General features: G+C 44.0%; 3 protein-coding genes across 7 annotated transcripts; 1 reads left to right on the top strand and 2 right to left on the bottom strand.

Moving 5' to 3' along the window:
- Positions 1–14,091: 14,091 nt before the first annotated feature.
- LOC130858568 (3 beta-hydroxysteroid dehydrogenase/Delta 5-->4-isomerase) lies at positions 14,092–33,567 on the bottom strand. Of its 2 annotated transcripts, XM_057745266.1 has the most exons (4): positions 33,522–33,567; positions 21,727–21,947; positions 17,900–18,064; positions 14,092–15,301 (listed from the first exon to the last, which is right to left on the bottom strand). In XM_057745266.1, exons 2-4 carry the CDS (start codon positions 21,869–21,871, stop codon positions 14,490–14,492), a joined length of 1,122 nt encoding a protein of 373 aa, XP_057601249.1. In that variant the 5' UTR covers positions 21,872–21,947; positions 33,522–33,567; the 3' UTR covers positions 14,092–14,489. The 2 variants fall into 2 exon arrangements, with proteins under 2 accessions (XP_057601249.1, XP_057601241.1); XM_057745258.1 differs by lacking the exons at positions 21,727–21,947; positions 33,522–33,567 and having other exon boundaries at positions 17,900–18,490.
- Positions 33,091–50,960, top strand: LOC130833790 (electrogenic aspartate/glutamate antiporter SLC25A13, mitochondrial-like). Its single transcript, XM_057703864.1, has 2 exons — positions 33,091–33,114; positions 49,107–50,960. The coding sequence occupies exons 1-2, from the start codon at positions 33,091–33,093 to the stop codon at positions 50,958–50,960; spliced, it is 1,878 nt and encodes a 625-aa protein (XP_057559847.1).
- Positions 50,961–58,722: 7,762 nt separating this feature from the next.
- HAO2 (hydroxyacid oxidase 2) lies at positions 58,723–83,102 on the bottom strand. Of its 4 annotated transcripts, none has more exons than XM_057720744.1 (8): positions 83,035–83,102; positions 71,636–71,774; positions 69,780–69,931; positions 67,773–68,056; positions 66,319–66,528; positions 62,495–62,653; positions 62,054–62,123; positions 58,723–59,530 (listed from the first exon to the last, which is right to left on the bottom strand). In XM_057720744.1, exons 2-8 carry the CDS (start codon positions 71,764–71,766, stop codon positions 59,475–59,477), a joined length of 1,062 nt encoding a protein of 353 aa, XP_057576727.1. In that variant the 5' UTR covers positions 71,767–71,774; positions 83,035–83,102; the 3' UTR covers positions 58,723–59,474. The 4 variants fall into 4 exon arrangements, with proteins under 4 accessions (XP_057576727.1, XP_057576738.1, XP_057576734.1 ...); XM_057720755.1 differs by having other exon boundaries at positions 83,012–83,097; XM_057720751.1 differs by having other exon boundaries at positions 67,908–68,056; positions 83,012–83,083.
- Positions 83,103–114,621: the final 31,519 nt, after the last annotated feature.

Genomic DNA, 114,621 nt, shown 5'->3' with positions numbered 1-114,621 from the left:
TCCAGGCCCAGAATTTCTTTCAGGTCTCCTCCGTGATCTTTTAAGTGCTGGGAAATGGAACAATCCCAGCTAGGTGTGACTTTTCCTTTCCCAGGTCAGCTTGACGTTTATTTCAGGTGAAAGTCAGGCCATCAGCAGTTGCCCCAGTGACCTGCTGCAAAAGTCAATTTGCTCAGAGTTTTGCTGGCCTTAAGTGAGAAATCCAGGAAAGCAAATGTTCCCATGTTGGGGCGCAAGGCTCCTTCGTCTCATTTGCCTTCACTTTGTATCTGTGTACCCCTCCCCCTCTGCGGTAATGGGGGAGATGTTCGAAACCCCACCTCCACCCATATTGATATGGGCTCTGGTCTGAGTAGAAATTTCTCTTTCCTGCACAGGGAGACACAGTAGAAAGCTCAAGACTTTACACAAGGAGGGCACAAGCAGGGAGAGGTGTAAATGCAAAATTGCCAAATAGCACAAGCAATGAATGTTTTCTGGTTATATACATGCCAAAATAGCACTTTTGTACTTGTGAAGTGCTTTATGCTTTTTAATAATAGTTGTTGCTCACTTCTTTGTGAGGTTGAACAGTATTATGACCCCTGTCTTAGGGAAGGCCTGGGGACAGGAGTGCGACAGGTGGTTCTGAAGAGGGGCGATGACAGTGTGGATAGGTGTGGTCTGACCTTTTGTGCTCTCCAGCTCAGCTGCTAGGAAGACTTACCTGTCGTGATTTATATAATAAGGACACTGAAAATTCTTATGCTTGGTGGAAAACTTAAGGCTAGTCTAGAAGGGCCAAAGATGTCCTTGTTGACAAAGCTGGTCTTTGTCGTGTAATTAGTGTCCTAGATACGTTCCACTTCTAGTAGGGGCTGTAGTTAGATGACTCGTATAGACGTCAGTTACCTAGGCTGAAAATCCCTTCCTTAGGTTAGCCTTTAGAAGGTAGAGTTGTGGAAAGCAGTTTTGTTTCCTTTATTAGTGCTTGTTACCCTATAATTTTCATGGAAGCTTCTTCACAAACTGTTGGACACACTTGAAGGAAAAAAAAAAAAACCCACAAGGTTGTTTTAACAGTTTCAGTGAACTTTCCGTGGATACTGGCCATGTATACTTGATCAGTTGTATTCTAGCAAAGAACCTCTTTGGGGACTGTAGGAAAGCATGTTTTTGCCATCATAACACTTAAAAAAACAAACAAACAAACCTGAGAATTCTGGGTTCTTATAATGCCTGTTGATCTTGCCCTCTTAATCAGTTTATTGTTATTCACAAATACGAATAGATTTTCAAACTATAGATAGTTTTGGAAGATACTCATTCCTTTTTATTTTAGCCGAGAGTAACCTGAGCAAAGCAAGTTCCATTATTTATTCTGACTCTTGTAGTCTGAATACCAAGTGTATAACTCACATTAAAATAATATAGCCAATTTGTAGGTAATCTTATTCCTTTGTATTTTGTTTTTTTCATGCACATCTACCTCTTCCAGCTGTTTTAAGTTCTCTCGAGTCTGTGCCTATGAAATCTCATCCAACTATTGATTATTCATGGGTTTATGATCCACATTCTGGGTCACTTGCTCTTTTGCTGACATTTTCATGCTATTGCACAGTCTCATCTGCATCCATTGTGTTCCATAGGCAGCAGCTTTCCAGCATGGGTTCGATGGGGAGAGGAAGTTGAAGCTAATGTGAAATAATATACTGGCAGTGGAAATCTTTGGATTTCATTGACCACCTCTGTTCTTTTTGTTACCATAGATAAGAAAGCCAGCTTCTGCTTCAATATCCCTTCTGTGAGCATATCCCTTAGCAGAAGAAAACACCCCACTCTCATGGTGCATCTAAAATGTGATTCCATTTTTCTTATAATTCTTCAGGGAACATCTCTGTGTTAAGTGAGGTTCAATGCATTCAGGAGGTTGTTTCTTGTATCTAGTTTTAGAAAAATGGTATTTCTAAAGCAAACCCCGATAACTGTGGTTCACCCTTAAAAATGTTAATCTGAAGACTCTTTCCACCAACTCATTAATGATGGTGGAAGCAAATGTATCATTTGTTTCCTGGGGAGTTTGCTCAAGTGCAGGGTGCCCTTTACTGAGGAAACACCTAGAGCAGTTTGAGATAGGTTAAATGGCTTGATTAAATATTGAGCTCTGACTTGGAAGGAGAAGATGAGAAATTAACCCCTTGAGCCATGTGGCCTCTTCAAGACCTGGAGGCTGTACATATGTGAAAAAGTACAAATGAAGAACCTGTGTTCATAGACAATCTGAACTGTGTTTCTGAAGTTTGTGCACCTTTTCCTTCACTGTAATGTTATTTTACAGCAGTTTGTTAAAATAGTGAATAATTTAATGATCCTAAAAGTAACAGGTTTTGTGTGAGTGTGTGCTTGTGTATGTGAGAATTGCCTTATTTTCAGGTTGTTTTATTTAATGATGGTTCCTTGGGCAGCATTCTGGTGTTCAGCAACCAATATGGAGTATTTGTCATTAAATCCAAATCAGTCTTTTACCATGTCCGTCTTTCCTCTTTATTTGTCACCCATTAAATATCACTCAGTTTAATCTATAGAAGCTATGCTTTGGTAGAAGAGGAGTCAGCAAACTACCAAATCCAGCCTGCCCCTTTGTGTGAAGAAAATTTTGTTGGAATACAGTTCTACCCAGACAGGCTTCCTTACATAGTGTCTATGGCTGCTTTTGCACCAAAATGGCAAGGTTGTGTAGTTGTGACAGAGGCTGTGTGACCCACAATCCTAAGATATTTACTATCTGTATCTTTACAGAAAAAGTTTGCTGACTCCTAACTCAGAATGTTCCTGTGGATCCTAGATCATCCTGAAACTGGATGATGTCTAAATAGTCTGCCGATTGTAACCAATAATTCAGTGCAACACTTCTGCACTAATGTGGCTTTGGGATGTTGGGGATGTGTTAATGTTATACTGTTGTACCAGTTCCCAAAGATCTGTGTCTTCATTCCTTGTAAGAAGCAATCGGTGGAGAATCCTGGCAGTAGGCAGGGGGAAGAGAGTCATGGAGAAGGGAGGCAGCCTCAGGTCCCATCTCTGATCTATGAAAAATGTATTCTTGAATCACACAACAAAGTATTTTCTTTCCCCCAGTTCTCAGAAATGTAGCTTAATGACTAACAGATAATACTGAACAGAACTTATCAGCTAGACTGAACTGCTCAAAATATTTTCTGGCTAGTCTTTGCCCGTGGAAACAGTGAGACAGCAGTTTGTAAGGAAGGGGTTCACGAGAAACAAAAAAAGAAGCAGCATGATAATAAAAGTACCTTAATTTCTTTCAACGCTCACAACTACCTCCTTGAGTGGTGGTCCACAGCCCTTTCCCTACCTAGCAGGGCCAGTGGATGCTGGGTTCTGGTCCTGGAAGGAGGCAGTCAGTTCTGTGACGGCAATATTCTTCCCCAAGCCTGGCTATTGTGGCTTGAAGCAACCACCAGTCTAACTCCTTGTCCCTGGGAAACTACATTAAACCAAGCATTTGAAGTACTTGTTCAGTATCCTATGGGGACACAGCAGTAAACCTGGCTTTCGGTGCTACACCATGAGGGGATGCTCAACCTGAACTTCCAATTAGAGCAGCCTCTATCCACATTCCAGTTGGTCAACTTGGAATTCTCTAGGCTTGGTTAGTTTCAGGCAGCTTTTCTTAATTTAACATTAACTTGCACAGTAGAATAACCTGGAGAGGTTTAAAAACAAACTACCCCCTCCCCGCCCCCCCTCCCACCAAAAAAAAGCTGTTCAAGACATTGATTAATTGGTCTGAGGTGATGTCCAAGTACCCGTGATTTTATAAAGGCTTCCCAGGTGATTTTAAGGGGTATTTGATGGGACTCTACCAGGGTTGAGAGCTCTGTAAGATGAACTAAGCACCTGCTTTCTTTCTTGGGGATTATGGTAGGTAAAACTCAAAAGCAGCAAATTCTTTCCTCTGCCAAGAGGTACAGAGGGCATCTGTCAGATGTAAAGGGTATTGAGGGTATTGTCAGATGCAGCAGGCTCTGCTGCCTGTCTGCTCTTGGTAGGCCTCTGTTTCACACATGCCTTCCCCAAATAGTTAAAGATAATGAGTAAGGGCCAGGAAAAGTGTCTGGCTTTGCTGTTCATCAGATAATGCCCCAGGGGCATCGCAGGCTGCCACTGGCCCTTCTCTGTATTTGCCAGCCACAGACTGCCTGCCTTCCCTTCTTTCTGACCTTCATTCCCTGTCTCGGCTCACTTAACAAAGCAAAATTCCATGCATTTCTCTTTTTCTCAGCTGCACTTGGCAGTCGAGTTGTTTCCTAAATTTTGCTGCAGGAGAGAAAGGGGAGGAGGTCCCAGCTTGAACAGACGAGTGTCATGCTTTTGTCTTTCCCGGCCAGAGCTCAAGTGTCTGCAGTTCCCTGCTACATGCCCCTGTTTCAAGGTCACCTCTGCTAATCCAAAACACATTCCAATGGTTTTCAATTTCCAACTGCCCCAGTGGAATCCAGGTCACACTGTTCACAGGTCTCTATATCCATCTCTGATGAGGGGACCTGCCTCATCACAGCAGCCAGGATGCTCAGCTTTGGAAACCAAAGAGGTGGGTGGCAAGGTGTCCCATGTACCAAATTGTCCTGTGCTTAAGAAGGCTGAGAAAAGCTACTGGGGTATGTGCAGTATGGCATTCCCACATATATACTTGGAGGGATTTCATGAAACCCAGCTTCCTTGTGGCAAAGTATTTTTCAAACGGTAGGTATAACTTTGGGGATTTGTCCTCTGGTGGGGGGTGGGGAGGTGGGGAAGAGGAACTTCTTAACATCAAGACTTCAAATGTTATGCCTGGGCAAGATGGTACCCCCAGCAGAGGCTCAGGATGAAGCAGATTCTCTGCTGGGGGATTGTGTGACTGTAAGTCGGGTACACCACTGCCACGAATCAGGTAGTGTCCACTTGATCTGTCTTTGCGGGTGGGGAAATGAGGCAGAGTGTGACCTTGGAAAGGCTGACGAAGCAAGGGGCTGCTAATGGATCTGGCTAGATGTTTCTTTTGTCAGGTCTACTGTCAGGAGGTGTCTGAATAAAGTGGGACTTTGATGGACAAGGACCACCTCAAGGATTGGGCTGAGGTAGCTCTACTGCTCCCTAAGCTAACATTAGTGCACCTAGTAGAGCTCATGGACCTGACCTCACCGCCACAAAGCCTCTGGACCGAGGGAGCCACTGTCCAACCTTGCCTAGGCTGGGCACTACACGTGGGCTTGATCGTGGCCTTGTCTGTCCAGTGGAAAGATGCAGGTGTGAGGTGTGGAGAGAAGACCACACAAAATAACACATGCAAAGCTTCTTAGAAGGTTTAGGGGCTTGTATCATAGCCCCTGGGAGCTGAGAAGGAGGAGAGAGGCAGTTGCTCGCATGCTTGTGTTCTCTTGCATGTCCACCTCCTGAGGCAGGGGGATGGGAGGATGGGAGGCCATGGCCTTCACTTATCCCGGGACAGAGAGAGAAAGGAGGACCCAGTCCTGCCATCCTTTTGAGGGCAGACCGTGCTGGGGAGTGGGCAGGGCGTTCTGGTGTTCACAGTCTTGAGCAAGGCTTGGATGTTTCTGGGCCTCTGTTTCCCCTTCAGGAGGCACTACCTCTTGGTTCTCCCCACTCTACTGTCTCATGATTAGCCAAGAGCTCACACCTACTTAGGGCACATGCATAGCTCCATGCGAGAATACCACGAGCACCTAAGTCAGCAGCAGGTTCTGAAACTCAGCCTGTGGGATGTCAGAGGAGGGTGGGAAGCTGCTCAGCCCCCCTCCCCACCGCCTTGAACCTCCGCAACTAGAAGGGTATTATGTCCCTTTACAGATGAGGTGCCGGGTGCCAAGAGAGCTGGGGAAGGGCTAGGAAACCATGTTCGCAGCCTTGGCTTTGCATAAAGAAATACTCAAGGAGAGAACTGTGTTATGGCGAAGGTTAGCTGCAAAAGTACAGGTACTGGGGGATATGCAGCTGACTAACAGCTGCCCGGAGTCCTTGGAATGGACCTCAGAAGTGGGCCACAACCTTCACTTTGCAGGTAAGGAAACGGACCCAGGAAAATAGAAGGATGTGCCTAACTTTGATGGCGAAATGGAAAGAGAACCCAGAGTTTTCACTCTTGCTTGCAGAAACGGTCTGCTTCTAAAATAAAAGAATCCTCTCTTCCCTCTGCCTCCCTCTTCCCCCTTCCCTAGGCCCCCCTCACCCCATGACTTTTGTTCCTGTGCCACGAAGCCCCTGCCTATCTCTGTTCACACAGGACCCCCACTCCACAGGCTCAGGAAGGAGGGTCGGGGCTCCACGGGCCCCACGGAGAGTGCAGGCCGCTGGTGTGCCTCTTTCCAGACGTGCTCTTCTCCCCACCCCACTTCTTTTCCCCACAGCAAATGTGTTGGTAGGGCAGCCCCCTGCCTCTGTGCCTTCTCTGCCTCCACGCGGCTGTGCGTCTCCCTGCCTGCTGTCAGCACTGCGCCCTCAGGCCAAGCTCAGGGCAGCAAATATTAAGTCATTATTACAGGTGGGTATGGAGTCCAAGTCTGTCTTGCTTAGGGGACACTCATACTTGGACAACCTTCACGCCACTCCCTAAAATCCTGTTATTCTGGTCTGAGTCCCTTTCTTTCAGAACACTGTCTCCCTTCCCTTCCCTGCCCTGCCCTGCCCTGCCCTCCCCTCCCCTCCCTTCCTTCCTTACCACCACCCCCCCCCCCGGCCCTGCCCTCCCTTCCCCCACCCCCCTTCCTTCTATAACTATTGGTTGAGTGTTTGCTTGGGGCCAGGTGTAGGGGATACAGCTGCACACGCAGGTGTCAGTGCAGGGTCCCCGTGGTGGCCTCCCACAGTGCACCGTCCAGGCAGAAGACAAGTTAATAAGCAGTGACCCTGGGCAGTGACAGGTGCCTATAGGAGGGTCACTCCCCACCTCCCCAGGAGGCGGGAGACTTCCTGCGGAGGTGCAGCCTGAAGTGTGAAGAAGAGGTCACGGAGGGAAACTGCCAGGAGGCCAGGAATGTGCTGCAGGCAGGGGTGGCTGTGGTGGAATGTGGTCCTGTGATGGGTAGAGATGTGCTGGAAGCTGTAATGCAATCCACCACCACCCCTCCCAGATGTGCTGTCATTCTCAAAATTTGTGAGTCTCCTGGCCCCCGGGGCCCCTGCTACAAACTTTCCTCCTCTCTTTACCCTGGGGATTCCAGCGCATTCTTGAGCAACAATGGTGAGATCTGGGTTCTAGCCCAGCTCTGCTACTGATTGGTTAGGTGACCTTGTGAAAGTCACTTCACTTCTTGGGCCTCAGTTCTCTTATCTGTGAAATGGGGAAAGGGAAGGAGCCCACAGTTAAAAGATGGAGGCTGTAGGGTCTTTTTTAACTCTAAAAATTGGAACTCCACACTTTGATTTCCCCTGCAGGAGACAGATCTCCTCCCTTGTATACCTACCATTAAGCAAGAGCTGTTTTGCTCACTGATGAAAGATGTGCTCCTGATCAGGGCTCGCTGCATAATTTGCAGGGCTTAGTGCGAAATCAAAGGTGGGCCCCCCGGCAGAGCATGAAACCAAGCACGGGTCACCACGCAGGCTGCATGCCTGTGAAGACAGCCTGCTCGTAATTACACCAGTGACTTCACACTCCAGCTGGTGGGAGGAGGATTCTAGATCCCGGCCCACACGAAGGTGGCCAGGGTCCATGCTAGTTTTGGAAGAAGAGCTGACTTTGCTGGTGCAGGTTCTGCCGTTTCTTAGGGAAAGACTGCGTGTGAGGAGCTTCAGGTTTCTAGAACAGACTGGTGACTCTTCCAGAGTTTGCAACTGACCTCAGGGGACAGAGTGGCCAATCCACTTTTTGTTGGTCCTCCCTTCCCCCTCCATTCTGTCATAATGAGCTTCTTTCATGCCTCGAAACACCAAGTCCATTCTCTGCTCAAGACCCCTGGGATCTTGGGCTGTGACAAGGGAAAGGACTCCCTGCAAACTGCCCTCAGAGACCCTTGTGGCTTTAAGAAGCAATTGCTTGTAGCCAGAGGGATTGAGCCGTTCCTCGCCTTGAGTCACATAAGGGAGTGGGAGATTTTCTTCTGAATTCAGTTTTTAAAAATAGGATTTCCTTATTTTTGGAGTACAAAAACTCTCTGGGCACAACATGGTTTCGGATTGTATATCTGGTTTCCAGAACTCTTAAAATCTTAGCAGCTAGGTTTTGTTTTCATCAAAGCCTTTTCCCTCTCATATTCTCTTCACTCACTCATCAGTCATTCACTCTTCAAATAGTGCAAATGAAGTCATCTTTCTACCCCTTACCCCCAGTGTCATGGCTTCTCCTCTTTTTCCTGATTCTCATAATGAAGATCCATCTTCTTCAGGTTCATCGATACCTTGATGTTATCTCTGAATTTTCTCTCTTTGTCATTCCTTCTGCCTCCCCACCTCAGCAATTCAGTTGTGTTTTGTCTGTCTATTCATCCCCCCATCCATCTGTCCATTGTGTGACCACTCTGTGTCAGGCACAGGACCAGGCACTGGGGGACACAGAGATGAAATGGTGAGTTCTTGCCCTCAAGAACATAACCGTGTAGTGAGGGAGGCAGAATATATGAATAGCGATTAGACACATACACGGTGCAGAGGTGATGAAATGGGAAGCTCTGGATGATGAATAAGGAGTTGAGAAGGATGTGGTGGCAGGAGAGGTGGCGAGCTTGAAGCAGAAGGAGCGCCATGCGTTGGCACGGGAGTATGTAAAAGCGGGATATATGCCGGCAACTCCCAGTATTGGAGCATAAAGTTGGAGAATCTGGAGATAGGGCAGGGATTGGTGGGAATTTAGCCAGAGAGGTAGGCAGGGCCTAGATCTTGGGAAGCTTTTTTTTTTTTTTTAAGTTGAAGTATAGTTGATTTACAATGTTGTGTTAATTATTGCTGTAGAGCAAAGTGATTCAATTATATATATATTTATACATACATATATATACATTCATTTAAAAATATTCTTTTCCATTATGGCTTATGATAGGATATTGAATGTAGTTCTCTGTGCTATACAGCAGGACCTCGTTGTTTATCCATGCTCTATATAAAAGCTTACATCTGCTAACCCCAACCTCCCACTCTGTCCCTCCCCCTCCTGCTCCCCCCTTGGCAACCACCAGTCTGTTGAGACGCTTTCCATGCTGTCCTAAGACATCCAGGGTTATCCTTAGGGTCCTGGGGCTCCACTGAATGGTTTTATGGAAGAGAGTGGCACGGGCAGACCTTTATGTTGGATGGACAACTCTGGCGACACTAATGAGAACGAATTTCGTGGGCGACTCTCTGAGGCAGGGAGGAAGGCAAGAGGGGATGTGGGCCTGGACCAGGCTGGGAGGGAGAGGACACATTCGGGAGGTGTTTTGGAGGTGAAATTGATAGGACCAAATGATAGGCTGGAGGGAGAGTGGAAGAAGGACATCCAGGCTTCTGGCTTCAGAAAGTGGTACCTGGGGGGTGTGGGTGCTGTGGTCGCCCTCAGGCATCACCTGGAGTAGTGTCCATTCTGCCTCAGGCTGGCCCCCATGTCTGCTTTGTTACCGCTACATAAATCAAGCCTTTCTTTCCTAGATTCTTGCAGGATCCTCTTAATCTCTTCCAATCCATCCTACACATTGCTGCCAAAGTAACCTTCCAGGGACAGCCAAACGAGAATCTTCAGTGGTTTCCCACGGCATACTGAATAATCTCCACATTCTGTAGCCCGACTGTATTTGTCCTGGGAGCTGGGGCCATGGAGACACGCTCTTTGTTCTTAAAAGAGTCTAATTTTCCAGAGGAGGTGAGGCATGTTACATGTGAAGTAGTTAAATGCCAAATGGTCTTTGGAAAGGGAAAGAAGGAAGAAGGCAGTGTCTCCTAGAGGTGATTCAAGGTGACCCTGATCTTTTCCCATCATGTTTTTCCAGGTGTATCTTCCATTCTCTCCTGCAGATCTGTCCACACTGGTCTCATAGTTGCCTGAGGATGACTCCCCTTTCCCACCTCTGTGTTCTTCCTGACTCAACTGCCTCTGCCTGGAATACACTCTCCCACATGTCTGCCTGTTGAGATCCTACCCATCTGTCAATATCCAGCCCCAGTGCAAGGGCTCTATTGAGTCTCCTACCCAGATGGGACCCTCCAGAAGCACTTTACCTTTCTAAGGGCACTGAGTATGTTTTACTGTGTATAGAACTCACCATGCCTCATGTTTTATTGCCCCCACTAGACTGGGAGCGGAGATAGAAAACTGGAGGCCTTAGGTGTCACTCGAGCCCACAGATGCGTTTTGAACTCTGTTTTTAAAAATCAAAATCAATGCATTAAAAAAGTATTACCTATATCAAACATATATTAAAGTACAGAATATAAGATCATGTGTACTCAGAACCTATCACCAAGAATGAACAGATTGCCTCCAACATCTTGCCTCCCATTTTTTAAGAAATAAAATATTACACATACAATTTGAGCGCTAGCCCACACCATCCCATTCCCGGAGCTGGTTTTCACACTGTTTTTAAAATTTAGAATTAGTTGACAGTATTTGGAAATCAAAAGATTTCACATAAAAATTAGGAAGCTCAAAAAAAAAATTAGGAAGTTCTACTTTCCTTGAAGAGTCAGAAGAGCTAGTAACTTGGGGTACATTCCCACATGAGTCAGCAGGAGCTCTCTGTTGCGTCCCTGAGGCTGCCTACCTGCTCTCCAGCACACCACACTCCACACCACTCCCTAGAGCCTCTTAGCTCTTGCCTTCCTCACTTGTATATGGTGCCTGGCTCCTGCAGGCACGTGACTGTGCCATCTTCATGTAAAATCTTTAAAGTCAAAAAGCCCTTTGATTACTGGAACTGAACCACTAACGCACTGGATGACCTTGAGCAAGTTATTGACCTCTCCGTGCCTCCATTTCCTCACATGTCAGACTAGGATAATAAGCTACCTACTTTTGAGTGTTGATCGGGCATTATTACATAAAGTGTTTAGCAATACCTGGCTGATAATTCTGCTGCTAGAGGTCCACAGTCTTTTATCCAAAACCCTTGGGGCTAGATGTGTTTGGGAATTCAGATTTCTGTTGGATTTTAATAAGGTAATAAGTGTATATATCATATATTACAGCACATCCCAGCAGGAACCAGGGTAGCACCTTGTAATTAAATACATTGAAATTTCCACAGAAACAAAGAAAGAGCACACAGGACGTGTGATACAGACTTAAACTGCTTCATGGATTTTGGGGTGGGCCAGGCTGCCTGGAAGCACCCAGGCCCTCCAGGAGAAGTCAGGTCCCGATTCCAGACGTTGGCTCTTTTTTGGAAATGTGGGTTTTCTTATGAGAGGAGAAATTATGAGGTTGGGTTTTGTCATTGTCCTCGATCTGTCTGTTAATAAAGGAATTGAGAATTTTTCAGTTGCCCCGGGGTTTCCACCAGAGCTGGTCTGGCCTGCCCTCCTCCCGCCCCTTCAGGCCCTCTGTTGCTTTTCTGCCGGTGCTTCCCCAGGCCAGTCACCCGCCTGCCAGCTCGACCTCGGCCCTCTGAGGCCTGCCGCATCAGGTCCATTGCCCACTCTGGCAGCCTAAGCTGCCTGATCTCCCCTGGGCGGACCCTTCTCAACTGGCAGGCCTGCCTCCTCTCTCCCCTCCCCGCTCCTCCCCTGTCCCGGCTCCACATTCCCCCCACCCCTCCCCGCACGACTGCTCAGCCTCCTCTCCCTGCCTCGACCACCTCACTCTCCTGCCCAAGTCCCATCTCTCCTCCAAGCCCTAGCTGGGGTCCCACCTGCTCCTTGAGGCTTTCCCCAGTAACTTCAGTTCAGCTCCATTCTCCAGACTCGGTGTACACAGCACTTAACCTGGTGGCTGAGCACTTACCTGCGCTTTCATTCACTCATTCACCTGTACTCCACGCAGTCACGCAGGTTGGTGGGGGCGGGGATGGGGGCGGGGAGGAAGGGCAGAGCCGGTTCAGAGCCAGGCTGGGGGCGGCGGGGCGGGACACGCTTCCTTCTTCCCTCCGAGCCTCTGCTGCCGCCGTGCGGTGCTTCCCTGAATTGCACCTCGGGCTCCGGTGCAGGAGCTCCCACCGCCCCGGGCGGTTAATTCTGCGCCTAGTGCCAGATGGGGCTCCTTGGCCGAAACGTTCCCAGGTCTTTGTGTTTAATAAGTTGAGACCAACAGCTGGCCAGATCCCCTCTCCTCTTTCTCCGCTCACACCAACCCCCGCTTGCCCTTTGGTGACAATGCCACGTCCCTTCCCTGGGAGAACAGCCCTGGCGGGTTTATAGCTGTGCGATTTCCCTGGGCTAAAAATGGACCGAAGGGACTTTGTCCCAGACTCCACCACCCTCCTTTCCTTCCTTCCCCATGGGTATAAACAAATGAGGGTGCGCACACCTTACCAGGCTGGCCAGATGCTGGCTCTTGCGTTTTGTGCCCTGGAGGAAGGCAGGAAGGGAGTGTCTCATCTCACCTCGTATCACCCCCTGGGGCCACTCCATCCTGACTCCCGGATGCTGATCCTCTGTCCCTTGGGGTGTTGAAGGTGATGGAAACCTGTTCGTCTGGGCCAGAGTGTTTTTTCCCTTTCTGTACTTAAGAGTGAATGCTTAAACTATCTCCTTTGTGGAAATCAGATTCAACTGAATTCATAATCTGTAAATTCCTTGAGTAAGAAAGAGGCCATCTTGGTGTTGGGTGTGACTCTTGTTGTGGCTGTGGTTCATAAAGACAGGCAACAGCCTCGTCTAGAAGGAGACAGCCCCCCCACCCCCACCCCAATGACCCTCACGGCCGCCTCCTCACCTGCTTCAGGTCACACCGTCCTTGTTGGCCTGACAGTGTTTCTTTTTCTTTTTTTTTTTTTTTAAGCTCTTTATTGGAGCATAATTGCTTTACACTGTTGTGCCAGTTTCTGCTGTACCACAAAGTGAATCAGCTGTATTTATACATGTATCCCCATATCCCCTCCCTCCCAGCCACCCTATCCCAGCCCTCTAAGCCCTTACCCATCATCAGTGTTTCTTTTGACTGTTGGTCCACCATTTAGTCAATGAATGTGTCATCATTTAAGTCCCCAATTGTGTCTCGATTGGCCTCCCTTCCTGAGTGGGACTGAGAAGAATGAAAGGGCCAGTGATTAGGGGAAGATGGAGGGAAGGGAAGGAGGTAAGGGGTAAGGGAAGAGAGCATGCCCTGTGAGGGCGAGATGGGGAGGGGGAGGAGGAAGGTGAAGGAGGACGAGTTAAATCTCTACTTTTCGCGCTGAGCAGGAGATCCATTTTCAGGGGAGTTCACGTCTGTCCCCTTTACTTTCCTAGGAGCCTGTGCTGTGGCTTCACTGTGTGATTTGAAAAGTTGGAACAGGGGCTTATGAGTTGCCGGAGTCGCTGACACACATACATCCAAGTGTGTTCCAGGGACCTGCAAGAACACTGGCATTGGCCGTGGAGGCTGGCTGCACCTCTGCTTCTCCATCTCCTCCCAGCTGACAAGGGTTTGAAAACCTCCCAGATTCCCCCAAGGGGCTCTCCTTGGTCCTAGGGTGTCCCCTGCACAGGACCAGGCAAGAAGTAGATGAGCCAAGGGAGCTGGGCTCGCCTGAGGATCAGTACCCCATGTCCAGGGCTCTGCTGCACCCCCGACAACCCGTCCACCACCCCCTCCCCATTTTGCTATAAATTTTGGTCAGTTCAGGCTACACAATTCAGCAGACAGTTAAGGGCTTTCAAGTCAGTCTATCTGGGTTAAATGTCCTAGTCTCTTAGCAGTTAGTGGGACTGTGACTGAGTTTCCTTATTCATAAAAGGGAATAGTCATCCCTACCTCGTAGGTTTCTGGTGAGGGTTAAATAAGTGATATATGCCAGTCATCTAGTACATGCCTGAAATGTAGTAAGTGCTTAGGCAATCCTAGTTGGCCTCACTCCCAACACTTCTGCTCACCCCAATCCCATGCTACTTTTCTAAATAGAAAATGCTGATATCTGGACGGTGGTGATGGGGAGAGGGGGGATAAAAAGTATGTATTCACGTAAACCGCAACTTCTTCCAGATTAGTCATTAAAACATTTATTATTTGCATTGAGCTGTGTGAAAGGATATAAACTTTTAAAAGAAAAGAAATGCTTTTGCATTTAACAAGGGAAATGGAACTCATAGACAAAAGCATAAGTTAAAAGAAGCCCAAATAGCTCAGAATTTGGCACCAGCAGCTGCAGTAAATCACCTTGTCCATCCCCTGGAGGGTGGGTAGGGCAGAAAACTTCCCGTTAGGCCATTGACAGGGAAAGGTTTCTGGTGGTGGGAGGAAGACAATAAGATGACCATCTTATAATAGGGAGGCAGGAGGACCCAGGCTTATGCCTATGTTACTTGTCCTGTGAAGCCGGAAGGGGAGAGCTTGACAGACATCTCCTAACCATACCGGCATCTACAGCGCTGTCACCCCCAGATTAGTGAGTCTTTGTTTTCAGGGTCTCCTTGTGCTGTTTCACCAGGGAGCCGACCCACTCCTTGGTTTTCTGCTTGGCTTCCTCCCAGGTGAAGAGGGGCTCATAACCCAGATCTCGCTGAGCTTTCTTATAGGAGAAAGTGAACACACTATTTGACAGGGTCAGCAGGTGGCGGTTGAAGTGGGGTTGATATTTGTAAACTGGACTAAGCAAGAAGCTCACAATTTCCAGCAGGAAGGCAAGCCAATACTTCAGAGAAAGAGGAAGGCTCATCCTGGAATCCAGGCAGAAGCCCCATTCCTTGCCCAGAGTATAATTGAGGTCATCATAGCTTTGGTGAGGTGTGCCGTCTGAGATGTAGTAGAACTGTCCTTGGATGCTTGGGGCCTTTTTGGGGTCTCGCAGGGCCCTCAAGGCCAGAATGTGGGCCCAGGCCACGTTGCCAACATAGACTGGGTTGACTCTGGAGAACTTGCAGTTATGTGTCAGGATGCCATTGTTCTTCAGGGCATTGTCCATGTGGGAAAAAAGTAATGGGCTCCCCTCCCCGTAGATATACATGGGCCTTAAGGCACAGGTGTACAAGGTGCCACCATTTTTAAGAGCCCACCCGTTAGCTCCCAGCACAGCCTCCTCGGCAAGCTTTTTGCTGTATGGGTACGGAGAGGACCATGCTGTTTCCAGATGCTCTTCTTCGTGGCCGTCCTGGATGACTTCCCTGTAGGAGTTGGGTCCAGCCACCTCTATGGTGCTGGTATAGATGAAGGCGGGCACGCTAGCCTGGACGCAGGCCTCCAACAGGAGCTGGGTACCTGCCCACAGGGAGCACACCATCAGTGTTAGGAAATAGGCCAGGGCCAGCCAGGCTATGGACCACATCTGCCCCTCACCCCCAAGAGAGGTGGCTATTGCACATAAGGAGTGCATTCTTGTGTGTCTCTGGCTGAGATCAGATCCTGCCAAAACCATAGGACAAAAGCAAATATGAAAAGAGACCAAGATTTGCATTCCGGACAGCAAGCATTTCTAGGCTTCTGGATTTCATGGACCAATGTACGTACTTTTAATTTTGGGAAAGGACAATGAGTTGTCATTTTATATTTTGCAGAGTAAAGAGATTTTAAAATGATCATTTATCATCTCTACCACTTCATTAAAGATAGGCTATTTTAACTTAAAAAATTAGGAGACCATACTCTTAGAATAAAGGCAGCTCTGGTCCTTAGGCAAAAAAAGAGGACATTTGCAGGACTCACATCACACACACACAGAGTTGTATATAGGTAATGTATACTCTTAAATACACACACTGAATTGTTGGTATTTCTCTCGCTTGCTTTTTTTGAAGACCAATAAAAACTTGTCACAAGGATTTTATTTTGAGTCACTGAGCAAATGATTGGTGGGTTCTGGGGAGAAGCTGGAGTTTCAGACTCTGTTCCTGATTGTGTGTTTCCTACAAAGGCCACTGCTAATTCTGGCTGTGACTCGTTTACCCGGGTATGAAAAAGTCGGGGTGGTAAACCTTCCTTTTACTTAGCTTTCTGGAGCCAGCACAAGCCTTGTATGTTGAGCCCGAGGAAGAAGCAGAAAGGAGTGCGCCCTCTGCTGGTAATATCTCTCATGGGAGGATCTTGCAGAATCCCTTAATCTGGTAGAATTTTAGCTCATGGAAGTAACCCAGAGCGCCTTCCTTACAAGAAGGAAGCAATTGCCTGTGCAAAGCATCGATTTTGGGTGGTATTTTTAAAAATCCCTCTTAAGGTCTTTGTGCAATTTGATTTTCAGGAGAGACAGCCTCATTTAAAAAAAATTAAATCTAGAAGCAGGGAAAATTTGGAGCTCATTTGCCTGCAGAGGGAGAAATGACCATGGTTGTGAAGTATTTTCTAAACCTGGCAGTAATACTAGTTTTAGTCAATGGACGCCTCTAACACTTCTTAGGGATTTCAAATCCCCCTATTGTTGGGAGCTGTGGAGAGTAGAACTTATGAGAGGGGGGCTGAAAACTCAGGACGGGTTCATCTTAGCACCCTCCTGGCAGTATGGGCGTGACCAGGGGTGTGGCCAAGACGAAACTAGAAAGGTCTGCTTTGAGACTGTGCAATTTTAGGCTGGAGACACAAAACCAATGGACTGCTTTAGAAAAGGAGTCTCTGAGTAGACTAAGTCTGGTGGGCAGGGCGTGGGAGGCAGATGGGCGGGAGGTTGGGGGCTCTGTGGTCCTAGAGAGACTGGCCTCCAGGGGTCAGAGGGAGGGTGACACACTGCAAGCTAATAAGGGATTTAAGCTAATCCCTTGAGCCACTGGGTCTAGATTTAAAGTAAATTGGAAAGTCACAATTCAGAAAGAGCCACCAAGCATTTAAGGGATAAGGATCTAACGAGGGTGGCACCTGGCTAGGAGCTACTTTTCAATGATAGACCTAGTAGTGAGCTGAAGAGATGGTATTAGGGATCACGGGAAGCTATTCTTGTTAAGAAAAAATTACAGGAAGGCAAGTGCTGGCTAATTCTGTACTGCCAGACCACCGTGAACCAGCTTTGCTAGTTCTCTTGTGAGGAATCCTTCTGGGGGTGAGCAGGAGGACTCTGACCCTCTCGTTATCCTCAGTATCCTCTCTTTGCAGGAAGTCCTGCCTGAGGGAAACCAGCCCAGAGCTATGGCCCCTTCACTCCTAACTGACTGGGGGCACTTCACATCACAAAGCTCTTAGTTCATTTTTTTTTTTTTTTTTTTACTTTATGTGAAATTTGTTTTATTTTTGCCATGTAGGCATACTCCCTTTTTCTAAGTGTGTCTTCTTGGCTCTTCTTTTTTTTTTCTTTAAGAACTTTTATTGAGATACAATTGACATACAATACACTGCATATACTTAAAGTGTACAATTTGATATTTTTTTTCTTATGAGTAATGTATATATGGCAATCCTAATCTCCCAATTCATCCCCCGCCCCAAAGCTCTTAGTTCCTGGCTGTTTGGTGACCTTCACCTTGGAGCCACACAGGAAAGCTAACATGATGACCAAGGAGGCACTTGAAAGGTCTGGTTCCAGCTCAGTGGAGGAGGAGGTGGTTGGATAACAAGAGTTTGAGGGTGGAGTTGAGTCAACACTCAATTGGACCAGCAGAAGGGTGTTCATGGCCTTTGGATTCACACAGGTGTGGGTTTCAGTTCTAGCCCTTTCACTCCTCCCCATAGGGCCTTGGACAAGCTACTTAGCCTGTCTCAGCCCTGCTTTCCTCATCTGAAAAACTGAGGGTGATGGCCTTGAATCTCCATCGGTGGTAAGGAGAAAAAAATGCTCGGTACCCACCCAGCAGGTGTTCCCCAGGCTCCTCCTCACTTATCCTGGCTTCTGACCCTGACTTGCGCATCTCCCATCAGCTCCTCCCCGGGAAACTGTACCTTTCACGTTGACATTCATGGTGATCTCTCTTTCAACAGCGTTCGTGATGTCGATGATAGAGGCAGTGTGGATGACCGCCGAGGTGCCCTGGCAGGCTTCCTTCAGGCACTGCTCATCCAGGATGTCTCCTTCCAACAAGGTCAGGCTGATCTTGCTCTGGAGCTCTGCGTGAGCAGGAGTCCAGTCACTGGGAGGCTTTCTGGATCTAGAAGTTTCCTGATAACCCAAGTCTTTAAGGATAGGCAGACGGCAGGGGAGGATGAGTGCGGAAGGGGGCGCACCCCATGGAAGGAACAAGTCAACAAGGGCATAGAAATCAGAATGTGTAGCATTTTGGGGGAAAGGGCAAACATCCCATCTCATTCTAAAAAAGAGAGCTTGAGCAGTGAGGAGTTGAAAGTGCCTGGAACACAAAACTGTTAAAGAGGCTCATGTGGAGTTTATAAAATTCATTAAGGAGAGAATCTGCATTTAATTCTGTAGGGAATGAGGAATCGGGTATGGGTTTGAAATTAAAGGAGAAATGTAAACAGAGTTGTGGTGTAGGAAGCGAACCCTGGCTGCAGTCTTATAAGGTGGATTGGTCTAGAGGATACAAGAGAAAGCAAGGTGATTGAGGGATTAATCAGACCGGCTGCACTGCAGTTCACATGGGGAGGAGTGGAACCCGGGGTCCAGCAGTGGGAGCCAAGAAGGGGAGACGTACACAAGGTTCGACTTTCAGACCTTACCTCGCCAGGTCCTGGTTCTTACAGGAGATGGGTTGGGAGGAAGAGTCAAAGGCAGCCCAAGTTTTTCCTCACTTGAGTGATCAGGAGGATAGTGGTGCTTATCAACAGGAATGTAAGATGGGCCCAAATGATGGATTTAACTGAAACAGCTCTTATTAGATATCATCAAAAGCAGATATCAGTGCTGAAAATGAGCCAGCCCCCGAGGGACTAACATTCTGGCCATCCAGCCAAGGGTTGCAGAGTCAAATCAGGGTCTCTGGCTCCTCTGAAGCCCACAGGAAATGGTGCTACTGGTAACATCATCACCTCAAATTAGCCCAAGAAAGAAATGCCACACTACATACAGTTTGGATGAATACCCTGCACTTATTTTGTGCTTTTTATTTTGCACACGACTTTCAGCTTCCTGATTTCCTTTCACAGCTATCTCGTAAGATAGGGATCCTGATTTCCACTTTACAGGTGAGGAAACCAACGCTCAGAGAGGGTAAGCGACAGTCTAAAAGTCACACTTCTAGTGAAGACGCCAGCCTGCCCCCCTGCCCTCAAGCCTTGCTCACTCTCCCATCACCCACGCACGGGACCAGCGCTCTTCTGGGGGCAGAGTAAGGATAAGTCAATTTAAGTGAAATTGGCAATGGAAGCCAGAGGACAGTAAGAGAGAAATTCAGAGTGAAAAACTCAGGGCTGGAGAATTTCCTTCCTGGGTTACAACGTGGAAGAACCATCTGCTCTCCTAAAGCCTCTGCCAAATTAGTTCTGCCCCAGCCCCTTCCATTCCAAAAAGGCCACGAAGTGGGAGAAAGGCAGAGGAACTAGCTGGAGAGAAGAATTTTCTGATTGTGTCCCCACCTCTGGCCTGCACCCCCCGTCCTCTGCCTCTCTTTCAAGGCTAACTTCAGCCGACTGGCTCAGAGGAACTGATATCCTCTGAAGCCCAAGGACAAACGAGGAAAGACCTCTTACCCGCTGGTCTGCAGGGCTGCAGAGAGACCGCAGAGGGAGCTGCGGGTGCCTTGGCAGTGGAGCCCTAGCTCGCTCCTCCAAGGCTCTGTGGGCTTGGCCTGAGTTTTGTGTAGATTGAGTCTGCAGTTGCTTACGTGATGTGAGATGGATTGCAGGGAGGCCCAGAGAGAAGCTGTTAGACAAACGAGTGGTGAGGAGCAGACGCTGCAACCAGACCACCTGGGTTCAGATCCAGCTGTGCCATGTTCCAGATGTGGGACCTTGAGCAAGTTAATAAACCTCTGCTATGTCTGCATGTTTGTGTCCCCACAGATCCATTTGTTGAAATGCTAGTGCCAGTGCGATGGTGTCAGGAGTTGGGGTCTTTGGGCGGTGATTAGGTCATGAGGGTAGAGCCCTCATGAATGGGATTCATGTTCTTATAGAAGAGACCCCAGAGAGACCCCTCACCCCTTCCACCATGTGAGAACACAGTGAGGAGGTACAGGCTGTGCACCTGGAAGAGAGGTCTCACCAGGACCTGACCCTGCCTTGATCTTGGACTTCCAGACTCCAGAACTGTGAGCGATACATTTCGGATTATAAACTACCCAGCCTGCGGTATTTTTGTTGTGGTGGCCTGAATGGACTGGATTCTCCTGTGCCTGTATTCTCATCTTTTAAAAAAGGAGGACACTGTTACCCATCCCAGAGGGTTGTGATGAGGAACAAATGAGTGGACACACAATTAGCTCAGTGCCTGGCACAGAAGGAACACCGTGAGCAGTCTCCTTTATTATCTTGACAGAGGCCCCTACCCACCCACAACAGCACCTGACTGATTCACGTTGGGGAGCTGTTCCTCTTAGGTTGAGCATCGCCCTCTCTGAGCACAAGTCGTCAGACTGCAAATATTGCTGAGATGTAGGGATTTCAAACAGTTGGTGTTGATCACTGGTGAATTTTTTTAAAAATCAGAGAAGCGAAGGGTAGAGGAAATAGGATGTCTGTAGAGGTCAGGGGAGAGGAAAGGAGAACAGAGTGATGGGTAGGGTCCAGGAGAGCAGGCTGGGGAGGAGGAGGTCCTCTGGGCAGCCAGGGCCTGCATGTAGACAGCCAGTCCACCAGGGCTGGGGAGGAGGACAGGAAACTGGTTTGGAGGCACACAGAGGGGGAGATGGGAGATTCACTTTGCCGGGTCAGCCCTAGGGCCGTGTGATTGGGGCTCTAGTCTAAGCTCTGCTACCCATTAATCCAAGGGCCTCGACAAGTCACTTTACCTTTGTGGACCTCAATTTCCTCTCTGTCCTGATGGGTGTTACCCCTCTCCTACCTTCCTCACAGGGTTATTTTGAGGATCTGGGGGCAAAACAGGTTGGAACATACACTATAAATCAAGCTTTTGCATTGGCACCATGGGCAGCAATCTGGAAAGAGAGCCGTGAGGTGCTTCAGCAGATTCTGCACTCACTTCCTTGTGGTGGTGAGGAGAGAGGCGAATGGTAAAAAGAGATGTACAGGGAATCCACGCAAGGCATGTCTGCACCTATGCTGCCTCTCGTTCTGGTTCTGGCTCCTTTGCTGCATGCCTGTGCCTCCTCTGCCCTCCCGTCTCTCCTGCTTCCTCTCTAATTCTCTCTCTCTCTCACACACACACACACACACACACACACACACGCTTCACCGTCTCTTCCTTCTGTCTCACCTTCACTGGAGATGCTCAGTGAAGCCACAAAGAGACCAGGGCAATCAAGAGGGGCTGGGACCCGCTGGTGGGGTCTCCAGGTTAATGGCACTTGCTCGCCCTTTGCAGATGGTACACAGCAAGCGACAAGTCAACAAGCTTCAGAACACTGAAGACTTGTTGACAACGGAGAAAACTGAAACATGACTTTCTAGATGAGAAGAGCAGAGGCTGGAGTGGCTGGTCTACAGCCACCCTCTCTAGTCCCAGGTCAGGACCCGAATTGTCTCCTGGCACCATCTGTGATTACACCATGGTATTACTCCGGCTGTGATCCCCGATAACACAGGACTAGCCTTGATTTGACTACAACTTTCCTTAAGTTGCTGGGCGAGAAACCCCTCCCCACACCCATGCAGGGTTTAAAATAGAGCTACACACCCATGACTCTGAGTTCACTTACTAGAAAATTCCTCCCGAACTTCTGGTCTGAAGACTTTGTCTAGCACCCGGATCTCCTGCAGATCCTTCTCCTCCACCAACATGTGGACGATCCTTCGACCCAGAAACCCTCCTCCTCCTGTCACAAGGCAGCTCCACCTGGCCATGGTCAAACCTGGGCACCGAGAAACACTCGCCAGGAACCAGGAAACACTGGGGAGCAAATTGGATGAGAGGGCGACACTGTTGAGAGAGAGCCAGAAAGAGAGGTCAAGTGATTACATGATCATAAAAACCCACTATGTTCCTTCTGCTCCATTTTTGCAAAAATCCCATGTGCCCCCTCCCAGGAGTAGCTGAAAGAAAATGGAAAAGCTATAACCGTTAGATTGTTGCAAGCCAGATGACAGAGCCTGGGTTCTGGTCTCCTGATCTCCCAAAGACAGGACTGGAGGGAGTCTTATGTGCCGTTGCCTCTGGCTCAGCCCACTTTGCCTTGAACTCTTACTCCATACTCATTGCTCACCCCTCCTCACTTCCTCTCCCAAAAGTGGTGACATTTAACTTGTATCTCTTATTCCTCCAAGGCACAGGAAGAGACAGGCAAGCTTCAAGGCCACAGCGTGATAAAGATTCTTGGTTCTACCCTCAGCAGGACACCTGGCAGTCAGTGTCCGCTGCCTCGGATCCACAACCTGTGAACTTGAACTAGACTAGGAGAAATCTCCCACCAGAGTGTGAATTGTTGCCTTGTGCAGTAAATACATCTGTGTGGGGTGGGGTGGGGGTGGGGGTGGGGGAATCTACTGCAGCCCATTGTGTCCTTTCTCAGAGTATCCTTTGAAATGCTGTTGCTGCCTTGCAAAGCTTTTCATTTAGTTCAAAATTTTAAAAAATGTTTTTGATGTTTCTTCTTTGACTTATGTGCTGTTTAGAAGTATGTTGTTAGACTCACGGACATAGAAAAAAAGAAACAACTTATGGTTACTGGGGGAAAGGGGGTGGGGAGGGTTAAATTAGGAGTTTGGGATTAGTAGATATAAACTACTATATGTAAAATAGATAAACAACAATGCTCTATTGTATACTACAGGGAACTATGCTCAATATCCTGTAACAAACTATAATGGAAAAAAGACTATGAAAGAGAAAAATATATATATATATATTTTCATGTCAGTGATTCTGATTACAGAATCACTTTGCTGTAAATCAACTAAAACAACACTGTAAATCAACTATACTTCAATAAAAAAAACTTTTTAACAATTAAAAAAATAGAAGTATGTTGTTTAATCTCCAAGTATTTGGAGATTTTCCAGCTATCTTTCTGTTATTGGTTTCTATTTTATTTTATTTATTTATTTTTTAAGAACTTTTATTGAGATACAGTTAACAGACAATAAACAGCATATATTTAGAGTGTACAATTTGGTATCCCAATCTCCCAATTCATCATCCCCCAACCCTCCCTGCTTTCCCCACTTGGTGTCCATGTGTTCGTTCTCTACATCTGTGTCTCTTTTTCTGCCTTGCATTTCCTCTTTCATAGTTGTTAGCATTTGCCTTATGCATTGAGGTGCTCCTATATTGGGTGCATATAAATTTATAATTGTTATCTCCTCTTCTTGGATGGATCCCTTGATCTTTATATAATGTCCTTTCTTGTCTCTTGTAACATTTTTTATTTTAAAGTTTATTTGATCTGATATGAGTATTGCTACTCCAGCTTTCTTTTGATATTCATTTGCATGGAATATCTTTTTCCATCCCCTCACTTTCCGTCTGTGTGTGTCCCTAGGTCTGAAGTGGGTCTCTTGTAGACAGCATATATATGGGTCTTGTTTTTGTATCCATTCAGCCAGTCTGTGTCTTCTGGTTGGTGCATTTAGTCCATTTACATTCAAGGTAATCACCGATATGTATGTTCCTGTTACCATTTTCTTAACTGTTTTGTTGTTGTTTTTGTAGGTCTTTCTCTTCTCTTATGTTTCCCGCTTAGAGAAGTTCCTTTAGCATTTGTTGTAGGGCTGGTTTGGTGGTGCTGAATTCTCTTAGCTGTTGCTTGTCTGTAAAGCTTTTGATTTCTCCATCGAATCTGAAGGAGATCCTTGCTGGGTAGAGTATTCTTGGTTGTAGGTTCTTCCCTTTCATCACTTGAAATATATCATGCCACTCCCTTCTGGCTTGCAGAGTTTCTGCTGAGAAATCAGCTGTTAACCTTATGGGAGTTCCCTTGTATGTTACTTGTTGTTTTTCCCTTGTTGCTTTTAATAACATTTCTCTGTCTTTAATTTTTGTCAGCTTGACTACTATATGTCTTGGCGTGTTTCTCCTTAGGTTTATCCTGCCTGGGACTCTCTGCGCTTCCTGGACTTGGGTAGCTATTTCCTTTCCCATGTTAGGGAAGTTTTCAACTATAATCTCTTCCAATATTTTCTCAGGTCCTTTCTCTCTCTCGTCTCCTTCTGGGACACCTATAATGTGAATGTTGGTGCATTTAACATTGTTCCAGAGGTATCTTAGGCTGTCTTCAGTTCTTTTCATTCTTTTTTCCTTATTCTTTTCCGCATCAGTGATTATCACCATTCTGTCTTCCAGGTCACTTATTCGCCCTTCTGCCTCAGTTAATCTGCTGTTGGTTCCTTCTAGTGTATTTTTTCATTTCAGTTATTGTGTTGCATATCTCTGTTTGTTTGCTCTTTAATTCTCCTAGGTTTTTGGTAAACTTTTCGATCTTTGCATCCAGTCTTTTTTCAAAGTCCTGGATCATCTTCACTATCATTATTCTGAATTCTTTTTCCATAAGGATGCCTATCTCCTCTTCATTTAGTTGTTTTTCTGGGGCTTTATCCTGTCCCTTCATCTGGTACAAAGTCCTCTGCTTTTTCATTTTCTCTATCTTTCTGTGGCTGTGGTTTTCAGTTGCACAAGACAAAATACTGCTGATACTGCTTGATACTGCTGTTTGCCGTCTTGTGGAGGAAGCTATCTAGGAGGCTGGTGCTTGCTTCCTGATGGGAGGGACTGATGGTGGGTAAGGCTGGGTGGGTAGAGCTCAGTAAAGCTTTAATCTGCTTGTCTGCTAATGGGTGGGGCTGTGTTCACACCTTGTTGGTTGTTTGGCCTGAGGCCACCTAGCGCTGGAGCCTACAGGCTCTTTGGTGGGGCTAATGGCAGACTCTGGGAGGGCTCAAGCCAATGAGCACTTCCCAAAACCCCTGCTGCCAGTGCCCCTGCCTCCTCGGTGAGCCACAGCTGCCCCCCACCTCTGCAGGCAACCCTCCAACATCAGCAGGTAGGTCTGGTTCAGTCTCCTATGGGGTCACTGCTCCTTCCCCCTGGGTCCTGGTGAGCACACTTTTTTGTGTGCCCTCCAAGAGTGGAGTCTCTGCTTCCACCAGTCCTGTGGAGGTCCTGCAATCAAATCCCGCTGGCATTCAAAGTCTGATTCTCTGGGGATTCCTCCTCCCATTGCTGGACCCCCAGGTTGGGAAGACTGATGTGGGGCTCAGAATCCTCACTTCAGTGGGTGAACTTCTGCAGTATAACTGTCCTCCAGTTTGTGAGTCACCCACCCAGCATTTATGGGATTTGATTGTAACGCGAATGCGCCCCTCCTACTGTCTCATTGCAGCTTCTCCTTTGTCTCTGGATGTGGGGTGTCTTTTTTGGTGAGCTCCAGTGTCTTTCTGTCGATGATTGTTCAGCAGTTAGTTGTAATTCTGGTGCTCTTACAAGAGGGAATGAGCGCACGTCCTCCTACTCCGCCATCTTAATCCTATCTCCATTCATTTTTTTCAACTATATATCTCATGAGTGCCTGCCATGTGTCAGGCACTGCTCTCTGGACCTGGAGATGCAATGGAGAATTAGATCTAAAAGGTGCCTTGTCTGACTTCTGAGGTGGGGAGGTGGGGCCTGGGGGAAGGTGGTTTCTATTTTAATTCCAGTGTGGTCTGAGAGCAGAGATTGTATTTTTTCTAGTACTTTAAATTTGTTAAAGTGTGTTTTATGGCCCAGAATGTGATTTTTGTTGGTGTGTGTTCCATATGAGCTTCAGAAGAATGTGTAATCTGCTGTTTTGGATGGCTTACTGGATCTTTCCATTTCTGAAAAAGAGGTATTGAAGTCTCCAACTATGATAATGGATTCACCTATTTCTCCTTGCAGTTCTATCAGTTTTTGCCTCACATATTTTGATGCTCCATTGCTAGGTGCATACATGTCAAGGATTGTTATGTCTCCTTGGAAAATTGTCCCCTTTATCATTATGCAATGCCTTTTTTTTTTATTGCTGATAACTTTGCTTGCTCTGAGGTCAGCTAGGACTGAAATTATTATTGAGACTCTTACTTTATTTTGATTAGTGTTAATATGGCATATCTTTCTCCATCCTTTTTCTCTTAATCTATATGTGTCTTTATATTTAAAATGGGTTTCTTACAGATAACATGTAGTTGGGTCTTGTTTTTGGATCCACTTTTATAGTCTCTGTTTTTTAATTGGTGTATTTAGACTACTGATGTTTAAAGGAAGTATTGATATAGTTGGGTTAATATCTGTCATATTATAAGAAATAACACGTGTTGGGGAGACAGATCAAGATGGCAGAGTAGAAGGACATGCACTCACTCCCTCTTGCAAGAGCACTGGAATTACAATTAACTGCTGAACAATCATTGACAGAGATTGACAGAGAATCAGACTTTGAATGCCAGAGGGATTTGATTGCAGGAACTCAACAGGACTGGGGGAAACAAACACTCCACTCTTGGAGGGCACACAAACAATAGTGTGTGCACCAGGATCCAGGGGGAAGGAGCAGTGACCCCATATGATTCTGAACCAGACCTACCTGCTGGTGTTGGAGGGTTGCCTGCAGAGGTGGGGGGCAGCTGTGGCTCACTGTGTGGACAGAGACACTGGTGGCAGGGGTTCTGGGAAGTGCTCATTGGCTTGAGCCTTCCCAGAGTCTGCCATTAGCTCCACCAAAGAGCCTGTAAGCTCCAGTGCTGGGTCATAGGCCAAACAACCAACAGAGTGGGAACACAGCCCTACCCACTGGCAGACAAGCAGGTTAAAGTTTTACTGAGCTCCGCCCACCCAGCCCTACCCACCATCAGTACCTCCTATCAGGAAAAACGGCACAAACCTCTTAGATAGCTTCCTCCACAAGAGGACAGGCAGCAGTATCAGCTGTATATGTTCTGTGGAACTGAAAAACATAGCCACAGAAAGATCAAGAAAGTGAAAAAGCAGAGGACTTGTACCAGATGAAGGTACAAGATAAAACCCCAGAAAAACAACTAAATGAAGTGGATATAGGCACCCTTCCAGAAAAAAAATTCAGAATAATGATGGTGAAGATGATCTAGGACTTTGAAAAAAGACTGGATGCAAAGATTGAAAAGATGCAAGAAAAGTTTAACAAAGACCTGGAAGAACTAAAGAACAAACAAACAGAGATAAGCAACACAATAACTGAAGTGAAAAATACACTAGAAGGAACCAACAGCAGATTAACTGAAGCAGAAGGGAGAATAAGTGACTTGGAAGACAGAATGGTGAAAATCACTGGTGCAGAAAAGAATAAAGAAAAAAGAATGAAAAGAAATGAAGACAGCCTAAGATACCTCTGGGGCAATGTTAAACGCACCAACATTCGCATTATAAGGGTTCCCAGAAGGAGAAGAGAGAGAAAGGACCTGAGAAAATACTGGAAGAGATTATAGTTGAAAACTTCCCTAACATGGGAAAGGAAATAGCCACTCAAGTCCAGGAAGTGCAGAGAGCCCCAGGCAGGATAAACCCAAGGAGAAATACACCAAGGCACATAGTAGTCAAATTGACAAAAATTAAAGACAAAGAAAAATTGTTAAAAGCAGCAAGGGAAAAATGACAAATAAAAAACAAGGGAACTCCCATAAGGTTAACAGCTGATTTCTCAGCAGAAACTCTGCAAGCCAGAAGGGAGTGGCACAATATATTCGAAGAGATCAAAGGGAAGAATCTACAACCAAGAATACTCTACCCAGCAAGGATCTCCTTCAGATTCGATGGAGAAATCAAAAGCGTTACAGACAAGCAACAGCTAAGAGAATTCAGCACCACCAAACCAGCCCTACAACAAATGCTAAAGGAACTTCTCTAAGCAGAAAAGAGAAGAAAAGGACCTACAAAAACAAACCAAAAACAATTAATAAAAAGGCAATAGGAACATACATTTCGATTATTACCTTGAATGTAAGTGGACTAAATACTCCAACCAAAAGACACAGACTGGCTGAATGGATACAAAAACAAGACCAATATATATGCTATCACCAAGAGACCCACTTCAGACCTAGGGACACATACAGACTGAAAGTGAGGGGATGGAAAAAGATATTCCATGCAAATGAAAATCAAAAGAAAGCTGGAGTAGCAATACTCATATCAGATGAAATAGACTTTAAAATAAAAAATGTTACATGAGACAAGAAAGGACACTACATAATGATCAAGGGATCAATCCAAGAAGAGGAGATGATAACAATTATAAATTTATATGCACCCAATATAGGAGTACCTCAATACATAAGGCAAATGCTAACAATGATGAAAGAGGAAATTGACAGTAACACAATAATAGTGGGGGACTTTAACACCCCACTTACACCAATGGACAGTTCATCCAGACAGAAAATTAATAGGGAAACACAAGCTTTAAATGACACAATAAACCAGCTAGATTTAATAGACTTCCATAGAACATTAAATCCAAAAAAGGCAGATTACACTTTCTTCTCACGTGCACACAGAACATTCTCCAGGATAGATCACATTTTGGGTCACAAATCAAGACTTGGTAAATTTAAGAAAATTGAAATTGTATCAAATGTCTTTTCCAACCATGATGACATGAGATTAGAAATCAATTACAGGAAAAAAAACTGTAAAAAATACAGACACATGGAGGCTAAACCATACACTACTAAATAACCAAAAGATCACTGAAGAAATCAAAGAGGAAATCAAAAAATACCTAGAGACAAATGACAATGAAAACACAATGATCCAAAACCTACGGGATGCAGCAAAAGCAGTTCTAAGAGGGAATTTTATAGCAATACAATCCTACCTTAAGAAACAAGAAAAATTCCAAATAAACAATCTAACTTTACACCTAAAGGAACTAGAGAAAGAAGAGCAAACAAAACCCAAAGTTAGTAGACAGAGAGAAATCGTAAAGATCAGAACAGAAATAAATGAAATAGAAACAAAGAAAACAATAGCAAAAGTCAATAAAATTAAAAGCTGGTTCTTTGAGAAGGTAAATAAAATTGATAAACCTCTAGCAAGACTCATCAAGAAAAAGAGGGAGAGGACTCAAATCAATAAAATCAGAAATAAAACAGGAGAAGTTACAGTGGACACCACAGGAATAAAAAGCACCATAAGAGACTACTACAAGCAACTATATGCCAATAAAATGGACCACCTGGATGATATGGACAGATTCTTAGAAAGGTATAACCTTCCAAAACTGAATTAGGAAGACATAGAAAATATGAACAGATCAATCACAAGTAATGAAATTGAAAGTGTGATTAAAAATCTTCCAACAAACAAAAGTCCAGGACCAGATGGGTTCACAGGTGAATTTTATCAAACATTTAGAGAACAGCTAACACCCATCCTTCTCAAACTCTTCCAAAAAATTTCAGGGAGAGGAACACTCCCAAACTCATTCTATGAGGCCACCATCACCCTGATACCGAAACCAGATAAAGATACTACAAAAAAATAAAACTACAGACCAGTATCACTGATGAATTTAGATGCAAAAATCCTCAACAAAATACTAGCCAACAGAATCCAGCAACACATTAAAGGGATCATATACCAGATCAAATGTGGTTTATCCTTGGAATGCAAGGATTCTTCAGTATACACAAATCAATCAATGTGATACACCATATTAACAAATTGAAGAATAAAAACCACATGATGATCTCAATAGATGCAGATAAAGCTTTTGAAAAAATTCAACACCCGTTTATCATAAAAATTCTCTCAAAGATGGGCATAGAGGGAACCTACCTCAACATAATAAAGTCCATATATGACAAACCCACAGTAACCATCATTCTCAATAGTGAAAAACTGAAAGCATTCCCTCTAAGATCAGGAACAAGACAAGGATGTCCACTCTCACCACTACTATTCAACATAGTAGTCCTTGCCACGGCCATCAGAGAAAAAAAGAAATAAAAGGAATCCAAATTGGAAAAGAAGAAGTAAAACTGTCACTGTTTGCAGATGACATGATACTATACATAGAAAATCCTAAAGATGCCACCAGAAAGCTACTCAAGCTAATCAATGAATTTGGTAAAGTTGCAGGATACAAAATTAACACACAGAAATCTCTTGCCTTTCTATACACTAACAATGAAAGATCAGAAAGAGAAATTAAGGAAACAATCCCATTTACCACTGCAACAAAAAGAATAAAATACCTAGGAATAAACCTGCCTAAGGAGGAAAAAGACCTGTACTCAGAAAATTATAAGACACTAATGAAAGAAATCAAAGATGACACAAACAGATGGAGAGATATACCATGTTCTTGGATTGGAAGGATCAATATTGTGAAAATGACTATACTACCCAAAGCAATCTACAGATTCAATGCAATCCCTATCAAATTGCCTGTGGCATTTTTTACGGAGATAGAACAAAAAATCCTAAAATTTGTATAGAGACAAAAAAGACCCCTGAGAGCCAAAGCAATCTTGAGGGAAAAAAATGGAGCTGGAGGAATCAGGCTCCCTGACTTCAGACTATACTACAAAGATACAGTAATCAAGACAATATGGTATTGGCACAAAAACAGAAATATAGATCAATGAAACAGGATAGAAAGCCCAGAGATAAACTATGGTCAACTAATTTATGACAAAGGAGGCAAGGATATACAGTGGAGAAAAGGCAGCCTCTTCAATAAGTGGTGCTGGGAAAACTGGACAGCTACATGTAAAAGAATGAAATTAGAACACTTCCTAACACCATACACAAAAATAACCTCAAAATGGATTAAAGGCCTAAAGGTAGGGACAGACACTATAAAACTCCTAGAGGAAAACATAGGAAGAACACTCTTTGACATAAATCACAGCAAGATCCTTTTTGACCTACCTCCAAGATTAATGGAAATAAAAACAAAAATAAATAAGTGGGACCTAATGAAACTTAAAAGCTTCTGCACAGCATAGGAAACTATAAGCAATATGAAAAACAACCCTCAGAATGGGAGACAATATTTGTAAATGAATCAACAGACAAAGGGTTAATCTCCAAAATATATAAACAGTTCATGCAGCTCAATATCAAAAAAACAAACAACCCAATCAAAAAATGGGCAGAAGACCTAAATAGGCATTTCTCCAAAGAAGACATATGAATGGCCAAGAGAAACGTGAAAAGCTGCTCAACATCACTAATTATTAGAGAAATGCAGGTATCACCTCACACTGGTGAGAATGGGCATCATCAGAAAATCTACAAACAGTAAATGCTAGAGAGGGTGTGAAGAAAGGGGAATGCTCTTACACTGTTGGTGGGAATGTAAATTGATACAGTCACTATGGAAAACAGTATGGAGTTTCCCTGAAAAACTAAAAATAGACTTACCACATGACCCAGCAATCCCACTACTGCGCATATACCCAGAGAACACCATAATTCAAAAAGACACATGCACCCCAGTGTTCATTGCAGCACTATTTACAATAGCCAGGACATGGAAGCAACCTATATGTCCATCAATGGATGAATGGATGAATGCATAAAGAATATGTGGTACATATATACAATGGAATATTACTCAGCTGTAAAGAAGAATGAAATTGGGACATTTGTAGAGTTATGGATGGACTTAGAAACTGTCATACAGAGTGAAGTGAGTCAGAAAGAGAAAAACAAATATCGTATATTAAAACATATATGTGGAATACAGAAAAAAGGTACAAATCAACCAGTTTGCAAGGCAGAGATAGAGACACAGATGTAGAGAACAAACATATGAACACCAAGTGGGGAAAGTTGGGGGTGGGGGTTGGGGTGGGATGAATTGGGAGATTGGGATTGCCATGTATACATTGTTAATAAGAAAAAAATATCAAATTGTACACTTTAAATATATGCAGTTTATTGTATGTCAATTGTATCGCAATATAAGTTCTCAAAGAAAAAAAAGAAAGAAAGAACAAGTGTTGGCAAGGATGTGGAGAACAGGGAACTCTCCCTAGTGCATTATTGGTGGAAATGTAAATTGGTGCTGCCAGTGTGGAAAACAGTATAAAGGTTCCTCAAAAAATTAAAAATAGAACTACCATATGATCCATTAATTCCACTTTTGGGTGTTTATCCAAAGAAAATGAAAACACTAACTTGTAAAGATATATGCATCCCTATGTTCACTGTAGCATTATTTACAATAAGCAGGGTACGGAAACAACCTAAATGTCCATCATTGGGTGAAAGGATAAAGAAATTGTGGTATATATGGAGAGTTAGCTCAAGGAACTAAGCAACACATGAGTGACTGAAACACAAGGGCCTGGGAGAGGGTGGGATTAAATGAGGTTGCCAAGGCAAGCTGGGCCAGAGCATGCATAGTCTTGAGAGAATGTCATGGTAATGATTTTGGCTTTCTCCTAAGAGCAGTGTGAAATCAAAAGAGAAACTTAAGTCATGTAGTGGCATGATGAGAATTGCATTTTTAAAAGGTTACTGTGGCTGCTGTGTGGAGAACAGACTAGTGTGAGCTAACAAGACTCAGAGAAACCCTGAGGTTCCAGGGAAGAACTGTGGAAGACTAGGACAAAAGATGGTAACTTGCTCTAAAATAGTAGTATGGAGATGGAGACAAGGTGACAGGCTCATGAGAAATAAAAGGGAACGCTGCACTCCTTCCAAACCACATGCCAGGCATACACATCATGGTCCATCTGAGTATAGCCACTGGCTGGCGTATGACACCCCAGGGAATCCATGAGTTTTAGCTTTAAGTAGAACTTGTTAGTTCAGGTTCATACCCCATGTTCCCTACTGTGGTTAGGAAATTTTGGAAGATGGAGAGGGACAGTTTGTGATATGTCACAAGGTGTGCACTTTGCCTCCTGGAGCTGGCAGATTGTAGGTTGTGTAAGGAGTGTTGACTGCCAGCAGGTCAAAAGTGCAATGGTAAAGGCTGATGCACTGCCCCATGGGCCCACTGGTTTAAAAGGTTAGACAGATGAGGAGTCAAGATGGTAGACTCGGAGGATGCAGAGTTCATGTCTCTGCACAACTAGGGCACCTAACAGGCTTTGGTGGGAGACCATAGACACCTAAGGGGATGGGAGGAACCTCCAGCAGCCAGGTAGGATGTGTGTGGGGGGGGCAGTGAGGGGGAGAAGAGGTAGAGGCAGGATGGGACTGGCATCCCTGAGGGGTGGCTGGGGAGGGAAGGAGTCCCCATACCCTGTGGGGCCCAATCCCAGTTAGGGGTTCAGTGGAGAGAGGGGAGACTCTCAGGAGAGCAGAGGAATGGAAGGGAGCATGGCCAGCACTTCCCCTGCCTGCTTTGGCACCAGGGAGCCAACTGGGCTCCCTGGCTTAAACCTCTGCCCTTGGAGGCTCCCTCCTGCCATGCAGAGACCAAGCCCTGCCCCTACACTCCCACCCAGGGCCCTACCTCTACATGGGGCACTCCGAGACCCTCTCTGAGAACCCCACGAACTGCATTGGGCCTAAACCCCACCCTCACACCCTCACCCAAGGCCTTACCTCCAAACTCTGGAACTCCACACTCAGGCTGTCCTGCTTTTTCCTGGTTCACAGGATCTAAGCCTAGGTTCTGCCCCACACTTAAACATCAACCCACCTAAGCCCCACCCCCTAAGGCCCCGCCTCATGCTTAAACATCACCCCTGCCTAACTTCCACCCCACCTCCCCCACCAAGTGTCACCCTCCCCCACAGGCAAGGCGTTTGCTGGCCTTTTTTTTTTCTTTCTTCCTTTACATTGTGGTTCTGTTTTACCTTGTGGTTGTTGATTAATTTACATTTTTATTTTTTCTAATAAACCTTTTATTTTTCTAATTTTATTTTATTCTTTTTACTTTGTTATTGTTCTGCTCCTTCTGGCTTGTTCCCCCTTTATTTTACTTTCTTTTTTCTGTTGTGGTTCTGTTTTACCTTGTTGTAGTTGTTTCAACTATATTTTTATTTTTCCTAATATATTTTTTATCTTTCTAATTTTAGGTTTTTCTTAGTCTGTTATTGGACTGTTCCTTTTCTTTTTTTTCTTTTGCCACATGTGGCTTGGTGGGTCTTGGTTCCCAGGCTGGGAGTTGGGCCTGAGCTCCTGTGATGAGAGTGCCAAGTCCAAACTGCTGGACTAACAGAGAATCTCAGACCCCACAGAACATTAATTAGAGTGAGGCCTCCCAGAGGTCCTCATCTTGGCATCAAGACCCAGTTCTGGACTTCCTAGGTGGTGTAGTGGGTAAGAATCTGCCTGCCAATGCAGGGGACATGGGTTTGAGCCCTGCCCCAGGAATATACCACATGCTGTGGAGCAACTAAGCCCATGTGCCACAACTATTGAGACCGCGCTCTAGAGCCCGTGAGCCACAGCTATTGAGCCCATGTGTTGCAACTACTGAAGCCCATGTGCCTAGAGCCTGTGCTCAGCAACAAGAGAAGCCACAGCAATGAGGAGCCTGCGCACCACAAGGAAGAGTAGCTCCCGCTCGCAGCAACTAGAGAAAGTGTGTGTGCAGCAATGAAGACCCAACACAGCCAATAAAACAAACAAACAAACAAACAAACAAACAAAACAAAACACCCAGTTCTACCCAAATGCCTGCAAACTCCAGTGCTGGATGCCTCAGGCCAAACAACTAGTAAGACAGGAATACAGCCCCACCATCAAAAAAAAAAAAAAAAAAAAAAAAAAAATAAGAAGACAGAGAAATATCTTGCAGGCAAATGAGCAAGATAAAAGCTCACAAGACCAAATCAATGAAGAAGAAATAGGCAAATTGCCTAAAAAAGAATTCATAGTAATGATACTAAGGATGATGTAAAATCTTGGAAACAGAATAGAGAAAATACAAGAAACATTTGTCAATGACCTAGAAGAACTAAAGGGCAAACAAACAGCAATGAACAACACAATAACTGAAATAAAAAATACTCTAGTGAGGCACGTTAATAATGAAAGCAGGAAAGGACAAGGCAAACATAAGAGAATGCAAGCCTCAGGGAATAAGTAATTTATGGCCTCTTTCACAAGATCCTGCCATGGGCCCTGCAGACATCTGAGTCAAGGAGATAAGAGAAAACCTAATGTATGCACTCTGGCTTCTATTCCTTGCTCCTGAATACATAAGCAGAGCTATAGGCTCCCAAAAAGCACAGAAACTGGTCTATAAAAGGAGAAACTTTCCTTTGGTTCGGGGCTCAGTCTTTGGATGTGAATCCACTGGGCTTGTACCGGTACAATAAACATTGCTTCCTGTATTGCAAGCCTCAGTGTCCTGCCTACCTCTACTGATCCCTCCAACACTAGAAGGAATCAGTAGCAGAATAACTGAGCCAGAAGGACAGATAGGTGAACTGGAGGATAAAATGGTGGAAATAACTGCCATGGAACAGGATAAAGAAAAAAGAGTGAAAAGAATTGAGGTCAGTCTCAGAGACCTCTGGGACAACATTAAAATCACCAAGACCCAGTTTTACCCAACTGCCTGCAAACTCCAGTGCTGGATGCCTCAGGCCAAACAACTAGTAAGACAGAAATACAGCCCCACCCATCAAAAGAAAAATGAGAAGGCAGAGAAATATCTTGCATTTGAATTATAGTGGTCCTAGAAGGAGAAGAGAAAGAAAAAAGTTCTGAGAAAATATTTGAAGACATTATAGTCAAAAACTTCCCTAACATGGGAAAGGAAATATCCACCCAAGTCTAGGAAGCACAGAGAGTCTCATACAGGAAAAACTCTAGGAGAAACACACCAAAACTCATATTCATCAAACTAACAAAAATTAAATTCAAAGGAAAAATATTAAAAGCAGCAAGGGAAAAGCAACAAATAACATACAAGGGAATCCCCATAAGGTTATCAGCTGATTTCTCAGCAGAAACTCCGCAGGCCAAAAGGGAGTGGCAGGATGTATTGAAAGTGATGAAAGGGAAAAACCTACAACCAAGATTACTTTACCCAGCAAGGATCTCATTCAGATTTGACAGAGAAATCAAAAGCTTCACAGACAAGCAACAGCTAAGAGAATTCAGCACCACCAAACCAGCCCTACAACAAATGCTAAAGGAACTTCTCTAAGTGGGAAACATAAGAGAAGAAAAAGACCCACAAAAACAAACCCAAAACAATTAAGAAAATGGTAATAGGAACATACATATCAATAATCACCTTGAATGTAAATGGATTAAACACCCCAAACAAAAGACACAGGCTGGCAGAATGGATACAAAAACAAGACCCATATATATGCTGTCTGCAAGAAACCTGCTTCAGACCTAGGGACACATACAGCCTGAAAGTGAGGGGATGGAAAAAGATATTCCATACAAATGGAAATCACAAGAAAGCTAGAGTAGCAATACTCATATCAGATAAAATATACTCTAAAATAAAGACTTATAAAAGATAAGGAAGGACACTACATGATGACCAAGGGCTCAATCCAAGAAGAAAACATAACAATTATAAATATATATGCACCCAATATAGGAGCACCTCAATACATAACGCAAATGCTAACAGCCATAAAAGGGGAAATTGACAGTAACACAATCATAGTGGGGGACTTTAACACCCCACTTACACCAACAGACAGATCATCCAGAGAGAAAATAAATAAGGAAACACAAGCTTTAAATGACATGATAGACCAGATAGACCTAGGACATTCCACCAGAAAGCAGAAGAATATACTTTCTTCTCAAGTGTATTCTGGAGAATGCACATGGAACATTCTCCAGAATAGATCACATCTTGGGCCTCAAATCAAGCCTTGAAAAATTTAAGAAAATTGAAATCATATCAAGCATCTTTTCTGACAATGGTGTTATGAGATTAGAAATCAATTATAGGGGGAAAAAAAACCTTAAAAAACACAAACACATGGAGGCTAACAGTGCACTGCTAAATAACCAAGAGATCACTGAAGAAATCAAAGAAGAAATTAAAAAAAAAAAACCCTAGAAACAAATGACAATGAAAAACGGTGATCCAAAACCTGTGGGATGCAGCAAAAACAGTTCTGAGAGGGAAGTTTATGACAATTCAAGCTCACCTTAAGAAACAGGAAAAATCTCAAGTACACAATCTAACCTTATACCTAAAGCAACTAGAAAATGAAGAACAAAGAAACCCCAAATTTAGCAGAAGGAAAGAAATCATAAAGATCAGAGCAGAAATAAATGAAGTAGAAACTAAGAAAACAATAGCAAAGATCAATAAAATTAAAAGTTGGTTCTTTGAGAAGATAAACAAAATTGATAAACCTTTAGGTGACTCATCAAGAAAAAAAGGGAGAGGACTCAAATCAATAAAATTAGAAATGAAAAAGGAGAGATTACAATTGACACTGAAGAAATACAAAGAATCATAAGACACTACTACAAGCAACTATATACAAATAAAATAGACAACCTGGAAGAAATGAACAAATTCTTGGAAAGGTACAACTTTCCAAGACTGAATCAGGAAGAATTAGAAAATATAAGCAGACCAATCACAAGTAATGAAATTGAAAGTGTGATTAAAAATCTTCCAACAAACAAAAGTCCAGGACCAGATGGCTTCACAGGTGAATTCTATTAAACATTTAGAGAAGAGGTAACACCTATTTTTCTCAAACTCTTTCAAAAAATTGCAGGGGGAGGAACACTCTCAAACTCATTCTATGAGGCCACCATCATGCTGATACCAAAACCAGACAAAGATATCATAAAAAAAAAAAGAAAAAGAAAGTTATAGACCAATATCACTGATGAACATTGGCACAAAAATCCTCAACAAAATACTAGCAGACAGAATCCAATAGCACATTAAAAAGATCATACACCATGATCAAGTGGAATTTATCCCAGGGATGCAAAAATTCTTCAATATATGCAAAACAATCAATGTGATACACCATATTAACAAATTGAAGAATAAAAATCATATGACCATCTCAATAGATGCATAAAAAGCTTCTGACAAAATTCAACACCAATTTATGATACAAACTCTCCAGAAAGTGGGCATAGAGGGAACCTACCTCAACATAATAAAGGCCATATATGACAAACCCACAGCAAACATCATTCTCAATGGTGAAAAATTGAAAGCATGCCCTCTAATATTAGGAACAAGACAAGTATGTCCACTCTCACCACTATTATTCAACATAGTATTGGAAGTCCTAGCCATGGCAATCAGAGAAGAAAAAGAAATAAAAGGAACCCAAGTTGGAAAAGAAAAATTAAAACTGTTTGCAGATAACATGATACTATACATAGAAAATCCTAAAGATACCACCAGAAAACTACTAGAACTAATTAGTGAACTTAGTAAGGTTGCAGGATACAAAATTAATGCACAGAAATCTCTTGCATTCCTATACACTAACAATGAAAGATCAGAAACAGAAATTAAGGAAACAATTCCATTTACAATCTCAACAAAAATAAAATACCTAGGAATAAACCTACCTAAGGAGGCAAAAAACCTGTACTCAGAAAACCATAAAACACTGATGAAAGAACTCAAAGATGACATAAACAGATGGAGAGATACACCATGCTCCTGGATTGGAAAAATCAATATTGTGAAAATGACTATACTACCCAAAGCAATCTACTGGTTCAATGCAATCCCTATTAAATTACCAATGGTGTTTTTCACAGAACTAGGGTCAAAAAGTTATAAAATTTGTATGGAAACACAAAAGGTCCCAAATAGCCAAAGCAACCTTGAGGAAGAAAAACAGAGCTGGAGGAATCAGGCTCCCTGACTTCAGACTATACTACAAAGCCACAGTAATCAAGATAATATGGTACTGGCACAAAAACAGACATATAGATCAATGGTACAGGATAGAAAGCCCAGAGATAAACCCACACACCTGCAGTCACCTAATCTATGACTAAGGAGGCAAGAATATACAATGGAAATAAAACAGCCTCTTCAATAAATGGTGCTGGGGAAACTGGACAACTATATGTAAAAGAATGAAATTAGAACACCATACTACCTAAAATTATACACAAAAATAAATTCAAAATGGATTAAAGACCTAAATGTAAGACCAGACACTATAAAATTCTTAGAGGAAAACATAGGAAGAACACTCTTTGACATAAATCACAGCAAGATATTTTATGACCCACCTCCTAGAGTAATGAAAATAAAAACAAAAATAAGCAAACAGGACCTAATTAAACTTGAAAACTTTTGCACAGCAAAGGAAACCATAAAGAAGATGAAAGACAATGCTCAGAATGGTAGAAAATATTTGCAAATGAAGCAACAGACAAAGGATTCATCTCCAAAATATGCAACAGCTATTGCAGCTCAGTATCAAAAAAACAAACAACCCAATCAAAAAAAAAAAATGGGTGGAAGACCTAAATAGCCATTTCAGAAAAGAAGACATACAGATACCCAAGAGGCACATGAAAAGATGCTCAATAGCACTAATTATTAGAGAAATGCAAATCAAAACTACAATGAGGTATCACCTCACACCAGTCAGAATGGCCATCATCAGAAAATCTACAAACAATAAATTCTGGAGAGGATGAGGAGAAAAGAGAACCCTCTTGCACTGTTGTTGGGAATGTAAATTGATAACAGCCACTGTGGAGAAAGTATGGAGGTTCCTTAAAAGACTGAAAATAGAATTACCATATGACCCAGCAATCCCCCTACTGGGCATATACCCTGAGAAAACCGTAATTCAAAAAGACACATGCACCCCAATGTTCATTGCAGCACTATTTACAATAGCCAGGTCATGGAAGCAACCTAAATGTCCATTGACAGACAAATGGATAAAGAAGACATGGTACAGATATACAATGGAATATTACTCAGCCATAAAGAGAAATGAAATTGGGTCATTTGTAGAGATGTGGATGGACCTAGAGACTGTCATATACAGTGAAGTAAATCAGAAAGAGAAAAACAAATATTATATATTAATGCACATACGTGGAATCTAGAAAAATGGTATAGGTGAACCTATTTGTAGGACAGGAATAGAAAAGCAGATGTAGAGAACTGTTGTGTGGACACAGTGGGGGACGGGGAGGGTGGAATGAATTGGGAGGTTGGGTTTGGCATAAATACACTACCATGTGTAAAGTGGATAGCTAGTGGGAACCTGCTGTGTAGCACTGGGAGCTCAGCATGGTGCTCTGTGATGGCCTAGTTGGGTGGGATGAGGGGGAGGGAGGTCCAAGAGGGAGGGGATGTGTGTATGCATATGGCTGATTCACTTTGCTGTGCGGCAGAAACTAACACAACATTGTAAAGCAATTATGCTCCAATAAAAGAAAAGTATTTCCAGTCACAGTCTTGACAGCAAAAAGCTTTGAACCTTGTTATAAATAAAATGACATAAAACTGAAAAAAACTTAAAAAATAAAAGGTTAAATATCTGCCAAACCTGTTGCCTTGTCTAGCCTAGCTGAGCAACCCTTTCTTCCACCTGACAGAATGACTGTTAACAATCAATAGAGTCAATCAGTCAAAACCTTCCTCTAAACAGTCCCATGAAATGTACCACGGTTTTGAAAGAATGCATTAAGCTTTCTAAATTCAGTACCAATAGCTCAACAACAAGCCCAGTGTAAATATATTCTGAGTAAATGATAAAAGGGAGGGATGGCGGGGGTCAACTTATATTAGAGGAATACCAGATAGGCAAGAGGAGAAAGAGTATGAGAACAAACGTTCTGTCCATTACACTTAATACTTGGTATCATTTACTTATTGATCTGAATTGGGTTGGCAGACCACCACCTGTTTTTATGAGTAAACTTTTACTGGAACACAGCCACATCCATCTGCTTTTGTGTTGTCTATGGCTGCTTTCATGCTACAATAGCAGAACTAAGTAGATGTGACAGACTATACATATGGTCCACAAAGCCTAAAATTTTACTGTCTGGCCCTTTAGAGACAAGTGTGGTCTATCTCTAAACAGAACCAGTTTAAGAGAGTAGTAGGCTTCTTTTAGGCAAATTTTATTCCAAGTTCTTTATGTCCATGAATATAGTTACTACTCTTTACACAAACCTTTGAAAAGAAATTCTATTTGGCACTAGTGACAGATGGAAATGAAATTGTTCAATGTTCTTAAAGGCCAAAAATTAGACCAAATGTTGCTTTCAGAATAGGTTTTGTGTATGTGTGTTTGAATTGCATAGGCTTTCATTTAAAAGAATAGATTATTGAATTATGCCCTCTTTGAAATAATAATGATATGAGCAGAAAAAAATTTTAACTCAGAAATGGCTTCTTTAAACCAATACTTGTTAAAGCAAAGCTCTCAAATTTTCAAGCTCCATCCAGCTACCCTTAGTTCTCCCAAATTCCCAGTCCTCTAATAGAAAATATGTTAACAAATTGTACTATTTCAAGTGACTTTGTAACATCTGTTTAACACAAAAAATCTCAGTTGCAGTAATCCTATTGCCCAAGGCAAACTGTAAATCTATTGCTATTCAACTGTTCTAGGTAAAAACAACCATACCAAGATACATACAAGGGCGAGTCAAAAATTATCTGGTTTTATTAAAACTTCTGTTGGCTGCACTGTCTTAGTGCTTTCTGCTCAAGGCTACTGTCCCCCCAGTCACTGCCATGCAGGTGTGAACGTTTTACATCAGTTCATTCGTAATTGTGGTGTAAACAAAAATGGATGCCCCAATTGTGATTTGCACAAAAGAAGAACAGTGTGCAGTGATTCATTTTTTGTGGTCTGAGGGTGTACCTGGTGCCATTATTTATCAAAAGATTTTGCACACAGTATGGAGAAAGTGTTTTGTCGCAAAGAAGGTCACCTATCGTCCTGATTTTGCTCCATCAGACTTTCACCTGTTTGGTCCCCTGAAAGCAGCCCTATGAGGACAGAGATTCACTTCTGATGAAGTGAAGACAGCAGTGCACTCATGGCTCACAGCTCAGCCTAAAACATTTTTTAAAATTTTTTTTGGGGGTACACCAAGTTCAATCATCTGTTTTTATACACATATCCCCATATTCCTTCCCTCCCTCAACTCCCCCCTCCCTCCCTCAACTCCCCCCCACCCTCCCTCGAGTCCCCCCCACCGTCCCCAAAGACCTAGTCCTCTAAGGCATCTTCCATCCTCAAGTTGGACTCCCTTTGTTATACAACAACTTCCCACTGGCTATCTATTTTACAGTTGGTAGTATATATATATGACTGTGCTACTCTCTCGCTTTGTCTCAGTTTCCCCTTCACCCCCCGCCCCCCCCCCAAAGCTCGAGTTCTCCAGTCCATTCTCTGTATCTGCGTCCTTGTTCTTGTCACTGAGTTCATCAGTACCATTTTTAGATTCCGTATATGTGAGTTAGCATACAATATTTGTCTTTCTCTTTCTGACTTACTTCACTCTGTATAACAGACTCTAGGTCTATCCACCTCATGACATATAACTCCATCTCATCCCTTTTTATAGCTGAGTAATATTCCGTTGTATATATATGCCACATCTTCTGTATCCATTCATTTGTTGATGGGCATTTAGGTTGCTTCCATGTCCTGGCCATTGTAAATAGTGCTGCAATAAACATTAAGGTACATGTTTCTTTGGGGATTATGGTTTTCTTTGGGTATATGCCCAGTAGTGGGATGACTGGATCATATGGTAGTTCTAGTTGTAGTTTTTGAAGGAACCTCCAAACTGTTTTCCATAGTGGCTGTACCAACTTACAGTCCCACCAACAGTGCAGGAGAGTTCCCTTTTCTCCACACCCTCTCCAGCATTTGTTGTTTCCAGATTTTGTGATGATGGCCATTCTGATTGGTGTGAGGTGATACCTCATTGTGGCTTTGACTTGCATTTCTCTGATGATGAGTGATGTTGAGCATCTTTTCATGTGTTTGTTGGCCATCTGTATGTCTTCTTTTCTGAGATGTCTATTTAGGTCTTCTGCCCATTTGTGGATTGGGTTATTTGCTTTTTTGGTATGAAGCTGAAGGAGCTGCTTGTATATTTTGGAGGCCAAGCCTTTGTCTGTTGTTTCATAGGCAACTATTCTTTCCCATTCTGAGGGTTGCCTTTTAGTCTTGTTTATGGTTTCTTTCGCTGTGCAAAAGCTTTTAAGTATCATGAGGTCTCATTTGTTTATTCTTGATTTTATTTCCATGATTCTAGGAGGTGGGTCCAAAAGGATCTTGCTTTGATGGATGTCATAGAGTGTTCTGCCTATGTTTTCCTCTAGGAGTTTTATAGTGTCTGGCCTTACATGTAGGTCTTTAATCCATTTGGAGTTGATTTTTGTGTATGGTGTTAGGAAGTGTTCTAATTTCATTGTTTTACATGTTGCTGTCCAATTTTCCCAGCACCACTTATTGAAGAGGCTTTTTTCCATTGTATACTCGTGCTTCCTTTGTCAAGGTAAGGTGCCCATATGTGTTTGGGCTTACTTCTGAGTTCTCTATTCTATTCCATTGATCGTCCTTTCTGTTTTTGTGCCAGTACCATACTGTCTTGATCACTATGGCCTTGTAGTGTACTTTGAAGTCAGGAAGCCTGATTCCACCAACTCCATTTTTCCTTCTCAAGATTGCTTTGGCTATTCGGAGTCTTTTGCGTTTCCATACAAATCATAAGATTTCTTGCTCTAGTTCTGTGAAAAATGCCATTGGTAATTTGATCGGGATTGCATTGAATCTGTAAATTGCTTTGGGTAGTACAGTCATTTTCACGATGTTGATTCTTCCAATCCAGGAACATGGTATGTCCCTCCATCTGTTTGTGTCGTCTTTGATTTCTTTCAGCAATGTCTTAAAGTTTTCTGCATACAGATCTTTTGCCTCCTTAGGCAGGTTTATTCCTAGGTATTTTCTTCTTTTTGTTGCAGTGGTGAATGGGAAAGTTTCCTTAATTTCTCTTTCTGCTCTTCCATTGTTAGTGTATAGGAATGCAAGAGATTTCTGTGCATTAATTTTGTATCCTGCTACTTTACTAAACTCATCAATGAGTGCTAGCAGTTTTCTGGTAGAGTCTTTAGGGTTTTCTATATATAATATCATGTCATCTGCAAAGAGTGACAATTTTACTTCTTCTTTTCCAATTTGGATTCCTTTGATTTCTTTTTCTTCTCTGATTGCTGTGGCTAAAACTTCCAAAACTATGTTGACTAATAGTGGTGAGAGTGGACACCCTTGTCTTGTTCCTGTTCTTAGAGGGAATTCTTTCAGTTTTTCCCCATATAGAATGATGTTGGCCTTTGGTTTGTCATATATGGCTTTTATTATGTTGAGGTAATTTCCTCCTATGCCCATTTTCTGGAGAGCTTTTATCATAAATGGATGTTGAACTTTGTCAAAAGCTTTTTCTGCATCTATTGAAATGATCATATGGTTTTTATCCTTCAAGTTGTTGATATAATGTATCACGTTGATTGATTTGCGTATATTGAAGAATCCTTGCATCCCAGGGATAAACCCCACTTGATCATGGTGTATGATTTTTTTAATGTGCTGTTGGATTCTGTTAGCTAGTATTTTATTGAGGATTTTTGCATCTATATTTATCAGTGATATTGGTCTGTAATTTTCTTTTTTTGTAACATCTTTGCCTGGTTTTGGTATCAGGGTGATGGTGGCCTCGTAGAATGAGTTTGGGAGTGCTCCGCCTTCTGCAATATTTTGGAAGAGTTTGAGAAGGGTAGGTGTTAGCTCTTCTCTAAATGTTTGATAGAATTTGCCCGTGAATCCATCTGGTCCTGGGCTTTTGTGTGTTGGGAGATTTTTAATCACTGCCTCAATTTCCGTACTTGTGATTGGTCTGTTCACAGTTTCTATTTCTTCCTGGTTCAGTCTTGGAAGATTGTATTTTTCTAAGAATGTATCCATTTCTTCCAGGTTATCCAATTGATTGGCATATAGTTGCTTGTAGTAGTCTCTCATGATCTTTTGTATTTCTGAGGTGTCTGTTGTTACTTCTTTTTCATCTCTAATTCTCTTGATTTGCATCTTCTCCCTTTTTTTCTTGATGAGTCTGGCTAATGGTTTATCAATTTTGTTAATCTTCTCAAAGAACAAGCTTTTAGTTTTATTAATTTTTGCTATGGCTTCCTTCCTTTCTTTTTCATTTATTTCTGCTCTGATCTTTATGATTTCTTTCCTTCTGCTCACTTTGGGGTTTCTTTGTTCTTCTTTTTCTAATTGTTTTAGGTGTAAGGTTAGGTTGCTTATTCGATAATTTTCTTGTTTCTTCAGGTAGGACTGTATTGCTATAAACTTCCCTCTTAGAACTGCTTTTGCTGCATCCCATAGGTTTTGGGTTGTTGTGTTTTCATTTGTTTGTTTGTTTCTAGATATTTTTGATTTCCTCTTTGATTTCTTTAGTGATTTCTTGATTGTTTAATAGTGAATTGTTTAGCCTCCAGGTGTTTGTATTGTTTACAGTTTTTTTCCTGTAATTGATATCTAGTCTCATGGTGTTGTGGTCTGAGAAGATGCTTGATATGATTTCAATTTTCTTGAATTTGCTGAGGTTTGATTTGTGACCCAAGATGTGATCTATCCTGGAAAATGTTCTGTGTGCACTTGAGAAAAAGGTGTATTCTGTCGTTTTTGGATGGAATGTCCTATAAGTATCAATTAAGTCGAGATGGTCTAATGTGTCATTTAAAGCTTGTGTGTCTTTATTGATTTTCTGTTTGGATGATCTGTCCATTGATGTAAGTGGGGTGTTCAAGTCTCCCACTATTATTGTGTTACTGTCGATGTCCCCTTTTATAGCTGTGAGCATTTGCCTTATGTATTGAGGTGCTCCTATGTTGGGGGCATAGATATTTACCATTGTGATATGCTCTTCTTGAATGGATCCCTTGATCATTATGTAGTGTCCTTCCTTGTCTCTTGTAATAGTCTTTACTTTCAAGTCTAATTTGTCTGATATGAGTATTGCTACTCCAGCTTCCTTTAGGCTTCCATTTGCATGGAATATCTTTTTCCATCCCTTTCCTTTCAGTCTATATGTATCCCTTGGTCTGAAGTGGGTTTCTTGTAGGCAGCATATAGAAGGGTCTTGTTTTTGTATCCATTCAGCCAGTCTGTGTCTTTTGGTTGGAGCATTTAATCCATCTACATTTAAGGTGATTATTGACATATGTGTTCCAATTACCATTTTCTAAATTGTTTTGGGTTTGTACTTGTAGGTGTTTTCCTTTTCTTGTGTTTCCTACTTAGAGAAGTTCCTTTAGCACTTGTTGTAAGGCTGGTTTGGTGGTGTTGAATTCTCTTCACTTTTGCTTGTCTGGAAAGCTTTTGATTTCTCCCTCAAATCTGAATGAGATTCTTGCTGGGTAGAGTATTCTTGGCTGTAGGTTTCTCTCTTTTAGGACTTGCAGTATATCCTGCCATTCCCTTCTGGCCTGCAGAGTTTCTGTAGAAAGGTCAGCTGTTATCCTTATGAGTTTTCCCTTATATGTTGTTTGTTGCTTTTCTCTTGCTGCTTTTAATATTTTTTCTTTGTGTTGAATTGTCGTTAGTTTGATTAATATGTGTCTTGGTGTATTTCTCCTTGGGTTTATTCTGTATGGGACTCTCTGTGCTTCTTGGACTTGGTTAATTATTTCCTTTCCCACGTTGCGGAAGTTTTCCACTATAACCTCTTCAAATATTTTCTCAGACCCTTTCTTTGTTTCTTCTTCTTTTGGGATGCCTATAATTCGAATGTTGGTATGCTTAATGTTATCACTGAGGTCTCTGAGACTGTCTTCTATTCTTTTTATTCTTTTTTCTTTTTCTTGCTCTGTGGCGTTTATTTCCCCCATTCTATCTTCCAACTCACTTATTCGTTCTTCTGCCTCAGTCATTCTGCTGGTTATAGCCTCTAGAGTATTTTTAATTTCCGTTATTTTGTTATCCATTGCTGTTTGTTTTTCTGAGTTTTTATGAACTGTTTCTTGTACTTTCTCTATTTTGTTATCGAGATTTTGTATCATTTGTACTATCATTCCTCTGAATTCTTTTTCAGGCATTTTTCCTATTTCCTCCTCATTTATTTGGTCTTGTGGGTTTTTTTCCTGCTCCTTTGCCTGCATGGTGTTTCTTTGTTTCCTCATGGTTGTCCAAACTTTTGGGGTTGCTTATCCTGGCGATAGAGGTGTTTATAGAAGACTGTCCAAGCCTCAGACTAATGTCCAAGCATTGGATTAAAGAAATACTAAGTCTAGGAAACACATACATATATAAGACACACAATTACTGAATCCATTAGGACATAAGGCTCTGGAAAGACTTGACAGAACCCCAATGTGCTATCAGATATTCAAAGAGAAACCCAACAGAAATTGATAACTGAAACAGAAGACATCAGAGACAAAAGCAAAAGCAAACAAGCAAACAAATAACACCTTACACATACAAACACTAATCCAGGGAGATTTTGTAAGCTAGGATCAAATACAGAAAAGAGCTAGAGTACCACCAGACAGAATGGAGATTCTCAGAATGAAATTAGACAATTGTACTAAGAACTAAGATAAAGACAAAAACCTAATATTAAATACCAAGGTGGTGCATCATCTGGAGAATAGAGCAAGGAGTCTGAGCAGATCGATAGTGTTGCTTATAAGTATGTTAAGATAAAATAAACTAAAAATGGCTGGAAGAAAGGGGAACAGAAGAGCATAGTGTGATTGGAAATATGCAAATAAAAAGAAAGGAATAGAAATGTATAAAAGATTGGGATGAAAGGAAAGTATGAGAGTGATATTGTCCATACTACCAAAAACTTAGCTAGATGTAGAAGTATATAAAAAGGAAAAAAAAAATAGAATAAAAAATATCATTAAAAAATTATGTTATAAAACGTGTAGATCTGTTAGGACTAAGATCTTAATTAATAAAGAAAAAAAAAAGGGAGAAAAAAAAAAAACCAGAACTGATCCCAGAATGGACCAGTTCAATAGAATTGATACTAATATTTCTGTTTCCTTAGAGTCTCAGCTGTAAGTGTCCTTCTACTCACCTTGGGGTTTTTTTGCATTATTCTGTGACCAGCAGAGCTTCCTTTATTTTTCGTCTGTAAGCGTCAGTGTGTGGGGAGGGAGAGGGTACAATAGTGGCTTCTTCCCCTGGGAGTGAGTGAGCAGTGGCGCACTGTTGTTTCAGTCAGTCTTGGAGGTACCTGTTGCAGAGGGAAGCCGGTGGCTCAGGTGTAAACAGAAAGTCTCAGAGTTGGGCCTCTCTCGGGTTTGTTTGTTTGTTTGTTTTTTCTCAGCAGCCTCCCTGCTGCCGGTGTTCCAAGGGGTTTTAATCCAGCCCCACTGAGTGCCTGAGGGTACCTGTTATCCCTGAGCGCCTTAGGTGGCCCACAGGGCTTCTCTCCACTGCCTGTTGCAGGCGCCGAAGGAGAGAGAGAGGCTACTCGCGCGGCTCCTCCCCCCCGCCCGTGAGCCTGCAGCTTCCAGCTGCCGTCATGGCCGGGCAGCTCTCAGGGGCTGGCACTCCTCGGCGCGGAGCTATTCCCTCCTGTCCTCTCAGTCCGTCACCTTACTGGCAACAATTTTTCTCACCCTGAACCAGCTCTCCGGTTCCCACGCTCCCGCTCCCGGACCCTCTGTTCAGCTGTGAATCGACGTCTTGGTCCGGCAACGCTGAGCTGCGGTGCAGACCCTCCGTGTGTTTCTCACTCCCTCCTGTCTGCCACAGCTCCGCCGCTTCACCCTCTTTGAGCCGTCGTAGATGCCTCCCTACTGGTTATGTAGGGATCCTCGCGGTCCTTTCTGGTGTCCGAGGTCGTCTGCTGGTGTTCAGCTGGTTCTCTGTGGGAATTATTGCGTCCTTCGGTGCATTCCCAATGCATCCGTGGAGAGGGATGCATTCCACGTCCCTCTACTTCGCCGCCATCTTTTTCTCCCTAAAACATTTTTTGATGAGGGAATATGAAAGCTTGTTTACAGATGGACAAAGTGCATTGAAAAGCAAGGAGATTATATCAAAAAATGATGTATTTGTCTTTTCTAAAGGTTAATTAAAATAAATTCTGCAGGTATCGCCGCCCCACCACCGTCGGCGAGGGAAGTGAGCGGCCAGGGTCCGCAGCGCTAGCTAGCCGGTGAGAGCATCCCGCAGCCGTCCGCAGCCGTCCACACCCGGGGGTGAAGCATGGCGGCCGCCAAGGTTAATATCCTTTCAAGAATTTGTGGCATTTGAATCTGTCCTGTGTGCCCCAGATGCTTTGTTCATGGTGGCCTTCCAGCTGTTTGACAAAGCTGACAAAGGGGAAGTCACTTTTGAGGACGTTAAGCAAGTTTTTGGACAGACCACAATTCATCAATGTATTCCATTTAACTGGGATTCAGAATCTGTGCAACTGTACTTTGGGAAAGAAAGAAAAAGACATCTGACATATGTGGAATTCACTCAGTTTTTACTGGAAATACAACTGGAGCATGCAAAGAAAGCCTTTGTTCAAAGGGACAATGCCAGGACCGGAAAAGTCACAGCCATTGACTTCCGAGACATCATGGTCAACATCCGCCCTCATGTCTTGACACCTTTTGTAGAAGAATGTCTAGTAGCTGCTGCTGGAGGTACCACGTCCCATCAAGTTAGTTTCTCCTATTTTAATGGATTTAATTCGCTCCTTAACAACATGGAACTCATTAGAAAGATCTACAGCACTCTGGCTGGCAACAGGAAAGATGTAGAGGTGACTAAGGAGGAGTTTGTTCTGGCAGCTCAGAAATTTGGTCAGGTTACACCCATGGAAGTTGACATCTTGTTTCAGTTAGCAGATTTATATGAGCCACGGGGACGTATGACCTTAGCCGACATTGAACGGATTGCTCCTCTGGAAGAGGGAACTCTGCCCTTCAACTTGGCTGAGGCCCAGAGGCAGAAGGCCTCAGTTGATTCATCTGGACCAATTCTCCTACAAATTGCAGAGTCAGCCTGCAGGTTTGGTCTGGGTTCTATTGCTGGAGCTGTCAGAGCCACAGCCGTGTATCCTATCAATCTGGTAAAAACTCGAATGCAGAACCAGCAATCGACTGGCTCTTTCGTGGGAGAACTTATGTATAAAAACAGCTTTGACTGCTTTAAGAAAGTGCTACGCTATGAAGGCTTCTTTGGACTGTATAGAGGTCTGTTGCCACAGTTATTGGGAGTCGCCCCAGAGAAGGCCATAAAACTTACAGTGAATGATTTTGTGAGGGATAAATTCATGCGCAAAGATGGCTCAGTCCCGCTTGCAGCAGAAATTCTTGCTGGAGGCTGTGCAGGAGGCTCCCAGGTGATTTTCACAAATCCTTTGGAAATTGTCAAGATTCGTTTGCAAGTGGCTGGAGAAATCACCACTGGTCCCCGAGTCAGTGCTCTGTATGTCGTAAGGGACCTAGGCTTCTTTGGGATCTATAAGGGTGCCAAAGCATGCTTTCTGCGGGACATTCCTTTCTCGGCCATCTACTTCCCTCGCTATGCTCATATGAAGGCCTCCCTTGCAAATGAAGACAGGCAAATCAGCCCCGGAAGCCTGCTCTTAGCTGGCGCTGTAGCCGGTATGCCTGTAGCATCTCTAGTGACCCCCGCTGATGTTATCAAGACGCGATTACAGGTGGCCGCCCGGGCCGGCCAGACCACTTACAGCGGAGTGATAGACTGCTTTAGGAAGATCCTGTGGGAAGAAGGCCCAAAGGCTTTGTGGAAAGGAGCTGGCGCTCAGGTGTTTCGGTCCTCCCCTCAGTTTGGTGTAACTTTGCTGACCTATGAATTGCTACAGCGGTGGTTCTACATTGATTTTGGAAGAGTGAAACCCATGGGATCAGAGCCAGTTCCAAAATCCAGGATCACACTGCCTGCTCCCAATCCTGATCACGCTGGGGGCTACAAACTGGCAGTTGCAACGTTCGCAGGGATTGAAAACAAATTTGGACTTTACCTACCTCTCTTCAAGCCATCAGCATCTACCTCACAAGTCATTGGTGGAGGCCGGTAGGAGGACCGGCCCTGGGCTACTGCCATGGCTTTGTTGTTACTGCAGTAAAGAATGCCCCATCTCGGACTGAAGCAATCCTTCATTCCTTTCACTTCTATCTCCTGTTTAAATTCAAGTCGAGGCTCTTTATAAGGTGAAATCGTTTATTTTCTGTGTGTTTTCTTAACTAGATCATTGTGAAATTTTTCATAATTCTTCTTTGGGCCTCTGTTCACGAACCTTTGTTTGTACCTGACATTTGCTGGGATTTGCTCACCACTAACCTGGTTTGGAGGAGGGAGCGAGTCTGAGTAGACACGAGAACCATTCTCCTTGGATGAGGATTACAGCCCCGACAAGGCTGCTGAGAGGCAGTCATGGTGCTCAGAGCAAAAGTGTTCCGTGTCTGCTTAACCTGGTAGGAAACTGGCTGCATATTTATAAAAGTGAAAAACACTGGAAGAAATGAGAACTTTATCAGAAATAGCCAGCCTGGCTTCAGATTTTAAATATGCACTAATTCTGTCTCTGGATCATATTATGAAGCCTTTATGTGAAACATGTTTTTTGTAATGAAAACCACATTGAAGATGTTTAATAATCATATTCTGTTACTGGTCCTAAGACTACCAGGGAGACGTCTTTGTACTTTAGGGAAAGTACTCTTGGCACCGCACTCTACATGGAGAAACCAGGAGACGCAGCACCTCTCCTGATTTGGGGTGACTGCTCATATGAAGCACATGTGCTGATTGCCCCCAGTTTCAATAAACACTAGAAAAACACATGCTCCCCCATTACTGGTACCTACCCTGGCCCCCTCCCAGTCCCCCGTAATTGGCATCCATTGGCTTTTAAAATCCCATTTTATCTTGAATCATGGAAGACAAATGCATTGTAATATATGTTTTTATTTAATTTGTGGTGCCTTGCACAATGGTCAGAAGGCTCATATGTTTGTGAAGAAGGCAATAAACTATTTTTAAAGCTACAAAATAAATAAATAAATAAATAAATAAATAAATAAATAAATAAATAAATAAATAAATTCTGCAGCCAGAGTGTGGATAATTTTTGACTCGTGTTTGTATGTGTGTGTGTGTGTTTACCACATTTGTTGCTCCTTTCTATTCATTGCCTTTGTTCCTTGTTCCTATTTTTGTACTCTACTAGTTTTCTGCCTTTTGTGGTTTTAATTGAGCATTTATATGATTCCGTTTTCTCTGCTTTCTTAGCATACCAATTATCTATCTTTTTTTTAGTGATTACCCTAGAGTTTGCAAAATACATTTACAACGAATCCAAGTTCACTTTCAAATAACACTATACCACTTCATGGGTAGTGTATCTTAGAATAACAAAATATTCCTAATTCCTCCCTCCTGTCTCTTTTATCATGATTGCTATTCATGTCACTTACACATGGAGTGTGTATATATATATATATAGATAGATAGATAGATAGATAGATAGATAGTTGTCACTTTATTATTTTGAACAAACTCTTATCTGTTAGATCAGCTGAGAATAAGAAAAAAGTTTTAACTTCATTTATTCCTTCTCTAATGCTCTTTCTTTGTGTAGATTTAAGTTTCTGACCTATACAATTTTCCCTCTCTCTGAAGAACTTCTTTCAGCATTTCTTGCAGGGTTGGGTTACTGGTAATAAATTCTCTCAATTTTTTTTGTCTGCGAAAGTCTTTATTTCTCTTCACTACTTATTTATTTATTTATTCTCTTCATTGGAATATAATTGCTTCACACTGTTGTGCCAGTTTTTGCTGTACAACGAAGTGAATCAGCTGTACTTATACATATATTCCCATATCCCCTCCCTCCCGCGACTCCTTCCCACCTTTCCTATCTCAGCCATCTGTCATCACCCATCGTCGAGGTGATCTCCCTGTGTTATGCAGCAGCTTCCCACTAGCTATCTATTTTACATTTGATAGTGTATATATGTCAAAGCTACTCTCACTTCGTCCCAGCTTCCCCTTCACTCCCCACCCCCCTGCCCCACCCTTGTGTCCTCAAGTCCGTTCTCTACATGTGCATCTTTATTCTTGCTCTGTTCTCTTCACTTTAAAAAGGCAATTTCACAGGATATAGAATTCTATGTTGGTGTTCTTTTTTTTCTCTCAACACCTTGAATACTTCACTCCACTCTCTTCTTGCTTGTGTGGTTTCTGAGAAGTTGGATGTAATTCTTATCTTTGCTCCTCTATAGGTAATGTGTTGTTATTGTTGTTTTTTCTCTCTCTCTGGCTTCATTCAAGACTTTTCTTTTAATCTTTGATTTTCTGTAATTTGAAGATAATATGCCTGCTTGGTGTTCTCTGAACTTCCTGGATCTGTGGTTTGGTGTCTGACATTAATTTCAGGGAAATTCTTAATCATCATTGCTTCAAATATTTCTTCTCTTCCTTTCTGTCTTCCTTCTCTCTCTCATATTCCCATTACTCATATAAAACACATTTTATAGTTGTACCACAGTTTTGGGATATTCTGTCCTGTTTTTCTTTCCCCAATATTTTTTCTCTTTGTTTTTTAGTTTTGGATGTTACTATTGAGATATCTTCAAACTCAGAGATACTCTCCTCAGCCAGGTACACTCTGCTAATGAGCCCGTTAACAGCATTCTTTATTTCTGTTACAATGGTTTTGGTCTCCAGCATTTCTTTTTGATTCTTTCCTAGAATTTCCATGTCTCTGCTTATATAACCCATCTGTTCCTGTATGTTGTCTACTTGGCCCGTTAGACCCCTTAGTCTATTAATCAAATTTGTTTTAGACTCCCAGCTTGGTAAATCCAACATCCCTGCTGTATCTGGGTCTGGTTCTGAGGCTTGTTCTGTCTTTTCAAACTGTAATTTTTTGCCTTGTAATTTTTGTTTACAGGCAGACATGAGCTACTGGGTAAGAGGAACTCTGGTCGATAGGTGTGTAGTGATGTGTTAGTAAGGTGTGTGCTGGGGAAGTGTTCTATAGTCCTATGATTAGTCTTGGTCTTTTGGTGAGCCTGTGCCCCTAGATTGTGAACTTTTCTTTTCAGTCCCCACTTCCCCACTTACATGGGACAGGATGGCTAGAGGGGGCTGGAGTTGGGTTTTTCCCATCTCCCAACTTGGTTAGGCTCTGATAAAACCCTAGTAGGTGAGGGTCTGGTAAAGTGGTTTCTTTTGAGGGCAGCCCTTGTTAAGAACAGCATGCACTGGGGTATTTCAAAATGCTTACCTTCCCCTCCCCGTGCTGGAAGCTTTAGAGGATTTTTCTCTGATATTCACCTAGTGAGAACCTAGCAGAGTTCTTGTAGGTAAAAGAAAAGTATGGGGGGTGTGCTCCTCTGACTGGGTCCCCCAGGAGATTTTAACTCTCAGACATGTCCACACTGAGCCTGCAGCAATTCATCAGTTACAGTTCAGGTTTTCCAATGCCAGTGCTGGTTTTCATGGAGGCTTCTGCTCATAGATTTCTACTCAGATAAATTGTGATTCTCTGAATCTGCCAGTCTCTCAAATTTGGAGGGCAGTGGTGTGCCCTGTGACCTCACTTTTCTGAAGGATCTAGAGGAGTTGTTGATTTTTCAGTTGGTTCAACTTTTTACTCTTTTGGGATGGACTGGCAACTTCCAAGATCCTTACATCCTGGATTGGGAATCAGAAGTTCCCCATATTGTTTAATTGTCACAGTGAGAATCCAAGGAGATTGGTATTATTATTTAGTAGAGAAAGAAAAGATAAACATCTTTGTTTTGAGTCTTGCCAAACATCTTGAGGACAGTGGAGCTGGAATCTGAATCCGTACAGCCTGACCCTGGGGTGACTCCAAAACTCATCCTCTTTATCAGAAAACAGTGCTTATCTTTTAGACACCCAGTGTTCTGTTCAATTGTTGAACTTTCCAGTGGGGAAGATTTCTCTGTCTTCTTTATCCATGCATTGCAATGCCTGCATTTTTAAGGGCCAAGGAGTCCCTTCTGATGTTTCATGCATCTCTTCATCTGACTGTGGACATTCCTCTGTTCACACTTCTGATGCAATGAGAACAGCCTTTGGCACTATCTTTATAACATCCTTGCTCATCTCCCTTGGAATCTTGGATCTTGGATCAAGCCCTCTGAGTTCGGAAGGAAAAGAAACTTAAAAAATAACACACATGTGTCCAGGACCAAAAAAAGAGTACAGTTATCACTCGTGTAGATGTATACAGGGAGAACTTACATTAGATTCTCTTATAAAGTAAACTAACTCCATTATCTGCATACCAAGTTGCTTTCATGCCATAAACTATTGTGACTTGTTTCTCTCTTACCCCAAACCAGTCTGGAAAGACTCAATCAAGCCCCCACCTGGTGATTTCAGGGCTGAAGAGATTTCCTGGCCATCATGCTTACTTAGAAGTCCCTATAATAAGTACAGTTATTACAGAGAAACTTGGGGAATTTTACTGCATGTTCACCAACCAGCAAGATAATCTGAGCATGGAAAAACATCTGATTTATGAGATTGTGGTGGAGTGGTTAGAAGAGTGGATGTTATCTTATCAAATGATTTATCTGGTTTCAAACCTTATTTTCAAGGCTGCTTATTTATTCTTTTGTACCGCAAAGGACAATGTGGTAGTGAGATATTCTCATCTGATTTCTGACATATGAGAATAATGAGACCAATGTCATTGACATAACACAAATTGGAAGAGGCTTCAACAAGTGGTATCTGAGGCACAGTTCTGTGATCTACAAGTAGAATTCCAGAGAGTGAATTTCTAAAAAGTACCCTAAGCCCCGGTGGATGTGATGTTGAGTCGTAATGGGCAACAGGGTATGAGGGCTGAGGAACAGGGCAGAGAAAAGCAACATCTATCTAGGTGCCATTGCAAGCTATGTGAGGTGGATGGGCTGCCCAGTTCTCTCAGGAGTCTGCCCAAAGCCTGCCCACTGTCAGAGTCCATGTTCTTGGGGCCCCTTGAGTAAGAGAGTATCTCTCAAACTTTAATCTCTACAGCTGGTTGAGCTCTTTGGTACTTTATTGAGAAAGCCTACAACTATCTAGTAAAACTACCCAATATGACTGAAATAAAGATCTCTCTCATTTATTGGTCAAGGACTGGTATAGTCTATTTTAATTTGTGTCCAGAGTTTCTGAATCTCTTGTCTCTTTTCACTCTCTCTCCTGGAGGTCAGTGCACTACACAGACTAGACATTGTTTAACAGAATCCTGCAGCATCCTAGGTCACAAACACATATATTTTAGGTTTTCATTTGCTTTTCTGTTCGCTCATGTCTCTGGCATTGGCTCTGTGAACTAAAGTTAAAAAGTTTCCCAAGATCCCTTGCAGTGGTACATGAGTTAGGCTATACCAGGACCACCCACACACCATAACCCTTTTTGATCCTGTGAAGCTTCCATCTTTTCCAAGGCACATGTTGCTTCCAATCAGTGTGTTGAGGGCCTTCTTCTAACCCATGGTCACTTAGGCCTCCTGTCCCACAATGTAGCTGTGACTAGTGTGTCAGCCAGGCAGTTGCCTTTACACGTGGCACTTCCTATGTCCCTAAACTTTTAGCACAAGCACCCCATCCTTGCTGCCAAATTAAAACCCCTCCTTGGCCTCAAACTGACCCTCAGCTCAACAATGAAGGAGCCAATTTTAACTTTTAACTGAATAAAAATTTAGGGTCTAACACAAGGGTCATGGTCAATTATCTTTTTCCTTTTATCAACCTATTAACAAAGATATCTAACTCAGTCTCCCAGGCCTCTTTTCCAAGGCCACAATCCTATAGAGTCTATGACTCTTTAAGAATTTTAACTGCACTAGCTTTACTTTCCTTCCTTCAACTGGTTCATCTCTTCTGACCTGTCTGATAGATAGGGAGTATGATTTCTTAGGGGACTATTTTATGTGGATAGCTCTCCTGTCCAGAGTTCAAAGTTCCATAGTTATTTCATAGAGGTATAGAGGAGGTACAAAAAATATAGCTATTTCAGTCATTACTGATCTACCCTTTAAAGGTCTTTTTTTTTCATAGAAGAATCAAAGGAGTTGATTATTTGGCAATCTGGGTGTTCACTTCCCCTGTATTCTGGGTTCTGAATACACCCCAATATAGGCAAACAGGGCTGTCTAATGCCACCATACTTTATTTTCTCTTTACAAATATGTAGGTGGCATATACTCCACACATTTGGGCTAGGCAGATGGCTATAGCGTTAAGAATTACGACCAGGGAGGCTTCTGCAGGGCTGCTTTCTCTTTCCGAGTTTCCCATGCTATCTAATGTTCCCTTGACCTTGGTTATATGGGATAAGCTGGGCAAAAGTGGACCTGTACTATGGCAGGAGTTCACGCAGAAGAGTGTTGGCCCGGGAATGATAGGAGACTTTTAATGTCTGTTGACTTAAGTAGTAACCAATTCAGCTTGGTTCTCTCCTAACTCACTGTTTTCCCTCTGGGACCATTATACTTCTCCATATGTGACAATGCAACTTGATCCAGCTTTGTCTTTCTGGATTAATTTATTTAACAAATATTTCCTGAAAGCCTTCTATGGCATTGGGCATGGTTCCATGCTCTGGGAATGAAGAGGGGACCACAACTGATAAAGGTCACTGTGCTCATGTAGATGACCAATAAACAAAGGATAAGTTAATTGCTGATTTTGGTAAGTGCTGGGAGGGGAAAAAAACAGGGTGATGTGATAAGTAAAGTAGAGCCTATTCTAGATAGGAAGGTAGGGAACTCTTGCCTGACTTTTAAGCTGAGATCTAAATAATAAGAAAAAGCCAATCATGGGAAGAGGATGGGGAAGGACATTTTATGTAGAGGGAATAGTAAGGGTAAAAGTCAAGAGGCAAGAAAGAGTTTTGCTTGTTTAAGGAATAGAAAGGAGGCATTATGGCTGGGGCATAGTGAGGGAAGCGGAGAGTGACGAAGGATCAGCAAGAACCAGATCATGCAGTATCCTGGAGAGCTGATAATCAGTGTAGAATTGATACTGAATGGAATGGGAAGCCACAGAAAGGCCTTAAACACATGAGGTATAGGATGTGCTTGTACTTAAAAAACCTATCTGATTGTTGTACAGGGAACAGAATGTGTCAATAACAAGGAGCAAGAGAGCATATGGGGAAACCAGTTATGAAGTTATTTATTTAGGACATTGGAAATTCATCCTGAACTTTCTTGATGTCTTCAAGTATCAGATCTTATTCAGCTGGGTGCCCCTGCTCTAGAAGTCTATTTTTGCTGACTACTGGTCTGGGGAGTTTTTACTCTGGTAGGGCTTCTATCCATTTTTCCATCTCTCTTTTTACCCACTTATCTTTAGTCCATCCACCCACCCATCCAACCACCCATTCATCTGTCCATCCACCATCTGTCCATCCCACAAATGTTTATTGAGATGCTACTATACGCCAAGCCCAGTACCAAGGTTATAGTTTCTTGCTCAGAGCCATGTGCAGTCTATCAGTGGTGAGAGACAAATAGACATATTATCATAAGGATTATAGTGGTAAAACATGCAAAGCACAATAGGAAACACTTAGCAAGTAGCCAGGTAAGAACAGGTGACATTTGAAGAAATCTTGAAAGATGAATAGAAATTTGCCAAGTAATAATAATAAAAGCTACTATTTTTTTTAAATTTTATTTATTTATTTATTATTTTTTGGGGGGTGCACCAAGTTCAATCAACTGTTTTTATACACATATCCCCGTATTCCCTCCCTTCCTTGACTCCCCCCCCCCCTCGAGTCCCCCCCACCCTCCCTGCCCCAGTCCTCTAAGGCATCTTCCATCCTCGAGTTGGACTCCCTTTGTTATACAACAACTTCCCACTGACTATCTATTTTACAGTTGGTAGTATATATATGTCTGTGCTACTCTCTCGCTTCATCTCAAAAGCTACTATTTCTTAAACTTATATAGGTGCTAAACATTGTACTCTGAACTTTACACACATTATCTCTCCTAATCTTTCTCCCAACCTAGCAGGCTAGGTAGTATAAACCCCATTTTATAGACACGCACATGGAAGTACAGAGAAATCTAAAAACTCTCTCAAGCCACACAGCTTGTCAGTAATAGTCCTGACTGTCAATCCTATGTCTGTATGACTCCAAAGCCTATGTTTTTAACTAAATTATTTCCCTGTTATCTACACATAGGAGTATGATTTTTGTTGGATAATATTTTATATGTGTAGCTCTTCTGTCTAGAGTGCAGAGTTCCATAGTTGTTTCATAGAAACATAGTATATTAAAAAATGTTAATCCACTAGCTGCTTCAGTTATTATTGATCTGTGCTTTTAAGATCTTTCAGAGGAGGATTTTAGGCAAGAGAACAGCATAGACAAGGCAGTGAGACAAAGAAGAGCACGGGCACATTTGAGGAAGCTAAGGGATTTGGGATGGATTGGATGAGCCGCTGGACAGGATGGGACTGAGGCAGGATGGCATCTCATACCCTACTATGATTTTGTCTTCTTCCTGTGGGCAAACTCAGCAGTCAAGCCATTCGCTCTCTTTCTTTACAACCTGGAGAACTGGATCAAGTCCCGACTGATCTCAGCAACCGACCGGCAGCCTGAAAGAACAATGTAGTTAAAAAGCTCATTTCTCTAAAGCCCCAGTCACCCACCCCACTGCAGGGATGGGATGGTCCAGTGGGAACAAGCCTAAGAACAAGCCCGACTTGACCCTTGTGCTCACCCTGATAACCTGTTACGTGTACAGAACGTATCATATACTTCTGATTGCACTGCAAATTATTTTGTGAGCCTGTGCTCGTGTCCTCTTTTAAAGCAGCCATGTCAACATCCATGGTAAAAATGTAAAAACACTATTTTGGCCTTTTGAAAAGTCCATTTGCGTGCAGTGGATAGACTTGACCTTTATCTCCATCCTGATAACGGCTTCAGGCCACAGGAAGTATCTGCCAGGGAGGAACATGACTCAGGGAAAGCAGACAGGATAGGGCGAGTGTTTCAGACAATGACCGCCTTCTAAGAAAAAGTTTTGTAAAACGGAACACCCCTCTTTCCTGGAGGATCTTCATTAAAATGCAAAATTGGGGCTGTCACTGAGACAGGGGGATTGAAGAAAGTGACTCCAGGTAAGATGTCAAAAGAGAAGGGAGAAATTGATAATGTGAGCTGGAGAAGTGTAGGCTCAGAAGACAGTGAGAAATCACTCGTGATGAGAAGGCTGACATAATTGAATAAGGGGATGTGTAATGTTTCACTTGAAGTTCTTTCCCCATCTGTGACGTATGCACCGTCCCCTCCCAAAACCTAACTAGCAAATTGTATTACTCATAAAAGTATAACTAGCAAGAGGGTCTTTTCCCAAAAATGGAAGCAGAGGAAAGAGTTGAGTTTCATGCCCATGTGGATTAGAGGGGACAGTAATGGCAGGTGTGAGATACATAAATTACTCGTAAAATGAACTAAGTCCACAGAAGCAGGAATTCAGAGCCAGAGGCGCTCTCGTCAGAACTGACAAAGATTTTGAGAGCTCTGGATTTCCGCAGGGCAGACAGAGAACGGTACAGCTTCAGAGCAGGCAGACCTCCTCAAGGAGCACTGAGATGCCAAAATAGAAACTCTGCTTATGTGTCGTAGTAGAAATAAATATTTAAGCTATGTAAAAGTGTCTCAGTATTTACATCAAAGTGTTGTGATTCCATTTTGAGATGGTTTGAAGCACCCGTTCACATTGAAGCCCTGGTGATACTCATGTACTTGTTCTACTTATCAATATAAACTCATCAGATTAGGTCTGGGTCCCACAGAGTACCAGGGACATTGCCTTGCTCTTGGCAGAGGTTCAGTAAAAGTTTAAGAGCGAATGCATAATTACAATATACTCCTGCTTTTTCATTACTGTAAATTAGGAGGATATTCACACTAAAACGCTTTGGTTAAATTAAAGCACAGTGGGTAATTCCAAGCAATAAACCTCAACAAGGTTCATATACTCTTCTGATTCAGCCCCCTCCCCTTATGAGGGATGAGAACTGAGTGAGGTCTGTGCAGGTTTGTGTTGGTATGATTTATATGTGCACATTTTTGTTTTCTAAGACAAATAGCAGTTTTACCCTTTCTGTAAATATAATTACAGCAATTGGTCTCACAGTTAGAAAAACACTACTTTTAAATTTCTTTTGCTTTCAGCAATAGTGCAAGTAGGGTTCTCCTCCCAGGGTTGTGATGTATCAGGGTCATAAAGGAAAAATATCACACATTTCCAGGGAAATGAGGAAAGAGGTCACATTGGGATTTCCTTGGTGGTGCAATCGTTGAGAATCCACCTGCCAATGCAGGGGACACAAGTTTGATCCCTGGTCAGAGAAGATCCCACATGCTGCGGAGAAACTAAGCCCCCTGTGCCACAACTACTGAGCCCGTGTGCCGCAACTATTGAAGCCCACGCACCTAGAGCCCCTGCTCCACAAAAGAAGCCACTGCAATGAGAAGCCTGCCCACCACAACGAAGGGTAGCTCCCGCTCTCTGCAACTAAAGAAAGCCTGCACGCAGCAATAAACACCCAACACAACCAATTTAATTAATTAATTAATTGCTTTTTTTAAGAAAAGGAAAGAGGTCATGTTGACTGATCACCTCCTGGGTGCCAGTTTTGTGTCACGCATTTTATGTGCATTGTGCAGGGAAAGGCTAAGGGGTGACAGAATCTCTGAGGTTTCACATTATGATTTTGTATTTTAGTGAGTTCCACCAAAAACACAGCTCCCCCCCTTCACCTGAGACCCCCGTCTCCCCAGGACCTAGCCTGGGGGGGATGTCTTCACAGTCCATGAATATTACCTAAAAGATGACACCCAGAACCACATCCCACAAGCCTGGTGGGATCTGAGCAGGCCAGCTTAAAACGGGACCCTCTTGCCCACCATCTGACACCGCATCTGCTTTTGTAGCAAATGTATCACATTTTGAGTTTGTGCTTAATATTTATCTGGGACATTTTCTCCCCATTCTTTCCTTTGGACGGCACTGGGCCTGGGAAAGACGAGCTGGAAGAGCCACCTCTCCTGTTCTTTAGACGGCTTGCTTTCAGTTCTGAATCAGGAAAAGAATTGTAAAAACTTACCTGTCAGGGTCATGCAAGTGTGGAATTCATTTTTTAAAATGTTCAAAACTGCCTCAACACCATGTTCACCCTGCTCCCAAGACAGACAGAGAGAGAGAGAGAGAAAGGGAGACAAAAAAAGCCATGAGTATAAACTGACCACATGCGGAGTATAAACTCTAGGTGAGCTCAGCGCTGTGGTGGGGTGGATGGGGCTGTCTATGAAATCAGAACTATGTTGGGATTAAAGGAGAGCCAAGGGGAAAATGTGGGGGTGCCCCCTGTTGAAAATTTGCAACCTGCTGCAGAGGAAGCATGGTGGGGCTGGGGAGGTGTCACTGTCCTGCAGGATCTGTGGCACCGCCAAAAAACGGCCAAGCGTGGGGGTTAAACCACAGAAACGCGTGGAAATACATGAGAAGCATGGTACCTTCCGGCTGGTTTGCACTTTGCCAGTCTCACCTTGTAGGCGAGACCCCACAGGACGGGTCTCCCCAGAAAAACGCACTTAGCCCCAAGGGCCAGAGCCTTCAGAACATCATTGCCAGTTCGGACCCCACCATCCATGTACACTTCCATTTTCCCTTTCACGGCAGCCACCACTTCTGCCAAAGCATCGATCTGAAAAGGAGAGACAAGCGTGGCTTGAGAGATTTCCCTTTTGACTCTCAGGGTGTCATGAGACAGTGCTGCCCCCTTCAGTGTGGGCTGGCACCACGAGGTCCAAGCAGGGGCGATGCCTAACTGTCCCTTCCCTCCCATGCTTGAGGCTGCAGGCACCTATCAAAGCAGTGCAGCCACATTCCCAAAGCCCAGGGACTTTCTGCAGGCTCCCCCTCCTGCCATTGTCTGCTCCGAAGAGTTCAGGTGTCTACAGCTTAGAAGAAACTCCTCGTTCCTCTTCACATCCCCAAGGGGACATTTTCCATTTGTAGTGTTCACTCTTTTTAAAGCGGGCTCTTCTTTTTAAAGAGGGCTCTTCTTTTTAAAGAACATTTTGACTTTTGATTTTCTTCCACCTTTTCTGTTTTTAAGGTGGCACAGCTAGAAATGTTTTCCATTGCTAAGGCCCTAAGTCTTTTGGGCAAAACGAGTGTGGTCGGCCATGACCTTAGCGTCTGAACCACAGCCTGTTCCGTGTAACTGGGCTGTCCATCTTTCCTAACACACCACATTTAAGCAGCTTGTTCCTGACTCGTTTAGGGGTTATCTGAGACATGGGATAATAAAGTAGCAGCAACACTGTGAAAGTAGGGTTGAAGACTTTGAGAGACAAAATTAAAACAGCTGATCACTCTGGCCTGGTTTCTCCACTGGACCTTGTCTCTCACCTTGTCTCTTTCATTCCAGGGTCTTTGGTCATCAGGACTTGAGGACCTAAGATGCCCCAGACCGAGCTGTATTCCTGGGCACCTCCAAGTCTATAAGGAGGAGTGGCAGCGGAGTCTGGGAGGAGGGTCCTGGAGGAAAAGGTTCTGGAACTGCCTCAGGGGTTCCTGTCCTGTGCCTCTTTGAGGAATGACGGGAGAGGAGGGGTGGAAACTGGGCCTTACGGGGACGTCTGCTGCCAGAGTCGGAATTCTACCTGAATGAGATCCTTTGCTGAGAATCCAAAGAGTATGAAATCAGGGAGGAAAGAACTTTGTACTTTAATTTCCAAGTGGAGGAGAATTGAATACATTGTTGACTGACATGTAAAGACGGGAGCGAATTCACATCCAAATAAGGGGTATTTTTACAGTCCCACCGTGGTATTATTTGGAATATTTATACAAAATGTTTCTACAAATGTTGCGAGAAATAAATAAATATACTTGTGCAAACTCTTCTAGGGAGCCATATGACGATGTAGCTGACAGTAATTTGAGAAACAAAATAGGGAGTGGATTTCAGCCTAGGGTTCAGTATGGCTTGAGAGTTAATTTTTGATAAGCCAGAATGGTATTCTTTACAGTCTTCTGGGGGAAAAAGCTGCCTGATCCTTTTCCCTGATTCCAGGAGGTAGCACAGGAATATTAGATATGGAAACTTATAGAGATAGAACTTCACTCAGAGAGTCACACCCCTCACCAGGGGGAGACTGGATTGAGAGGAGTGAGGAAATTGCCCCAGACACAAAACTTAAGGGGTGCCAAAAATATAGATAATATTTGAACACAACATTTAAAAAAAAATCAAATGGCAAACTTTGACCTGTGAGCTGGTGGTTTGCTTTTTATAAATAAAGTTTTATTGGAACCAGGGCCAGGATGACAGTGAGATGAGTGAGACGGGGTTATGCAAGTGCAGGGACAAGATCCGGTCTTTATTAAAAAGGTTGATATTTTGTTCACTGTGGATATTTTGCATCCATCTTCATTTTTTAAATAGTGTATGAAACTATTATATACTTTTCTCAGTTTTTCTGGCACCTTCTTAAATTTTGGGCCAAAGGTGGGTCTCTCACTAGCCTCACACTAATCTTGATGCTGTCCCTGGATGACCTTGCGTTTGGTTGCTAGGTCAAAGGGCTTGGGAGAACAACATTTTGATCAGCGTGATGGGGCAAGAGAAATGTTTCTTGTGCTGGCACCTGCCTTCGCCAACACTCGTTCTCTATTGAGGAAGTGCAGTGGGAAAATTAGTCAGCCACTTTTTCCCACTCCTTACTCAGACCTGCCCAAGGGGGCAAGATTAGTGAGAGAAAGCCAATTGTATTATATTTTATTAGAATTCTTTCAGAAGTCAATACTCTGCTCTGTTTGCTGCTAGTTGATGAGGGCCTTTTTGCTTTTTGCTCCTATTGTCAGCGCAGTTGGGACAGCTCAGGACCTGCTATGCTCTTTTGCATCCTCTATTCTCTCACTTACTGGGTGTGTGAGAGAGAGTACTGTGGGCATCCTTGTAGGAGTTGGGTGAGAGAGCTCAGCATGTGTTCTGATGACCTATGTTCTCCTAAGGTCTTAGGTCAAGAGTTGGGATGGGAAGTAGGAGCCCTGACAGAGAGTCACAGTAGAGTGTGCCCCTCGGTCTCCATCATTCCATGCCTGTTGCTATCAGGTAGAGCCTGGTGGAGAGGAAGAGGACAGGGATTGGCACTTGAAACCCCCAAGCTTCACAACCTTGAAAAGTGCAAACTGGCTGACGTAGCTTTTCTATTTCCTGGAATTTGTTTTAAAGTAATTGAGAATGTGCTAAAGATTTAAGGATGGTCACTGATGCACTGTTTAAAGTAGTAAATGCTTGGAAGCAACCCAGATGTTCAACAATAGGAAGTGGGTCATATGAATTGTCCATTCACACTACACGCCATTAAAAACAAGAAAGCATATCCATTGAAATAAAATGATGCTCTTGAAATATTGATAAATGAAAAGAAGAAAATTGCATAATATCGTGTATAGTTTTCAAACCTAAAATGTTATATTTATGTTCACCAAACTATTGCCATTAATGATAGTGATTTTTGTCTTATTCTTTTTGCTTATGCATATTTTATAGTTTACTTAAAGTGAACATGTCTTACTTATATGGCAAAACGGCCAAAAAAACTTTAGTGGAAAAAAAAACCCACTTCCGTTTCTCAAAATGAGTCAAGCAGCAATAGAAGAATCTCTTGAAAAATATAAGCTATAAATCTCCATGAAAATAGATTAACAATTAACTCCCTTTAAAAGTTCTTTCTTTGCCTCCCTCCTTTTCATTTTCTTTCCCCAAACTCCATCTATAATGGACAAATTCAAAAGTTAGGGGAAAAATTAGACTGTCCCAGATTTTTAGCAGAGGATTCACAGGTCATTTTTAAGTTTTATTGTGAAAGATAGTTATTTATCACCTTAAGTGAGGCACCGTTTCTTCCTGGGATGTGTCATATGAGAAAATATGAGCTTCCAATCCACGCAGACAGGATGCTTCCAGCTGAATGCTTCTTCCAGAAGGCAGGAGACCTCCATGCCTTAGGAACAGCTCTTCTATCAAATTTCACCTTAAACACTTATTAACTGTGTGAATGCAGACAAGTTACTTAACATCTCTAAACTCTAGTATCCTCGTCTGTAAAATAGGGATAATAATACCCTTCTTGCAGGACTGCTTCGGGATTTAGAGATGACATAGGTCTAGTCTGTAGAAATAGCCTGGCATACGCTAGGCTATTATTAATGATTGAAAGTCCTCACACTTCACAGGTATACACCAACATAGGTGGTTAGAGAGCGGGGAATGTGCACCAGCTTGCACAGAGTGCCTTGCTGCGGACACGCACGGAGCACTCACAAACACACCCAGTCTGAAGTCTTCCTACTTACAGCAGCAGGGACCTCATCAAGCTGCCTCCCGCCATGATTGGAAACAATGATGCCATGAACATTGTGCTTCACAGCTAACTCTGCGTCCTCTTTTGTCAAGATCCCCTTAAGGATGATGGGCAATCGAGTCATGCTCTGAAACCAGGAGAGATCATCCCAGCAGATGGATGGGTCAATGGGGGACATCTGGAAATAAGGCACTGTATTTTCCTGTGCGGAATAAAAGAGAACCTTAGTCCTGAACCCCTTCAAGACTCCCATTCCAAAGATGAGACACATTTGGAGAGTCACCAAAAACTTGAAAAGAGGACCCGCAAAACCCAACACTACCTCCAGCTCCTTTTCCTAACAAAATTTGTGTAGAAGAATTTCTACTTCCATTGCTTATTCATTAATTACTACTTGTATCCCTGCTCAATAATTATGCCAAGATCTGGGCACACAAAGACAAATAAGACACGGTCCTAACTTAAAGAAAAACCAAAAACTTCAGAATTTAATATGTGAGATAGATAAGCAAAAACATTTATAGGCCAACATGATGTGTTATGATTGAGATATGCACAGGGTAACAAGAATAAGTGATACTTCAATAATCTTAAGTCAGATATTACCCAATATTTATCTTGGCTCACTATGCAAATCAAATAACTATAGATCCCAACGTGTTCCTGGAATCTGAGCTAAGATTCCAGGAAATCTTAAGGCCAATTTGTGGTTAATGAGTAGAACTGTTGAGTCACTTGGCTGGGTATCAGAGCTGCCCATTGGCTGAAAAGGCTGGTATCACTACCTCTAATGTAGTCAAGGGATTCCAACTTTACCATGGCTTTCTCTGTCTGGAGCACTTCCTCCCATCCAACTATAGGATTTTAATGGCCGAAGTGCCCTCTGTAGTCACCTTGTCCAAAAAAGTGTGCTGTAGCACTCTGGTGTTCCATGGATGAGTTCTAGGTGAGCAGAGATATTGCCTCCACAGTTTTCAAGGCAGCAGGGTGGGGCTTGGGCTGACTACACACCATAGGCCATTCACCTTGGCTAGGAGCATCCTCTTCAGATGGTCAACATATCTAAGTGTGCCGTCCAAACTGATCATTTTCTAAGTGTGCCGTAAAGTAGAAAATGTTGGAAGAACTTTTTAGTTTACTCTTCTATTTCAGGAAAAAATCCTTTCCCTAGCTTTCCTATTTCCCAGCACTCAGCCCTGTCCAGAACACTTCTTTCTGGTGACAGGCTGAGCAGCTCCAGGGGTGAGAACATTTTGTCTTATATTAAGCTTGTCCGGGAAGTTCTGGGCAGCATGAACTACATCTGCTTTTTGAACTGCTACATCCCTAGTGCCTGGCACAGAACAGGTACCCAACGACTTCTCGAGGAAAGAAAGAAAAGAGGGAAGAGGAATGGAAATCTGCCTCCTGTAACTCCTGCCCGCTCGGGTCTGGTATCTTTCTTACCATCTCAGGTGATCTGAGATCTTTTAGCAGTAAATTCTTCCTCAAGTCCACTTGGTTTGTAATGTTGTGTCGTCTGTTGCCAACTTTGGGTACATCCACAGTGATTACCAGAGCTTTGAAACCCAGGGATTCTACCTTTTGGATCAGCTGCTTATCTAGCTGCCGGTCCACGTGCGCATACAGTTGGAACCATCGCAGGCCTCCAGGGGCAGTAGTAACAATGTCTTTAAGGCTACAGCTGGCATATGTGCTGGTGATGTAGCAGACACCGGCTGCTTGTGCAGCTGCAAAGCAAATGACACAACTCAGGTTGGAGAGCAGAGGCATTCTGAACTGGAGTGAGATACCCTAGGGGTCTGTGTTGCTTCTGGCCATCTTGCCCTGTGAGTGAAGATAAAGCTTGACTTCATTCTGCTTCCCTGATGGACAGGCGTAGCAAGTGTTTGATCAGACTGTCTGTGTCCTCCTCTGTATAGCCTGTCTTACAAACTCTGTGCTCCTTATTAAAATATTTCTGGCTACAGATGGTATTGAGTCCCCAGAACCATTTGAAGATGTTGCACCTTTCGGATAGGAAATGGGCTTCTGGTGAACTCACCAATGAAGCAGAAGGGAACTAAAAAAGGCAGAGGATGAGAAAACGTATTTCTAATGGGGAAGGATGAGCTTTGTAGCAGAAAAAGCATACTCTCTGGAGTTAGAAGAATGCTAGTTCTACCACTTCTTCACTGTGTGGCCTTGAGTCTCATTTTCTTTATCTTTAAAAGGGCGGAGAGAATAATAATACCTCTCTTACAGGGTTGTTGCAAGATGAAATAAGATACTAGCTATGGAAGTATTTTTTTAAAACCATGAAGTGATGTACTATGCAAATGCTAGGGATAATGAGATTGATGAGGACAATGTTGACTATGAGGTGCTGATTGCATCTTTCCCATTTCCCACTTTAATCATTTTCAGGGCATTCTCCAATGGATTAATGTCACTACCATCCTACAACCCACAGGCAGAGAATCTGACCTAATCACAGTTAATATTTTCAATTCCTAATGTCAGCAGGAGATACCCCATTCTCCTGCTCCACCCACAAAACAACACAGCACACTCAGCCATGAAAATTTCATCAAGCAGTCATGTTCATACAGAGGATTCATATTTCAACTTAGCCAAATTTGGTTCCCAACCAGATGGATGTCACTTTCAGCACTAGAATCCTTGGATTCATTGCTTCCCATATCACAGAGTCAATGGAAGAGACCCCAGGGAAGCCATGGGCAACTTGGCAAAAAAACAGATTTGGCTTAAGGTGAAGACTGCAGATGAGTCACAGGAATATTTTTACACCCTGCCATTCTCCTCTCCCCTCCCCTCCCCTGCCCTTCCCTCTTCTCCTCTCTTCTCCTCATTTTTTGGTGGTGGCAGATGAGGGAAGACAATAAGGGGGTACTAGGAAGGAGACAAAACCCAATGAAAAACTTTTTGTCAAATAAAATGGTCAAATCAACTGAGGAGAAGGGAAATTTAACATTTGGACAAGAGCACCTGCCAGGGCCTTGTGTTAGGGCCTAATGTCATGACTTTCTCCTCATCTTAAATTCAGAAACTCACCATTCAGCCCCAGCCCTGGCCCATGAGGGTTCAAAGAGAGACCTACCCTTGAGGCCACAAGAAGCAGCCCTTGCCCTACAGATGCTATGTTGGAGGGGCCAGTGCCCCTCTTCCCTGGGACGGCTTGGTGAGATTTTCACACCCTCCTGTTTATCTGTAGCTCCCTCCCACCCTAAGCATTCTTTATAATGGAAAAATGGGTATTTTCTCAATCTCAGGTGAACTGTTATGCAAATGTAGCTTTAAGCATTCCTTTTCCTGCCCATAATTCCAATCAAATTGCTGTCCCTAAGCCCCTTCTCTCGAAAATTCTGGAGCTGTTTGCCCCTGCTTTGAAGAACACCTCTGTACACTTTAAGGCCCTTGGAAAGGGAGCCTCAAGGTGGGATGGGTTCACACCTCTGGCTGTGCTCATTTCTCCATCAGGCCAGACGAGGCAGTGGAAACCTGTGGGTGCAATGCAGATGGGGGCGCTGATCTCATCCCCTTGGATTGTGGTCCGCATGTCCACCTTTGACACATCTTTCAGGTAACGTGGACGGAGGCGGATCCTGTGCTGGACGACAGAGATTTCCTATTGGTGATATTACTCTCCAGCATGGAGGTGCTGCCCGGTGCTGGGACCTCCAGGTTCCTGACACATATCTAGACCACACTGGGTCCTAAGAGACCACTGATGGGGTCAGTTAGCTGGTAGCTGATCAGACAGCATAGATAAGCTGAAGTTTCCTCTCCTCCGGGAAGCCTCTCCCAACCCCCTATTCCACATGAATCCCGCCTTCTCGGAACTCCCGGTACACATATGGTCCACACTGTTCCCTGCCTTGCTCCATCAGAGGTCTGGGACTTGGAGCCATGCCTCCCTGACCAGACTGCCAGCACTTGGATGCTTTGATTAACCCATCATAACAAGGACTAGAAAGGGAAAGAATAAGCAGGACAGAGTTCCAGGCTTTTCCCTCTTAAGTTAGAAACAAGTCTCTATAAAGCAAGAAAAGATCATTGAAAGAGGACAAACCCCAGAAAATGATCACAATTTTTTTTTGGATAGAGACTAATTCATTTGAAGATTTGACTTACTACTTTAGTAGAAGGTAGGAAAATTAACAAATAATAATTATATGAAACACACTTTTAAGTCCAACAGATACTTAGCTTGAGGGTCAAAAAGTGCTTGTTTTCCACAAAATATTATTATTCCTGTACATAAACTGAGGAAGATTTTTCTGGAAATGCTGATCATGCAGGCTTGGGTAAGAGAGCCTCAGTTATTTCATCTGTGAAATGGGAGTAATAATCTAACTTTCCTAATAGTCTTGTGAAGGCACCATGAGATAAAGCAATTGAAGTGCCTAGTATAGTGCTAAACAAGTATGAAAATACAGAAGATAATGTTCACCATGCATCCTATTTTCCAGTTTTCTCCTGGCCTCAGTATCACAGAGGTCAACAAATACTTTCTGTAAAGGGCCAGAGAGTAAATGTTTTAGGCTTTGTGCCATGAGGTCTTTGTTACAACTACTCAGCTCTGCTGCTGTAACACCAAAGCAGCCACAGACAATATGTAGATGACTGAGCATGGCTGTGTTCTAATAAAACTTTACTTGTGGACACTGAAATTCTAATTTCATATAATTTTGACATATTGCAGTTCTTTTTCTTCTTTTGATTTTTTTCAACCAGTTAAAAAGGGGAAAAAAAAGCCCATTCTTAATCTGTGGGTCATCCAAAACAGGTGGTAAGCTCGACTTGGCCTGTGGGCTTCTCTTTACTGACCCCTGCTCCACCCGCTGCTGTGCCAGCCCAACTCTTCTCCCTTGAATCAATCTTCTTTCATCCCCAAGACTCCTTAGGTCTCCATACTTCTTCCAAACTTGAGCCCTCTATCCTGGTCTACCTCCAAGCCAGAAGTTCAGGTACTCAGGAGATTTAGGTTCACTCAGCTGGCTTCTCCTCCCTGCCCAGGTGGCCGGACACCCTGGGTCTCTTGTCCTATCTGGTCAGGTGACAGGAGGGTGACTCACTTGTGGTAGTTATGCAGAGGCACTAAGATAAATGATCTCTCCATCCATCCTCTCCCCAGTCACCTGTTCCCAGCCAAAAAACCCCCCAAATCCCAAGCAACAACAAAAACCCATTATTATGTCTTGAGTGCTCTGTCTTCTTTGGAGGCAGAAACCAGGACTGCTATCTTCCAAGGAGCTCTCAACCAGGAAATCTTAGCTTAGCCATACAAAGGATACGGAAGACCAGACTTTTTAAACGCTGCAACGTTGTCATCCCTCGTGAGGCAGTCATCAGCTCCTCCTTCAATAAAATCCCAAGTGGGCTTAGACAGCTGCTTCCGTGCATGGGCCTCAAAGTCTGTCAAACACACCAAGGACATTTCCGGACCTTTAAAGGAAAAACCAAAACCAACCAAACAAAACCCAATAAGAATACTTCAGACATAGAGGTGGGGGTGGGGGGTGGACTACAGCACGAAGCTGGATTCAACGTGAACACCCCTATAATCTCTATCTCAAAGGAGGTTCTGCCAAATGTGCTGATTCCAGGGAGTCATGCTTCACTCCTCCATTCTCCCAAGCCCGTCTCCCCGTCCTGGGTACTGGGTCTTCTAAATATCCCTCAGGTCTGTCCCCTTATCTCTAGGCCCACTGCCTCAGACCTAGTTGAGGCCCCACCACCTCTTATAAGATTATTACCAAAACTTCTTTTTAAAAAAATTTTTAATTAATTATTTATTTATTTTAGTATTATTACTATTTGGCTACATTGGGTCTTCACTGCTGCCTGTGGGCTTTCTCTAGTTGTGGCGAGAGGGGGCTACTCTTCATTGCGATGAGCAGGCTTCTCAGTGCGATGGCTTCTCTTGCTGTGGAGCACGGGCTCTAGGTTTTCGGGCTTCAGTAGTTGCAGCATGCAGGCTCAGTAGTTGTGGCTCGCCGGCTCTAGAGCGCAGCCTCAGCAGTTGTGGCGCACGGGCTTAGTTGCTCCAAGGCATGTGGGATCCTCCTAGACCAGGGATTGTACCCGTGTTCCCTGCATTGGCAGGAGGATTCTTAACAATTGTGCCACCAGGGATGTCCCCTGTTTAATTTTTCATCTATTTATCAGTTTTTTAAAGATTTTTTTTATGTGGACCACTTTAAAGTCTTTATTGAATTTGTTAAAATATTGCTTCTGTTTTATGTTTCGGTTTTTTGGCCATGAGGCACGTGGGTTCCTAGCTCCCCAAGCAGGGATCAAACCTGCACCCCCTGCATTGGAAGGTGAAGTCTCAACCACTAGATCAGCAGGGAAGTCCCCCCAGACTTCTTATCTCTGCCTCTTAGCCTCCAGATTCACTCTCCATCTTGTTTCCCTCTATCTTCCCAGGATCATCTAAAATGCCAGTCTGATCATAGCTCTCGTCTTTCAAGTGCCCACAGCATGGCATTCACAGCCTTCCATGACTTGGCTTCGGACTCACCGGCTTCATTTCTTGGTGGCTTTTCCTTACTATTTGAGTCACTATGAACATTTCCTGAACATTCTGGAGGGGCTATTTCATATCTCTTTGCCCTTTGGGAAGGAGACCCATCAGGGTAAGAAAACTGAGTCGGAACAGATATTCATATCTGGGAGTTCCCAGGAATCTCCGGATATCTGAATACACAGAGCAGTTAGTTCATTATCAGGGAGGAAGCTGACTTTTTTGCAACTCCTTGGCTGGGTCGTTGAACATGGTGCTAATTTTGATACCAAGAAAATGTCATATGCTCCCTCCTTCATTCCCATGCCCAATCTGAACCCCGTAAACCTGGAGCTTGGTACTTCCCCCAGAAGAAGAAAGAGGGCAAGATTGGGGAGCAAATCCCTCCAGTGGGGGCAACGGCAGTGGGAACAGTAGCTACAGAGATGCTGAAGGCACTGGTTACAGTCAGTCTCAGCATGCAGAGCTTCTGCATAAGAGGATTCCTCTAGGAAGGGCAGGCAACTCTGTCATTCATAGCTCTGTGTATCTCCCCAGCAGCTGGCAGTGGGGTAAGAATTGGCCAAAGCCTGTGAGTAGACACTGAGTGACTTTCAAGGTATTGTCTGAGGAATGGGGATAAGCCCCAGGGACTAGGGCTTCAAACATGAGTGGGGCAGCTCCTCTAAGGAACAAGGAGGCCTTATGAAATGTGGGGTGCTGAGAATAGTGGTGGGGGTAGGGTGGTACCAGAATCTAGTCAAGTCAAACAGGAAAGTAACCCCAAACACCCACCTAAAGGGCTAAACAAAAAGAAGTTATATGACAGACAGAAAACAGCCCCCGGAATGTGCAGTGAATTCTGAAAGGAGGTTGGGAGGTGGAATGTGGAGCACAGCCACAGAGCTTTTTATAGGCAGCACACCTTGTCAGTGGGTGGGCAGGGAGCACCTGAAGTGCTGAGCTGAGTGTGACACATGTCAGCAACAGTGTCTAATTTATTTCATTCCTATCTGACCCTTCAAAGACTCAGTAACATTAATCAGATGAATTAAGTGTTGTATTTATCCAACTGTATTGCAATCAGTTGTTTCAACCTCTGTGTGCATAAAAGAGTTAACATAGCAAACCTGAGAATGCTAGTCTTCAAAAGGCCTGCATACAAGGCTGGACCTTGGCTGGAGTCTGGGAACTTGGATTTCAGGAGGGTTCCCACCATCTTCTGATAAGAAGGTCTCTGTGTCTAAACTGTTTGTACAAACAACTTGCTCTGTGCTGAACATCTGCTTTCCCTCTGAGAGCCTAGAATTTTGGTACAGGTTAGGCAGAGAGTGTCCATATGAGCAGCCCCCAGCAGAAAACCTTGGGTACCAAGTCTCTAAAATGAGCCTCCCTGGTAGACAACATTTCACACGTGTTGTCACAACTCACTGTGGGAGGAATTAAGTGCATCCTGGGAGGTGCACTTAAGTCATTCTCCTGGGAGAGGACTCTTGGGAGCTTATACTTGGTTTCCTCTAGATTTTGGCCCATAAGCATTTTCCCTTTGCCAATTTTGCTTTGCATTCTTTTGCTATAATAAATCATAGCCTCAGCTATCTGCTGTGTCCTGGTTCCTCGTGAATCACTGAACCTGAGACCCCCTCCAACTTACTTGGTGTCCCCAGGCAAGAGGATAGTAGGTGACACGAGTTGCTGTTCATAAATGTTCATTACTTGCATTTAACATTCCCCTGTGTGTCATCTCTCTGCCTGAGGGATGAGAATTCACCATCAAGTTTCAACTCCCGACGTCTCAATGAATCCCCATGTCCTGAGCATTACACACTCACAGAAATGTTCCTTTGCAGATTTCTAGCATAAAAACTCAACGATGTTTGTTTCTCATCCAAGGGAAATGGCAGAGCCTTACTCAGAATTACTTGCTTGGAAGAGTGTGAATTATATCATCTGAAAGCTGCTTGGAAATAAAGAAATAACCCAGCATCTTTATGTATACCAAACACAATTTTACCAAATTTCTATCTCATATTTCCTTTTCCACCTATTTCCTTTCTGCTTCCCTGTGAAGTAGACAGAGAAGGTATTAGTCTTTTCATTTTGCATTTGAAGAGAATGGGGCCTAGGAAACAAAATAACTTGTGAAAGATCAGGCAGTAAATTATTACAGAGGAAGGCTCAGAATCACATCTTCTGGTAGTTTCTAAAGGTAGACACTCTCCACTTTCAATTTCATGTACAGATCAAAGTAGTTGCTTGACATAAATTACTTGTTTTATATATGTATATATATATAGTAACATATATATGACTTGTTATACTTAATTTTTATGTTCAGTATATAAATGACTTGTTTTTTTAAAAAAAATTTGTAGGGACTTCCCTGGTGGTCCAGTGGTTAAGGCTCTGAGTTTTCACTGCAAGAGGCATGGGTTCGCGCTCTGGTCAGGGAATTAAGATCCCACATGTGGCATAGCCAAAAGAAAAAAGAAAGAATTTTGTAGGGTGAAAATACAATTATGATGCATTTTTTTCTTTTCATAGCATACCTAAAGCTTAGTAGAGTCCTGAGTCCATTGTTTTTACCAGAGGTCCAATAACTGAAGAGAAGGACAACTGTGTTGTTTTTCCCTATTTGGGAGTGAAACTAAGCACTGTGTGTTTTTATGTATTTCAGTTTGATCCATACCAGCTTTAAAGCCATCAGAAATTAAAGGGAGTTTTCAAGTTGTCTAACGTGTGTATTTTTTGGTATTCCCATCTCATTTGATCTCCATTTCAGTATTTTTCCTCCTTTTATCCTCTACCCCAACTGTGCAAGAGGAAGAGAAAAGGGAAAAAAGGATGAAAGTCTCTTGCTTGCTGACCAAGAAAATCTGTTTAGGCTTTTTGGCTAGGGTGAAAAATGATGAGGTGCAACTTGCATACCAGTGATAAGGAAGCTAAAATCTAAGAGCAAGGACGCTCAGTGGTACCTGTTGCTAACGATTTGAAGTTCCAATTGTTTTCCTTGCTCAGGGGCAGGGAGAGGGACATAGACTGGAGCTGGTTGGCATTTCAAGGCAGATTTTGCTTTCTTCAATATTGCTGTTTGATCAAATGCAGTTAGGCTAGATAACAAGCTGTCTTCCTCTGAAGTTTCACATGGCTCATATGATTCATGGTGATGTCACTTTAGAAAAGCTTTGACTTGTATGAAAAACCCCTAGGCATTCTGTAAGAAATCTCAGGGAAGACATCACGGGGCAGGTTGTTGAGATTCCAGGGGGAATCTCAGGACTGCCTCTGATGACTCGCTCCAGGAGCAGGTGCTTGGTGTCCTTTAAGACCCTTTGCCCTGCAACTTCCCTGGTGGCGCAGTGGTTAAGAATCTGCCTGCCAATGCAGGGGACATGGGTTCGATCCCTGGTGCAGGAAGATCTACCATGGAGCAGCTAAGTCCCTGTGTCACAATTACTGAGCCCATGTGCTGCAACTACTGAAGCCCCCACGGCTAGAGCCCGTGCTCTGCAAAAAGAGAAGACACAGCAATGAGAAGCCCATGTACCACAACAAAGAGTAGCCCCTGCTCTCCGCAACTAGAGAAAGCCTGCACGAAGCAACCGAGATCCAATGCAGCCAAAAAATTTTTAAAAATTTGGATGTGGATTAAAAAAAAAAAAAAAAAGACCCTTTGGCCCGATTCCCTAGGAACTTATACCAAGTTTCCCAACTGAGTGGTAGAGATAATATCAAGGCTACACTTTGGGGGCCTTGCTTGAGAGATTACACTGTTCAAGGTTGCCTGAAAATGCTTTGATCTCTTTGTGGGTGATAGTCTCAAGGATATTGGCTGCAAAGCCAGGAGGCATTGCCGCAGCAATGGTGGCATTGGCACAGGAGTAGCTGTTGCAAGAGGAGGCCCTGGCAGTGGAAGGTGGAGGAGGGGAGAAGGAGGGTCTCCCGGGGCTACTGGAGCCAAAGGAGTGTCGGGACCAGGAAGATAGGAATCAACAACACCCATGACTGAGGCAGATGAGCCCACAGGGAGTCCCCGAAATGGGGAGGAAAGGTCAAGGTAGAGGACTTGGATTCCCAGGAACATCAGGTCAGATATCAAAGTAAAGATGAGACCAGGGCGTCTCTCACGTTGGAGTGGCCTGAGGAACCAAGGATGGCATTTGTATAGAGGCGAGGGGATGGTGCGCCCAGCGTGGGTCTGACAGGCACCAGCGGTCACATGCCTCAAGAAGAGGCCCAGGGTCCCATCAGCCAGGGGTCAGTGCTGGCCTTTCCCCTGAGACCCCCACGCTGAACTGAGGACTCAGGACCCCTTCCAGGACACGATGACATGTTTTTGCTTCATTCTGTTTTGTGCAATAATAACCTGTCCTCCTCAGCCACCACCCCACCAACCACCCCCGTTAGCTAGTTTTCCTTCTCAGTCATTGAAACTCCCCTCTTGGCCTGTAGGCACGTTCTATTACGAAGAGTAGGACGTGCGGGTTCTTCAGAACCGATTCTGCAGTAACAATGGGGAATGTCTTTGTTTTACTCCAGGCGCTTTGTTTAAGGAGTTTTTGAGGTTGTGAGGGGAGGCGCATTTATACTAAGCACATTTGTATTAATGCTCATTCTGGAGTTGTCGTGACCTAATTAGGTCATTAGCAACTCACTGTCCCACCTCCACAAGCTGTAATGACTGCAAATCTTGGCGAGGATGAGAAGACGATTAGAACAGTTGTGCTGGATGGAGCTGAGAGGGACTTTGGGGCAATAGAGAGACATGCACAAGTTTACATTGCAGCAGAATTTAAAAGTAGACCCAGGTCTCCTGTCTCCACGTTCAGTGCTCTTTTTGACATAGTATGTGACTCTTTGAATTTCTCTAAAGAGCCTGGCAAAATTACCTGCAATTGGTTCTGCTTATTTGGAAATTAGCTTCGCAGCATAGACCTAAGTTTTCTAGAAACTTATCTACACTGGATTTCACCACTCTTACTCCTCCTCTACTCCTTCTGACCCTGCTTGCTTAGCCAATATCGGGGAAAAGGGCTGAAGCTGGAGGAAGAGAATAAACTCTTGCTTGTGTAGTCAGTGGACCAGTGCTTCTGAGGGCCTGAGAGGCAGCCTGTTTCAGGGGAGGTTACTGACCCTTAGCTCTATGAGCAGAGGCAAATCACCTCCCCTCTCGGGACCTCAGTTCCTCACGGGAAAAAAGAAAGGTTTTTATATATTTCGGTATAATCTCTTACCAGATTTGAAGCCCACCAGAAGTTAAAGGTTGGGCTGATGTCCATCAGGTCCCATATCTTGTGGTTCCCGTGCCCATAAAAATGCAAAGACCTCTCCTTAGATGGATCATGTTAGCATTCTCGTTCAGCACTTACTTCATGGCAATAAGGTACAGAACAGAGAACTAGCCCATTTTGGGGGCTGGTTCCTAACACCAGTTAGCTGGGAGCTCGTAGCCTTCCTTCCCTCTTCCTCACCAGCCTCAAGGCTTGTTTTTATTTGTTTGTTTTGTTTTTTGCAAGCTGTTCTGGCCCTGTGGTACCCGCTTACGGCTTCAGTAGGGAACCCTTTGACCAGTCAGGGCACCATTTCTCCTTTACATGAAGGTTCTTATCCCACCTGGGTCCCTGCTGGTAGACCAGGTAATTTATCTTCCTACATATGTGTGCCTCTTCCTTTTCCCCTGATTTCTCCAAACTATTGGTTGATTTTTTTTTTTTGGGGAAATCTTTCTCACTCTTCTTCTCTTTGTCTAGTTTCTCCCATCTCCTTCCCTTTTCCATTTGCAAACCAAAAATAACCCCCTTACGGTGGATGATATTAATGCTGTGGAACCCCTTGGATTAAGAATAAAAAAGTAAAAAAGTTTTGAAGTCACATTAGACTTGAGAAAGGAACCTCCAAAGCCTTTGAAAATACCCTCAGAGGCACCTTGAGATTCCTTACTTCTGTTGCCACCGAACTCTTCTTCTTCTAATTAAGCCTGCTTTCCCTCATCATCAGCATTTATGCAAACAAAAGAAAGTGTTTATTACACAATTCTTAGTTTTCACTTTTAGCCTAAGACTAGCCATACGTGACTTTATGCTCATTTGCATTGCAAATATGCCAATTTTCTGCTACTTGGCAAATCAAGTGGGTATTTTCAGTCACCTGGGACTCCACCCACTCTTCCATCAGCCTTCTTTCCATGGGAAAACATGTGCTGAGTTCCAAACAAATGGCTTCCAAGTAGAGTTTTGAAGCACAGCCACGTTGTGAATGGTGTGCTTTCCGTGGGGTGCTGGCGATCGTCTAGGGCACAATGGGAGACATTGACCCAAGGGCTTATACGGTGTTTGCAAAGATTGGGAATTTTCTTCTTCTATTGAGCAGTGGAATAATTTGATTATACAAAGACCCTCAGAGGCAGCGTGATGGCTCCTTAATAATAATAGTGACAATAAAATAGCAACCATTTATGGAGTGCTTCCCGATGTGGCATGCACTGAATCATTTCATGTGCATTAAGGTGTAATCTCCAAACACAAATATTATTATCCCCATTTCATACATGAGAAACCTGAAGTTCCAAGAGATAAAAGTACTTTGCCCAATATCACACATCTAGTCATATGTGCTGACTCCCATGGTTTGGTTCTTAAGCATCATGAAAAGAAGCAAATACATGCAGCCAAGTGTGGTTTGTAAGGTGAGAGCTGGCACTGAAAACGCCCTGGGCAGACGCAGCTTTGCTTCCTTCCCTCAACAAAACCATAACCTGATCAGAAAGTAAGAAAATGTTGTCATTTAGCTGGTCATAAACGATAACCTGGCATGTTTAAATGAATCTTAACAGTCTCCAAAGCACGCTTCCATATTTTATTCCATTTGGTGCTTATAATAACCCAGTGAGATAAAGGGAGATCACAGAGTAGAGGTACAAGAGTCCCATTTTATAGATGAAAAACTTAAAACTCAGAGAATTTGAGTGAATTATCTATATTCACATGATGAGAACAGCAGGGCCTGATCAGGAATCCCTCAGACTTGCTCTGGATATTCTGTACTTGGCCAGGATAGATTGTTAGTGGTGTGCTAGGATACATTCAGGTCTCTGTTCTGTAGGGTCAGAAGAGCTGCATAAAGTGAGCTTGGTCAGTTCCCACAAAATCTAGGCCACTGGGAATGTGTCCTGTGTGGAGATCTCTGCCCTGCATCTCCATTTGCTCAGAAAGGGTTGCAAGTGCAAAATAGACGTAAGAAACTACACAAAGGTTCAGAACAAGTTCTGAACTCTACTCTTTTCACTCCTGACTTGAGGTCTCATAGGTGCAGCTGTCTGTAGGAGTGGCAGACCCTGGGAGGCAGCAGGAGAGGGATGAGAGAGCAAAGCAGCGGGGATGGACCATGCCAGCTCAGGGATGGAGCAGACGTCTCTCTGCCTTCCTCCAGCACCTCTCACCATGGCGTCTACTCCAGATTGCATTTCTGAAGGCCACTGTATTCAGCTGCTAGCAATACTCCATGAGACATTAGTAGCTGAGGGAGTCCATGGAGTCAGGAAGACAGAGTCTCGTAAGCTTTGTAACTTGGCAAACATGGGCTCAAACTCAGCTCTGCTACTTGTTCACCAAGTTCCCATGAACAAGTTATTTGTGAAAGAAGAGTATTAATGCCAATCCCATATGGCCTTCATGAGGACTAAACATTATAGCCCATATAACATTTCTAGAGCAGTGCTTGTATAGACTAGACCATCCATAAATGGAGGGACCGTTTGTATTTTTTTCTCTTGTTGATGACACATGCATTCTCCTCTGAGGCCCTGGAGGTTGAAAGCGGCTTCAAGATTTGGGCAATTCTATGATGGTGTAATTCAAGCCCTGTGTTGGATTTACTCATTATTTCACCCCATGAGGCTTCCTGAGTGCACACTCTCAGCCAAGAAGGCAGAGGCAGTTACTGCTCAGCTCCTGCTCCCCGAAGTTTCCGGGTTGCTTAAACGTAGGTGGGGTTTATATGACTAGTTCTGGCGGATGGGCTAGGAATGGAAGTGATATGTGTTAATTCTGGGCCAAGAATTTAAGTGCTGATACGGGACCCTCTCTCTTTCTTTTCTCCGATTACAACATTCCAGATGCCGTGTCTACCAGGAGGCATAGCTATAGGATAAAGGCAGTGTGGATCCCTGAATCACCACTTAGAAGAGTAGCCCTAGAGATCAGCTGACTTTGTGTGAGCAACAAATAAATGTTTGCATGTTAAACCACTCAGAATTCAGGGTTTATTCTTTACTACAGCAAAGCCAACCCTGACCTGACTAATATATCTACGCAACGTGCTAAACACTAGAGATTAAAAAAAAGACTTACATGATGTCAATCCCTGCTCTCAAGAAGCTTACAGTCAAAGGAGAAGATGGATTTCAATAGCTGATTCTCTGTTAGTTGATATGATATTGAGTATAACAGAAATCCTTTTCTAGGGAGAGTTACCCAGGAATTTGGGAATACTCCCATTGTTCTGCAAATGGTATCCCATAAATGATGTTCCACTCCATCTGAGGCAGGAGATAGATGGGCCTCTGGGCTGGATAGCTGGCGTTTGTCAAATGGAGTGAAACTGAAGCTTTGTTTCCACCCCGACAATCCAAGGACAAAGCTAGTGACAGAAGCTGAGCTTGGCTGAAGTAAAGAGATAAGGTGCCCACTTCTGAGGTCAAGGAAAACTTCCCTGTCTGAACATGCACAGGAAGGCTCCTTGGGGGTCAAAAAGGGAGGGGGTGCCACCCCATAATAAGTGTGGACATGCACCCATAGGCCTTTGCGGTGGGATTCATCTTAGCAAAGAGCTGCGCACCCATCTTGGGGAGGGTCCTAGGACCAGTCAGGTGTGAAAAAAGAAACAAGATAATTGGCCAAAGGTAAACAAAGACCCAGAAGGACTGTCTTATATAAGTGATTTAAATCACCTCCTTACTGCACTCCTTATTCAGGACGCCCACACTCCTCTCCGGGTGTGTATCTCTGCCTAGTTTCTGACTTGCTGTGCTCCTCCTCATTAGAGAGGATGCCCATACCCTTTCTCTCTGGGCATGTATTTCTGCCTTGCTTCTGTCTTAAATAAACAGACTTTCTCTGTGTGCTCTCTTTTTGCCTTATTGAAACATTCTTGCTTTCAAACAAGAGAAAGAGCTAGGGCCACTTTGCTTCTAGCCTCCAGCCCCTGGTGGACTAGCTGTTAGGATTCCTGGTTTTCATCCAGGCTACCCAGGTTCGATTCCTGGGCAGGGAACTTAGATCTCTCTTCAGGACCGCTCACTGCTGTCCCTCTGAGATCACATCCACTCTAGACAAGCTCCAATTCTCATCTATCTATAAAATGAGGATATAGCTAGCTATTGCGGAGGTCTTGCGAGAATCAAAGGATCTTGTAAAATGCAGAATAGCCTAATGGTTAAGAGAAAAAACTTTGAGGGTTTTGCTTCTTGTTAGGAGATAGAATATCACAAAAAGAAATGTCTCCCTTGATCCTGTTTCCAGATTCTCTATTACAATCCATTGATCTGTCTGTCTTCCTGCCAATACCACCCTGACTTGATCACTGTTTGGGGGCAGTTCTCCCCAGGTTGATCTATAGTTTCAGCTTGACCCAGTCACAATCTTGGGAGGCTCTACTTTGGAGGGAATTGGTACCTCGTTCCAAGCAAGCTTATTCCCCAAAGAAACTGCATCAGCCCAATTGTTTGAGAAACATTAATTTTTTTGCCTTTTAGAAGCAGTCTCCATGTCACTGTTTTCCTCTGCCCAAGGCCAGGAGGCAGAGATCAAGTTACAAAGTATATCCCCTAGGGCAGGAACTGTGCCTTTTAGATTTCCCAGAACCCTTTCAAGTGGACATCTTTTTGAGCTATTTTCCCACCTAAGGCCACCCATAAGAACTCCCCCAGCTGGTTCGAAGACTTAATGTCTCTAGACATCGCCTATCTGTAGCGTCTTTGAAGGGAAGACTTCCTTTGCCAGGCCCCTTAGTGTCCTACTCCCTGCGTCCACGTGACCCCTTTCTGCCAAGTCTCTCCCGTTGCAGACTCACAGTAAGCACCTCTGATGCCTCCCAAAGTCTCCAGCTTCTCTTCTCGCCCCACCCGCCACCTCCTCTCCCGCCCCAGTTCCAAGCACACAGAAAACAGCCAGCAACAAACCTGTACTTCTACTCCTCCAGTACCTGGGGAAAGTGGTGTCCAGAGGCAGCCACCCCAATCCTGACTCACGGCCAGCTGTGGTGGGAATAGCAGGTCCCCAGCCATAGCCCCCTGAGGACAGAGGAGTTTCAAGGCTACAAGTTAATCTTTAATGGGAACAACATCCAGCTTGGAACCCAGTGAGCAAGTGGGCCAGAGCAAGGTTCACCACGACACGAACCTGGTGAGTGTTGCCAAGTTACCTCACACTGAAGGGATGTTCTTGCCAACTTCAACCTCAAAATGAAAGAGTTGCTTGTTTGCTCCCAAACCATGTATTTGCCCAAGATGGTTAGAGGAAGGGAGTGGGTGATTTCAGGTGGAGAATTATGAAAATCCCGTGTTGTAAAAGAAAGGCTCGTCTGGGGAGGTGGTGAGGGGATGGGTTAAGAGTAGCCACAGCCTGGGATCCGGGAGCGGGGAGCAGTGGGACCCAACCAGAATGGACTGAGGGCCACCCTGTGTAGAGCCCTCTAGGCCTGGCCAGAGGGGGATATGGGAGGCGGGGAGAACCACTAATATTTTTGAGTGGAGAAATGACTCAGTAATCAGGCAGAAGGCTGGGGAAGCCAACACAAGAGCAGGTCTGTGGGGTTCACTGAAGCTCACTAATTAATGCCCCATGTATCCAGGCCCTCCCCTCTGTGCTCCTGTGCCAGGCTTGCCACCTCCTTCATACAGCGACAACAAACAGTTAAGTGCTGACAGTGTTACCAAGTCCAGGCTTGCCCTGCTCACCACATGGCAGGCCAATACACTGGGAGACGAGGTGTTGAGGCAAGGAATATGACTTCATTCGGAAAGCCGGCAGACTGAGAAGATGGCAGACGAATGTCCCCCCAAATCCATCTTATCGGGGCCTGGAGGCCAGTTTCTTTTATAGAATCAGAGAGAGAAGTAAACTAAAAAGGCAGAATGGGGAGGAAGTAAAGTAAAACAGGGCCAACAGTCTTACAAAACATCTCCTGGAATGACTAGCCTCTGGGAGGGGATGTGTTAATGTCTTCTTTTCTGCAGACATTCACAGGTGGGCAGGGGTCTCTGAGGCAGGCCATTGTGTATGATTATAATAACAAAAGCAATGAAAAGCACAGGTTAAAGTCAATGAAACAGATCCAACATGGAGTCAAAATTGACTCTTCCTGTTCAAACAATAGGCCCCACACATTGCACACATTATTTCACTTGATCTTCACAGCAACCATGTGGGTAGATGTTATTTTCCCCATTTTTCAGAAGAGAAATGAAAATTAACTTGCCCAAGATTTCATTGGTAAAGAGCAGGGTTGGGATTTCTTTTTTTTTTTTTTTTTTTGTCCCTTACTTACTCTTTAATTTGCTTAGTATCCTGAGGTGCCCAAGGAGGAAGGAAACACAAAACTTTATCCGGAGCTCAGCTCCCTCTGTGAGCACACCTAACATACTCCACAAGTGCAAGCTGACTTATTTTAAAGGAGCCACGACTCAGCAACACCCAGTGCACGGGACGCACACTGCCTTTTCCATCCGTTAGCTTTCTGCTGGTCCTCAGTGAAGACAAGCATAGACAGAGCCCTCCCTCCTCCACTGTGAAAGCCCAGAGCCTTGAGCTCAATTCAGCGCTTGAGTGTGGCTATTGTTTTTCCTCTCGGTATAGACAAATCATTGCTAGCTAGCGTGCCCAGCGCCTGAGATGGTCAAGAGAGGATATCTTTTAAGGTACGCATGCCCATCAACAAAGCCAGGCGTGGATCAGCTTCCAAGGACTTTGTCCCACGGGGAACGTCTCTCAGGATCTCGGGAGGAATGGACCTGTAATTATTTAAATGAAAGAAGATGGGGGGAGTACTCTTTGGAATGTCATCTCACAGGCTTTCCTGAGTTAAGGGTAATCTCCAGGCACACAGAGCTGGGATTTGCATCTAGCTTGTAGCCACTGTCCAGTGGCGTGTGAAAACTCTAGGCTAGTTCGTGGACCATGGCAGTCGGATTTGCCTGTTTTTTAGAATCTGTAGTTGGAGTGAAAAATAACTCTTTCTGCTGATTTGTTATACCTTCCCGGCTCAGAGCTCATTCTGCGTTTGCCTGCAGGGTAATTGCGACCTGTTGTATTACCACTAGATGACAGTATTACCTCAGAAATGCCTTTTCCACAGTGGCTTTCCACCCCCTCCACAATCAGCCTCCAGGCTATGCCCTCGGTCAGCTCTCACAACACCTGGTCTGCTCCCCGTCCTCTGATCCAGACTTTCTATTGCCATTTTCCAATCCTGGACAGTGCCCCATCCTTCCAGGAGACATTACAGTGTCATGGTCACATAACACTGGAGCCACAGACACAGGAGCATCGTGCCTGAGTGCCAATCTGCAGCCACTTCTAACTTCTCTGTGCCTCAGTTTCCTCACAGCATCTCCTACACTTTACTGAGAAGTAAATGAGTTAATACTTATAGGGTTCTTGTAGGTAGAACGGTGGAGGTTCTCCTATAGCTCTCAGGTAACAAGGAAGAGCTAAATTGGACTCCTTGTTGGATCTGTTTCTTTGACTTTAACCTTTGCTTTCCACTGCTTTTGTTATTATAGTCATACATGATGGCTTGCCTAAGGGAACACCTCCCCCTGCCTGAATGTTAAAGTGCCTCTGTCCAGCTCACATGGTGGCAATCTGACCCTGCCCACCTGTGAATGGCTGCAGAAAAGAAGAAATTAACACATCCCCTCCCCGAGGCTGACCATTCCAGGAGATGTTTTGCAAGACTGATGGCCCTTTTTACCTTACTTCCTCACTGCCTGTCTCTCTCTGATTCTATAGAAGAAACTGGCATCCAGACCCCTAGATGGTTTTTCGGAGACACTAGTCTGCCATCTCCTCGGTCTGCTGGCTTTCTGAATAAAGTCGTATTCCTTGCCTCAACACCTCATCTCCAATTCATTGGCCTGCCATGCGGTGAGTAGAGCGAGCCCGGATTCAGTAAAACTCATAGCCAGGTTCATAGTTTGAATCAAGTTCAAACTAGGTATCCAAGTTTGAATATAATCTGAGGTCCTGGGGACCTTTTGAGCTAAGCTAAGGAACATTTTCTCTTCTCTAACATCAGCCTTCACAGCTGTAGCCTAAGTGAATTAATCCCCATAGGGGCACAGAGGGCCACAGGCAGAGCTATTTTGAGATGCTTTTGCAACATCTCTCGAATTCCAGAGAACGTGTTCCTGATGGGCCCAACCTCGGATCTGACATTGGGTTGGACAGGGCAGCACCTGAAATGGGCTTGGGGCACATTTCAGGATGAGGCTGTAAAGAGATGTTAGCTTTTCTTTTTCAGCTGGCCACAGGGCACCTATTGAAAAATGTGCCTGCTTAATTTGGGTGAAAAGAAATGATGGGTCATTCCTGAGCAGTCATGGTCCAGCTTCTTAGAGAGCAAATGTAGTTCTACAAGCAGAAAGGCACTGTTACTGAGTCCAAGCTCACTCTGCTGCCCGCACAACAGCCCAGTAAATTGGAGACGAGGTGTTGAGGCAAGGAATATGACTTACTCAGAAAGCCAACAGACGGAGAAGATGGCAGACTAAAGTCTCAGAATAGCCATCTTATCAGGGTTTAGCTGCTAGTTTCTTTCATAGCACAGAGAAGGGGTAGAGATGAGGAAGTAAAGTAAAAAGGCCACAAGTTTTGCAAATATCATCTGGAATGGTCAGCCTCAAGGAGGGGGTGTGTTAATTTCTTCTTTCTTGCAGCCATCCACAGGTGGACAGGGTCCAGATGTTTCCCTGAACAGAGGCACTTTGGTTTAACATTCAGGCAGAGGGGCAGGGTTCCCTGAGGCAGGCCATTATGTATAAACAGGATCCTTTTAGTGAACAAAAGCAGTGGAAAACAAAGCTGAAAGCAAAAGAAACAGATCCAACGTGCAGTCAGATTTGGCTCTTCTCTGTTACAGCAACCCCCCCCCAATCCCCCCATGATGGGGGGCAGGGAGATCTCCTGGTCCCTGCTGTACCACCCAGCCATGTCTTGCTTGAGCTGATTCCAGAAGTCAGATGAACCTGGGACTTTGAGGTCTGGGCTCAAGCCAACCAGGGTGCATGGCCCTTTGGAGCTGCGGGCAGGTTAATATTAATCTTGAATTGTTGATGCCTGAAGCCAACCAGTCGTGGGTGGAGCTAAGTCAAACTGAGGAGCAGTTTGCATCTTCCTGCAGCCTGGGAGCCTCTTACAGGCTATGAGCCTAGCAGTGTGGCTGCCCTCTCCCCACCCCAGCTGGGGGGAGTTGTGCAGTGAGTCACAGGGATGGATGGGGACATGGCCCAAAGAAGGGCTTGCTGGTTATATGACTTTTATCACAGGGCTATATTGTTTATCCTTGTTTTACAGGGTCTGAAATAGGAAGGAAAATTCTCTCTCCAGGTGCTGAGTTTGCTACTTAGATCAGATCTGACTGGAAGTAGATGGAGCTTCTGGGTGCAGAGCCGAGCCAGGTAGCAAGAGCTGGGATTAGGACCCTTCCAGAGATTGTGGAGAAAGTCGGGCACTGGCTCCAGACAAGAGTTCAGGATCCCAGAATCTGCTGGGTGTCTGGGGTCACGGGCATGACTGTCCACATGGGAGATGACAGGGCATCCACCATCAATGGCCCATGGATATGAGAGCCGCTGGCATCTTGGGAACAATCTGTATTCTTTGGAAGGTTTATTTTGATCCAGGATCAAACATGACTTATATACGAGTTAGGTGACAAGGGGGGAACAGTTGGCACAGGAGAGAAGGCAGCAAAGTCCTCACTAAAGTCACCTCACTTGTGACATGGCCTTGCTCAGACACCAGGGTGCCTCACAACTGCCCTGTGATAAGGTGTGTAAAGGGCCTCTCACTGTGCCCAGTAGTAGTAAGTGTTCAAGAAATTCTCGTGAGGATTATCCTCAACGATAATTGGTAACATTTAGAGGACATTTACTATATGCCAGCCAGTGTTTTAAGGGCTTTGCATGTATTAACTCATGAGGTAGGGACCATATTTATCCCCATTTTACAGATAAGGAAACTGAGGCGCACAGAGGAAAAGTAACTGTGTCCAAGATCACATTAGTCAGCAAGTGGCAGAGCAGGGATTCAAAGCCAGGCAATCTGGCCCCAGAGTCTACATTGTTAACTATTATGGTATTAATTCCTACTTCAAAGAGTAGCTTCTAGGAGACCAGAGCAGGAAGAGTGCTCCTGGCTGGGGTGACCAAGGAAGTGGGGAACCCAAATAAACAGTTGTTTCAGCTGGCCCTTCAACATAAACTCAATTCTATTTTTTGCTCCCAAACCCAGTCCTTAGGTCTCAAGCTAAGCCCACAGGTCTGGCTCCTACATGGACAGGGGTAGAGTATTCTGCTGAGGCCTCAGACTTGCTGAACCCAGAGCCAGTGAGCCAGTTAATGAATGATTCCTAGAAACTGTCTGTGCCTTCACAGCCCACTGGCTGACTTTTGCCCCTGCCTGCACCAGAACACGATGTTTTCATGCGTCTGCCTGTATTCGCTGTTCCTTCTTCCTGGAATATTCTTATCTCTCTTTACCTGCCCTTATGATTCAGTTGATGTATCATCTCAACCAAGAAGCCTTCCCTGGTGCTGTCAGGCAAAGCTGGCAGTGTGCGTGTGTGTGTGTGTGTGTGTGTGTGTGTGTGTGAGAAACACGTCACACCGTCATCCAGTTGGTCCATTATGGTGGTGGCTTTTGCAGGACTTTGATTTCCTTGAGGCCAGGAACCACATTGTATTCATTTTTGAAACCCACTGCTCAGCCGAGCCTGGCACATAATAGGCACATGATTGGTATTTGTTGTAGAATTAGAGAACAGGTATTAAAACCTGCAATCTCAGACAGAGAAGCAGGCATAGAGTGTAGTCAGCATCATCCCTTCCCGTCTCTACCCAGTGTCTCCCTCCTCTCCCTTGATCATCTGTCTTACCGGGAAAGCGGGGCCAATTTAATGCAAAGGTCAGGATATCTGAGGTTCCTGGACGGTTGACTGATGTTCACATTTCTAAATCTGCAATGACCTCAGTGGATCTAGGGCCAAACTCCACGTGAACACACTGGGTTATGTTGGGACAATCAGTTTCACAAGGTGGTAGCTTCATTAAGTCCTAAGATTCTGATCAGCCTTCCAGCCCCTTGCCCATACATAGTACCACTGACTCCTGTTAGAGCCCAACTCTGTGGCTGCTGAATGAGCTGTACCAGGTCCAAATGGACTAACTAGCCTGCTGTGTCACTATGGGTAAGAGGAGTCCCTAGAGCATCTGAAAGCAGCTGCCTGAATCTACCCTTGCCTTTCCCCCTTCATACACTGAATTTGTAGGTTCTCCTTCCCTGAAAGTCTTCTGCGTGTGCTCAGGGCTCATTCTTTGAACAAGTCATATTCAGGACAGGCATGTTCGGATTCCATGAATGGGTTGCCTGGCTGTTCTTATATTTTGCTGGGAGGTGGCAGCAATCACTTGCTATGCTTCAAAAATATCTGATCTTTGAATGGATAAAGATGTGGTACATATATACAATGGAATATTACTCAGCCATAAAAAACAAAGAAATGGGACTTCCCTGGTGGCGTAGTAGTTAAGAATCCACCTGCCAATGTAGGAGACATGGATTCGAGCCCTGCTCTGGGAAGATTCCACATGCCATGGAGCAACTAAGCTTGTGCGCTACAACTACGGAACCTGTGCTCTAAAGCATGCAAGCCGCAGCTACTGAACCCATGTGCTGCAACTACTGAAGCCCATGTGCCTAGAGCCCATGCTCCACAACAAAAGAAGCCACCACAATGAGAACCCTGAGCACCACAACAAAGAGTAGCCCCCACTCACCGTAACTAAAGCCCCCTTGCAGCACTAAGACCCAATGTAGTCAAAAATTAATCAATTAAACTTAAAAAAAAATTGAAATAATGCTGTTTGCAGCAATATGGATGGTCCTTGAGATTATCATACTAAGTGAAGCAAGCCAGACAGACAAGGACAAATAGCATGATATTGCTTATATGTAGAATCTAAAAACATGATACAAATGAACTTATTTACAAAACAGAGAGAGACACACAGACGCAGAAAACAAACTCATGGTTACCAAAGGGGAAGGTGGGGGGAGGGATAAATTAGGAGTTTTGGATTAACATATACACACTACTATATATAAAATAGATAACCAACAAGGACCTACTGTATAACACTATACTCAATATTTTGTAATAACTTATAAGGGAAAAGAATCTGAAAAAGAATATATATACACACACACACACTCACACACGCGTATGTATAACTGAATCACTTTGTTGTACACGTGAAACTAACACAACATTATAAATCAACTCTACTCCAATTAAAAACTGATCCACAAGCTGCTGAATCTACTTCCTAGAACCATGGGTTGACTATCGTTTAACCACTAGACTACAGTTGACCCCATTGTCCCAGTCCACCCCCACCTCCCAATTATTTCCACTAAGGATTGGCTGTATGATTCTTGATGATTTAAGACCTGACATTAAAAAAAAAAAAAAAAAGAAGTGGAAAAGAAGGCAGGAGTGGAAACAAAACACAGTTATGGTCTCCCGGTAGCTGCAATAATCCTAGGTTTCACTTTTTTTAAAAATTAGAATATAATTTACACCAAATAAAACAAACTTGTTTTTTAAGTGTAGAGTTTGATGAGTTTTGGCACAACTGGTGTAACCACTGCCAGTATCAAGATACTGAACATTTCCATCACAGAAAATGTCCTTGTTTCTTTCCAGTCAATAACTTCCTACCCACAGCAGAGATCACTGTTCTATCACTATAGCTTAGTTTTGCCTCTTCTAGAACTTTAAATTATTGGAATCGATTAAATGATTATTTATGTATGGATAGATTCTTTTAACTCAACAAAATGTTGTTGAGTTACATTTATGTTGTTACTTGTATGAGCAGTTTATTCTTTCTTTACTGCTGAGTATTGCTCCACTGTATTAATATAATACAAATTTATTTATCCATTCACCTGTTGGTGGGCATTTGAATTGCTCCCAGTTTGAGGGGTTATTATGAATAGAATTGCTATGAATGTTATCTTAACAATTCTTTTTGTGAACATGTTTTCATTTCTCATGAATAGATGCCCAGGAGTAAAACTACTGAGTAACAGAGTAGGTACATTTTTAACTTTGTAAGAAACATTTCTCCAAAGTGGTAGTGCCATTTCACACTCCCACTGCCAGAGTACGAGAGTTTAGGTTACCACCTAGGCTTCATTCTATTAACTCGTAGTCACTACTTAGAGAAACAGATCAAAGAACCATAACATTGGTTCTTACAAACAGATTTCAGAGAGTGTTCTTTCCCCAAGAAATGCTTCCTTCTTGAATACCCTTGATAGGAAAAATGTTTTCCCCTCATTGGGACCTCAGACCCAGCATGCAAACTTAGGGAGGATGCTCAAGGAGCAGTGAAGGGGGAAGGCGATATAGCTCAGCCCACCAGGCAGGATCCAACCCAGCAATCAATTTGATGACAGATGTTCAAGCCAGATCACCCTCATCTCCAAGAGTGGCTTTGTAACAAGTCACTATCCCATCCCTGACTAATCAGAGAATTTATTTGCAGTCTGTTAGCTAATTGCTCCCATACTGAGCACAGATCTTAACTAAATGCCGAAGTGACATTTAAATTTCTGGTCTCCATTATGAAACAGCTGATAAATTACCACGCTTATATCCTGCCAGTAGAATTTAATTTAATTTGCTTAAGATTGCAGCTGATTTCTGAGATCCCTAAACAAGATATGAAGTAAATGTTTCAAGATAAGACATAAACGCTATAGAGGATATGGATTTGCAGCCAGGACAGGGGCACCGCACACCAGCTGCACGGAATTTAGCAAATCATATCACTTCTCTTGGCTTCAGATCCCTCAAAACCAAAGTGAGAATAAGAATTTCTATTTCTACCCACCTACCTGCTAGGGTAGGTGTGAGATTCAAATGAGATACAGCTGCATTCGAACCCTGGCTCCCTCACATCCTACCAAAAGCTTGACTGTGTTACTTATTTAACTTCCCAAATCTGGGGTTTCATCCCTGTAAAGTGGAGATAATAAATGAATCCCTTATAGAGTTGTTATAAGAATTAGGTAACATACACAAAGCACCTATCCGTAACAAGAGCCTCAATATTAAGCAGACTGCTTGTTTGAGTTGTATAACTCAACCAGCCAGATGGCAGTTTTCTCAGTTGAATGGCAGATTTACTCATTTACCAACCAGTCTTTGTTGACCTAGGCACCACGTCCTGCTGACAAAGCTCACACAGTGACAGCAACCGTACCTGGGCTGTGGTTTGTAACCCAAGTTTCAGCTGTTTTCCTTTTTTCTATTCTTCATTGACCCAAATGTAAACCACATCTTTTCTCTTTCATTAAGGTCGTTTCCTCTTACCTCATATCATATACAAATAATTAGGGTGGTCTGTTATTTATCAGAATGAAAGAGTTTATTCTAGCCTCTACCTGTATTTCTCCTCTTTTATTTTCCTGCACTTCTTAGTGGCCACTATAGAGTGGCTTCTGATAGTTTTACTTTCCTTAAATTCGTACTTAATCATTTTGTGTGAGTGCAAATATGGGATCCAGTTACCTATTCTAGTTTGTTCGTGTGTGAATATATACACATTGAAACACATTTTAAAAAATCATATGCTACTATGTTTTCACCTTTATATTATAGTTAGGACATTATACTGATTTTCATAATAATGTGTATAACTGATTTGATTGTCAATGAATTGAATTTTAAGGTAGTAAAGGGGGCAAAAACTAAAGATATATAATGCAAAGAAGGTGTTGGGTCTGATGGTTCAATGTTGTGAGTGAATTGAAGCATCATCTTTCCATTCCTATGGCTTCTCTTTTGCTGGCACCACGCTTGTCAGAGCAGGGGCTGTTGAATGCGAACCCTGCAGTATAGAGTGGGGTCTCCCTTTGTCTGCGAGCCCCACATTTGCATGCCGGCCGCTGCCCTGTCTTCCCACTAGATGCCAGCAGCGTCCCAGGAGACTGGCTGGCTATGCCGTGCCTCCTTGGGAGTTTTCAAAAACAGCACAAAGGAAGTTACTCCAGCTCCAAGCACGCTGCAGTCCTCCTGGAGTTGGAGGGTTGATGATGGCATCTGGATTGCTTGGTTCCCTATCTGCTCTGGTTTCAGAACAACAACAGGGTCAAGTTTAAGCACACAGCAAGGTATCAGGTGAGATCCAGAGTGTAACCATGGACAGGATCTCAGCTCCTGTGCTGACGACCTCACTGACCCACCCACTCACGCACCCACCCACCCACCCACAGAGTACATCTGCTGGAGATTGACCGTAAATATTTACCTTTCATTAAACATGTCATCACTGCCATTCACTCAGTCTCAAGAGCACCAGCCCAGAAGCCAGGGGAGCTGGAGCTCAAGATGGGAAGGAGTGAACCTGTGATTTTCCAACCCCTGGAAAACAGTGCTCTGCACTCTGTCCTGGTCCAGAGCCCAGGATAAGGCTCTGTCTGTGCTGAGAACTATCTTGGTCTTGGGTTTTGTTGAACAGAGTTGAAAATGCATAAGCACTCTCTCAAAGGAAAAATGTGTCTCCTCTGGATTCCCAGGGATCTGATGATAATATGGGGGGACACAGAAAAACACTGGCAAATGATACAGGGGAGTGCTGGCCTGTAGAGCTTTAGTGATGCTCCTACAGAATACAGTAGCCACTAGTCACATGTGGCTACTGAGCAAATAAAATGTGGGACTGAGGAAGTGAATGTTAAATATTACCTGATATTAATTAGTTAAAAATTAAATTTAAGTAGCCGTATATGACTAGTGGCTACTGTACCAAATAGGTAGGTATAGAATACGAGACAAAGGTATTAATCAAAGGCCTCCAGAGTGTCAAGCCCAGCACTAGATGTGTGTATATGTGTGTATATAATACATAGACAACTCACACATATGCATAATATAGATATCATTCACAAGTAATTTAAATATATATAAATGAGTAACCGAATCTCAGAGAGATAACTGAGGTTGGATGTGGAAGTAGAGGCTGTTGTTTTTGGGAAAGGATGAGTGGACAAAGGGAGAATTTGCCATAAGAGAATAAGAGGAGCCAACTGATTGGGGCCAGGGGTTTTCTAAGACACAGAGATGAAAAGGAGTCCCTTCCCACCAAGAGGAAGAAGTCAAGATGTCACCAAGTCCAAGCTCACTCTGCTCATTGCATAATAGGCCAATGATTAGAAGACGAGGTGTTGAGACAAGGAATATGACTTTATTCGGAAAGCTGGCAGACTGAGAAGGTGGCAGACTACTGTCTCCAAAAAACCATCTTATCGGGGTCTGGATGCCACTTTGTTTTATAGAATCAGAGAAGGAGAGGTGGTGAGGAAGTAAAGGAAGAAGGCAGAATAGAGAGGGAGAGGCGTGGGGAAGTAAAGTTAAAAGGGCTATCAGTCTTGCAAAACATCTCCTGGAATGACTAGCCTCAGGGAGGAGATGTGTTTTTTGTTTGTTTGTTTGTTTGTTTTTTGCAGCCATTCACAGGTGGGCAGGGGTCTCTGAGGCAGGCCATTATGTATAATTATAATAACAAAAGCAATGAAAAGCAAAGGTTAAAGTCAAACAGACCCAACACGGAGTAAGACTTGGCTCTTCCTGGTTACAAAGATGTAAGTGCCAAAGTAGGAATAAAAGGAGGATGACCAAGGAAAGACTATTGAGGTTGTCAAGCACAGGACTTGGATTTCAGGGTAAAAGGGAGGGGCAAACACCCAGCAAAAGAGCTGGTGGCATTCAGTCCAGGAAAGGAGGAGGAAGGAGGCCCTCGGCCTGGTGGGAGGTGGGGGCCGTGGGGGCGGCTGGGAGCCAGGATCACTGGGACAGACACCTGTGGAAGCTGCAGCATGAAGGGGTCCTCTGCTTTGGCCCATGAGGAAGGCACGCAGGCGGCTGATATCTAGATAGCCAGAGTAATTTTCAAAGACCATTGAAATCTGCTGGTTTAATGTCTCATGCAATTTCCTATTAATTATACTTACTTAAATAATTTTTATTAAGAGGATAAGCAAGGCAGTTGGGTCACACCTCTTCCAGAGAATATATAAGGTACTCTGGGAGCAAATCCTTCAGTGTGGTCAGAGGAGGAGAGCTCATCCACATGTCACGTGCATGGTGTTACTTGACTTCCAGAACAACATTTCGTGGTTGGTGGTATGGGTTTTACAGCTGAGGGAACCAAGGTTCTGAAAAGATAAGAGGCTTACTTGGGTCATCAGTTAGGAAGAGGGAGGCAGACCTCACTTTTACACCGATATCTTAGCACTTCATGTGTAGTTGTCAAATTCAGTGGAATTAAACACATTCTGAACATGCTCATACCCTTGAGCCAATAGACAGATGTTGGGCAAAGAAGATTGTAAAGACATTGTTTTTTTTTTTATAACCACTTGAGTACCTTAACTTTTCCATATCAAATAGTCCTCAGATTTCAAGTGTTCGTAGCAGAAGGTAGTTTTGAGCCATCAATCTGAGTCACGGGGCTCACACCTTCCATGCTCCGTTCTACAGGATGGCTATTATCAAATAACAATAATGATGATACTTAAATAATAATAACATAACTTTCAATAGTCCTACACCCTCATTAGACACGGGCAGCTGTGGCAGAAATTCTGTTTGGTGTACCTGGCTTTTGCTTTGAAAAGGAAGTTGCTTACCGCTTTGTTGCTGGAGTTGAAGCAAAAAAAAAGGAGGATGGTAAGGTGGGCTATTCTTTCGACAGGTGTATAGTGAATGCCTCCTGTGTGCCAGGCACTGCTGCAGGTGTCATCCATGCTCTTGTCACTCCAGGAATTTCAGAATTTCAGACTCATTAACTTGCCATTTAGGGTTCTTCTCTACCTAGCCCCAATCTGCCTGTGAGGGCTGCCATATCTGTCCCTGTACTCATGACCTGGCTGATTTGGTGCTGCTGGCTGGCCATGTGGCCGCCCCTCATTGCTTCATAGGCAGCCCTTTGAAGCTGTGCAAGCACCCCAGAGAGCAGGAGACCACTCTTCCATCAAGCGTGCCACACACACAGGCCTCTCACACGCAGAATTCTGTTATGACGCCAAGTGGCTCCGGCTGTGGCAAAGCCTCTGGGAAACTAAATTAAGGAAAATTCCACAAAGTCTGGTTGAAACTATCACAAGCAACATGAATTGCTATAAACTCTATGAGTAGCTAACAGAAACAAGAATTTTGTACCTGCTAGTTTGGCAAATGGATCATTTAACAAATCAATGATTTTATGAAGCTGAGTTTTTGGTGAATTGGTTTTCAGCCAATTGGTTTTTGTGAATTTCCTCTGGGCGGGCTGGTTTTGCTTCCCGGTTCCTAACCTTCTCCAGTCTTCCTATCTCCTTAAAATCTGCCTGCTTCCCCTCAGCCTAACCATCCCCCCGCCCCCAGGCATGGGCTGTATATAGGAATATACATTCCCTGTTCCTCTCCAAGGAAGCCCCTTCAGGCCTAAGGAGAAAGCATTTCATTGTCAGGCTAGCTGCCTGGGACAGTGACAGGGATGCGCTGTCACTGGTTTCATCGTGGTGAGCCTGGACACACCTGAAGATTTGGCTTCAATCTGATCGGTTGGGGTTTGTACCTTAATGGTTGTGAAATATTTTGAATGTGATCTCTGGCCGCCACCATGTTGGTAGCACATCCTGTTTTAAAGAGATAATCCCTGATGTTGGTAAAGGGATATGTTTGCAGAAGCTTCCTACATTTTGCTCCCGTCAGACTGTGAGCGCCTTAGGGCAAATCCCATGTCTATATTTTTCACTGTTGCATCTCTAGTGACTGGTCCGGTGTCAGACACACAGAGGTCTAGTGGTTAAAAGCGAACTAGGACAGGTCTGGATTCAAAGCCCACTAGATATGTGACATTGGTGAGTCCTTCAACCTCTCTGAGGTGTCTGTCAACTGGGGAAAATGACAAGAGTCATCTGTCTCAGGACGCTGGGGGGAAGGCACGTCAAGTGCTTTGAATAGAGCACGCCTCATAGTGAGCGCTCGGTAAGTGTGAACTATCGCTGCTGAATGAATGAATGAGTGAATGAGCGCATGAGAGCCGATGTGATCCTCACAACAATCCTGCCAGGTTGGCATTATATTTTTTATTTTTTTATTTTTAAAATTTTACTTATTTTTTTGGCTGCACTGCAAGGCATTCGGGATCCCAGTTTCCCAACCAGGGATCGAACATGTGCACCCTGCGGTGGAAGCGCGGAGTTCCAACCACTGGACCACCAGGGAAGTCCCCAGGTTGGCATTATTATATGCAGATAAGGCACACATCACTTGGGCCTCTGTGCCCTTTGGAGATTTAAGTAAAATGGGACTTATACCTCAATTCCAGGACTAAGCTTGATCTCTCCATAGAATTTCCTTGCCTCTCATCCTTACATTCTTACTGTTTTCTTTTCTTGACCCTCTTGATTCCCCTCCAAGTACCCCATATCAGATCCATATTTCCATAAGAAATCCAACCATACTTAGCCTTTTCAAAAGTGGGTCATTTTACTGAAATTTTTACATTAGGTCAATAGCATCCACTCACCTCCCCTGCTCCCCATCCCCTGCAAGTCTCCATCACGCTCCCTGGACTCTTTGGACACCAACACTTTTTCCACTTGAACTTCCTCCTAACACCACAATGCTGGAAAGTGCTGTCTAGTTCCCTGTCCCTGGCAGCTTCATTTCTCGTGGAAAGAGGTCTTGCCGGGCCAGTCTGCTACTCCTCAGCCTTCCTCGCCCCCTCCGTCTTAGCTTCCACCTAGAATTCTGGTGAGAAATGTCCTCAATCTCAAGTAAATCTTGTTTTGAGAAAAAGATTTCTAGCTTGATTCAAACTGTGCAAACCCCCTTGTGCAGAGCTTAGTGAGAAGACAGCGTCTGGTTTTTTTGGTTTTTGTTTTTTTTTTTTTTAATTTTTATTGGAGTATAGTTGATTTACAATGTTGTAGTAGTTTCAGGTGTACAGCACAGTGAATCAGTTATACATATACATATACCCACTCTTTTTTAGATTCTTCTCTCATATAGATCATTACAGAGTGTTGAGTAGAGTTCCCTGTGCTGTACAGTAGGTCCTTATTAGTTATTTATTTTATATATAGTAGTGTGCTCTCCCCCCTGGTAACCATAAGTTTGTTTTCTACATCTGTGACTCTATTCTACTCTGTGACTCTATTTCTGTTTTGTAAATTCATACCATTTGTACCATTTTTTCAGACTCCATATATAAGCGATATCATATGGTATTTGTCTTTCTCAGACAGTATCTGTTTACTTGTGGCATTCAAGTTGTCAACACACTCCTCCACAGAGGCTGCTGATATGGAGAGAGTCCCTTTCACTGCCGGCTGAGACCCTAGTTCCCCACACTGACTTCATCCACCCCAGTCGGGCAGTGATCCTGGGAAGATGCTGGATGGTCAGGGAAATGGTCAAACATGGTGGCTGGAGGCTGAAAGGTGACCTGGACGGAGGGCAGAATTCTCAGCTACACCTGCTGCTGCTCTTACTGTATCCCTATGGGGAACCCAATTTGGTGGGCTGGGACGTTCTCTCTCCCCCACCCCTAAAGCTCTCTGCATCTTGTAGAGAAGAGAAATGGTGCATTTTCAACCTTTTTTGCTCTAGGCTTGGATAGCTCCTCACTCTTCTTTATTTTCCAACTGTGACTTCAGGAGGGCTCACTGATGCCATCAGTGATGAGAATCCCAGTCTTACTGCAACTAAAACCAATGGGTAGGCATTTCCATCTCAGAGTTTTGAACAATTGTTTGTTTTCCTAGAGTCCACCTACCTCTACTGGGGCTTGCTAGGTAGTGAGGCTGGGCAGCAGGTGGTCCTACCTGTGTGGTCACACGCAGACTGTGGGTCCTCCTGATCAGAGCTGGGTGACCTGGAAAGGACGCAGGTCCGATAGGCTTTGATGAGGAGAGGGAAGACAGCAGGTAGGAAAGCCCACCAGAACTACTAGAACTCCAGTGCCTGGAGGCTGGGCACCTCATGCAACCAGCCCTCCAGGCTTCACTGGCTCCTCTGGTCACCACTCGGCAGATGGTCCTCATTCCCACACCAACACCTTCTCCTTCCACCTAGTCTCTGGTGAAGACTAAACCACTTCCGGAAGCTCATGTCCCACCAGACCTTGCTCCAGGAGGCCCGATTTTCCAAGCTGACCTCTTGAACCATGCCATGTGGCGTACCCTTTTAGCTTATTCATGAAAATCCTTTCTTCTTTCTAATGTTGCTTCTGGTCTGTGTTTTCTCTTTTTCTGAAGCTGGGTCTGGTTAAGGAGCCTTCTCTCATGCTTTGACCCACAAAGTCATGGCCCAGTTAGCGGTGAGGTGGAGGAGAGCTTCCTAGGATCACTCCCAGTTTAGCTGACTTGCAGAAGCACGCTCTGTATCAGCACAGATCAGTTAATTTCCCAGGACTCTTGAGGTCACAACCCTAACGTGAGTCTCCCCTTCCTGTGCCATTGGACATACTTCAGTAGAAATATCTCAGAAGCACTGGCTCAGGAGAAAGGGACTCACCTGGCCTGCTTTTCTCTTAAGTCTTAGGCCAGAAACATGAACAAGCCTTTGGTGCTCACATATGGTCTCTCACCAGGAAACTTCACAGAGATGTGGGGCCCAAAGCCTCAGATCATAACAAAGTATTTGTTCAACTGAGGCTCTGTCCCTATAAATCGCTTAGAGACTTGGACCTTGCGGGAAGGTTACCACCATAATCAGCAGCCAATAGAATTTTCCCTCTGCTACTCACTAGCTGTGGAACCCACGACAGGTTACCCAACTTCTCTGAGCCTTGATTGCTTTATCTGTAATAGGAGAATTATATTTTGTACTTCAGAAGGACTTCTATGAGGATTAAATAGGAGAATGTGTGTGGGTAACCTCATACAGCACCTGCTATGTCGTAGGTCTTCATCTTTGGTTTCCTGTTTGTCTCTCATTAGATGTTACACTGCATTGTGGACAACAGGGCAATGCCCCATGTTCCCAACCTCTCCTACATGTTTTCTTCCCTCTCCTCATCAAAGCCTTTCTGACCTGGGTCCTATTCCCGGAACTGAGGAAATGATTCAAGCTAGGGTGAGATGAAATTCAATACACATCACTATCATGTGTTATTTTAACAGACACCGTAGGCTGCACCAAATTCATCCTCCCACTGCCCCCACCCCCAACTTCTTTCTTGCTAGTAGAGCCCTGATTTTTTTCAGGTGTCCACACTCTTTCATGTAGCAGTCTGCTCAGATCTCATGCCCAACTGGAGGGTAAAGATGATTAGTCTAGTCACGGGAAGTCCATTCTCTAAGCCAGTGCTTAGTTTGGACATGGGTATATAATTCTGCTCCAATCAGTGAGTGTGAGGGGATGTTTTCTGGGGGAGCTTTCGATAAAGATTTCTTCATCCTTTCAAAGAGCTGCTGCTGGAGGCTGCCGTGTCTGTGAGTAATAGCATGCTTGTGACCTTGAGGAGGGCTAGCCCAGGTCGTGAGCCAACACGCTGAGGCTGGCAGAGGAAAAAGACAGAGAGACCTTGGGCTCTGATGATGTCTTCAAGCTGTTGTGTTCGTCAGTCCTGAGACACTCTAACTGGGGACTTCTTTTATGGAAGATAATAAACTGTCCATTGATTTAAATCCATTTGAGTCCATTTTTCTGTTACTTTGGCTGAGACATCCTGACTGATACACTGAGCTATTAGGAGTGGGTGTGGACGATGGAGAGAGGAATATGGCTGAATATTAATTCCCAGTGAATGTAAAATCTATTGTGGAAGGCAGGGGAGCACACAAAAACATTCTGAGAAGGGCTTAAGTAAAGGCACAGAAAAAGTACAGTGGGAGCACAGAGGAGTGTTGGTTGTAATTCAACCACAAAAAGAACTTATAGATCCATCGTCCTCATTTCCAAAGTGAGACAGCTTGGCCTGTTTTTCTGACTAGCTAAGCAATGGCGTGATAGCATGAGTCTTTAAGCTTTTAAACAGGCAGATGTTCGGCGGTGGGGTAGTTGGAGCAGGATGCAGGGAAGACAAACTTTTCTCGAGGGGCTTTTCCAGCCAGGCCACGCTAGGCAGAACCCACTCTATGCTCTCAAAGACCTTCCCTGACCCCAGACCCAGGTCTTCTCTTCCTAGTGATACGGAGCAGGGCCCTGTGGGGCTCCTGGGCACAGAGCCTTTCTGTGTCCCCCATTTCTTTGATTACAGGAAACAGCCTTCATTCAGCCTCCATGACCTTCCCTGAGTTCCAATGGGCAGATTCAAGCAGCTGTTAATTAGGGAAGGGAGGGGATGCACGAGACCAGGGAGAAACGGGCAAGAGCAGCCTTGGGACAAGGTCCTGTTTCCCCACCAATGAATACACACAACAACATCGTTGAGCTATTTTGCAGATACTGAAACCCCCTCCAGGTGGGAGACGTTAACAGTTAACGATGGGATGCTGCCCACAAGCATGGAGACCCCAGACCAGTTGGACCTGAAGGTTGATGATACTGACTCCTACTTACCTCACCACCCACCCATCAGAACAATGTTCACGAGCGGATCACGCCCTTTTTCGAACAATCACTGTAAAACGTCTCATTAACTTCTCCAAATGGGGATACACAGTTTTTTGAGGCAGGAACCCTTTGCCTGGCAAAGTAATAAAGCTATCCTTCTCTACTTCACCCAAAACTCTGTCTCCAGTTCGGCACCGGTGTACAGAGAAGCTGAGCTTTCAGCATCACTGGTTCAGTCTTCCCCTGGTGCAGGCTAGAGCAGGAAGAGTGGGAGGAATGGTGGCCTCGGAGCCTAGGCCTGGTTCCAACAAGGGGCTCTGTTGCCAGGAAACCTGAGGCTTGAGGGGCGTTGCCATTTTCTTCTCCAGCAGCCCGGCCCTGCCTCAGGCCTCACCCGGCCCCTCTTACCTTGCCTACTACCATCACTCCAGCTTTTCATGAATCACAGGCAGCAGTGGCTGTGAAGTGGTCTGGGAAGTTTAATAGGAGAGACAGACAGACAGACAGACAGAGAGCAAGAGACCACTGTGTGAGAATTCTCGAGGACAGAGAAAAGTGGGGCTCTGACCAGCTTCCTGCTGTCTCTGCCCTCTGGCACTGCAGCGGCTGAAATCGAGTGGTGCCCAGCAAAGTGGACGTTGGAGCCTGTAATTTCAAAAGCTGATTCTACTCAAGGACTGAGTCTCACCACAGGGTGACATGTGGGTGAGAGCTTGGGCTCCAGAGCCAGTCCAGCTGTATTCAAATTTCGCCTCCACCTCTTACCAGCTGTACTCTCTTGGTCAAACTACTGAACCTCTCTGTGCTCTGTTTCCTCCACTGTGTAAGGGCTTTAATGATTGCAGTTACCTTAAAGGGCTAGAAGGATTTGATAAATGAAAAAAATATATGTACAAAATTACAAGGGTGCCTGGCCCTGAGTTGGAGTGCAGCCAACATTAACCACTATGGTTGTAGAAAATTGCAAACCTTTAGGACTGGAGGGAGGCGATTATTCCGTAGCATCAAAATGATCAGGTAATTGAGAACTTTGAGAACTTTTCAAACACTGAAAGTCTTCTTTATGTTCAAAGATTGCTTTTCAAAAGAAATGTCTATACTCATTGTCTCTACTTTCTCTTCTTTTCCAAACAGGCTTTTGTTTCTCCTCTTGCAGTTCAAATCCACGGTTGAATTTCTTAGGTCTCCTCTTGAGCTGTCAGCGGCATTGAGGTAGGAGGTCACTAATTTCTGTAAACTCTTTCTGCCTTCAGCCTTTAGAACATAATTCTCTCACTCGTTTCCTCTTACCTCACTGGCTACTCTTTCTCAGTCTCCTTTGCTTGTCTGTCTGTCCTCATTTTCCTGACTTTTCCATGTTGGAGCATCTCAGGACTCAACCCCACAAATTTCTTCATCCCAGAGATGGAAATGCCATGTTTCCTGTTTCTCAGGCCACTTTCATCAGGCCTATTCCAACAATGCATCCAAACAAGAGGAGCTGACCACTGACCCATGCCCACACACCCTCCAGATGCATGGTGCCTTTTTGTGACTGTTTATTCTCCTGATGCTGTTTCATCTGGCTGCAATGCTAGAGGGGAAGTAGGAATTGTGATGATGTGTGAAGAAAGAGTCAACTAAACCAAGGACAGTGAGATCAACACCACAAGGAGGCATGTTTACCCTTCTCTCTTCTTCCCCCTTTTCTACTTCTTTTCCTGTTCCGTATCTGTCCTCTTCTGTCCTGTGGGTGGATTCCTTACATATGCACTGTGAGCTCATCTTTGAATCCCCACAACACTCACACCACTGCCTGGAGCAGAACAGTGTCTGCTGAATAAATAGATGGAGAATTTTCTTCGAAGATCCATTCTTACCTAAGGAATCTAGCCTGAAAGTTTTATTTTGGTGGAAACGACAAAAGAAGCTTGGGTAAAATGACTAAACCACATCAATCTTCTTCGAAGAAGGCGTAAATGTGAAGGGGAAAAGAGATTTGAGAAGGCAGACATATGGCTTCTCTTCCTGATTCTATCTGGTTCCACATTCTGGAAAATAATCCCAAAGTTCCCTGCCTTTATTTTTGTTTATCATGAAAAATGAGACCGAGTTTAAGTGGGTCAGGATCTCACATACCAAGTAAACAGGGAATCAGAATTAGAATGTTTGATATTTGAGTGGAGGGGATGGGGGTAGAGTGAGAGATCAAATATTTACCTTTTTTCTTCTAAATTATGAAAATCACAAAGTCAGATAAAAATCCTTGCTTCTGTCTTCTTCCCAGTGAAGATTTATGAGATTATCCTAGTGGCTTCTTGCTGGAGCTCTGCAGAGAGAAATATTAGTTTTATGAACTGATACAATGCCACAATACAATTCCATACAAAAATGAATTTAAGGACCAACCGGGACAGGCCCCAAAGCTTCACAGAGCCCCGATGAATGAACAGAACCACATTATAAGGTTCTCCAAAGAGTGGGGCAAAAGGAACCGATTGTCTTCCTAAAATATACCCAGCAAGAATGCAAGCCTTAATTAACAAAGCCCAAGGTTGATTTTTCTTGCTGCCTTTTTCTCTAAGAGACAAATAATAAGAAATGAATGAGGTTAAAAGCAAATGAGAACCATATTTGAAAAGCAAAACGTAGTCTAACTTTTGGCTGAGCTGGTTGCAAAGAGCTAAAGTTCTTTAATCATCTCACTGGAGATGTAGCCAAAAAATGCAATTTGAAACACACACACAGACACACATGCACACACACACATTTCCACACCGTGCCCTCCTCCTTTTTCACTGTAGATGAATCAAGATGGTGGAGACAGGATATGATGAGAACCATTCCTGCTCTCCACCTACTTTATAAAAGACTTTGGCAATCAGTAATCTTTGCTGCCATGGTCTGGGGAATCCATCTATCAATTCTTATAAACGTTCCTTGTGCATCGTGCATTGGCTGCAAGGAGCAAACAAGCAGCTGGAATAGGTAATATCTTTTGAATATGCTAAGATGGCAACCTATTTAAGTTCCAGATTCTTCCAACAGATGATTTTTCTAGATGATTGTCCTAAAAAAATATTACTACATCTGAAGATGGGCATGGGATAGGAGGAGAAATGACCACTTTATTAGAATTAAAATAGTCTCTTATTAGCTAACAAACTGAGGAAACACAGAAGCTTTTCCCTGTGTCTGGGTTAGCCAGCTAACTTCACATAGAGGCGGAGCTGGTGGTTGAAACCCGTGGTGGGATTTCATGATTGCTCAGTATACGGTCCATTTCACTCCAGCCCACAGTACCTCAGGGTTTGCTTTAAGGCTTGAAAAATTACTATTGTCTTTGTTAACACAGAAGCAGAAGACATACCTCTCTGGCTTTATGGAAGGGGGCTAAATGAGGTATGGGCTTTTCTAATGAAGCCTTAGATAAATATGAAATAAACCTGGCACATTGTAGGAACATTTTTACCCAACTCATGATGTTTCTGTTTGTTGAAGGGAGCTCATTTAGTGTAACTCCTGGCCCTGTCCTCTCAATCACTCATATTTCCCCAGGGGAGGATGGAGTATCTTAACTGATTGAAACATCTGGGCGTGCTCTGCTCAGCTCTAACCTTCTTCCTCTCGGGAGTGAGTTGCTCGCACAGAGGAAGGATTCTATTCTGCTCTTTTAGGGAAGGGATCTTTTTCCTCACTGGGGTCTGGCCTTGGCAGGTCTACTTGGCTAACACAGCCACATCCTCCATCCTGGCCTCTGTTAGAAATGAAGGATATTTTTGTCTCCATTTGCCAGGCTTTTGTTTTCTTTGTCAGTTTGTACAGAACTTGGGCAGGAAAGAGGGGTGTTATATATTGGGCTCCCTCAGACACCCCAACATGGTTTAAATATAAAGAAATCTGAATGGATAACTTAAAAATGTTAGTTCTGATCCTGGCTCTGTCTTTCCTTAGGTGTTTAAAATTAGGAGGAAAAAACACTTCTCAATACTTCAGTTTTCTTGAATGTAAAACTAGTCCATAAGATGGTTACCTTGTAAAATTATGTGTGTAATAAGGTGTTACCCTAAGACTTATGTCTCTATAACACAGTGTACTGTCCGAGATTTTTTTCAGCCAGAGAAGATTTCAGGGCTATGTAAAAGCAGATCCTGAGGAATCTCTCTTAATCACACACAGTTGGCTGATCAGGTTATCATTTTCCAGAGAAGGATATAATTGGACCTTCTGGGTTTTGAGCCTTCATGAAACTGTGTATCTCCTTCAGAAGGAGAACTCTGGCAAGGGGTTATGAATTATTTGCAAAAAGATCCCAGGGGCCTTCTGGGAGAACAGGGCCTGAGATCTCAACCTTGTGTCCGAAGAATCAAAGTTACTGTGATCTAGTGGAGGTGGATCAGGCTAGCCCTAAGCAAGGCCAGGGAGAGGGAAGATGCATGAAGTCCCTGAAAATGAAGTTATCTTGAGGGAAAGGGCAATTGAAGTTGATAGCCTGAACTCACCACACGGCTGATGGTCCATGGGTCAGTTAGCAACAACCACACCAATGCTGCGTAACAAACCAACACACAATATGAGTGGCAACACCAATAAGCACTATTTAGGTCAGGAGTCTGCTAGTCGACTAGAGGTTAAGCGATCTCTGCTGGGCTCAGCTGCATGGTTCTGCTGCTCTCCAATAGGCTTGCTCAAGTATAGATGGGTCTGTTGGAGCTCAGCTATTCTAGGCTGGCCTTGGCTGGGGTGGCCCAACTCAGTTCCACAAGTGAAAATGCATGAAGCTTCTTAAAGCCCAGTCTTAGAACTGACAAACTGGGTCTTGCCTGGTGGTCTGCTGGCTAAGACTCTGCACTCCCAATGCAGAGGGCTCAAGTTTGATCCCTGGTTAGGGAACTAGGTCCCACATGCATGCTGCAACTAAAGATCCCGCACGTCACAATTAAGATCCAGTGCAGCCTAAATAAAGAAATAAATATTTTTTAAAAAGAATTGGCCCACTGTCACTTCCTCCTTTTTCTTTTGGCATGGAAAGTCATATGGACAAATACAAATTTAAGAAGGGGGGAAATATATTCTGCCCCTTTAGTGGGGCAACGCCAAAGACATACGGCAAAGAATCCGGATGTAGGGAGGGGTGAAGAATTGGGACCAAAGATGTGATCTATCAGAGTGGGGTGGGGGTGAGTTTAGGCATAGGTTCATGCTGGGAGCTCCTCCAGACACAAGCACTTAGCCACCAATGTTTGTGCCCTGGAGGTTGGTGGTTGAGCTGGGAAATGTGAGCTCAAAAGAATTGTGATCTGTGCATAGAGGACTATAGTGACCTAGGCAAGGCTATCACAACATCAGAAGTCAAGAGTAGCTGTCAAGTCATGAAGGACCAACAGTGATTGAGGGGGACCCTCAGTACTTTCTCTAGAAGATAACCATAAACCTTCTTGCAGCTGTGTAAGCTCCCGGAACTCATGGACAATCTGAGGGTGTAGGCAAGATGCGGGGTGGGGGGGATTTAAAAAAATGAAATTCTGGACCCTCTGATAATACAACATGCATGAGCTATTGGGAACTTAATAGAGATATAGCTATAAATGTACCCTGAATTGATGACACAAACAATCCCATGTATAAATGAAAACCATTCACACGTGGATCTCTCTCTTTGCCACTCTCTTCTTCCCTTCATTTTCCTTGTTATTTTCTTAATTTTCCAAAATTTATAGTTATAGATACTGAGGAAAGGGAAATCATGATTCCTATTTGGAAAATGGTCAGTGTTGTGGATCAGAGGAATTACAAGTATCGCTGTTTCTTCTCTTCCCAAAATCAGTTTTGGAAAATAATCCTTTCACCTCCCACTCCCAACAGTTAGGTGTGTGATGCAAATCTAACCTCCAAGTCTTCATTCAACCAGGGCAACAATTTCACGTTTCCTGTCTCTTGTTCAGATGAAGAATCCTTTCTTCCTGCAAGGCCATGAACAATCTGACAGGAGACCACCAGTGCTGGTTGTCTACATGTTTGGAAAAGAGCAGAGATTTGAGAGCAGAGGATACTCTTCTGCCTGCACTGCCCCCCTTCCCTCAGCACATGGGGTCTTCCAGCATACCTCTCCCATGTCGCCACACGGTCCAAAGTCTCGAATCACATAGTTAATGAGCAAACATTTTTAATGAACAAAGAAAGAAATACAGATCTTATTCGCTGACCAGGGCAGATGGCCATCTCAGCCTATACTGCCTGCTCATCTCTATTAAAGGAAAGGACAGCTCTGCTGCCCAGGTGAAGTCTGGTTCTGGACACTCATAAAGAAGAGATGGGAAAAGAATTCAATAGTTGTGAACATCAATGTACTTTCCTACAAGGGAGATGTGAAGACTGGGATAAGGTATTGTAAAATACATTAGCTTTATATGGACATAGAGAACAGGCTTGTGGTTGCCAAGGGGGAAAGGGTTGGGGGAGGGATGGAGTAGGAGGTTGGGATTAGCAGATGTAAGCTATTATATATAGAATGGATACACAACAAGATCCTACTGTATAGCACAAGGAACTAGATTTAATATCCTATTATAAACCACAATGGAAAATAATATTAAAAAGAATACATATATGTATAACTGAATCACTTTGCTGTACAGCAGAAATTAATACAACATTGTAAATCACCCATACTTCAATTTAAAAATCATTAAAAATTAGCTTTAGTTTCTTTCTTTTAATTATATCTATTGTTACATAGGTAACAATTTAGTTGCATGGTTTAAAATTCAGAGGTACAAATGTTATCCTTGATAAATTCTTCCCTCTAATCCCAAGAATGTATGTTTTAAAGTCATATAAATACAGATACAAATCCTGGCTTTACTGATGATTAGCAGGGTGACTTGCATAGGGAACTTAATCTCTCTGGCCTTATGTAGTGGGAATAGTAATACATCCATCGTAAAGTTGTTATGATCAAATAAGATGACATATATAAAGTGCTGGGCATAACACTGACACTGCATAACCATAAACAATAGCTAATGTAACAACGATTCACAAAGCACAGACTCAGGTGGGCCAAAAAAAAGGACTTTTATTTTTCTTATTTCTAGCCTTACTTTCTATCTTGAGTCCTCAATCAAACTGTTATAGAAATGTTAATGTGATTATTTTTGGGTAAAACCAGTTAAATTCAGTGATTTCCAAGCCATCCTGGGCTACAACTGAGTCACAGTTGAGATTTCCTTCTCCCTCTTTCACCTTCTCCCCACTTGGTCTTTGTTCCAGTAGGGAGAGGGTTATCCAACCACTGCTTGGCTGCTGTCATACTTGCCCAACATGGTGTTGAGGGCTGGGGTGGGGGGTGGTCTGGGCACATACTTCACCCAAAAGTATGTGGTGCTGCCTTGGTGCTCGGATGACTGGCTGCTTCAGATGGACCCTGTCCTGTATCCATCCAAGATACACTTGCACACCCCAACCATCCTCTGAGATGCAATTGCACCCTCCCAGAACTTCAGTAGTTCTGTTCATGGGCTGCCTGCTTCTGATGTGGCATCCCCTTGTGCTAGTCCCAAGGCCCCATGGGCTTCCTCTCCCCCAGATATCTTTTGTATCTCACTCAGGAGCCTTGGGTATTTTCAGATGGTCATCCACACCCCTTCACAGATATAGAAAACTCAGGGTAGCCTCTGGCTCCATTATGTTATGCCACCATTTCTACCCTACTGTTGATACTTAACAGTGGGTCACACTTGCAGTCTCTCTGGACTTCATGCAGGTTGCAAGACACAGGTCCTCTCCGTTTTCAGACCCCCAGTAGAGAGCATGCTGTCCAGTAATCTTGGTGAAGAGGAGTTTGGTTTTCTGTTTTGTTCTAAAAAGGCATCTGTGGGTTAAGGAGAAGAACACTGGCTTTGATGTGAGATGACCTGGATGAAGTTCAGACACTGCCTCTTCATGGCTTGGTCACCTTGAGCACTAAATCTCTTTGAGTCAGCGTTTTCTCATTTCAAATTAGGTTCAGGGACTATAATAATATGTTTCTCTCAAGGTTGCTACAAAAATTGTCAGGTAATGTTTCTGAAAGCCGTTTAGTATCTGTAAAGTTGACTAAAATCTCAACTATAGTTTTCCCCAATCTTCCATACAACTAAACTATCTTACTATCGAAGGTCATGCAAATAAAACGGGAAAAGAAAAGTTACCAGACATCCTCAAGTGAGGAGGTTAAGATTACTCAAGTGATTATAGATATTGAAACAAAATCCAGTTAGTAATGAAGCCAACATAAAGAGGTAATTTACAAGGAGAAGATACCTGTGAATTTCTGGTGTTTAAAGCTAAATCAAATAGTATTTCAATAATAATAGCAATCCCTTAAAGAAACTTAGAGACACTTAGCTGTGATCTAATATTTGACAAAATAATTTTATATACCTGCTATGGACTTAATTGCATCCTCCTGAAATTCATATATTGAAGCCCTAACCCCCATGGGAAGATCTTTGGAGATGGGGCCTGTGGGATATAATTAGATGAGGTCATGAGGATAGGAATTAGTGCCCTTATAAGAAGAGACATCAGAGAGCCAATACAGTTATTTCTAGAAAGAATGTAGGTAAACTTCTGCCAGTTTTCAAATATGCGTATGGTAAAGAGGTATTTTTCTTCGATTTTTTGAGAAACTCAACCAGTTCTCTCATTCTCTCTGGTAAGTCATAATTTCTTTGAAAACAGCAACAGTATCATCCTTGTTTTTAGATGATATGCAAATCCTAGATGAGACCTATCTAGGCTTCCATTCTCGTCTTTCAGCTGTCATTCTGTCACTCAGTAACTGCGTGACTTGAGTTTTTACCTAACCTCCCCAAGCCACCCACTTTCTCATCCATAAAGTAGGGAATTGGCTACCACACAGGGTTGCTGTGAGAATGAAAGAGAATGTGGGAAAATCTTTACCATAGTGCTTGATTCTCAGTACATGCATAAGCATAAGGTATCGCTAATTTACCCAAAAGAAAATGGATCCCCAAAGAAATTAATTGTCTGTAGCTGGTAAGAGGGAGCTGGGCTCTCCCAGGGTCTGAGAGGCTCAGGAGCTGTGCAGACACAAACCTGAGACTTCCAGGAACACAGCCACTTCCAGGAGAGCCCAGGGGAGCTCAGAGACGCTCAAGGACTAATGGGACCTTGAGTCAGGGAGATAAGCAGGAGGTTGCCCTGAAGCCGTGAGCCAGTTCTCCTATAAGACCTCTCGAGTAAAAATGAAGCTGCCCTCATATCAGGACTCTGACTCCAGAACTTAGGGGTCCCTCTCCTGTCCCAAATATGCCCCAAGCCCCAGTTCTGGGCACCCAGACAAGAGGCTCAGTGCTGGGACATGGCCACGAAGGAGGAAAATGACGGCACAGATTCCTAGGAGTGTGTATGTATGTGTTGGAGGGTGAGTGCAAACCCAAGACCTTGAGAACGAAAAGCAGGAAAACCCCAGCACAAACACCAACACCAAGGCCAAGGGCAGGAGAAGCAGCCTGAAATGAGGAACAGTTTGAAAGTGGAGGGGAGTAGGAACAACTCTAGAATGAGGATAGGAAGGTCCCTGGCAGCTGTTGAAGGTAGCGCTACAGCCCTCAGGCTTCCCTAGAGGTTGGGGGGAACTTGGTACAGGCATATGCAGGGCTGGTCCATGCACAGGCTGGGGCCAAAATTTCATCTCTTTAGCTATCCTCATGCTGTTCCTTCTCATCTTGGTTCCTCTGTAAAACATCCAGCAGAGCAGTGCCCTGTACATCGTAGGCATTAAACCTTTGTTGACATGAATTTTAAGTCATTGTCCATGGGGCTGGGGTGGAGAGGGGGCTGAGATTCACCTGGAGCCTCCAAGGAAGATCTGTTTTACCTTAAATTACATTCAGAACAGTAAATAATTCTTAGAATGTGTTTCACAGGAACAGGACACTCATTTTAGTGTCCTGGACATGGTCCAAGGGATTGTAGTCTAAATTCTTCATTTCATATGTTCATGTTTCTAACATTGCTCAGAAAGGTCATTCCTGGGTTGCAATGGATTGCGAGGTAGGAAATAAGAACTCATTCTCAGCCCCACCACCGACTCCTCCTGTGGTTCTGGTTCCCTGAGCAAGCAGTCTCCTGACTCTGTTCTCAGTTACTCCATCTGGGAAATGGGAATAATAAACTCCCTCTTGAAAACATGAAGATGGATTAGAGATAATGTTTTCAAAGTGATTTCCCAGCTAGGAAAAAGAATGCTGCATATTTCATAGATGCTCCCAGGGACAAAATCACACACATGTAAAAGCCATCTTCTTTCCTCTGGAATTGAGAAGAATTACAGAACTTGAACTGGGCAATTTATCGTTCTAACATTTGAGAGGGTGTGGCTGAGTAATCTAAGCAGTTGGTCATTCCCAGCTAACATCCAGAGGGGGTAAATACTAGTGGAATCCGTTGGCTTTAGAAGGAGGCAGTAAATCCCCCAATAAAAGAGTTCACTCAACCCTAGTCTTGGCTCTAGCTCAGATCCCCCCATGAGGGCTTTAAAGCCTGACAGGAAGCTTTTGGTGTTATACCTGGCACCAACACCACCTTGGGGTCCGGCAGATCTTATAAAACTCTCTCACCTGTGCACGAGCCTGCTTCTATTGACCATGCAGGGAAAGCACCCCCTATGTGCTCTGCTGGTGAGTCCAGGGCTCAGGCAGCTGGAGGCTCCATGTCACGTGGTCTCCCCAAAGCCTAGTTCAAGGCTTGGTACATTGTGGGGACCCAGTGATATCTGTTGAACGAACGAATGAACGAGCCTGCTGTGTGTGGCTGCAGGTCGGGGCAGCTCCCACTTACCCTCCCCTGAATGAAGACAAGACTGAGGGCATATTAAAGGGACACTTGGTGGGCGCCCGAAGCTGAAGAGGGGCCCTTGAGAATAATACTAACACGTATTTAGCACTTGCCCAATGTGCTATGATTATAAGCATTTTTTTATATTTTAACTCCCTTAATATTCACAATAATCCTATGGAGGTATGTTCTATGATTATGACTCCCACCTTATAGATGAGGTCAGTGAGGCCCAGTGGAGGCTTATAGCATGCCTAACGGTTCAGAGGTTGGGAGAGTTTACCTGAATGTAGACAGTCTCCCCCTCACCCCTTAACCGCTCAGTTACGGTGAACGAGGACCCACTGCTCCTACCAGGGAGCAGACTCCTGGAGAAGACACAGCTCTGCACCGTGTCACTGTCCTCTCTGACCAGCTAGCACAAGAACAGACCTGAGTGCCATTGCTCAGTGTCACGACACCCTAGGGTAAGTTGGACTTGGTGCTTCTGTTTACAAGTGGGGACCCGAGGCTGCAGAGCAATCAGATGTCTCACTTGAGTCACGAGGCTCGGTGTGGTAGAGCAGTGACCAGAAAGCAAGTCTCCTGGCCTCTGACATGCAGCTCAGATCTGTGCAGTCCAGCCACTGGCACCAGAGATGTCCACCTAGGGCACCTCTCAGCCCCACCATCAGCAGCCTCCTCGGCCCAAAGGTGACAATCGCTGCCACTCTTGGTAATCGATGGATAAACACCTGCTATAAGGGAAGGACTCCAGGCACCAGAATAAAAAGTCAGACGTGAAAGAGATTATAAGCAACGTTTAATCCAATCCTTCATTTTACCAAAAACAGCAGAAATGGAGGCAGCTTGCTCAAGGCTCCAAACTACTTGGTAGCAGTGTGGGGAGTGGAGCCCAGGTCTCCCGACGAGATGCCTCACATGCTTTTGCTACTCTGCCAGGCTGTGCTGGGCAGCAGCAACAGACTCTACAAGGGCCTCTCCTTGCTGCCTGGAGAGCCTCTCTGGCCTGGGGGCAAGCCCTCACCACACCCTGCGGCTGTCAGCGCACAGAACATAAGCCCTGCCTTGTGGAGTAAGGCACCCAGCCTTAGAGAGTCTCCCCGGGCCTGTGTCTAACAATGCTCCTCCGTAAGCCATCCGTCCTGACCATCCCCCTCCCACTCCTCGCTGAAACTTAATTAATCATGTTTGCATCTGGATCCAGACAAGACAATAGCAGGGATGTGTTTTTGGTTAGGAACTGAAGCTGCATTCACAAAGGAATGTTGATTAGTTAGTGGTCGGTATCATTTTTCATGCCTTTTTAAGTTACAAAAAATTTTAATATCAAAGCATTTCTCCCTGCACCGCACATATCTATTTCTCATAAGTGCATTCTGCTGGCATAATTTTCTTTTCCTTCCTGCGGGCTCTGTTTATGAGATGATCCATCAGCTTGTCTCAGAGTCTCCATCTAGCCCTTCAGCAACCGGAGGCGTTCCAGGTGAGCCGTGAGCTACAGCCCACAGCCTCCCCCATGCGGAAGGGGGAGGAGAAAGGCAGGCTTAAGCCAGGGTTGCTCAAGGAGAGGACTGTCGTCCACCACAGGGACAGCTAGCTCTCCTTCTCGCCCGTCCTGGGCCAGACTGAGGCCTCGTTATATACACTGCTGCTCTTTAGAACAGGGCAGACCCCTAAAGGGAAGAAGACATTCCAAACTTACTCTAGACCCATAGATGTTGAGATCCACCTGAATGCCTCAATCCGGTCTTCGCTTCTGCACCAGGAAAATATCCTCAATCCAGGAAAATCTCCTAATGCAGGAAGCGTGTCTCATGTGTACAACATGCCCACGTGTGTGGAACACATCAAGTTGCAGATGATAAATCACGGCAGCAAGTAATGTTGGAAATATGTGGCAGAGTGGGAAATCTGTGTACCGCACCAGCCCTCAAGCGAGACTTGCCTTTCAGGCAAAGGTGATGGAGGAGTCGTGGGAGAAGGTGAGGCACCTCTTCCTTTTGTTCAGTGACCTTTACGGCTCAATTGCAAATCTGGCTCAGCCACCAAGAGTGCAGTTGTGACAGGACTGACCAGTGGGAGCAAAAAGAACAGGATGTTCTAAGATGCTCGGATGCAGGCAGA

The sequence above is a fragment of the Hippopotamus amphibius genome, chromosome 1 (assembly GCF_030028045.1).
Source record: "Hippopotamus amphibius kiboko isolate mHipAmp2 chromosome 1, mHipAmp2.hap2, whole genome shotgun sequence".
NCBI lineage: Eukaryota > Metazoa > Chordata > Mammalia > Artiodactyla > Hippopotamidae > Hippopotamus > Hippopotamus amphibius.
Note: the sequence above shows the minus strand (reverse complement) of the source record. Positions and strands in the feature narration are given on the sequence as shown.

What these genes read in the sequence shown, in the direction of transcription:
- LOC130858568 (XM_057745258.1), bottom strand. Translation starts at nt 18,263, where the DNA reads ATGAGATGGGATGTTTGCCCTTTCCCCCAAAATGCTACACATTCTGAT. An exon ending in CATGAATGTCAACGTGAAAG is followed by an intron (nt 15,302 to 17,899) that starts GTACAGTTTCCC and finishes CCCTGTGGGCAG; the next exon opens with GTACCCAGCTCCTGTTGGAG.
- LOC130833790 (XM_057703864.1), top strand. Translation starts at nt 33,091, where the DNA reads ATGGGAGGAACCTCCAGCAGCCAG. An exon ending in GAGGAACCTCCAGCAGCCAG is followed by an intron (nt 33,115 to 49,106) that starts GTAGGATGTGTG and finishes AGCCGTCCGCAG; the next exon opens with CCGTCCACACCCGGGGGTGA.
- HAO2 (XM_057720744.1), bottom strand. Translation starts at nt 71,766, where the DNA reads ATGTCCTTGGTGTGTTTGACAGACTTTGAGGCCCATGCACGGAAGCAG. An exon ending in ATCTCAGATCACCTGAGATG is followed by an intron (nt 66,529 to 67,772) that starts GTAAGAAAGATA and finishes TATTCCGCACAG; the next exon opens with GAAAATACAGTGCCTTATTT. An exon ending in TGTGGGGTCTCGCCTACAAG is followed by an intron (nt 62,124 to 62,494) that starts GTGAGACTGGCA and finishes TCTTGGGAGCAG; the next exon opens with GGTGAACATGGTGTTGAGGC.